The sequence below is a fragment of the Corapipo altera genome, unplaced genomic scaffold (assembly GCF_003945725.1).
Source record: "Corapipo altera isolate COAL_440 unplaced genomic scaffold, ASM394572v1 0, whole genome shotgun sequence".
Classification (NCBI taxonomy): Eukaryota; Metazoa; Chordata; class Aves; order Passeriformes; family Pipridae; genus Corapipo; species Corapipo altera.
The window spans coordinates 77,714,206-77,858,384 of record NW_020884872.1 but is presented as its reverse complement, the minus strand read 5'-3'; the positions used below and the strand labels follow the sequence as shown (position 1 = coordinate 77,858,384).

Here is a 144,179-nt window from a genome sequence, read left to right as displayed (position 1 = left end):
AGGCTTAGCTGAACAAGTCCTACTGGATTCAGGTACTCTCTTAGCCAATGGAGTAAAATGGAAATGAAAGTTCTGTTCACCACACAATTATATAGCGATTTTGTTTCCTTCTACCTCCAAGATTAATATTATGTCTAGTGTTCCCAGAAAAACCCATGAGGTTTTACAGAATTGTCCAAAATATCCCAAATCTGCTCTGGAAAGCTGCTAGAGAAATTTATTGAAATGTCAACAAATACACTGCAAGGATTAAGGCTGCTCTTCCTAAGATAACAGCCCTTAGACTGTCCCAAGCACTCTGACTTCAAATCTCTTATTATTTCGTTTTAGACAAAAGTGTTTGCACCCTCTAAAGCCACCTGTAATGGCCTCCCACAGAAATCTAGTGAGATGCAGGGTGAGTAGCCCAGTACTCCAGAGGGTTGGGTACCGCCTTCTTGTATCTTTTAAGCAGCAGAGAGTTTATAGGGGTACAGAGATGTGAGTGCAAATGCTTTTGAGTCTTTCTATGATCACAGGCCAGAAACCTTAGATTTTGGGAACCACTGTAAGGTGAGATGCGGACAGGACCCCCAAAGACGGTTTTAATTTGAAATTTCTCTTTGTAGTGGGGAGAGGGAGAAAACTGAGGAGAGGTGGCTTTATCTTGTTCTACCCCAGCCAGTCATGAAAGTCTTGTGGATGCTGCCTGGGATCTCTATCTGAAAACCCCTACAAGAGGCAGGGCAATCTGAACTACCCACTGGGAAAGGTCTGTAAGATAGACTGCTCTCAGCATGGCCATAGAACAAATAGTGGGGAAAAGAGGCTATTTGGAGCACACAATTTAATAATAATCTGGGACAACTAGAATGTTAGTGTTGCTTCAATATTAAGCTCCTACTGGGAAAAAAATCTCTGGAAAAAAAGCAATTACAAGTACTTTTATAACAAGGTTAAGCTTGTAAAAGGAAGCATATTTGAGACAAAAAACCACCACGCTAACAAATTATTTTAACCCCACAACCTAATTAATCTGAGAGGATGAAGGTCAGTGCTATATAAAAACATAATATATTATAACAGCACTTAGACCTTAATTTATTTTCACAGAAAGAAATATTCACTATTATCATAGATTGATAGAATGGTTTGGGTTGAAAGGGACCTTAAAGATCATCCAGATCAATCCCCCTCACATGAACAGGGACACTTCCACTAGACCAGGTTGCTGGAAGTCCCATCCAACTTGACCTTGAACGCTTCCAGGAAACACTTCCAATGTATATGGATTTTGTAATTTTCTTCTTATCTACTCTATCAATTCACCTAGGGGAAACTTTTCCTTGTGTATTGTCTCCCTGCAATTTACTGTGCTGATCTCTTCTGCTATCTGAAAAACAGAAGAAAGCCCAAGTCCAGCTTAAGACTCTCATTTTCTGACAGCAGCAAAGTCCCTCCTTCTCCTTCTACTGAAATGTCATTTATATTCTATGAGAAAGCAAGGAATTCCAGATGTTCTGAAATCTAAGATCAAATCCTGTAGGATACAACTGCTGCTTTATTTGTTTACCTTTCATGCATAAATAGTTTCAAATTATATATTTTATCATTATGTTTATTTACCGTTCAAGTGTTTGCTTTGAGTTTAATCAGCAAGTAGCATTTCTAGTGATAGTTTATGATTTTTCTGCCTATGCAAAATAAATTTCACTGCCATTATTACAGCATTTTCCATATTCTTTTTTGCCTGGTGCTAAGTTTAGCTATTTTACTGAAAAACAGAAATTACACATTAGTTGAGATTGCAGGAAATTCTTCATAGCATCATTAGCAACTTTTGAAATCTCCTTTAATACACACCTGAGTCACTGAAGTCTCTTCTGCAATTGTGTGTCCCATTATGTGCACACCTGGGCCATAGGGAAGGACATTTAGCTCTGCTAAATTGGCAACAGGTGAGGGGCAGCAGAAAGGGGACAACTTTAGCTGAGACTTGATTTTAAATATTGTTAGGGAGAACGATATATGCTCTAAAACAAAGGTTCTGTATTTATTATATCAAATTGTTGACCAGAGATTACCACTCAGTTTCCATCTCCCAAAAATGTAACTTCTTAGCATGTCTCTTTCTATTTTTTTATTTAATTTTTTTTATACAACTCCTAAAGAGGGAGCAGTATCAAGGGATGCATGAACTTTATCCCTCTATCTAGTTTTGTCTTGTAGAGAATCACGTACAGCATGCAAACATAAAATTCAGGCACTTTACATGAAACCTGATGTCTCAAGGATTATTTGTCTAGCAGAGTTACTAGCATAAATACAATTTATGTGTAAGCTGTTAGATCTACCAGCCAAGTGTTAGGAACTGGATACAGTCTCCCTAAATAGATGCACCACTTAGAAGTCATTACTCTCTTTCACCAAAAAATAAACGAGTCACTGGAGTGACATGCCAAAAGCAAAGCTGCATTTTTCAGATGTACAGAAGTTTTAGCTAACACATACCCACATGTTTGCAGCTGTGTCACCACTATTGCCCAATGGTTTCAAGACCACCAGAAGACTTTTAAAATTTTTTGGCTGCTCAGAAAATTCCACCACTCCAGTGCCCATGCTTGAGTCAGTCAAAAATTTACCTAAACTGTGATTCTCTGTTCCTTTTTTTTTTTATAAACATGAGCAAATCTTAGGTCTAGATCTTTTAATTTATGAAACTTACAGTTTCAAGAAGTCCATTACTATTCTCATATATTACTTATGATAAAAGCTCAGGCTGAAGTAATGATGAGCAGCATCAGTGCAGTGCACTCTGAACACTAGTTCCAAGGAGTGATGACATTAGCTTTTTGTGACATAATTTGAAAACAGCCCTCCTAGAGCCTCACTGTCGCAGTCCGTTAGGATCTCAAATTTACTTATTTTTGTGAGCGTAGTAGGAAAGACAAAAAAAGAAAAAAACTACAAACAACAGCTCAATCCCCTTTGTACAGACTAGTCTAACAAGTGATTCACTAATTCATGGTTTAATTCATGATGTTTCTGACCAAAAATTTCTCTAATTTATAACTTACAACTGTAACTTGTGCACCTACACACAACGTACTGGTCAACAGTGAGAGAGTTCATACTTTGTCCTCTGTTGCAGCACAGTCATCTCTTTTATCACACCAGCAAGCATGAAAACCTCAGCAGACCAGTTGCTTTTAGATCTGCTTCAAAAACCTTCTGGGTAAGCTGACGTATTTATAACTTTGAGCTTGGAAATTTGGTCGGGAGACAGCAAGTTGTAGGTTACAGTGGCTACCTGATGAGCTTTACCCCTTTCTGGCCATGGTGTCCTGTCTAAGTGTTGTCCTTCCTTTGACCTAAAGGCACTGCTTCTAGCACACGTCAAGCCTTAGCAAGAGCTGGGTATTAAGCCAAATATGAGCAGAAGTTAAACAAACAGTCATACCTGACTCATTTTCCCAATAAGAGCCCTTGGTAGTTCAGTGACTTATTTGGTTAAGATTCCCTCCATTTTTATATCCCTAGGTATGTAGGATAGTCTCTTCTCTTTATCTCATACCCTCTTACTTTGCCAAACTGCATATGGAAGTGAGATATTTGATTGAAAATATAGCCTTACATATCTGTTATTGTCAAAGATATTTAGGTGCTATTTGCACAAAGAATGTTTTGTAGAATACATTATCTATCTTAGTGAGAGTTGCAGAATACCAAAAGGACTTTCAGCAAGCTCAGGGGAATTTCAGAACTGTCACCGTGGCCTCTATGTATTCTACAATATCTACTCTTGCTGCAAATATAAATACTGAATTTACAAAATAAATGGGGAAAAGCCCAAATATTTTTCAGCAAACTGATATAGCAAAATTAATACTATAAAGTTACTAGACCTGATCCTAAAAATACTCATTCAACTAGTAGTTACAAATACTAGAAAGCCAACAGCATCCAGGGAATAAAGAATACAGGAATAAAATTTGCTGTACTCTGTATTCCCTCCTTCACACATTTTAAAATTAAATGAAATTTAGTTCATTAGCTGCAAGTGCAGACAGATTGTAAAGTCAAGCATAATATATAGGTGAGAAAGAAAAAAAGTCTAAACATGCTCTGTCCCAATTCTGTCTCCCACTGAACAGACACATGCCTTAGGCTTACATGCCTCATATCTGCTCACATATTCACTTGCTAGAGCTTGGCTTTCATCCTGTATACAAAATAATTCAACATCAGCCTCAGGTTTTTCTTTTGAGGCTATCCCCACAGCTTTCTGTAAGCACTCCCAATTTTAACTCCCTTGTTCATGCTACCTTCTGGGCTGCTCCTGTCTCACTTTCCAAACTACTTCTTCAATGGGATTTCTATTCTGTACATCTTTTTCATATTTTGGTCATATTAGTGAGTCATATTTTGCCTTGTATACCATGTTCTGCCTTTTTTCTGCCTAAACTTCCTAGGCAAACAGGAGTTCTGTTAGAATAGATGACAAATGGATGTCTTATTCTTCACATATTATGGAAAGGGAAAGATCTAACAGAAACTATGCTGGGTTTGAAGTTTTACAAATGAGTCAAGCAGCTCTAACAGTTATTACCAAAATGTAAAGCCTACCTCTTCTTCCCTTTCTTTCTTCTCCCTTTCCTGTTCAGCTCTCTTGATTTCACATCCCAGTCCCACCCTTGAAATCACTCTGGTCATTATCAGGATGAATTCCACTCACTAAATCAGAAAAGAATGAACCCATCAGAAACAACTTAATTATTTTTTGCCAATTTAAGGAGCTGAATCAACTCACCACAGAATCTTGTGTGCCAGTGCCAAGAAAAGAAAGTATGGCCAAGAGAGAAGAAAGTAGTTGGACTGCAACTTTTGGCATACTGTAAAATCTCTCCTCAAGCTAAAATTACTCACTCAAGGTAAGTCTGCAGCAGAACAGGTGTAATCTAGATTTTGGTTTATTCATCATCTCTAGACCATCTTTGCTGTCAGCCGTAATGTCAGCAGTTACTTAAAAACTCTCTGTTTTCAACCTTGCTGAAGTCCCTAGTAGCCAAACATCATGCAATATTTCCTCTTAAATTGGTTCTTAAGACCCTTTTAGGGCCAGAGTCAGTGGGAAGCCTGTTTTTCTTTATATAGCTGGATCATACTGGGATGAGTTACAAGACTGTGTTATATGGCTTAGCTTTACTGGTATCATTGCAAGAAAGTAAATAACAGAACGTCAACTAACTTTGTATAAGTACAGAAAATCTATATCATATGAAGATGAGCAATTACTAGAGCAAGAAAATAATTACGTCACTTAAAACATCAACATCACTAACAAATGAAGTCAATAGCTGACATTAACTGCTCAGTTTTTATTTAAAAGCTAACTTTATCACTTATTAATCACATTACATCCCTTATTAAAAATCCTTCAATGTTGGCAAGTGCTTACAAATATCAAGGTAGATTAAACTATTCTCTAAATGAAGGGAAGAATTCACAATCCACCTTTTACACTTCCAGGTACCTGACAATCATTATATGTGAGGCTCAACAGCAGCTACTGCAACAGTCTGAGCTCAATTCAATTACCTGAACACAAACTCTGTCCTGTTTGAGACCACAATTTTCTGAGACAGCCTTACAGAGCAGGCTGGTATTACACAGGACCTGTCAGAGCCTAGAGTCCTTCAGCAGCAGTATCTAGAGGTCAAATAGAAGGCCATCTCAAATACATCTGGCTAGGTGTTGCAGCCCACAATGAGCTATATGTTGCTGAGCTTACACTAGAAAATTTAAGGCTAGGTCAGATACATCTACATAAGCAGCAGTCACAAAGAGATTGATAGGAACACAAGAAAAGGGGATCAAAATAACCTGAAGAGAATACAGTAATTTAGGAAACCATGAATTTCCTGAAATTTCACAATTAGAGAGGCTGAGCCCATGAAATTCCCTCTTGATGCAATCCAAGAATAATAAACTGTCTTTCCTGGCACAGTAAATGACCACATATAGATCCAGTGATCCATTATCTCTTTAAGTCTTTTTGTAAATCTTTGTCCTTTAAGGACCTTATTTATTGATACATGTTCTCCAGGGTTTGTTCTCTGTTAATTTTAATGAGCTTTAATTAAAACTGAGCTGATTCCGTAAAGTCTGTGAATATTATCATTAAAAGTTGAAATACTGATTTAGTGAAGCTTATTGCTAGCCTTTGGTTGCATAGTTCATAGATTCAAGGAACTGAGGGCAATTCATAAAAATTTATATGAGTGACCTTGCCTGTAAGCAAGCAATTTGTTATAGGGCCCATAACAATATCAGCTCAAAGGTAACTGCCAGAGAGGCTCTCACACTATCCTTGACATGCTCCTTGTTCTCTACCCTTTAAATGAATGACAATGATTCATCTTATTTAGCCAGATATCTGAAAGCCTTGGAGATACAAAATAGTGCCATGTAGAGAGAGCCACATTTGACACTTCCAATTCTGGCACTGACAGTGCCTAGAGGGTTCAAGAGGGAGTGGATTTTTATATTTGTTTCCCAAAGTGAACACAAGAAAAATATTTAGAGGAGATAACTGCAACTCTGGCATCTCTGAGCAGTGCATTATTTCCCTGAATGTAGCCCAGGCTTGGCTGTACAACTTGTTGAAGTAAATCAACTCAAGACACGCAGTCAGATTTAGCAGAATAAAATATTTAATGTTGTTTAAATAGGCCCTCCATGCTCTGATGCAGACGCATTGGGCAGCATTTTAAAACATAGTCAATTATTGCCTTTTACCTCCTGAAAAAACCACTCCTGCTTTCTACTTGCTTCCATAAAATTGCCCTCATGCATCAGTAATCAAGTTTTCCTATACTTCCCAGAGAGCAAGTCTTCGAAACTCTAAACCTCAGCCTACAAATAATCAAATATCCTTCCAATGCCATCCCAAAGAAGTGAGAATTGGTCCTTCACTGCCTGCAAAGAAGCAATGTCAGTGCAGAGAGGATAGACTAGAAGGTATGTTCAAGTCACTCCACCATTCTCAGCCAACACATTAAAGTTTACCATAATGGCTGGGGATGTCAAATGTTAATAGATTACAGTCAGCCCAATTCACTTGAATTCTTCCATATTTTGTCTTAAAGGAGTGGAAAATTACTCATTTTTTAACCAGTTCTCCAAACAGCAAACCATGCCATGCTCTGTGAAGCGTGTGAAATTGCACTTGGGTTTCCAGAGGTTTCAGTACTGGGGCTTTCTGATAAATGAGGACAATGGGCTTTCTAAGGCTGCTTACTATCATGTGGAATACGAACTTTATTGATATACAGTTCAGGTTTTGTTGGTGCTACATTTCTGTAGTCTCCTGATGTAAAAATGTTCCAGTCAAATATTAGTTATCAGAATTCAAATTCATTAATTTTTGACAGATCACATAATTTTCTTGCTTATACCTTCCAGAGTTTTTAATGACGACTGTTTAGTCAGGAGAGACAATAGACATTTCACTAGATGATCAGGAATTATGGAAACTGAGGAAAGACTTGTCCATAAACTGTCAGTAACAACTCCAAAAAGGTGTAGGGTCAGCATAAGAAATGATAGGTTGTATAAAGCATACTATTTAATTTTTGGTTTATGTTTTATTAAATTACTAAGAGGTTTTAACTGAGCTCATGTTTGAAGAGATGTAATTTGTTACATTTCAAAAATCCATTAGTCCTGAATAGAAATGTAATTACTTTACAGATATCTGGATTTCACTGAGCCATCAGCTCTGTGCTATTAACCAAGTGATTCAAGACTTCTTTGGGGATCCATTTGGAACCAGTCCTCCTTGGGAGCATGAGAAAAAAGTTAGAAGGTTCTTACAGTATTTTAATGAGCTGTTTTGAGTCTTTTGAGTTAAATTCTGGAATAAGAATTGAAGTATGTCCAACAGAGATTATAAGTAATATTTTGTGAAAATAGATTTTTCAGTTTTCTTCAAAACAGGGAAGTACTGGATTTAAATTAGTTTATTAGTTCCAATAAAATTTAATAATAGTCAATTTAAATTACTAGGAATCAATTTTGAATAACCTCGAGTAAGCTTACTTAGAGAATTAATTCAACATGAGATTAAACAAAAGAATCCATAAAACAAAATAATTAAAGGTGCATTACTATGTTTTGTCATCTTGTCTTTTACATTGCTGGTAACTTAGGTTTAGCCCGAGGCTTTGTTTATTGATTGTATTCAACAGAAGGACAAATGTGAAAAAAATGAGGGGGGAAGCTAAATTCCGTCTGCAGATGAAGGTCAAATTCACATTGTCTGATCCTGGGAACACGTATTTCCCTTTATCTCTAAAATGAAATACCACAAGCGCTTGGGTTGAAATACTTGAAATCTATGAACGTACTTAGAACATCTTCAAGTAACATCTTTTGCTTATGAGAGAAAAAATAATGTCTGTACAGTGGTAAAAAAAAGGCCAGGTTTGGTGCCAGCCTCTGCCCTGCCACCCTGGGGGAACCTCAGCCCCCTTATCTCCCTCACAACTTGCTTAAATGCTCTTTAAACCCTAACAGGTTTTAGTTTCATTGGCACCCAAAGGCAATGACTGCTGAACATGTGTGCCACACAATTTCAAGACAACATAGGACTTTGAAATGAAGATGACAAATACTCATTAACAGCCTAAAAAGAAGAGCCATAGCTCCTGATTCTTTCCATAAAAATCATATTGATTTCAGAAGGTCAGTGCAATTAAACAAAACTCAATCCAGTTCCAGCCAGCAAAAAGCAAGGCAATTGTGAATATCAGATTTGACACAGAGGGAAAGAAGCATTCAAAGGAAGCATCATACTGACCTGCCCCAGCACCCAGTGGAGAATGCCCATCTTGTGTCATCACGAGTCAAGTCAAAACCAGGTGTAACTGAGCTGTGTGGGTTTTACAGCAGTAGCAATAACTCAGAAGCAAGACCTTCCGAACTGCAGTATGGAGAGAGGTCTGCAGCTTACTTTGTCAAAAACTGGTAAAGAAAGTTCATCTTAACAAATAGATTTCAATAAATTCAAAAGAAATTTTGATGTTAAATACTTCGGCATCGCTAGTTATGAGCCAGATTTTTCTCCTGAGATACAACCTCAGGTTCACAATGTATCATTTATAGAAATATTTATATTATTTATACTTGGGGGGGGGGAGAAGAGAGACTTTTTTATGTCTACAGGGTCTCATTTTTCAGTAACACCCCTATTTGGTCTGGATGTTTTCCCTGTGAAGTTTTGGGGGGTTCAGAACTGGTATGAGCCTGATTTTGTACTACATTTGTACCTGTGGTAGAGCATCATCAGATTTGAGCGTAGGTCATAACTTTGTAAATACTATTTATCTATAAACATTGAAGAGAAGGAAACTGTCTGCAATGACCCCTGTAGACAGAAGCTAACCTACATATTTTGTTCTAATGTCTAGCTGGAGCATGTAGCACAGGGTAGTCCCTGAAAACATCTTCCACTCATTTCAGGGACAGAAAGGTGTCAGTTCTGCAGTTCATGCTGAAACATCCTCAGCACTGTCAGACGCTCATGGCTGTAGGGTTTGGGGATGGGCATTCCTTTAATTCTAGAGTTATGAAATAATACCTTCTGCTGCTTTTAATTCTCTTTAGTCTTTGCTGAGCTGCTTTCCTTTAAATCACACTACCAGTACTTAATTTCCCTTCCCAGCATTACCAGTTTGTTGGGTTTTGTGTTTGGGGCTTTTTTACGTAATTGTTTCTTCTTGCTCAGATGGTGGAAGATAATAGCCACCCCATCGCTAGCTGGAACTGCTTCCCCAAAATGGATTAGATCACAGCTTCTGAACAGGTCTCTTTTATTTAAACTGCTTTGCTGTAGTCTTAAAGAAAGCTGAAAGTCTTCCAAGGCAGGATTAATGTGCCTTGGCTGTGGAGTGAGCAGAGGGTAGGCATTAATAACTCAGTGTGAGCATAGCCATAGGCTGAAGTACTTTGGACTCCTGACTGCAGAATAATGTCTTAAGCAGGTTTCAGGTACTGGAGAATGTAAAGAAGGCACTGTGCAACAGATAGTAAAGGGAAAGCATTTGTGTGAACTTCTGGATCCAAAGGCCATAAATGCCTTTGCTTAGCACCTCACTAACTCTGAAAGCACCAAAAATTGCTGTGTGCCCCTCAGTTAATGTTTGGGATCTTGTACATCAGCACACTCCAAAACAGGTTTCTGGGCTCTGAACTCCTGCCTGCTGTTGATCATTTTCCAAAAACTCAGAGAAATAATATTGCCTACTCTGAGACTCATAACTGGTTCAGGTCCTCACAAATCTAGTAATTGTTGCTTTTAAAAAAAACCAAAAAACAAACAAACAAACAAAACAAAAAAAAAAAAAACCACCAAAAACAACAACATGCATTCATAGGATTCACAGCCTAATGATAAGTGTGCTCAACAGAGGAAAGGGGACCGTGAAATTTAGATCTGTATTAGCCTAGTATTTCCACAATTTCAGATCTATATTCTTGGAGAAGAGTGCTAGTAGCTAGTGTTGGCTACTACTGATGCTTTGGGGATTTCTTGCTTTTTTCCATTACTCAGAAATAACTTTTCTTCCCTTTCAAGAAGAACAGATCATATTATCTTGTCCTTGGCTCAGCCAGTGAATTTTTTTGGCTATTTGGTTTTGGACTTTCTCTTTGGTTGGTTGGTTGGTTTTGTTCTTGTGGAAGTGAGGGTCTGATTAACAAAACATGGAAGTGAAGTTAGGATTAAAAAAATGTGGAAGAACAGAAGAATATAATAGAGAATTTGCTACAAAAATCAGGTAGTACCACTATGAGTTATGTAGGCATAGTGGTTTCTAACTAATGCAAATCTCTACAGTTCAGGAAAGAAAAGATTAAATGGGAAAATGTAAACAAAAGAAAACATACCTTGCAGAGGAGACTCTTGTTTCTATAAATGCTATCCCAATATTTTTTTTACAGTATTAATTATAGGAGTGACAGAACGGTAAAGGGCAAGTGAAATATGAGAAAAAAACTGTCTTTAAGCACAACACTATATATAACATATAAACTCTGAATAACACAGATTTGTGTTCTGTTACAATTCACAGTGGTGGCACCTGAACTATTGCAAAATCATCATGACAACAATAAGGTAAACCTTGGCCAATAAAAGCAGGGAACAAACAGTTTCATCTTTAAAAAACTATCACAAGAATGTTTAAAAATGGAGCCTGAGCTCAATGAAGAATTTCAGATATCTGAAATGGCATTTCAGTAGAATCAGATTTTGTTGTTCAAACCCATCAGACTGGAAGGCTGAGCATGCAGGTGTTTTTCACCAGCAGATTCTAGTGGAGCATCCAGCCTCCTTCAAATCTCAAGCAGATTCTAGTGGAGCATCCAGCCTCCTTCAAATCTCACCCAGAATGGAGAAAGAATTGTGGATTACTCAAAAAAATGCTTTTGGTATCTAAGTCCAAACTCAGAGTATTAGCCTCTCAGGAGTGCCTACACCCAGGCTAAATCAGACTCCCTGTGTCTCTTCTTCCCTTGGCCCCATGACTTGGATCCCAGGCTCAGCTACAGGAGGAGTTGTAGTAAGTATTCCCAGTCCAATATTCCCCAGTGCTATGGCAAGGGCATTTTCTAAGAGACAGACGAGTGAGTGGAAACTGTAGACTGGGAAAAAGTTTAACATGTTAGTGAGGGCTTCAGCCACTAAACGTTTTGTGCAAAACCATGTGTAGTACCTCTTCTTCCAGAGTTGGACAGACTGTAGTTGGCTGTCTGCCTAAACCTGGATTATGATGCAAATGTGGCCTGCTCATCCTTCTAGAGCATGTTTGCCCCACTTTGGAGCATGTTTGAGGAGCTAAAGGTAGATACCTGAAGGTACTTCAGGTTCAGTAGATAAGTACCTACAGGACTAAGGCAGTATTTGAAAGCTGAAAGTCTAGGTTGCTGTCTAGAAGAAATGCACACAGCTTTGCTTTAGGCGTCTGTGTCTCAAATAAGATGAGAGTTTGACATCCTGCTTCCTATCCAGAGTTAATATAAAAAACATGTTTGTCATCTGTTGATGTGTAAAAATTTTTCAATACAAACTTTCTACAGTAAATTAAAACTAAATATTTTTTTTTATTTTTAGCTAAGTCTAAGATGATAAACAAGAATATACATGTAAATGATAAATAAATGCAATGCAGATTCTTAATAGTTCTTGTTCTCCTGTGCCCAAAGGATTATAAGGTCAGGAGCAGTTGTGGGTATGAGTAAATTAGGAACCAGAAGACTCACGATTGCATCTCAAGACCTGGACTTGTCCTGTCACACCACATAGGTCAAGCCTTGGAATTGCTTCTGAGAAATCTGTGTCTGTATGTTCTTATAGAACCATTCTAGATCTATCTAACCTAAATTAAATTTCTAAGACTTCCCAAAGCACATTATGAATTGTTTCATTATTTAGAATCTAAATTGTACTTCTGGTTAAATATAATATGTTTATCCTTGAGTAAAGGTATAGTAGCTCTGAAAACAACAATTTAGATTAAGAGGGAAATACATGGACATAATAAGCAGGGAAGGAAGAAGTACCTATTAGAACTACACCTGTCTTCTCTCCAGACATCTTTGCAGGAAATATTAAAGCTATTATTTTCAGTCTTGGAGATTTAGACTCCATCTGACACAAATGGAATTTTCATTAATGTTAATGAAACTTATGCAGATGCATCAAGTGAAAAATAAGTCAGTGAGTAATGAAAGCTGTAGTATAGTAAAAACAGATGGCAAGATAGAGAGATGACTCATTGAAGCCAATATTTAAATATGGATCTTCCATCTTCCCCAAAATTACAGTAAGGTAATCAATTATAGGAATGCTAGGAACACTATTTACCTGTAAAGATGCAAATGGACCTAAATTGTTGGACAACTGTTTGGTCTTTTCTTTAACACCCATTTTTCCAACTGTTCCCCCCCAAAAAAAAATCTCCTACTCTGGGTGTATATGTTGCCCTGTTTCTTTAGCAAGAAAGTATCTATAAGATATTACTTCTCCCTTTCTCAGTAAGAAAATTTGTTCCTCTGTCTGAGGATTATTTTTTTAATAAATACCCATATATAAATATAAAATTTCCTGCTCTATCTCTCTCTGTATAGTTTACATATATATACAGTGGATTTTTATCTGTCAATCCAAATTTAGAGGTTTTAGCTATCTGAAAACCTGAATTGGTGAATGCTCAACACAGGGGAGCTTTTTTGAACTTGTTGTCTTAAGTACTAAATAAGTGTAGTTTTTGAGACTGGATAGATTCGTTCTGAGATTCTAGTAATTCAAAGGCCTCAGTATTCCTCTACATACTTCAAAGGGAAGCCAAATCAGAAGTTACATGTAAAGGGAACTATTCTGTATTCTAGTTGCCTTTCGTAGCAGTAAAAATACCTACCTCTACCAACTCAGTATTTTTATTTGCAAATTAATTCTGCACTTAACTGTATTCCTAAATGGGGAAAATGAAACCAAAACCAATCCTATTTCTATGAACTAGACAAATGTGTTTTCTTCCTATTTCGTGTCCCAGCTTTTCTGGAAAGATCCACTCTTTATTAGCATTGCCTCTTTAGTCTGCAAAGTCATAATATTGAACTGAGTAGCCTGGAAAAAAGTTATGTTTTTCAGAGGAAGGGGAATAAAGAACTGTAAAATCTGTGTCTTTACGCCTGAGTCAGGCATCTGATAAAGATGATGGTGTGAGATTGCCTATATCTCTCTCCCTCCTGTCTGATAATTCTGCCCCTGAGCCTGGGACATGGCTTTAAAGAAAACCTTTAAAAATATTTAAAAAAAAAAGAAAAAAACAACCAAACAAAAAACCCACCAAGAAAAAACAAACACTAGATTTGTTTCTGGTCTGACTGACAGAGCAGACATACAAATGCTAGTTCTGACACCCCAGGCAGCAAAAGCAAGGAGGGAAGGGTAGCAAAAGAGAGTCCAGTGAGGCCTGTTGCAATGAACCATTTGTTCTGTAAACAGGCACCTGCTTTCCCATTTCACAGGCTCATCCAGCCTTTCATAAATCAGCAAGTGACTGCACAAACACTAAAGAAAAAGTCTTTGCAGATGTTTAAATGATCTTTTACTAGCAGGCAGGTGGACTCCGCCTACACATGGCAGTAAGGGAGAGCATGTTAGTGATTGCTCAAAACAGCTGCCTGGAAAGCTTTTTCTTTCAATCCTTTCCTGCTCTACACCATCACAGGCTGCCTGATCGCCTGTACATTAGCTCAGCAATTAACTGAGGAACAGCAGCTGGCTACCATCAGTTATTTTGGAACACTAATAGTTTCACTGAGTAAATGATTAGCAGCATTCACAATAAACTAGATTTCTTTTTTCTGTTTTTGTTTGTTTGTTTGTTTGTTTTTTGGGTGGGTTTTTTTGCATCTTGGTTACAAATGCTGTCTTTTCATCTTGGTTACAGATGTCCAAACTGCCTATTTTGAGCAGGATGGTTTAGTGGAAGGTGATCCTGCCCATGGCAAGGGGATCGTAACTAGATGATCTTTAAGGTTCCTTCCAACTGAAAACAGTCTATGATTCTATGATTTCTCTACTACTAGGATTATTTTTTAACTATGTCATTGTTTGAATCAACAATCCGCTATATAAAAAAAGCTGAGGAGTGTGATTAACTGGTGTACAACATAGAAACAAGATGAAGTTATGGGAGAGGTATAGGTTTTCTTTCCTATACTTTTTTTCCTATTGGAAAAATTATCAGTGCAACTACACCCTAAGAAAAATAAGTGTATGCTATTATGGCCTGAAATTTTTTATTCAGGGTCCATAGCTTCTACAGAAAACATTTATTACTTCACAAATTAGAATAGATTGAAAAACCACCACAAAACTACTAGAGAAGGACCTAAACTTACTCTAGGATTTGCAACTGCAGCTGTGACTAAAGTACTTCTGATGGAAGTATAAGATTCCCACTTATATACCAAATTGTATAATGGTCAATTTGTTTATGAGAAACTTTAGCTGCAATGTGGAGTCCTCGGCTTTGGATGGACCTTTAGCCTGATTTATAGTCATAATTATATTTAAATATAGAATTAAAGCTATAAGGTTATTATAATAGATACAACTACCTCATTATAAAATACTGGACAATTATAGTTCCTAATTATATGAAATACGTGCTTTTTTGAATTCCGGAAAAACAAGTCAATATTTGAACTTCAAAAAAACCCCAACTTTTGAATCAGCTCCAAAGATCTTACTCATAATTTTGATCTGGACAACATTGTCATACAGCAAACCAGCAAACTCCTTCATCCGTACATTTCTTCCTCCCTCACTCTTATCCTTTTTTAAGGAGGTTACTGATGTCATTAGAGAAGGTTATTATGGTAAAAACTGTTAGGTCCTCAATGAAACAATTTCTTAGCAGTTTCTCAAATGCAAACAAAATTGGGAGATATACAAACTTGAGCAAAGCAAGAGGAAAAAGAAGAAGACACTTAGTATTTCTCCCAGACATGATGATTTCCCTCTTACCTGTTAGTTGCACTCAGAGTTTTCCCCCTTCAGCTCACGCAGAATATATTGCTGTGTAACAGAACTTTAGCAGCAGGTTAAGCAGTTTTTCCCTCTTGCAGAGGTGAGTGCATATGCCCTGACACCTCTAGTCCCCTCAGCAGCCTCCTAGTGCTCAGAGACAATAGCATTTTTGTCTTGTATGTCTGCAGCTCGCACATCTGAGCAGCAAATTCAGTGATACTATCGCAGAACTTCAATTTGGTCAAATTTCAAGTGCTTTAATGAGCTTAAAGTACTACTGCCTGGCATGTTAAGTCAGGGCTAACCTACCATTTCTATATAGATGTGCTCAGGGTCTTAATGTTGTTAAAAGCCTCTTTGGAGACTGGCTTACTTTCATGATTTCTCACATTAAATATTGGGAAATGCATTGGGGAAACTTGGAGTATCATGGCCACACTAGAAAAAAACTGGAGAATAACCAGACAGCCTTATTCCTTTTCTCTCACTTGAAAACCCTTGCCCACTTCTAGTGAGACGGACTTCATGAGCTCCAGAGGAAAAAAAAAGTAGCAAAAAATGTGGCATTGAAATAAATTCTAATTTATGTTTCCTCTGTGACATGTTTGGGGGCAGTTATATTTCATTTGTGGGATGAGGGAAAAGAAGGAGTGATGTATTGTGTGAAGAGGAACAAGAAGAAGCAGCAGCATTTTCAGAACTGTGGATCTGCCTCTACTCTATTTGTGAGTCAAAATGCTCATATACATAGACAAGTGACCTGGGGAACCTCTGGCTGGATCTAAGGAGGAATAACGTAAAATCAGTGAGGTAATAGAAATAACATTTAGCCAGCCACAACCAAACCAATTCCTACATGAGAAAAGTAGATTGACAGAGAAAATGCAGAGTATCTTGAGCTTTAATTAGTTCCTCAATTTTCAGGGTGATTTTGAGACAATTGCTACAATCTGTACTGCAACAGACTACAGAGCATAATGCAATTGCAGATTATTCTTTGATTTACATGGTTCTCAGTGAGTATGAGGGTGAATAAGTTGAATATCTGGTATTAGAGACATCTACCAATGAACTTAGAGCTGTATTTTACCTCGTGCAGCTGTCCTAGCCAGCCAGATCAAATACTTTTTTTCTTGATGTCTGCAACATATGTGTAAGAGTCTGTGGGAAAAAAATTAGTCTCACATCATTTTCAAGCTTTTTTTGTGAAGGAAACTCTTCCTCTCATAAAATATGTATTCATTCAGGCTAAAAATACAGCTTTGTAAGTCATGTTCACATGACCTATGTACTAAGAATGTGCCTATGACATCAGAATAGTAAATGTACTAGAAGGACTGACAAAACAGTGATACCTGGCTCTGGATTGACAAAAGGTTTTTGTTCCCTTGAGAGTTTTTTCAGTATTTTTCCCAAGGAATCAAAACACCACGTATTTCTTCCTATGCCTTGAAAATGTAATGCATGTCAACTTAATTCAGGTTAAGTGCTTCCTGCTGCCCCACTAAAAGTTAATGACCTTGCAGAGTGTGTGTGTCAGCAAATAATTTGGAGGACAAATATAGTATTATTTACGTACACTGGACCCTTGCACTGTTTTTGCACAGGAGGACAAGATGATGAACTAATTACAAGAATGTTTCTTCTTCCCTAGGCAGGGAAGGAATGGGTAACATAGTCCTGACTACACTGACCTGAGGAAAATTAATCTTTTCTACCATCATAATCTAGGACCTCTTGGTAGAACTAAATAGTACAGAATGGGTTTTATCTACTGCCTGGTGCAATGATTTTTCACATATATGTGGTTGAACATCTGGGAAACCCATTCCTGATATACTTAGAAACTGCTCTAATTTTGTGTCTTTGAATTTTGAACAAGAGACATGAGCAAACCAATATTAGAAGTCCAGCATTTTGAATTTCCTTCTCCCTACCAATATGGGGTTGTTTCTAACTACAGGACGTTTGCTCCAACTGGCTGTAAATGAGATATTTCATTAGGTCACAGACATTTAACTAGAGTGTCCTTATTATATTATTCTTATTTGTTATTGAAATGATTCCTCTTTGTAGAGTTAGCAGCCTCCAAAAATTGTCTGCTATCCTAAGCCACCTTATTACCAATATATTATTTGTGCTGCAGTATGCATCAGCAGCTCCAAATCATTAGCTGTAGGAATTACATAGACCCATAAGGGCAAAAATGGGTCCTGAAGTTTCTATTTTAATATAGGAAAACTGTAAGTAATAAAGTAACAGGGACTGTCAGACCAAACATGTGTGATTGCTGTGATTGCTGGGAGGTTTAAAAAATCTTAAGGAAGAGCCAGTCAGACAACCTCTGAACATACAAACACTACACTTCTCCTGAGACATGCCTTCTTGGTACAGTCTTTTATTACTCAGACATTACATTGATTTCCAGGCAAGATGGGGTCTTCAGTAATCAAGCTTTACATCTGAAGTTCAAAGAGCATGTAACTTTCCTTGGGGCTGTGGTAGGACTGGGGCAGGACTGGGGCAGTAATGGCCTTATTTAGTAAATGACTCTTTTGTCTTTATGTCAGTGTAATTACATATAAAGAAAATGGAAATTTACTTTTTTGGGCTACCATTGCTGTGTTAAATATCCTTTAAAATCAGTATGTATTTGTGCTCAGTACGTGCCATTTTGAACTGCATTTCTGGGAAGAGGATTTTTATATCAACAAACAAGGAAATTGTCACAAAGGCAAGACTCATGCAGCACGTAGCCTTACTTCAGGAAACTTGGTAACATCTGAGAGTCGCTGTATGTAGCTGACTTTCCATTTGGGTGCTAAGCAGAGGACAGTGTGTTTAATTAAAAAAACCAGTATTAATTTCCTATTTCCTATTTACTAATAGGTAAGTTAAAGCAAAACGCAGTTGACAAGCATTCATATGATCCTGAAAAAAACATCTGGAAGTCAACCAAGCTCATGAATGCAAACAATGCTGTGCATTTTAGTAGTGCCTATGAATTGTCAGTCAGATCCGTGGGCACTCTTTTGGAGCGCTTGGTAACCTGAATTTTCTCTGGGCACAAGCATGATTATGCCAATACCCAAGGTTACACACAGAGCTAGAACTGAGGCAGTTTTTCTTGATTCCCTGTAATGTTACATTTTTACAAAGCATCATCATAAACAGTTCTCCATCGTAATTTAAATGAAGTTCACTTAAATTTGAACCACTTATCTGAAACTTTTCATCCTTAACTCTGCTGCTCACTAACAGTGTGTTCATCTTTAGAAGGTTCAAGATTATACATAAATTAGTATAGAAAATTCTGGAAACAGAGAGAAAGGTAGGTAAATCTGAGGAAACCCAAATAAGTTGTTTTATCAGGTTTCTTCTCAAATTAAAAAAACAAGCATAAGAAATAAAACCAAATCTACAAAATCTGAAAGGTAGAAAAATACTAAGACACAAAATTATGGTTACAAAACTAAAAGAGTCTGACAGTCCCTTATGTGTTAATAGTCTTTAGGACAGACTGTATAGCTTAAAAGATGAGAGTGAGGGAGTGAAGGTAGAACGAGAGAGACAGGGACGTGTGGACAAGCTCTTGGATAATGCAAGCTCCTTCTTCAAGTGAGCAGATAAAATGAAAGACAGAAAGCATTACACATTAAATCAGAAACTGTGGACAAACTGGGATTCATAGATATAACACCTTAAAATGGACATGTGGTTAAGAAGAAAGAATACTCCTGTGGTCAGATTTGGGAATGTGAATGATATATGCTTTATAAACATAACAATGCACAAAGGACTCTCTATAAAGACAGTCCTCTCCAGGTATAGGGGAACAGAGAATGTTTTCAGGAGCATGTGCTTCATAGTGATACAATTTGATGTCTTGACTTAGTCAATTTATTAGTTTTAGTTCCTATTCATATTAAGTATATCACTGGTAGAGGCTAATAACTGTAAGAGATATTCAACTAGAAACTTCTGAAACAAAACATTAACCATTCCTCAAGTGGTCAACCAATGGAAAAAAACACTGTATAACTGTTCCTCTATAAAACCATGTGCATGGGTTCATGTATGTTAATGTGTATGTGTGTGATGAGGATAAGCAGTTTTCAGCACATCTTGGTATCATGCTGGTAAAAAGAAGAAAAAGGTGTGAAGATTGAAAAAGCTGCTTGAAAACCTTCACTATATGCCAAGTCATGCTTCTTTTGAGTACTAATATTTTAATTCTCTTTATCGGTTGACATAACGATCACAGTTTTTAATCTCAAAACATTCACCCATGTAGTGAAATCCATTTAGTGTCTTGCTGGATGACACTTGGAAATAGAATTCTATCAAAGTGTTGTCCAGCATCAATGTATTGACTGAACTGCTCGGTTGAGCAATATGTTGTGGATGAAGAACACTGCTGAATAAATGTTTAGCACTGCAATTACACATATGAAAAATAACATTGTCTGTAGAAAAATATAATTATAATAGCTCAAAAGAATAAAACAAAACTAAACTAAACTAAAAAAACTCAATCAAACAAACAAAAATCCAAAGGGATAAGTCACCATGTTGTGAAAGCAAATTTCAGACTGAAAAATTCAGGTTTTCACTAGAGGTACCTCTCACAATTTACCATAATCTCACTATCAGGTTTAAGTTAAGTATGCTAAATGCTTGAAGTAATACTTGCAGTTATAAACAGTGAATTCTTGGCATAAGTCAAACCTATTAATATTGAGACATTTCAAGCTGTATATCTCTTATACTCATTACTTTTGACTACAATATTTAGTGCCTTTCAAACAATCAACATATATCTCAGAATATGTTAGTGGTTGCCAGCTAAAAACAAGACATATTTATTGGATTAACTACTGTGGTTACCAGTTCTAATTGGGAACATGCTTGATTCTTTCTTCTATAAAGCAAAGCTAAATACTCAGGCAATTTCTGATGGCTCTGGCTGCCAGGTAGGTCAGGAGCACCATGAGAACAGTTCCTCAGATTTCATTTTGAACATGTCCTTTCTTGTTTGGTCTAATAAACAAGAAGCACAGACCTAAGTAAAACAAGTCACAGAAAAGTACACAAGAGTTTTTTCAAGACTTAAAAAAGTTTCAGTCTCAGTTTGATGTGAAAGTTCATGGGACTTACCCAAAACATTTCTACCCTATTAATAGTCTTGGTTTAATATAGGCACAGAGCAAAGGCACTGTGAAAACTTCTCCACATAAATCTGTTAATGCACTTAAGGTTTGAGTTACATAATTTCTTTAGCACTTTTAGAATCTCTTCAGAAGCCAAACTCTATTAAGAAAAATTTAAAGTTTTCTATACATGGTTCAAGTCAGTGCTGGATATATATTACGAGGAAGCAAAGAGAAAGGCTGTTTCTCCAACAGGTTAGTTCTCTGGTGTTAACCAGTTGAAAGGGGTGCACTATTAGTGTGTTTTTCCACAACTTTTGGGGAAAGCGTCCATAGGGAGATGATTTTTCAATCTTGGTCTTGGCTTTTGAGGCTGCAGATGGTGCTACTGAGCTATGAACTCTTTTGAAAATCTGGCTCTTAATGGAAGAATCAAATTACTTGAAAAAATTATCAGGCGTCATCCATCGTGCAGCTGCCTCAGGACTGATGTCACTCTTGATCTCAGTTTACCAAACACAGTCTCTGAAAGATCATTGCACTGTCATACTTCGTAGTGGAAGACGCTGTGTTTGGCAGCAGCAGTGTGTTTTAACGCTGGAGTATGCCTGTGAGGTGTTTTGAGGTTTTGGCATTTCTTCTGATTGGGGATTAAATGTTTTAAAATTTGTGAGAGGTTTTTGACCCCAATATTTCCAAATTAGTAACTTTTTACTCTGAAATTTTGTAAAAGGGTAAATAAGCTCATTAGCTTTCAGATTCTATTAAAATATAGTGAGATTCTCATTTATTTCAACATTTGTTTTCAAAGATAAGTGCAAATTCAGCCCTTTCGTTAGGTTTTTGTTCCAGCCCTCCTACTAATTAGGGCAGTTAAAATAGGATTTCAGTTTGCAATCACAAATGTAGACAGGTGATACTCCTGGGTGGGGACCAGGGCATCTACGGGACAGGGAGGGCAGCCAGAAAAAGAGTCCTCAGGCATCGCCCAAGGCTCTGGGTGGGGAGAAGGGAGACCCAAGGAGCAAAGTTCAGGGATCAGCCATAAAATAGAAAGGGTGTGGGGTGGAACTATGTAGTAATAATCTTGCTTTGGGCATGAACTGAATTTTAGGATGATCTGATAATGGCTTTTCCAGTGATTAACTTTCTGGCTCAACTCTCTGACTACCGCTGGAAATGATAATGGAATATTTTTTGCAGTGGTTACAGAGAAATAAATGATAGCGCCAAAAATGAGGGATGCATAATACACATCTGTGAGGCTCTCAGTGACAGATGCTCAAAATATGTCTCCTGGGAAGTTATGATTCTAGTGATGTTGACCCACAGCAGTTGTTCCTTAGAGATGTCCAGTAAAATGTTGTTGTTATTCACAGAAAAGAGATGCATCTGAAACACACTGTCATGACATACAAATAAAACTGTGTTACAAAGGATCTCATACAGGGGGAAGGAGCCCAGAGTTTGTTTTTATTCATGGTAGGATCACATTTAATTATCTCAATTGGAAAATAACTGAGTATACAGCTAAGAAGATGAATCAAGCCCCTCATTCCAGCACATGATGGAATAATATTAAACCTGAAATTAATCTCATGGGATAACTCACTCCAAACTAGTGTTAAATCATACTGTATTTGAATTTTGGCGAAAAAGGCTCAAGTATGCTTTATTTTTTATTGCTTTAAGTATTTCTTTCTACAAACAAAAAGATATCCTTTTAATTTCCTTTTCCATAATAAAAATATTAATTTCTATAAAAACTCATGGATTCCACATAAAGAACCTCTTTAGGGAAAACATAGAAAGAAAATTCCCAAGGATTGGGAATCTGTTCAGTACTAAAAGTTAGCCCCTTCCTACCACACACCTTCATATCAATTTTTTTTTTTTTTGCAGAGTAGGAGGATGCATTTGAAATGAGAACTTCTCAGTGATGGAGCTGTTTATTTTAGGGCTGCACCAGAGAGCACTCATTTGAGACAGTTGAGAGAGTAAGAACCAAGGAAGTGGAAATAGACTTCATATCCACACTTACCTATTGCAGTGGCATTTCTAAGAGGCAATAATTGGGAAAAGATGAAGACCTTTCAGAGAAAATCTTGTGTTTATTTGTCTAGTCCTTCACCTCAGAATTTATAACTTAGAATCAGCTACAGACTGATATGACACTAATTAAATATTATATTCCTCAAATCTAATTTTACTTTCATGGGCCTGTCACACTAAAGAAGGAATAAACACTACTCACAGTATGTTTTGGGTGTTTTAAATCTTATAATCTCCAAATAGGAAAATATCTTCAAATGAATGGGTTATAACTTCCAAGAAAGAACTTTTAAAGAAGATAGCTAATGCAAGAACAGATCAAAAATTAGCTTATGAAAAACAGAGTTACCAAGCTGAGTCGTCTGATTGACTAATCAGTTCTGTCCATATTCTCCGGCTAACATCAATTCACAGAATGTAATGCAATGTCTTTGTTGTTTTCTCCAAGTTTGTGATGGTTTCATCGTCAAGAGCAACAGAAAACAGGTTCACTATGATTAACTATTCTTCAGAAAAGAGAAAACATTAAGTATATTAAACATAAAAACATTTAAACTATTAGTTTCTCAATTACAACACTTATTCTGTTTTCCAAAGCAATTCAGCCATTGTGTGAGACTGCAGGGAAAATCTGGACCTTTATATAGTGGTGCTGCTCAAACACAGCAAGCATGAAAGATGCAACCTGAAATGTAAGATCTATGAAAGCAACTCTGCAAACAGAGTTTTTGTTTCCACATGAAGCTCAATAGAGCACACACTGAAATCTACTTGCCCAGTACTGATTTTACTACTAAAAGGTAGCTTGATAAGAGACATGACAATAATAGGATAGGCAGAAGAGTACAGAAACAGCATAATCTCTATCTCAAAATGTCGTCCAGGTGGCCAAATTCTGGAATTTCTGATCTGTGTGACTATTTATTTCTTCAACATTTCCTTTTGAGAGAAATTGAAATAAAATATCAAAACCTCTCACGAGGTGAAACTTCTAGAAAAATTCACTTCAGGATTATTGGGTATTATCTGGATTTTCATTTCAATAAATCAAAAGGACTCTTCTCACTAAAGCTTTCCATGGTAAATCATACTATGAAAGTCAACATGATAAAGGCAGAATAAAGCATTTCAGCTTTATCACAACACTCCATTAAGAAGCTACTCGCAGCAACTATGAGAATTGATGGTCCCTGAAACCAGGGGACTTAATCTGATCTTTTCAAAGAGAAAAGTTTTCAGAGGCCTTTATAACAAGAATACACTCATATATCAATATTCCCAAACATTCTCAGAAATTTCAAGGACTGATAAGACCCAAAAAGTATTTTTAGAAGTGTATATTATTGTCCACAGAAGAATAATTTGTCTTCCTCTGTGGTTAGTTTTTGTTGATGCTCATAATTATTCTTTTTTTTCTCAAAAACATTGCACAACAGCAGCTGCTTCCCTCCAGTCCCACAGAGCCCCACAGCACAGCACAGCACAGCTGGCAGACACCACAATTCAGGCAGTTGTTTCTGGTCTCTGCTCTGAGATCCTGTATGTCTTCTGGGAACTTTTACTGAGACTGTCAAGGGACTCTTGGGAACCCTTTGAGGAACACCAGGGTGCCTGCTGCTGCCAGAAAAGGTCAGGTGCAAGAGGCTTCAACCACTCGGAAGCTCTCACAGCAGGAAGAGGTCAGAAGCCTGCACAGCATCAGGGTAAAGGCGAAGAGGGTGGCTGCATCCTCTCTGAGATCTGCAGTCTTATGATCTTCAAACTCAGCTGCAGTGATTATTGGGTCAGGAATATAGACTCACACAGTGGGAGCCTCCAACCAGAGGCCAACTGGCTGGAAAGCAGCTTCGCATTGAGGGTCTTGTGGGTCCTGGCAGAGAACGAGTTGACCATGACCCAGCATTGTGCCCTTGCAGCAAAGAAGGCCACCAGCTTCCTGGGTGGCATCAGGAAGAGAGTTGCCAGCAGATCGAGGGAGGTGATCTTTCCCCTCCATTCAGCACTGGTGAGACCCTGGTACAAGAGAGACACGAAGTGAAGTCTAGTGAAGGGCCATGGTGGTGATTAGGGGCTTGAAGCCTTTGCCATACAGGGAGAGACTGAGAGAGCTGGGTCTATTCAGCCTAGGGGATCTTAGAAAAGGATATAAATACCTGGGGGATCTTAGAAAAGGATATAAATACCTGATGGTGGGACTGAAGAGAACAGAGCCAGACTCTTCCCAGTGGTGACCAGTGACAGGATGAGAGGTAATGGACACAAATTGAAATACATGAAATTCCATTAAACATTAGAAAAAAGAAATTCACTGTGAGGTTGGTGAGATACTGAAACAGATTTCTTGGAGAGTCTCTAAACATTCCCTTCTTGGAGGTATTTAAAACCCAACTGCAGCTGGCACTGGGCAACCTTGTCTAGCTGATCCTGCTCTGAGCAAGGTGATTGAACTAGGCAATCTCCTGAGGTGCCTTCCAGCTTCAGTCACTCTGTGTGTCTGATAGAACTACTTTCAGACTATAATCATGGATTTGTCATTGCAATATTACTACTTTGTAAGCAAGATACCACAAACGGTGTCAAATCCTTTCTCAGCAAACTTGTTTTACTTAGTTTTCCATCCCTTATCTCCATATGAGTGCTGTCTCATTCTCTTTCTTATCTCCACCCTATTCACTGACAGACAAAATATGTTTGATTTTCCTGAATTGCTGAATTTTCAATGAGATGAAAATAGGATCCAATTTGAATAAAACGGAACATCATAGCTTCATAAGAAGATTTAAAATGATTTTAGTAAATTTAGGATAATTACATATTTCCTTCCTTTCATGAAATTCATCTGATATCAACCTGTCTGTTTGACCTGATTCTTGTTTTGTTGGTATTTCCATGGTTTTAAGAGAAGAGGAAACGGCTTGATTAATATTTGCTTGATTTCTGTAGTTTTTCTCTCCTTCTTTTCTTTTCTTGTATATTATTACATACATTATGGGTAATTTATGTTTAAAAATCCTACATTTTAAGTATGGGATTAATATAATGTCTTTTTTTTTGTTTAAGAGTCTATTGGACATCCTGCTCCGTGCTGGAAGTGAAGTAACTGCAAGCAGTTACATAGCTGTCAAGGTAGAATGAAAGTCTAAAACAAGGTAAGAAACAACAGAAAAGAAATAGAATTTTCACTGTCAATAGGAAGGATGAGGTAGAAGGCTTGTGTGACCTTATTCCTCCCCAGCAGTGTGCTCTCACTGCAAATTGCAGCTCATGCTTTGCTTTTTAAGTTTAGACCTCTGATGCCACTTTTCCAAATTTATACTATAAAAGCCATTTTAGGCACAAAAGGTGCCTAAAATTCCAGGGCATGGGAATAGTGTACTGAGTCTAACAAAAAGCCCATCTAGGCAAGAATCCTCATTCTCTTTGCTAGTCATCTTTCACTGTTAGAAAAATAACAGGATATTCACTCTAATACCCTCCTTATTCAGTTCTTATCTAAATTTAGAGATATACAGCAAAGATGTCAACATCTGAGAAGATCACTTAGGGAACCTCATCATATGGAACATGTATTTGGTGAAATTTGCCTGACCTACTTTAAGCATCACTATTAGGATGAGAAGAATCATGCTCTTACAGTACTTACTTCTCCTTTAACCATTAGAGGGTGCCAAGCAAGATTAGTTCAGATGTAAGTGGCTTCATGAACAGAGGCAGGTGAAGTTATCTGAGATTAGTTTCATTCAAAATACCTCTAGTCAAACTTGGATTTGGGCTTTTGAAGAAACAAGGTATGGGTTAGGGTTCAGACCTCTGCTGTGATCCACAACTGATGCAATTGTACCTCAAGGGAGAAGAAATCTTGCAGTGCTGAGATGTGTTCAGATAACTGGGAATAGTAACACCAAAATAGTGATAAGAAACAACAATAGAAATAGTATTCAGAGGCAGTAAATGGAGCAGCAACAGGATAGCAGGCAAAACAAGTAGTTTGTAGAAGGAGATTGTGAGCTGACCAGGAATTAGGCAATGAGCACAAAGTGCAACACAAACAGGGAAGAAGGGTTGTGGCTTTAATCATGTCAGTACATCTCAGTTGGAGGAGTACCCCTTGCCACCATTTCTTCAAGAATGCCAGTCCATCCCACTCATAACGCTATCAGGTGTTTTTCCAAGATAATACCATAATTCTGCTTTCCTTCCCTCACATAAAGGAAGACCTTTATCTTCCTTAAAGGAAGAGGCAAATATTATCTGGATGTGAATGCTGTTTGTTCTGAAGCACCCAGCAGGCACAGTTTAGTGTCCGGAATGGAGCATGAGCTGCAGTTGTTTTAACTTTTTTAAGTGAAAATCCTTAGAAACTAAACATAGCCTTTTTTGCTATTTAAACACTTGACAGAAGGGTTGAGTCAAACTGAGATTGACTGGTTCTTCTAGCAAGGCAATTGTACAAAAGAGCAGCTTTATTCTGTACAGCATCTTTAATACAAAACAAAGTAGTAACACCTTCAAATGCAAGAGAGAAAGATAGAATTATTTCTCTTAATGAATATCAGCAAAATAGTAATAAAAGACAAAACTAAACAAGGGCCAAAACCTAATAACAGAATTCTAAGACTCAAAACAAATTAAGAATAAGAAGAAACAAGAAATATTTGTAGGTTAGGTTAAAACAAGCAAAAGGCAAAAAATTAATCCAGACAGAGCACCAGTATTTTACTTTCATTCACTTAGCAAAATGGGACCACAGCCTCCAGATTTTTTTTCTCATATGCTATTTTAAATTAAACCTGCCCTACAGTAAAATAGTTTGGCTAAAAGAAAACTACTAAGGATAAAACATAACTTAATTATCTCAAGAAAATGTAGTATTGTCAACCTCCTGTGACAGCATAAAGGCAGTTCTTATTTAACCTTGATGAGCATGAACTTAGTGTATGAATGAGAACACGTACAACAAAATTTAACTTTAAAGCCATTCCCACAAGTAAGGTCTTGTCTTTCAATGCCGAATATTTGAGACTGGAAATATTGGTAGTCACAAGTCAAAAAAAGTTTATCAAATTTTCATCTATTAGTTGGAGCTTTTTCAATCCCTCTTCCCACTGTTCTGCATTCCAGGCTTAGACACTTCCTCCTGCTGAGCATAGGGAAAAAAAACACTTTTGCATATTAAATGCTTTGTTATTTGACAAAAACATAACTTCATTTTTCCTTCAAGAAGTTCTCATCCCACAATTATCCCTTCTGCTGTCAAACCACTTTACTGTACAATGACTCTTGAGGTTACTTTTCATTCAAGAAGGAAAAAAATTTTTGAGATTTTTTTCCCAGCTTTCATCCTTCTGCAACTAGTTACTACTTGTCTCTACTGATTTCCTGGGCAGTGGTGAAACAGTCCTGCCACCAAAGGACCACCTAATGTTTAGCTTTGATACTGCTTCTACTGAGCCTAGCTGTAAAGTTCTGGGGGTTTAGTGATGCAGAATCAGGCTCCTGATCTTGTTTGCCATTCATAATGAAATTCCCTGTGCAAAGTCACACTGAAAGTGCTATCAGAGTGCAGCCTACCACAGTACTTCTGGAGCAATGAATCTCAGGTGGGAAAAAAAAAAAAGATTTATTCATATTCTTTTGTACCATAAGTGTACAAGAGTCTTAATTTTGGAAAATGAAATATTGCACATAGGCTCTATTACCATTTTTAGAATGAAAACAACTTCAAAGACCATCAAGTTCATCTGCCACGATAATATTTATTGTAAGTTTTCAAGAGAGGCCATGAACAAGTGCTCTGAACTTTAAAAGCAACCATGACAAATTATTTAAAGCAGAGATGCCAAGTACTTTGACATCCAGGCCACATGGCGTTTACAAATAAGGACTGTGAGCCAGAGTGGTATTGCTCCCTTGGGTTATGTGGTCTTTGTTTCCATGACCTCCTGTGACCTATTTGTTCATGTATACTGTACATTTCCTTTCTATGTGAAAGGAATATTTCCAGTTCATAGAACAATTTAAAAGGTCACTATCAAAGCACGTTCTAAAATTCACAGGCTTAGCCAGCTTTTCTTGGAATTTTCTGTGGCCTATGGCATAAGGTTAATGATCCTGGAATGGAGTCATTTGAACAAATTGCTTCCATGCTCTCCACCTGCTCCTAAAGAAGGACCATTTAAGATGAACAAGTTCTCCTGACTTTTTTACCTTTACATGGAGTTTGAAAAATGGCCCCTATCAACAGTGCTTCATGTTTTTCAGGGAATAAAATGTATAGTAGCTGGTAATCAGAATCTAACATTTTCTTTACAGAGGACACATTTTTATTTGGAAGAACTGCACCAAACAGGCCTGATACTGTCTAGTTTCAAACCGAGAGTTCCTTCCAGATGAACACTTTTACATTTTGCAGTCTCTTCACCTCGCATGGATACTTTTAACTCATGCACTTTAGAAGCCATGGAGTAGAGCACTCTGCCTTAAAGCCATCTATATATCATTTTAGCATGTCAAATAAAAGTCAATACTCAAATAAAGTAAATCCCCTACCCTAGGCTGCACACAAATTTCTACCCTTTTACCCCAAATATGGGAGGAAGGGCAAGGATTACTGGTAAAACATCTCATCTTGAAGGACTCTCACCATCAGTTACTTCTTATCTAAATCCTGGGACACAGGCAAGATTTCACCAGTTTCATAAACTGCTGCTCATCCACTGAGCCACAACCATGAATCGTGTTTGTATTCTTAGGTTTGGGAAAACAAAATAAAACATATTGATGAAGCAGATTAAAGCTATTCCATTTTATCTCAAATTTGCAAGGAGGTTAAGAGCATGTATGCAGTCAGTAATTGCTACTGCGTGATGCACAGTGATGTGTTAAATCACAAAACCCACGCCCACAGCTAAGGCAAACTTCTCCAAGCTACCTCTCCTATTTTCTACAGCCACCTGGGAAAATTCAATGCAATCACACTACATACAGATTATTCCCAGTGACTCCAGTGGCTCCATAACTCAAGGGCTTTGGTAAGTGTCTGAACTCTCTACTGTGCAAACCACAAAGATGATTACTTAAGATTTCTGTTTTGCCTTGTGTCTACCTTCAGCCATTTTTCAAATAATTTATGAAAATTTAATAGTCAAAAAATTACCTAAGAGGTTTCTGAAAGGGGAAATATCTAGTTATCAACATTATAGGAATCAGTGGACCAATTCTCCCCAAAATTTAGTTTTTAAATGTGACTTCTCACTCCTGTTATCACTCCATTTTTTTTATGTATGAAGCATTAAATGGTCATTTTGTGATCAAATGAAAGGTAGGTCTCTACTTAAAATGTTACAAACCAAGTAACAGAACTGAGTTTAATTACAAGGCATGTGATAAGGCCTGTCAACACTGCCTAAATATCAAAATAAATCTCAGTTACACTGAAATACCTTCCAAAAAATTAGGAATTTCAGGAGGCCAAGATTATACCTTTTGAGTTGCTGTTTCTCTCTCTGTTTGCTATTTATGGATCATCTAAGACAGATAACGAAGACAGTATATTGCTTAATCAGAAACCATCACTTAACAAGTTACATAAAAATTATTAAAACCAAAAAGGTGACACTAAAGACTACCCAGAAAAATATCTGGTCTATATTTCACTGGCTCTTGTTATATTTTGTAAAGACACTTGCATTGAAAAGAAACCCTTCTCTGACCTTTTCCCAAACTAGCGATGTTTTCACAGAGATGCAATAACAGTTATTTTCTGTAACATGAGAATCCATGATATCATACCCTAGATTATTATTCTTCTTAATTGAATCTGGAATGAAATCAAAGGACCAGAGATATCATCCACTTAAAGGGGACTTGACAGTCTAAAATCCTGAGTTTGATAAAAATAAACATGTACTGAGTGGTAGGAACATCATATCTAAACGTGTCTTCACGTTTAGCTGCATACTGTGAGCAGTGAAAGATCTGCTGATTCAGCCAGAACTGACATGCAAAATGAGTCAAAGAGGAACAGGTCAGAGGAAATACTTATTTATAAGTAGCTTTTATGGCTCTTAAACTAACACAAAGAAGACATCTCACACTGCCAGACCACTTGCCCCCAAAGACCAGGTGTCATGGTTTGATATTTTGTTTAGAGGTATGGGTATAGTTTTTCCTGAGCCACATACTTGTCGCAGGAGTATTACTGTTGACAACAGGGTCTGAGGAGATAACCTGACAATATCAATAGGGTTGACTTCATTCTCTATACTCTTTTCCTCACAAATTTTCCATATGTTCAAAACACTGTGATCTCAATATAACACACAGATTCTAAGAACTACAAGACTTCTGCAGGCATTTTTCTTTCCCTCTTGGAGCAGTTAAATGTTTCCACATACACAAAGAGTGTTTTTAATACCAATGAAAAAGTTTTACTCAACAACTGTGTAGAGCGATTGCTCCACAACTTACACTAAGGGCTTCAGAACCGACTCAAGACAGTGGCGACTGGACTCATGGTGGATGAAATCATACTGAATGGAAAAGGCAAAGACTGACTGGAAAACCACCCCAAAAGGTCAAAAGTTAGAACTGTAGCAAGCCTGTCTGAGTTCAAGAAGTGTGTGGACAATACTCTCAGGTACGTGGTGTGATTCTTGGGGTGTCCTGTGCAGAGCCAGGAGTTGGACTCAATGATTGTGGTGGGTCCTTTCCAACTCAGCATATTCTATGATTCTATGATTTTTTTAGAAAGTACATACTGCACCCTTGCCAATTGCTCCTGGTCTCATTTAATAGAAGACAAAATTATTCAGACAAGTTATCCTTTTTCTCCCCCAATATCATTGCCTCTGCATGAAGAAGGCATCGATATGGTAATTCATAGAGGTCATACAAGTCTTCAGACAATACAAGTCAGGCATGTCCATACTTCAGAGGAATAGAATCCACAAAATAAAAACACAGAATGTGAAATGAGATTCTGGAAAATAATGTAATTTGTAGTTCAAACTGGCTCATCAAATGAATATTATTCTAAAAGTGGAATGTTTCTCCGAGAATTTACTAGAAAATTTTCAAATATTGCTTTTTGACAAAAAAAGATACCACTTCATCTTATACATAATTTTTTTAAAAGTTATAGAAATAGATTTATGTTTTGTTTCTGTCATCTAGTGATTTATTAATTGCCACAGTGACTTGTTTTCCATAAGATTAATTCTGCTTTTAAGTCAAATAATTTTCATTACAAAATCTATTAGCTTCTAAGATAGAAAAGATAATGTTTCAGAAGTGCTATATTCAAAGCAAAAGTTTCTACTCTCCAAAACGGATTACATTTTTAAACTTAAGTCATGAAAACATTAAGAATTTTAAGGTTTGTTTTAGACAGGATTCGATTTTTTTTCAAAATTTGCTGGAAGGCAGAAAAGTGATTTCCTCCCCATTTTTAATATGTAATCTGGATTACATTATTCATGATGCATTCCTGCAATTTCTCCATTAACTGCAGGATCTTGATTTTCTTTTCATAGTACTTTGCGCAACAGATTATTTGAAAGTGTGCATTTAATGGAGCTGGTTTGTTTTCATTTCCATTTGTGCAATATGACCATCAATTTCTGGGGAGATATTTTAGTCAATATGACAAGCAAGGTCAAAATTGGACTTTCTTCTAGGTACTGTTGTAACAAGTTACATCAAAGTGGTTTTATCAAAAACTTTCTAAATCACAGTAAATAGTTTGAAGGTTCTTTAACAATGTTATGGCATTGAAATTAGAACAGATAGCTGCAGTCAACACTAAGTTAGTAAAAAACTCAGTATTTTCAGTCAGTTAAGGTCCTTATTAATAAGCATCTTGTTTTATTTTACATTATCTGAAGTTTCACATTTGAATTTAAGTTCAAGCTAACTTAATCTAAGGCTCTTCCAATGTTAGACTGGGCAGTAGGGAATGAATTGAAATTGGTTTAAAACAAATTTGGTCCAAACACTTAAAACAAGACTCTTTAATAAATCACATTGGCATAATTCAGATTTTTTTTTGGTTTGGACAACCTTTACCTCTGCCTCTGCATATACACTGTAAAAAGCATTGGATTCAGTTGTCATGCCACTGTTGCCTTTTTCTCCATATAATGAAATTACTGATTAAACTGACATGAGAAACGCAGCTCTGACTTTTGAATTTTTTTATAAAACCTATTTGGAGAGGGAGTTTTGATATTTTTCAGACATAAAGAGGAGAAAAAGATGTTCTACACAACTTGCAGCTAGAGAAATGAAATATAGTTGTAAATCTATTGTTTTTTATTCTCTGACTTATAAGTTCAGTGTCTGAGAAGAAAACCGGACAAGAAAAATATTGAGGAGGTCCTAGCACACAGGTCTGTTTTTGCTCTAAGATTTTATAGTTTACACAGTGTTTTCTTTTTCCCTTAAAACTGTAAACAACCCATTAACTCAAATATTTCAGAAAGCAATTTCAAAGAACCCTGTAAATGGGTTACTGTAGAATAACCAGTTCTCAGAGATAGAGCATGAAGCAGCATGTAACTGCATACCCTTTTGGTTATCCTGTGTTCTGCAAGGCCAAAATGATGTTTTTCGATTTGCAAACCTCTTTGTCAGCATTTTTGAGGATTGGCTCCAAACTGGTAGATTATTTTAACTTTCTATAATAGAGATTTCAAAACATAACTGGAAAATCTTGGTGGGGGGAAACCTTCCAAGTTCAAGTAAGGTAGATGGGTCATGGAAAACAAAAATTATACTACTATAATGAGTTACCCAGCTATACAAACTATATTTTTAGACTTTCAATAAAATGAAGGTGTCCTTAAGTATGTATTCAGGTAAGGATATTGCAACGTTAAAGTAATAAATTAGTAGTAAAAGTATAAAATGATTTTGTGTAATAATTGAATATATGGCATGACTAGTTTTGATATGTTTAATATTGTCTGATATTTCTACTGCATGATTCAGCAGAGACAAAAGAAACATGCAATGCAGGCACACAGGAAAGCGAATGGTCTCTCTGTGGAGCTTTAATGGAAGTACACACAAGAAATCTGACTTTAAAATGTAAAACGGAAAATTTCCAACTCCGATCTTAAGAACCTTTTAAAAGACAAGTATATTTTCTAACCTCCTAGCTACTGAAAAAAAAGAGCATCAGCAAAGGCCCATCACCCAGTTTTTTGTTTACTTGAAGACTGACCCTTTCTCTAGTTTTTTAAAGAAAAATATGTGGGCACTTGTTTCCAGAAGAGGTCTTGGCCTTCTGTTCTCAGGCAGATGGAGGCTCCTGGGCTGAGCACAGCTGACTGCTGCTCCTGTCCTTTCTGTTATTTCTGCTTTGAGTCCTCTTCCTGGTGGGTATGGGGGTTGGGAATGTTTCATGCACTGGAACCTAAAAAGCAGTGCAATGAAAGTGGGTTGGTTCTGAGGACCCAAGGTGCACAGTAGATGTACAGTAGGAGGTTTAACTTTAGACTAGAGCTAGTCTGTCCCTGGCCAGACACAGTCCATTTGCTAAAATCAAGATGATATCAAAGAAAAAAAATTCAGCTTAGTGGTTCTCAAAAGCTTTTAGTGTTCAAAATCACCACATAGCTAGTGAGTGCTTGAAACAATATGCTGACTGTGTACTACCTTTTCCTCTTTCCTCTATTACCTTTACTTTGAAAGCCTGTTTCCAAGCAGTGTTCACCAGTAAAGTACATCACTTGCTATTAACATTTAGAAATTAAATCCTTCTCTGATGTCTCAGTCTGCTGGAAAAAACATTTTTTCTTTCCTACTGCGCCATCGAATGAACATCCAGAAAGGATGCAGGACTCACTCTCCTGCATTTTTCATCTGCTGGCTATCAACTGGGACTTGCAAGTGCTCAGTTTATCAGATAATTTTGACGTCTCAGGAATCTTAAAATAAAATTCTATTTAAAAAGTTATACAGTGCCTCCTCCCTAAGCAGAAAGACAGAGAGCAGAATACTCCAGCTACTATGTCAGAACATAGAGGGTGAAGAAGGACAAAGGTTTATTTGTCATGCAAAAGGTGTCTGTGACAGATAACTTTGAACTAGTACAGCACTCACGGGAGACTGATCAGCAAAGATGCAGCTATAGGTTTGCTGTGCTCAAACAATACTTACTATTAATACTGGCTTTTAGAGTATGTGTTTAGTTTGACTGCAATATTAGGCTAATACTGCATGACTGTGGCTGTACTGCACCCAATCTGTACCAGCTCATACTAAAACAGCTTGGGTCTCCACATCCTGCTCTTCCATTCTTCTGGCACCAGGGTGAGCCTGAACTCAGCTCCGACTGCTCTAAACAATGGAAACATTCTTTACATATTATCTACTCAAAAAATATAATATTGAGACACTGCATGTCAATTGATCAATTCAATAGGTATTTCTGAAAGGTAGGGATGTCTCTCAAACACTTAACACTGTTAGGAAAATATACTGAGCGTGTTTTGCCACCAGTGACTTTAGTAAGTGCTTATGTTGTCCAAATTCCCTATTTGGAGGAGTGTTAAAGACTGTGAACTTGTCTTTATGTACTACAGTTCCTTTCATGGACAACCAGCAGGTCTGATCCTGCGGGTTTCCATGGTCTGCATGGGAACAGTGGGTGTTTCTGCAGAGAAATGGCCCATTCAGAATAAAACCCTCCCCATTAGCTGGAGAAGAAAGGGTGATGTTTTTAGAGAATGTGTTTCACTTTAAAAAATACAAGCTCTCAGCAGCCTCACTGACAGTATCCAAAGTAATAAGAAAATGGGCCAGATGACTCCAGCACACTCGTGCTCCAGGGAGTTAAGCATCATGTTAGCAACATGTGAAACAGCCACTGTTTGTGCAGATACATTTTTCTTTTTTGAGCAAATCCAAATTGTTTTCAAACATACTTACCTCCTAGTATTATCAAATAACAACAATTTACTTTGAAGCATCAGGATTTCCTTGAAGAAACTATTAAAGTAATTTTATAGTCTTCCCAGGTCTTTAAATCACTGATTAATGACGACACTGGTTTCTACTGTGCTTGCTCATTGTTTGCTAGTTTAGGGACTGTGTGACCATCAGTTTAAAATTTTTTCCACTAGGACTTAATCCCTGTTCCAGGAAAATGGCACTGTTTCATGTCTGACTGACTGAAGACGAAGTGACAAGTTTCTTTCTCATTCTCTCAGGCCCCAGTGAACCAGGCAGGTTACAAGAGCCATTCTGGTGTTTTTTCTTGCTGTAATACGTTGGGGAGGGCAGGCAGGGACACAGGATGAAACTTTTTCATATACTTCACATGCAGGAAGATGTACAGTAAACATTGTGTTTGCACTCTTGGCCTACGTCTATGGATCTGAAAGGGTATTTAAGGCTTAGATATCATCGTCCAGTGTCTGTCTTCACCAATAGAAGCTGATTTCTTGAGAATTGCAAGGACTGTTCTGGAAGGTGGTAGCACAGAAAGGCAGACTCCTCCAACAAGCAGTGCTGTCTGGTGAAGCCACAGGTGAATATTTATGTCAGGTGTATATTTATGTCAGCAAGGTTTTTTCTTCCAAGGTTATTCTCCTGCCCCCATTCTCAATATTCAGGTACTCTTCTGTATCGTCTCAAAGTGACTAGCACAGAAAGTGGCTAATTCTGGATGATATCCACTTTAGGATTAACATAATGATGGAGAAGTCCCTGCTCTGAGCTGCTGATGGTCTCATTTGAACAGATAGAAGCCAGACCTCGTAAGGGGCTTATCATGACTCTGAACTTTGTTGGGTTTATAGCCATTTAAGTCCATAGTTCTTAGTTTTGCTGTCTCAGTTTTCCTATTCTGTGAATAATAAAAGAGAATTAACAATACTTAGGGGATCCTACCCTTTGCTTACTTAATCTTACTGTGAAAGGACATTTAAAAAAGAGGTATTTTTAAACCTTCAGAAAATGGAAAGATCCAGTCTCGGTGTTCTTAGTGCTACTGGCTGAACTGCCAAAGGTTTACAGAAGATTTACTGGACATCCTGAAATTGTACGATTTGATTACTGGTAATGTCTTCAGAATTTTTTTGTGCTCTGATAAAATTTGATTTGCTCTCCAACAATATCTGTTGTGTTCACCCCACTGTTTCTTTTACAACCTCGTCTTCATCAGATTTATGTGCTAAAGACTTCTCTTGATTCATTCTGGTGATCTCACACTTCTATAAATTTTACTTAACCAATCAACACTGTTGGATTGACCACTACCCTATTTCATCATAATTATGATGAAAAAAACTACACTTGCAAATTTGGTCAATGCCTTAATGAGACCCCATTTCAAGCTAAGTAGTTCCTGAATATACTGAATTAGTATTACAGAGCATTATTCTTTGCTTTCACTTCCCAACAAGAGCAGCAGTAGTACATTTTATGAAGACTGATTCTCAGTAAACTGGGTAATTTCTGACTCTGTATAATAATACCTGCTCTGATTTACAATTAATTACTTTGTAGTGTATTTAAGTATCATGATTTCTCCTGTTTCCACTCAGAAAAGTAGTGTATATAAGGCTAGAAGCAACACAGAAATAGCCATTCTTAACAGATGTCTTTGATTCCTCCTGAGTAAATGTTGGACAGTAATTCAGTTTTTAAGAAAAAGTTGCTCCAGAAGGAAATTTTATTTTATTTATATTCACATCTTTTATTCCTTAGGACTATATTACCAGTGAATTTAAATTGAGTAAACTCTTCTGTAACGTTTTTCAGCTCTTGAAAACAGAAATGTTTATATATATGTATGTATATATATATACACCCAGAGGATATAATATAAAGACATGCTATAACAAGGGGACGTAGCTTCAAATTGCACTAGGTGAGGTTCAGGTTGGATATTAGGAAAAATTTCTTCACTGAAAGAGTGGTTAAGCATTGGAACAGGCTGCCCAGGGAAGTGGTGAGTCACTATCCCTGAAAATGTTCAAAAAAAAAATATATGTAGAACTTGGCAATATGGTTTAGTGGACAAAGTTGTATTTAATTGAAGGTTGGACTTGATGATCTTGAAGGTCTTTTCCAGTCTTAGGGATTCTGTGACTTTATAAGTTGATAGTAATATTTCCATCACAAATGGAAAAATACTGATGTTACAAAAACAAACATATAGCACTGGATATCTAACATCATTTTTTAAAAGTTGAGCTTTTTTTCCTGTCTTGGGGAAAGGTGGGAGATTTTAATGCAGAAGAACAAAGAGTGAATTAAACTAAGTCAGCGTTGACACTGGGAATACTAGTTGTCTTATAGGTGTTTATATGTCCCTCCTCAATAAGGTAACATCTGAATGCCTTGCATTTTTTTTAATAAGTTCTTCCTTACCCATAAAACAGGAATATTTTTGTCTACAATTTATCAACTGTGAAGGTAAAACCACAACAAATAGGAAACACAGGGATTCAGAAGGCTTAAATTTCTCTTAGATCTGTGATCTGAATATGATCTACTGGATACCCATGGAGGTCATCAAGCCACCTAGAGCCAAACAGCTAGAAAATTAGTTGTGGGGAATGGAAGGTGTTTGACTATGGCCTCAACCTTTTTTTGCCCCAGTGTTTCAAATTGCATGAGTAGATGGTCCTCATTAGATGTGTGTCTTTTCTCATTGAAATAAAAACATGAGCTTGTGTCACCCACCACAAACTATTTAGGGAGCTTCTTGACATTTAAGGTCACTGCATATCAAACAGGAAGTGTTGGATGTTGTGGGAAAAATCTCTTGTGTAAATGTTTGAGCAATACTGACATAGTGTAAAAATCAACTGCAGACAATTAGAAATAAGCCCTTAGTGTAGATGTGCATCAATACAAATCTAGCATCTGCTAAGATAAAAATTTCATGTTTAGTATGATTGTTATACCTATCTGTTACTATGAGTATTCTTGTTAGTTAGCTCACTGAAGATGTATGCTCTCTCCTGCTATGATTTATTCATATTCTTCATAAGGTCACTGTGTAGAACAATATACTGATGAACTCCTGAGTCACCCTAAGGAATGTCTAGCCTTGCTGCTCTTCGTTCCTTTGACAAAATGCCTTAGTCTGAAATGGCTGGACCATTTTTCAGAGACGAAGAAAGGATTAAAGGGACCAGAGTCTGACAAACAAGAAAGAGGAAACTTATCTCCCATGTCTAGTGGATGGGAACTCCCCAAAGAGAGGTGGAATCCTGGTTTTCATTCTTTCTCTTACTGCTGACTCTCTAAGGAAAATGTTTCAGCAGACTGAGGAGAAGGGATGTCTCTTAGGGAGTTTCCATCCTGGTACGCTTTTGCATTTGGTTCTTGCTATGTGGTTGTTTTCAGTCTCCAGGATTTTTGCATGGCCCTCAGTAGCAAAGGGAGTCAAGTTGCCCTTGCTAACAGGATTTTATGTAAGTGCAGAGAGCCACTATGCTGCTGTCACAGCTTGTTAAGAGATAGAGAGGAAGACCAGCATCACCAAGATCAAAGTTCAAGAACTTTATACACCCTGTTGGGATGAGCCAAACTACACTAAGTACCAGTACAAAGTTGTTGATGGGGGTTAGATCATGTTTTGTGGTCAGGACTGGTCCTATGCAGCCATTTTCCACAGCAGTTAGCATGGTGGTGCACGCTACATATCTCTGACGAGGCCTGTTGTTGCCCTGTCGCTTGGGCATCCTCCCACCACTTTTATTGCGTATAAGGAGTAAATTTGTTATTTTCCATTGGGGAGTTACTATCTCTGCTCAGTCCTTGCTGTCAAACTTGTAGTTTCATGTTCCTTCAGCATGCTAGGGTAAAGATGACCCTGTTTATACAGTTAAAAATCCATCAAGGAAATGTTGAAATTTGTTATAACCTCAGGAGCAGTAATTTTTGTTATCTTCTCATTCCCCATAAGTAACCTGCCTTTGTTGGTAAGCTCAACTTTGTAACTCTACATGCAAGTAAAGCAGTTATTGTGGGAACATGCTGACATTATTTACTGTCATTCTTCAGAAAATGCATTTTTCACTTTTGTATCTTCTTTTATTGCTGCACTCCCTGGCTTCTTTATTCATAGATTTCTTTCACAATCAGCCCTTTTTTTTTTATTTATTTTTGTAGACTTGCCATTTCTACTTACTATCTTTTTGAACCTTAAGACTTCAATTTTTTTCTTCTCCCCTTACCTAAGATACAAATTTGAACTAGAGTTTGCATTTTTGGCTTGTTGATTAGGTATCTGCAATCTTTTCACTCTGACATCAAGTGTATCCAGACTTTATAACATACTTTGAGGGAAAGAATTATCAAAGATATGAAAGTGAATGGAAAATAGGTTAGAATGCTACATGAAATTACTAAAGGTACATTGTACCTCATTAATCCAGTATCTTTATTTGAAAAGTGGATGAGGGTAGGGTTTAAGGTAGAAATTATAAAGTGGGTGGTAAACTGACTAAGTGAAAGATGGCAATGTGTAGAGCTAGAAGAGTAGGAATTAGCCTTGAGGAATTTTGCGTGCAGAGTTCTTCAAAAATTATTTTGGGGATTGGTTTCTTTAATATTTTGATTCATAATGTGGACAATTAGGTTCTCAAAAAAGAGACTGATTTTTGACGTGAAGAAATGCTCAGATGTGGCTGAGTATTGATATTTCAGTTTGAGGATGACATAAATATACACCTGACATAAATATACACCTGACATAAATATTCACCTGTGACTTGTTTCTCCAGACAGCACTTCCTGATCTCCCTTTCACAGGGACTGGCTTTGATGAGATCGGAAACAAACCAGAAAAGCTTGACAAAAGAGTAAAGGCCAGCTACAAGCAGGAGATTATTCTCCTGGTACGGATCAGATGTTTTCAACATTTGTCAGAGCACTGTGGAGAGAGAGAGATGAAGAGGGCTCCACCTGGGACCGATATGTGCTAGGTATCTATTCCACAGATTTAATTTCATGCCAATGCAAACATTTTAAGAGTGTGTGCTTGGTCAAAGATAAATATCACATATGCAAGAAAGCAGAGTTCCCTGACCCTGTGTAAATCAAAAAACGGCCATCAGTTTTCCTTCCTTTCCCCCTTCCAGATATTTCCATGCAGCTCTAGCAAATCTTGTACGGCCAAATTCAGCCTCTCCCCCCCAAGTCCTCCTCCACAGGAAATGGTGGGGGTGGGTGGCACATGGAAAGAAACTGCAAAGTCAGTATTTCAGAATATCCTGTTGGGGAAAGCTATTTCTGCAGCAGTGGCTGGGAAGGCACAAAGGAGTGCTGGTTCCCTGTACCCCAGCCCCAGGACTGTCAGGAGAAAGCAGCACATGGAGCTGGAGCTTGGCACCAAGCATAGGTGTGTACAGGGAGTAGGGCTTTTATTTGGTCTCAGCTCTCAGCTGATTGCTCCTGAGTCACAGTTGATTTCCTTGGAGTAGAATAGGTGCTGCAGGGCCTGCTTTCTACTGCTGTGCTTTTGCCACCTCTCAAACACCTGTGGGGTCCCACTCCCCATGTCAAAGGAGATTTTTAGATCTCTTGCGGGGTCCTAGACTTCAGGTCACACTGAGTTTCTGAAGAGCAACTGAAGAACCCAGGTGAAAAACCAGCAAATAAATACAAAACAAGATAACAAACAAGGTTCCAAAAGCTTCCTAAACCCAGCATTTTTCAACAGAAAACTGTTGGCCAGAAAAATATCAGACCAACTCCACTAAATTTACTTATTTATGCTTCCCCAGCAGTAAAATACATTTTTATTTTTTTCAGTTTCTCTGAGAACCATGTACAGAGGTTCAGCTAATAAGCAAACACCCTAAAATGCTTTCAGTATTCCTGAAGAAAATCCTTGCATGGGTGTGCAAATTCAGAAACAAGGAAATGTCCCTCTACCTCAAGAATTTAATTAACTCACTGCACTCACAGCTGTAAAGGACTCAAATGATCGCTATTTCATAGATGTGCCATAGAAAAGTTATGCAATATTTTTGGTGTTTGCTTTGTATCTAAGGAACTTGACATTTTCTAAAGATCAGCCTCTTCAAAAGAGCCTTATACAATTTACAAATGGACCAAATGGATCAGCTGAGATCTGTCTGTCCAGCAGCAAAAATAATCACATATTTCTGCAGCAGACCTGATTCTAGAATAATACTGACTATAATGAACTATGGAAAAACATACCTTGCTCCCAGTTAAAATGGGTTTTGAAGTTTTTCTCTCAAAAAACCACCCATTTTTTAATCTAAGATTACATTCTTCAGTGTATTGCAAGGCTCTCTATTTTTCCATCCAGGAGGCATATTTTTTTTCTTTTTTCCCCTCTTTTTCAAGGATATTCAGAAGAGATTTGCACTGCTTCAGGAGTAATCTGTGAGATGGGAACTATACACTAAGAGTGACAGGTAAGGGAGATCATGGTGGCCTGGCTAAGCAAGTAAAGGGAGTAAGTTGTCATGGAAAAGGGAGACTCCAAAACTGGCAAAACAGGGCTGACAGTGGCCCACCTCAAGCATATGTACACAAATACAGAAGTGGTAAGAGGACAGGATGATGGGAGAAGCATTCACATCCTTTCTGGAAAATCTAGAAGAGTGTGCAACTCTCTAAGATGCATGGAAGGGGAAACCAGGTTTGATCAAGATGTTAGTCTTCTATAAGGAGATTACTGGCTCATTAGATGAGAGGAGAGCCATGGATGGTTTTATCTTGACTTCAGCAGTGCTTTGGACATCTTTCCCATTGCTGCCCCCTTCAAAACAAGCTGAGGAATTACATCTACGAATGGATGACAGTGAGGTGGATTGAAAATTGGCTGAACTGCCAGGTTCACAGGGCTTTCAAAAACATGTTCCTGGATCTGCTGAGCACACATTGCAGTTATTACACGTACATACATTATACACATATGGCATACAATAAATATATATATTATACATACCTATGTAGACACATTCCAATTTCCCAATGCAGAAACAAATAAGCATCTGCGTGGAAGTGCAGTTGGCTTCAGGTAAACCCAACAGCTGTATCATGAGAGGATGGTAAAATTCTAGCAGTATTAACTGGAGAGGTAAAACAGCATTTATCAAGCAAAAGTGTTTTAAATCAATAGGATTCATTAATTTACATCTATATACCACAAACTGGTATTACATTTCAATACATCTTGAAATATGGGGGAACTAAAAGTCTTCAAAATTGTATCAATTCTCAAAAAAGGTAAGGTTATCTGACTGAATTTGACAACAGTGTGCCTGTTTTTTATTCCAGGCAAAATAAATATAAATTCTACAAGGGATCCAACTAAAACAGAAGAACAAGAAAGGCAAAATACTAGTTTGCATGGCTTTTGAGGAATCAGAACTCATTAAATGAACTAAATTTTCTTTCATTATCAGACCATGCACCTGATTTACTCATGCAGAATTAAATATATAAGAGTTTATAAGCCATCCACTTTAATACTATTTAATATTGTTAAATAAAAAGTAGTACTCTAAGAGGCCTTTTCCAAATGTAATGATTCTATGATTCTATCTCAATTCAGCAGAGACTAGCTAAAAATTGGGTGTAAAATTTGCTAGCTAGTAACTGGAGAGTCACTCCCAAATGTACATATTTCTGCAAAGCTTCCTCAGTGATCAATATTTTGCACATGTATTTTTCATGCTCAGTGAAAGGACAAGAACAAACCCCACTTTGTTCTTTTCCAAACACTATCAGGGTAACACTATCAGGATATCTTAAGTATACAGTGGACTATACATAGTGGACATAAGTATGTTTAGCAGAATGTTCACAGACAAAAGAATGCCTTTGAGAAAAGAAATGCTCCAAATTAGTCATCATATTGTGTCGTCAGTTTACTGCAGGTTGACTGTGCACTGAGCATCCATCCCAACTCAGAACTGCCATGAGTAGTTCATGGTAGGTAAGCCCTAAGAGGCTCATGGAAACTCCCAGCTGACACACCAGCCAGCCTGTAAATCCAGTGTGCAATGGCAGATGCAGGTTCTGGGTGTCAGAGGAAGAGGTGTTCATCACCATTGCACTGAACCCGGCCCTACACACAGCCACAGTCCCCGGCACTGCTGTTGTGGGGCACTCCAGTGCATTCCTGACAAAATCTAGATGCAGCTCTGAAGTTATTTAAAGATGAATAGAAAACTCTGCAGCAGGGGTTTGGGCTGTGAGCAGTGTTTTCCTTCTATCACGTCACCGATGTGTTGCTATGCAGGGTGAGCCCCCTCAAGCCTGTTTAGACAAAATTGTTTATGTTTTAATTTTTTTGACTTTTCCCCTGGATTCTCATTTTCCTACTCTCTTTTTGCCTTTTTTTTTTTTTTTAACTTTTTTTTTTTTTTAACACTTTTGCTGAGGCAACTGGTGGCAGAAACAAGGAGGTAGACACAATAGATGCCTGACCCCACAAGGTTAACATGTCATGACATTTAGAGTCAAGGGCCAGTGACCGCTTGGTCAAAACATGACTGTAGAGATGGGAATGATTCAACAAAAGCTTTTCTGTGGGGGTAAGCAAACCTAATTTACCAAAGGTATAGGGTCCCCCAGTGGGCTTTGCCGGAATACCTGGCCATGCCGGATTGCCACAAATCAAAAAGTATCCTTTCGGGAGTTGACGAGCAACTGTTACACCAGGTGAGGGTCGCTTGTGTGTATATAAACACCAAGCAGATGCATTCTGGTAAAAGGGCATATCTAGAGACAAGTCTTGTGAAAGGGTTTCTGTGGTAGCAGAAGCATCATATCCCTTACTGTACTTATTAGCCAGCAGTGTTGCACCCGTATAATCAAAATAAAAGCAAGCAGCAGCAGTTAAGGTACCCAAAATATCTAACTCCTGCGGTGCAATGCCTACTGGTAACTTAACAAGCCAGTCGTTTACATTTGCGATGCAGCTCTGCACAGAAGCATTACAAGCCTTTGTTCCTAAATCAGGTAATCGTTTAACATTAGAAACAAGTTTCACTGCATCAGAGTTATTTACAGGTGCCCCAACAAGGAATGTGTGAAAAGGCAGCTCTGGTTTCACCAAGGAGGCACAGAAGATAGTCTGGTTCAGTGCTTTCATCAGGGTCACCCAGACGTTGTGGCTGTTCCACGGGCTGAGTCGTTCGAGCTGTTCCGCGTAGGAGTCATCACTGCCGGTTCCCCCGACGCAAAAAAGGACGAACGTACCGAGCAGGAACCCACCGCGGTCCATCATCTGTAGAAACACAAGCATAACCCTTTCCCCAGGTTATCAGTTGATGAGGGCTGGACCACTGTCCAGAAACCAGGTCCTGTACCTGAACGGGAGCAGGAGCAGTCATAGGTTGAGATGACACTAACGAGGAAAAATGCAAAAAGAGAGTAGGAAAATGAGAATCCAGGGGAAAAGTCAAAAAATTTAAAACATAAACAGCTTTGTCTAAACAGGCTTGAGGGGGCTTACCCTGCATTGCTCCATGGGTCTCTTCCCCTCTCTGCTCTGGTGCCAGCCTGCAGCTGCCCAAACCCACTCATCTGATCTGTCCCACGTTAAGTCCAGCCAGCAAGCCGTGGGTCTGCCATGCAATGTGCCTTAGGCACAGTACCAGTGAGTGCCACAGGATTTGTCTGCAAGCTTCAGGTCCCCTGCTGAGACTCCACAGCCCTGGATGTCCTGCCTATGCAAAGCCTCAGGACAGCGAGGTGCCTTCAATGTGACATCAGGGACACAGTCAAGGACACCCTGCAAAAGAGGGCACGGCTCAGCCTCCCCATCCCCTGGTTTTCCTCACCATCCTCACAGCATGTCCCCATTCCCCAGTTTCCACTCAGGAGTGACTTCTCCAGAAGACCTGAAAGTTGGGGGTTGCCAGGGGCAGGTGGCCCCTGATCGATTTGGGAGTATTTCTATGGTAGATAATTTATGTGCCTCTTTAGTTGATGCCTTTATTGTTTGGATTAGTAATTAAGACTAACTTTTGTCAGGCACCATGAAGCAAGCCTAAAGCAGATTCATATATCCTTCCTTCATAACCTTGACTTAGAAAAATTCCATGCAGGAAAAGTCCATATTGCACAGATTTTTTTCCCTATAACTCTAATCAGGAATGGTACATATTTGGCTCAAGGCAGTGATACATATTTGTGAACTTTCCTTGCTCCTGGGTGGCTTCTGAAAATGTCAAATCTAGAATTTGAGCACTTCCTTTTGTGATGTAATTTGAGAAAGCAGGTTTGTAAACAATTGGACTATATCTGCTGTTGACGACATTAACTGCATCTATTAGTGAAGTCATACATCCAATTACTGTTTCCAGTAAGTCTGTAAGTAGTAATGCAGCAAAAGACAGAGGTTTTACAATGAACAGTGTCAGCTACTCAATAAAAGTATATTTGATTGTCTCCATACCATGTGTTCTGTCATTACTGAACAGAAAATAAATTAAACCAAGGCTTTCTCCAAGTAACATTTTAGAAGTTATCCACAAATTCATGAAATTAAAGCTTGGTATATATACTCTTCAGAGTCAATACAAATATGGAGCCTGTTGAGCTTGAAATTATTTTATAGTTACTTCTGTAAAGGAGCTTAATCACAGTTCATTCAACTCAATAGAGATTTCACTTTATAACATAGCTGAATCAGTGTGACTTGAAGGATCATCTTGCACCAATATGTCTGATACTAAATTTAATTAAATATTTCGGCTAAATATCTTTTGCCTTGATTGACTAATCATGGGTCCTAAACTGAGACTTCAGCTTCCAGAAAAATACCTCCTTTGTGTATCCACCTGCTTCAGTGTGGGGTCCCCCATGGGCTACAGGTGGATCTCTGCTCCCCTGTGGACCTCCATGGGCTGCAGGGGCACAGCTGCCTCACCACAGTCTGCATCACAGGCTGCAGGGGAATCTCTGCTCTGGCAACTGGAGCACTTCTCTGCCTCTTCTCCTCCAGTGACCTTTGGGTCTGCAGGGCTGTTTCTCTCACATATTCTCACCCCGCTCTTCTCTGCCTGCAAGCTGTCTGACAGAATTCGGTGACAGTTTGCCTGATGTTAATTCCTAATCAAAAAAAAATTCAAGTTCTACAAGGGGTCTGATTAATACTGAACAGCAGGTTCTGTATTAATACAGAATAGCAGGGGTTTTTTCCTGTCTCAAATATGTTATCCCAGGGGTAGTACCACTGTCACTGATGAGCTCAGCTGTGGAGACAGCTGGCATTGGCTCCACTGGACATGGGGAAAACGTCCAGCAGCTTCTCACTAAAGCCACACCTGTAGTCCCCCTGCAGCCCCCCACTAGCAAAACCGAAACATGCAAACCCAATGCAGTGTTTTAGAATGATAAGCACTAATCAATTGTTCATTTTCCTTAGAATTCAGGAGTTATTTCTGCTTACGTCTTGTAATTATTAATTTAAAAGGACAGAAAATACGTGAAGATAGTTTAAGCATCTAAAAAGGTATTAGCAAAAGAATAAAATGCAAAATCAAAAAAGTTACAGAGATTAATTCCTTTGAATATTTTACTAGAAAATAGAATGTGCTTTTTCTTCTAATTGCAATTTCCTAATAAGAAAGGAGTTATTAAAATTGTAATAGTTAACAGGCTTTGTATAAATTTTTCTGTTATATTGCTTGGACTTTCTTAGCTTTTGTACTCTGGCCTGCTGAATTCTGTTTATTTCTCAGCATTTTAGTGGACTGCCAATCTATGTAGTAGGATCAGAATTAAATCAGAATGCTAGAAAGGTTTGAAAAATATTTAACCTTGCAACAATCCAGGACCTTATTGAATACCATGCTGCAGAAATAACTGCAAACATAAAAATGAATCTGTTATCACAGGCAGGAGACATACAAAATGGAACCTTATTTTTTAAACACTCTGGTGTTCCTGTGATGAGTTCTCAGTGTCATAACTCATGTATTTAGTTTTGCAACCCAAAAAATACAGAAGAAAAAATAATTTCTATTTTATATCTGTTCATTGTAGAAAATTAATTGGATTTTGACATTTTTTGTCTGCAGCTACATATCACAAAATAGCTAAGACTGGAAACATCTACTTCATTTTCCTGTACATCTCATAGTTTCCCCATCCCTATTTCAGCTGAGAGACACAAAGCTATGTTTTTGTACATGGGCCAGGAAAAGAGATACAAGGACAGAGAGAGTGACATTTTCTCCCTCTACACTTAGGTGTAGGTACATGGTGAACGCAGAAGTCCTGGTCTGACAAGCATTCTGACCAGCACCTGGTCAAAGTATGCTCTAACGCCTGCTTAGGAAGTGTCATGTGTTACTTCTGCATGAAAACCCAGGTGTATCAGAGGAATTAAGGGTCTGGCAGGCACCCAAGCAGAAGAGGAGTTAAGCACAGTGATGTTAAGCCACAGCCAAAGCTTATCCATCCCACCTTAACTAGTAAGTCCTTCTCACATCTATCTCTATAAATGCAAATTCTGCACACTTACAGAAAGAGATTACCCACCCTACACATTCCCATCACACAATCTTCATCCAAAGGTCCATCTAAGCAAGCCTCACACCTGCTGGGAGCCTATAGCAGATGCCTGTGGAAGCTATCAAGGCAAAACAAGACTCAGCCTTCAGAAACCTCTGGTGCAGGCATTTCCTATTCTGGTGTCAATGTCTGTGAACATAATAGCACAAGGGAAGGTTTAGATTGGATATTAAGAAAAATTTCTTTACTGAAAGGGTGGTCAAGCACTGGAACAAGTTGCTCAGGGAAATGGTGGAATCACCGTCTCTGGAGGTGTTAAAAATGTGTAGGTGTGGTGCTTAGGGACATGTGTTTAGTGGTGGACCTTAGAATGTTGGGTTAATGGCTGGACTCAACGATCTTGGAGGTTTTTTCCCAACCTTAATGATCATATGGTTCTATACATTCATCTCCCATGAATCCATCCAAGTCTCTTTGGAATACACGTAAACTTTTACTGTCTTTAGCAAACGTTTTATGTGCAAAGATTCATTGCCACGAGCCCCTCTTCCCCCGTGCTAAATATAAAATTCCCCACAAAGTACAGTACAAAAACATTAAAAAAAAAAAGATGTGTGAAAACCACAGTACACGGAAGTCCTGACAGGTAGTGCATGCCCTGAGGGTTTTCGCATGGAAAGCAAACAGCAGTGACCGCAGTTCTGGGCTGCAAGGGGAGCCCAGGACATGCAGTGCCTCCTGCCATCCCGTGTCCTGGGCCGAGCAATGCAGGGAGGTAACACGTGACATCACAGCTGGAGGAGACTGTAGGCAAAATACACTCAGGAAAAGGAAACAGAAAAAGAGAAAGAGGAAGAAAAAAAGAAAGACGGGAAGGGGAAAGGAGAGAGAAAGTGGAAGGTAGGATCTCATGGAAGATGGGAAGGGCAGGGGCCGCCCCACAGCGGGGCACAGCGGCGCCGCGAGGGCCGAGCGCGCACCGCGCCCGGCGCTTTGGCGCCCCCTGGCGCCCGCGGTCCTGAGGGCAGGCCCGGCCCTGCTGGGGTCTGGAAGCGCCCGGGATTCGGCTCCTGGGCAGGGGACAAAAGGGGTGTACCTGAAACAACCCTGTCAGTTTTGAACGGTTGTCATAACAAAGCTTTTCTGGACTCAAAGCTGGGCCTGATATTTGCTTCTGAGAGCTTGTCTTTGTTAGGCAGCCTTGCCTGTGAGCCCCCTGCCAAGGACAGCCACTGCAACCACAAAACCCGAAACTGTCAGACCACACAAGGCTGGGGAAAAGCTGAGGCAGTGGAGGAAAACACGTGGAAAATAAATGGTTGGGAGCATCTTTGATACTGGTCTTAGCAGCCTTCTGTGTCACTGAAAATTGCATTAGAAATGTACCTTAGTACATAGGTTTGTCTGCACGTGTGTGATTTTTACACACAGACACACAGAAATTGAAACTTTGAAATGATGGATCAAAAAAGCTTTCTGTAATGAAAGGACCATTCCTTTCTTCATGTGAACGGTATCTTTGGACAGTCCTGCAGAATACAGTGTCATTTGCACTGTTCGGTATAAGTATTCATAAGAGCATGTTGTACAGTAACAACTTCTGGTCGATAGATATAGACCATGTCAGCAAAACCTGTGTCCACTGAAAGCCAAGGATGCCTTCCTTTCCTCAATTTTAACTCATTTTACAATGAGCTGCAAAATGAAGTGCAGCCTGTCTTTATGGATTAGAACAACTGGCAGATCAATACCTAGCCTGGAAATATGTATGCAGGTTTCCAGCACCCCTTTTGTAAATAACTTACGTTCTCTTTGCAGCCATGCCAACAGAAATCCCACAAAGCACCCCTTCCATGCCAATGGATTGTCTCTGCTGGTTTTTGGGTTGACAATGGGACAATGCAGGGCATGCTCCAGGGGGAGCGGTGCAAAACAAAACTAAAGTCCCCAGAAAGGTTTCTTGTGAGCAGAAATGTCAAATGATTAAATAATTTGAGTTCACCAAACTGAGACTTGCAAGTTAAAGATATACTATGGGGAAAAGAAAACGAAAAAAGTGCAGTTTCATAACATCAGAGATTGCATGTCCTGTAAATACAACTTCTCATAGCTTAGAGTATCATTCCTGGAGTAGATATATTAAGAGCATTTAAACCAAGATACACCCTACATGTTCCTTTATATTATAGTCAAAATAAGACTGTTTGGGCAACGACCAACTGATTACTGGTCATAAGTATATGGCCACAAAAATCTTATGTGTGGTAGTTGGGAACCATCAGCTGTAAATATGGAACATAGGCCTCTGAAACAGTTTAATATTCTTGTAAATTCTCTGTGTTTAAGTAAAAACTTGTTTTCACAGTTGTTTTAGTGGAAATGTAATGAACCTTTGAAGATAGTAGCCATCTATCACATGGAAAATGTTCACTTGTCATTGCTGTATTTCAGATTTGCATAGGCAAGCTGCCAACTAATCTCTAGCACTCTGATTTTCTAAGCACATGCTAAATTTTAAAACAAAACTAGACTAAACCAATACTCACATTTCAGAACATCCAAATGATAATAAAACTAAGAGATTCCTATGCTTAACAGCTTTTCATAGAAACCTCCATGAAAGGAAATAAAATCATTAAACTATATTAAATTATATTATTATCTAATTATTTGGTTTGGTGCCACAGAAGCATTTAGTGTGATCATGACTAGTAGATAAAAAAGAATTAAAGCATTATCCATCTTTTGATTGAGAATATTACATTGAAAACTCATGCCTAGAAGATTTCTAATAGTTAAAACCTGACTAGTATTTGCAATTTGGACTTCATCCTGTTTGTAGTTAATGCTGCAGATCCAGCTCTCACAGCCACAAATCAAAGACACAAATCTCAAAGACACAAATCAAGCCTGGGGCAAAATAAATTCATTTTATCTACAAAGGGACAGAACTGTAAGCCACAGAGAACATAGTGTCTACCTGCAACCCTGCTAGTAGAGCAGTACCTAATGGTATTAAAGCATATGTATTGAGTTTAAAGCAAGTGTCTGCAAATAGTCTTGGAAATGTTTTTATCTTTCAAGGAACAGTAAAATTCAAAACCTCGCCCCACCACTGACATTATGAATTCAATTCATTTTTTGTATAGGTTTTCAATTTGACTTGACTTAAAGATCCAATGCCTATTTGCAAGAATGATTCTTCAAGATTTAGTTATCTTTCCAGGCCCATCTCCACTGCGATTACGATGGCAAAGGGGAGATTAAACCTGATAATTAATCATGGTAGTATCTGCCAGCATACATCTGCAATCTTCACTTGTCACCTTCATTTTTAATCAGGGATTCTAATTAAGCCACAAGCAGCCTCAGGGTGTCAGTAGAATATAGCTCTATGCATCCAGAATCCCTACTTAGACTCTTCCTTTCTGCTTGCAGGCTCAGGCCTGGTTGTCAGAACAGGGACCCCAGCATCAAAGTTTGAGGCTTTCATTAAAGCCATTAAATTTTCATGAAATTTAGCCACTGGCATTCTCCAGTAGGATTGCAGCCTGACAACTCTTTCTGACATAAGAGCCCTAATAGCATGACACCATCCAGGCTTGCAGCCAGTACTAATACTCTTTTTAAGGTCTAATACCTGGTAATCTTGGTGCAGAAGCTCTTTCATTTTAGTATCTACCTTTATAGGTCTGCTGGGTCCATGTTGCCATTCAAAAAGATTGCATTCCTAATAAATATGGAGTGAGAGGGAGGGCTAAACAGGGTTTTCATACAATCTCTTCACCTCTAATTTCAAAGACTACAGTGTCTGACAACAAAATCACTCCATGCTCAGAAAATTCAGTCTCCCTCAAGAGCAGGACATATCCCCTTTCTCATAATCCCCTCTACAGGGCCTGTGATATTTTTCCTCAAGCTACTTCCTACCCTGTTTCTCTTGCAGCCCCTCTCCCTCAATAAGGATAGTCCCCAATTTCTCTCTAGCAGAGAGAAGCCTTCTGCTTTTAGCAACTTTTTACATCCGACTGTTAAAGACTAGTACTAAAGCAAAGAATAAAAGAGGAATGTTTTCTCTCAAGCTTGTAACATACCCTATGAAAAGCTTCATTTCCTCCTATAGTTACGTATATCTTTGGGAAGAAGTTTTAAACCACTGAGGTTCTGAACTGATGATGGTTTCTGCTCACTGTATTAATGTTTGGTCTAAATAAAAAATAGCAAAGGGGAAACTCACAGAGTTTTTAACTGTTTTCATTCCACGTGCTACTACAGAGCTGATCTACTGAAACTGAAGCAAAGATGAGAAATACCATGCCTGGCTGCTGCAGATTAGATGCCAGGTTCCAGAAACACTGCTGTACTGACAATAGTCACATTTTTATTGATATTATTTTATTTTTACTGACAGAAATTCAAAGAATTAACCATTTTAAATGTACTTATACAACTTAAGTTGGTTTTGTTCATTACCATATGATCATTCACAAAGCGAATGACAATCAGAATGAAAAATATAAGATCAGGCCCATATATCCAAAAATTAAAATTCCAAAGCTATGCATTTTCTTTAAAAAAAGTTTTTAATTTGTAGTGAACTGTAAAATAGACAATGGTACAGTAAAAATTGGATTATGAAACACATTGACTGTGCAAATTAAATACAAAATAGACCATAGTTCTTGAATCTAAGTATCAACCTTACTTGAATAAAAATCAGGACCTGAGGGTATACTGAACTCTATATATACATTGCAACAATTTTTAACTTGCCTGATAAAGAATATAAAAAGGAGAGCTGATTCTGAAAAATTAACCTAAGGTGAAGAAAAGATATTTTTCCAAAATATTATGATGGAAATGGTAGGTACATAGGTTTTAAAAAAAAAATTTGCTGCAATTTCTTAGAAATTCAGATATGCAGAGAGCATAGAAAAAGTACATTCAGAGGTCATCATTACACTTCTTTTTATAATTTTTTTCTGCTGGTTCTGAGATTGCCTAAGAGTAAATAAAATTAAAAGTTGAATAAAAGCTGACAAGAACTAAGCTTAATCCTTTTTCTGAAAACCCAGTTCTTTTTAGGACCTTCTTACTCAAGTGGGAACACTACAAATGCTGACATCTCCCAATAAAAATTAGTAACTGTATTGTAGAAATACCTAATAAAGTTTTGACTGAACTCTTCAAGTGAAGATGAAAGGTATTTATGATTGCAATGATACATTATTCCACATAATTGCCAGAAGAGATATATTTCTATTTTCATATGCTAATGGAAATATGGATAATAGGTTCTCCGAATTTTCATTGAAACTGATTTAATTTTGACTGGTTTATTCTTCATTTTCCATGTATCCCAGTGAATCCCAGTTGCAAGAAATCTACCTGTGTAGCGATGAACACCATTAAGATTTGCAAGGCCACACTTGCTGAACCACCATCCAGTGCTATCACTGAAGTTACTGCAGCTCTTTACAAGCTGTTCTTTAATAGTGCATGGCCTGCATCCATCATTATCAACATCAAAAGTGCTGAAAGGCATTGAATTCTGGTTGTCTTCTTTTCTATATCCTCTAAATGCATCACCTAAGCACAACAGATAGAACAGAAGGATAAAAAAAATTATTTATGGAAGAACATTTCCTACTTGTTGCGTATCTCACAAACTTTTCCTCTGAATTTATTAGAAAAATAGAATTCTTCAAAAACATTTCAAGAGCACCAGATAATGAGCAGGCAAAGTGTTAAAAATGAAGAAAAGAAAAAGAATCAAATACTGAGAAATATGAAAGAAGTTGAAATTCAATGAAACAACATCTTTATATTGTTGTTGCTTTTAGCAATGAATACCGGCTAGGAAGGTAAAGGTTTCTGTCCTCAAAGACAGAGGAACAAAAGATAAAGGAAACAAATAGGGTTGTAATTTAAGATTTTCCAGTAATGTGTCCAAAGTCCCAGAGAGACTACTGAGAAAAGATGGAATTTTAAAACTCAAAGGTCAGTGATTATTGGCTCTGTTGTCTTACTAAAGAAATACAAATACACTATCTTACAAATACAGGTAGAGTAAAGCACCAGCATCTTTAGAGAATAGCTGTTTCATTGGTAATAAGGAACATTCTTGCATATTACTAAACATGTAAAAAAAAAAAACAGAGAAAAAAGCAGTAAGATGTGCAATATTTAATGAAAACCTTTGCACACAGCTATTAAGAGAGGTCTGATATTGTAAATTAATTTGTGTCTATGTATCACCCAGTAACTGTTACACACTGCAGACCAACTTTGTTCACTCAGTTTCTTTCTCTACCCTTTGTGCATGACTGTCTGGGCACTTCTGAATTAACCAAAGCATCATCAGGAAGACTTCCACTAACATCAGCAAATCTGGGATGAGATAATGGACATCTAAAGAACTGTACCATTAGATAGATAAACACTAACACCTAAAAAATCCCTTATTTATTATATATATATCCCATGGACTTGAATCTGTTAAAGATCCTTCCTTTATTCATCTTTATTAAAGAAGAGTTTATTAAGTTACTCCATTAAGGACATTGATGTGATAAAGTGATTTCCTACTATGTAAAGATTAATGTTGGCATAACTAAAATTGCTATATCATCAACCATCTATCTGCATATACGTTCACTATGCACCAGAGAAAAACAAATTATAAATAATTTTTTAAATGTTATCTTAATTATTACTCTTTTGAATATATTTTTTCATATTAAGAAAGGGACCAGCTACTTTTAAGTACTTTAAAGAAGAAAGTTCTTACCAGCATTTCCTGAATAATGCCCCAAATGGATCTTAAAAAAACATGCTTCATCTTCTATCCAGAATCCATCATATGATGCATAGGCATGCTTGTCATTTTCTGATTCCAAGTCCACATAAAGATTGAAACTAGTGGCTTTTTGATTTACTATGTCAAAAATCTTCCTTAGTCCAAGCCAAAATTCCCCTTAAACAGAAATATAATATATAGTCTAGAAATGGAAACTGTAAAAGAAAAAATTATTGTTCTTTCTTTTCTACTTTTCTTCCTGAACCAAATGAAATAAAAGTTGTATGATAGGCTTGTATTCCTTTAAAAGACTAATGAAGGAACAGAGTAATTTTCCTACTTCCTTAGGAAATCCATGGAAAGAATTCGATGTGGGCACCATCTTTTTTCTCTATGATACTTTTTAGAAAATTGTCCACATGATAGATTTCAAACATTTGTCTGCAATATATCTTAGGAAACCACAAAAAAATGGATGTGCTAAAGATCCACTTGCACAAACGGAGTTCAGCATTCCTAAGGGCAGTACTGAGAAGTGATGAATGTTAGCATTCTATGAAACACAACAAAACACAAACCCTGTTCTCAGGATTTGCTGCCTCCGTAAATCGCACTTGTTGCCCCATATGAGCTGTGCTTTTTTGTACAGAAAAGCTGTGTGCTTCCATTGCAATCCCAGATAAACTTCTGATAAAGCAAATGGGTTTAGACTTGCTGGATGAAAGGTGGAAATAAAGAATTATTATCACAGTTGTGTTGTTATTAGCTACTGAAATATTTCTATTCTGTTTCTAACTTTGCTTGTCCTATGGTGAAATATTACTGATTTTTCTCTCCTTTAAGGAAATATTTTGCAAATGTGATTCAAACTAACTAAGGCTATTTTTTTTTAATCTGAAAAGAGAGCAAATACAATCTATACATTATTTCAGGTAGAAAATATCATATTTTAAACACCTCCTGTGAGACAGCAATGGCTAAAGACTCTAGAAGGGTCACAGTCATTACTGAGAAGATCATACAACAGATTTGATAAAAAAAATACTTATGCAAAAATAACTTAAGAAACAAGAACTTTATACTACTAAAACTCCTACACAATTTAGTGTTCACATAAAGGCAGTAGAAATGTAGGATACGAAGCACTTTAGAGTATTTAAAATTAATACCAGTAAGATCACCAAATCCATCCAGATATTCAGACCATGTTCTCTGGAATGGAATGATTCCATCAGTTCTTTTCTGAACCACAGTCCATCCACCTCCTCGAAAATCCATGTCACAAAAAACCTAAAAATAGACATAGATGTGACTTCAGAATTCAGATTCAGACTTCAAGTATTCTTGAAGGAACTGTTACGAAGAAAACATTTTAATTAAATAAAGGTGGGCCCAAGATGGAGCAGGGTCCTGGCAGAGACCTGCAGTCCGTGGAAAGGGCAGCCCACACTGGAGCAGGTTTGTAACCCAGGTAGGATTTGTGGCCCCTGTGGGGGACCCACGTGGATACAGCTCATTCATGAAGGACTGCAGCCCATGGAGGAGTGACCCACGGGACAGCAGTTTGGGAAGAACTGCTGCCTGAAGGATGGACTCATGACGGAGAGGTCCATCAAGGACTGTCTCCAGTGGGAGGGACCCCACAGGAGCAGGGGAAGGACTCCTCTCTCTGAGCAATGACAGAAACAACAACTGACTGTAACCCCCATTCCCCACCCCCTTGCACCACTGAGGAGAAGGGAATACATGGAAGGAAGGGGGGGGGGGGGGAAGGTGGTTTTAAGGCTGTTTTGTTTCTCACTCTTTTAGGCACTACACCACCTAAGTTGTTCAAAGTAATTCTAGGGATACTATACATAATGAGTATTTAAAAACAGAGGCTCATTGGTAAGTGCCTCCTAATGTGATTAATATCAGGAGAATTAACCTGGAAAATGCTTATAGCCATGGAGCTACTTGTGATAACAAAAGTAAGTTCAGAATGTAATGTTGGCTGTCATAACATTAAGCAGATGCCCAAGTGATGGAGTAAAGAAATTTTTGTTGATGTTACAGGGAAAGTACACAATGAAACATATTTCAGAAAAGAGAGATTTGCAATCTTAGCCAGTTGATAAAAGTAGAATCTAGGTGTAAGTCAGTTTAACCCTCAGCAAAATTTGTGGCAGGCTGAGTGTTATATGTTCCCCCCCATTGCCTGTACTAGACAGATATTTTTCACGAAACCAGACTTGTTCCTTGGCAGGAATGCATCAACATCATATTCAGAGCCTCTGTGACTTAACATCCTCTCAATGAACACCAAGAAAGCAACAGGACAGAGCTACAGTGTGGTCTAATATAACCTGGGGAATCTTAGATCTTCAAGTAAGCCAATGCCATTGAATGCTTTGGGCAATCCTTTCAACACAAATACTAAATGAATTTGTGTAAGGGTCATATGCATGAAAGAAACTTGTGGGCTTTATTCCCTGGAGAATCACATGCTTATTTCAGTCACCCAGGGAGGGTGGAACAGGAATAAAAAGAAATACAGAAGATTCCAAAATGAATATTTAAATGCGAATACCTAAAAGTCATTCAAAATAATCCCATTGCCTCATCTGCTGTCTTGAGAAGATGATTGCATGCTTGGCTACTCCTCTGACTATGAGTCAGAAATACTAAGAGGAGCCCGCTTGGTCACAACAGCAATCTTCAGTCCAATATAACTCAGTGGGAGTGTTGATAATTCTCAGAAGGAGCAGATTTGGTTCTACATGAGAGGTCATCAGCCAATTAAATACAGCACCAATACAAACAGCAGCTAAGTAAAATATGAGATAGATGATAGATAGATAGATAGATAGATAGATAGATAGATAGATAGATAGATAGATAAAGAGAGAGAGAAATACAGTCATAGCTGTGTAGTTTCTTTATTCCTTATAGGCTAGAAATGTTGCAATTGAAAAGCCTTATAAGACTTTACAGTTTGCTCTGTCTCATATAAGGTATGAGAGGCATGATTGTGCCAGGTGCAAATTAAATTAAATGAGCACAAGGATGCTTTCATTGACTATTTCTCCTCTTTCCATCTTCAGTGTGCATAAGAGGTATATTCCAAACAACTGTTTAGTTTGTCTGATCCACTTACAAATATCATTGATCTAATTTCACTAATTGAAAAATGTATCAGAAATTGATCATGATTAATTTTTCTAAAAGTGAAATTGGTTTTAATTGCCTCATGTTTAAATGCTCAGACAAAAGCCCATTTGGAATTAACTTTCTGAGATGCCAAAAACCTGCCAATACCACTGAAACTGGATATTTTTATTGCTCCTGGAATTCAGGTTTCAATTAGCCCAAGATATGCATCAAAATCTATACTCACTTTTGACAATATGAGGTTTTAAACATGAAAACATGAGAATAGAATCAAGTTGTTTAATATTTGTTTTCTTCATTAAACTGGTATCTTCATGCAAATGATTCTAAAATGATTCTAAATACATTCCTTTACATTAAAAGGGCAGTTTATTGCTGAAAAGGTCCTCATTGAAATAAATTGTTTATATCAGAATTCTTGGCTATTAGCCTCTAAAAAATGCATTATAATTTCTTGTTTATGTTTTAATGTCTTGATATTTTTGTTCCTTTATCATTTCCTCTACCTTTTTTATGCTTCCACACATGAAAGAATTTGCATAAAATAGTTTTCCTTAAAATAACATTCTTTATAGAACACATATTTTACATATTTTTCTCTGACAACTTTTTGGCCCTGTCTTTTAAGTTCTGTGCAACATCTACCAGACAAGAAATGAGATACTCATTTCATGACTGCAGATATTCTTCTCATTATTTATTTTTACCTTTTTCTTTTAATCAAATTATTATGATTTTTCTTTTTTGTTTCTTGTACTCCTTAAAGAACCTTTCCACTCATATAACTGATTTTCAGATTCTGGAAGTACCTTTAAATGTGGAAAAGTGGCAAAAATATTTTGAATGAAAAGAAATTTTATCATTTCAGATTTATTTGTCAAAACCTAAAAGTGAACTGAGAAATCACTTTTCTCACATAATTTTACCATCTCTCGAGACAAGTAATTTGGGTAAGGTATGAATATTTCCTCAATGGAATCCCCCTCACTCTAAAAGAAATTCTGAAACAAATGCACTTTTTGGTATGGTTCATCCTGGGGTGAGGCAGAAAGCATTTTCTTTATACTATAAATGTGGTTGTTCTGTGAACACTGCAACATCTCTCTGCCTTTCTTTCACATGGAAGGAACTTGCTGATGAGTTACAGACTGTTTTCCTGAGCTGACTGCATTGTAGAGAGAGAATGATAGGTTTTTGTATTGGGGGTTGCAGTCCATTTTTTTTTTTTTTTTACTATCCCAGCATAATTCTGAAGCCTTTTCTTAATCAGTTTGATCTCCTTTTTTGTAGCATTTTGAAGGGCTCCAATTGGCTAGAGGTAAAGGGATTCAGCCTTCCTTTGTTATATATAAAAGAAGACTATAAAGTTAGATATTAAACTTTGCTATTTATTAGTTAACCTAAATGTCATGTTTTTGTTTCAAAAGCTAATGTACTGCAAAGTTAAAGGTTTGAAAGTGCCATATCTGCTTTTCCACTATACATAAGGTCTTGTCTAGGTAGAACAGCCTGAAACAGAAGACATAAAACAAAATATTCCTTGTGTTTGCATGGATGTGAATGTCCTGAGCCTGAGGAAATTAACCCAAAATTCTCTTCTAGATGAACACCATAACTCACAGCAATAACATAAAGTGCAGGTGGTGATAGGAAGCATGACTGTTGCAGTTGTCTTAAGAATATATATCCTGCAAAATGGATATGAAAACTAAAATTTTAGATGCCTCTCTGCCTCAAGATTGGGTTATAATGATACTCACACAAGAGCTAAGTACCTGCTCCTCACAATAATGTACATCTGCCCCTATATTTAGATGCTTATAGGCATCAGTGGAGTCACACCACAAGAGAAGGCAATGCTATACAGCAGAATAATTCAAAAAGCCAAAAGTCCTATTTTGGAAGCCAAATGGATCAGTCGATTGGCTCTTCAGTTTTCCATCTCTAATAGAGAAAAGAACAGGACTTGTAAATGTCCAAAAGGGGTGCTGGAAAGTACCTTGGGTTTTCCTCTTTGGTACATTTTTCACTGCATATGAAAACTGACAACAGGTTCTTATGACAGAGATTAAATTTCTTTGTAAAACATGAGAAACTTGTCAAAATTATAGTAACAGCAGACACATGCAGAGGATTGACTACATTTCTTATTCATCCGTTGAGAAATTGTCAAGGAAAACACCTTAAATCTAATAAAAATATTCTAAGTGCGTATTCTCAAGCAAATTGTGACTATCCTGAGAGATAAATGTATTACCTCAAAAGGATAATTTGATCCTTCTGGATGGATAATGTACAGACCAGATGGAGTTTTTGAAACTGAACCAATGGTATCTTTAATATGAGTGCAGTCCAAACCTAGAGAAAAAAATTATTTGATGAAATTCATTAGCAAAATGTATTTTTTAAAAAATACAGATTAAGCACAGAAATATTACTATTCTTGGTAACATATGAATGACTTAAAATAGCATTTTTTTCTCATGCAAGCTTTAAAATCATGTTTTGTCATGAAATTATCTTGTAAATTCAAATTCTCTGATCTCTATTTAGCTCATAAGTAAGTATAAATTACACTGCATAGAGAAAGTTCTTTCTAATCTTAATAAATATGATAAAGAAATTAAAGATTATGTATCTGGGTAATTTTACAAATTTTTACATTTTATTTATAACATTTTATATTTTATTTATTACACTTGTACTGAGAAAAAGACATATTCTCTGGGAAATTGTATCTTTTTCCTACAGACACTTGTATTTATATTTGTAAAAGCCTTTTCATCTTAATGTATACAAGAAAAACCATTTGTCTCTAAGTGTTAAGCCAGGTACATGTTAAATATACTCAAAGAAGCAGTTTCCACAACCAGCATGGTTGCTTAGACATAATGTTTCCTTTAGTTTGGATTGACACTGCAAAGATCAACTGTCCAGTGAACAGTTGACTTACATCCTATTTGAAGAAGGATATTGCAGATGCAGAGTACACTTTATTTCACTGCAAAAGAACATGCCGTTTAGCAACATTAGATTACTTACTAACAGATAATCATACCTGGTATTTTGCATAAAAATCAACAACATGCTAAACAGGATGCCTGGAATTGTCAATTACCAATTATTTAAAGCAGTATTTATGACAACATTTTAAAACAGTTCATAAAGTTTCCAGAGTTTTTATACTACTAACATGGGATAAATGTCGAAGTTACAATTCCTTACCTTTGCTTTAATTAGTTTCTTGTCAAGATACAAAAGTAAAAAGGGAAGGTGTCAAGACTATATCTGAAAAATATTTACCATGAGATTGAACTGCTTTGTAAGGAAGTGAATCCAGATGCTTTCTCAAAACTACTGCATTCAAAAGAACAAGTTTGTTCTTGAGTTCATTTACCTGCAAATTCAAATAAAAGATCTTTAATTAGGTTGCAATGAGGAATTTTACATTCTAAAGATTTTTTTTTGCTCCTAGTAAATATAATCTGAAGTTTGTTTTTGTGATGTGTTAGTAAATTGTACCTTTATTAGGCAAATCGATCTTCTTTTTTACTTTTTTCATCCAAAATCACAATTCCGGTTCATTAAAAAAAAGTCCTTCAGTTTGATTAAAGCTTTTTATCTGTATTGAGTGATGCAAAGTGCTTGTAAAATACTATCAGAGCTAACAATAGTGTAATATGTTATCAGCACAAATACAACAGGACTGGAGATGGCAACTAATGGGAAGGAATAGCCCTCCACTTATGCAACTGCCATGTATGACACTAAGCTGTAAAACAAGTGGTGCTTATCACTCCTCGTAGAAATGGAACTCACACCCTACCCAAGGTAAAAGGAAAGGTGATAGAGTCTCTAATTCTACTGGTTTAATGACAATAATAATACTTATTTTTCCTCAGGTAAACAACACCTGTAGTGAGAAATAACAAATACAAATGTTAATGATAAAGAAAAAAGTACCTGACTAGAAAGGTAGTCCAAAGAAGACTGTTGATCATCCATCATGTCTCTCACCAGTTTTTGTGTACTTCTTGCATATTCAACAAGAGAGTCCTGCAAATTTCCTTCAAAAGAAATATGTTCATCCACTTTGTTATCACAAATCTAGAATTATTCTTGACCGAATGACAACACACTTATTTATGATATCTATGTGAATAGTGAAGGTGTTTTACCTTATGGCACCTGAAAGTGAAATGAAAGTAGTACAGAGACCACAAACTAAAGCCAAAGATGCTAAAAACTTCAGACTCGCTAATTGCAGTAAAGATATCTTAAGAAGTGATGGCTCTTCTTATGTTTTGAAGAAGAATTTCATCTTATCCTTGGGCAAATTGGATGACCAGTTAATGGATATCACACAAATATAAATGCAAATGATAAAAGACAGATATATAAGATTTCCTATCATCCTACATTTGCTCATTCACTGTGCTATTTCTGTTTTTTGCCCTGATGCTAAAAATAAAATAATCATCATCATCATCTGGACAGATAATTAATAATATATACTAAAAAATCATATGTGAAAACCAAGAATTTATACAATTGTTTTCTGAGGCTGATTATATCACTTGCTGTGTAGTTTATCAAGGTAGTGATAGAGAGTGCCCTGTGTATGCATGTATAAAAGGTAAACTGAAGTACAGATTTACTCCCACGTAACTAACTAAATAACAAACTAACTGACTAACTCCTGCTTAACATCCCCACACCTAGCTATGATATTTAAATGAGGGATAGACATCCTGCTCTCCCTCCCTAATGGAGATAGATACTGACGTTCAGAGGGTAACACAGACCTAGGTGAGCTGTGTTGCTGCTTAGATTTGTCTGTCTTCACCCATGATTATACTTTAACTTTGTCACACCAGCTGCATCCCAAAAACAGGGCACCCCAAATTTTCTGAACAATACTCAGAATCTGGGCAGCAGGGTCAAAGGCTGCCACATGTGCTCAAGAAGATTAAAAGATAAATTGGTACAGAATAACGTAGCATAGCAGAGGATTGCATAGCATGACATTGCATAGCTCATCACTAAAAGTATTTTTTATGAGTACATACTGCACATGTAATGTTTTTCCGCTCGTAAAATTTTAGCTTGAGCATCACATGGTACAAGGCATAGTTCTTTTTCTTTTGAAATGTCTGCAGATTTATTTTTCTCTTCTGCCTTGAGTGGTCCCTCCACAGCTCCAACATTCTTTGTGTCCTGTTGTACCAAAAAATGTAGGGGGAAATAAACTGATCATAAAGCATATATAAAATAGCTCATCCTGTCAAAATAAAGTAGGTTGCTCCACAGATCTTCCTTCAAAACCTCTTTCTTTAAAGCTTGGTCAAGCGATAATTGACAAAGCTGAGGCCAAAACCAATTAGATGTTTTCTGCTTAGCCATACCTCACAAGAAAAAGATAGTGTCAGGGGTAAAGAATAACCTCTATAAATCTAAAAAATACCACCAACATTTCTGGTGAGGTATTCTGCCTGTGAGCACTGTGAACTAGAAGCAAGAACGTGAAAATCTTGCAATTCAGAAGCTCACATTTTAGAAATCACCACACCCAACAAACATCTCAAATGTTGACAGAGCATTTTCACCGGAAAGGAGCAGGCTTTTGGATTTACCAGATATTGGCAAAATACTTTTACTCTTGAAAATCCCTAAATTATTTACTCAGACACTGATCAGGGAAATACTTGCATAAGTTATTAACCTATGCATTTAAGAAGTCTCAAGCAGATTTAAAGACAAATTCAGCATTACAAAAAAAGCATTTTAAATGTTCTTATAGAGGAATGAATAAAGAGACAGTATTCATGGGCACACAGTTATGTGAAATAGTAAGAATAAAAGCATTAGTAAAAGTAGTTACACCTATTAATGTTATTTAAAATAATATTTTCCTGTTTAATAGTTTTTTATTCTATGGTGTCATGTGACATAAAATAAGGGAGTGCCTCTGAGTCATCACTTAAAGAAATGTTAAAAGTAATTCCTGAAATATGTGTCACTGACAAAAGACTAAACAACATATTTTCATGAGTCTTTGTTTGTTGATTCCATAATCTCAGCAAACCATTTGCAGTATGTTTATATGATGTATTTTCAAATGTAAATAGGATTCTTAGACAATTCAAGGTTTTAATGAAGAAGAAAACTTATTTGGACTCGAATATATCTTCAACATAGTTGTTCTTTCCTGCTTCAGTTTTTTTCTTTCTGGTATTGGCACTGCCCTGGCAAAGCACTGAACAAATTTTTCTCCTGATTTTTGCTTTTAAAAAGTAAAACTAAAAATTACATAAAACTCTTAACAAGGAGATTTTACAAAAAAAGGTTTCCAAATTACTAGTATAATTGCATTTTGTGCCTGGAAATAAATGGTAGAAAAGTAAAAGAATATGTTTCTTTAATTTTGAAATAAGCACAAAGTAAAGGAGGAAAAATTAGGTAAGAGTTATAAAGAGATCACTTGAAATTTATAAATAGATTACTTGAAACTATGGCTTGTTCCAGGACATTATCACAGCTACTCATCAGATGTTCAATTAAATACTCTCAAGCAAATATTTTTAATCAATATTTATCTGTAACAAAAGCCAACATGAACAAGTGATTAAGGGTGAACTCAGCAATTCAGGCAAAAACTGTGACTCTGCCAAAAACAACAGTTACTTTTCATTTAGAGTCATGCAGATGAGATTAAAAATATGACATAACAACTGAGCTGTGATAAAAGACATTAACACAAAAATGTTCTAATATCCTGAAGTCCTACCATTTCAATGTACTTTCTTTTCTGAATCTGAAAATATCTGATTCTTCTGTATTTTCGTATCTATCTTGAATAAGGCAATCTACATCTTTAAAACATCTGTCACTTTTCTGAGAAATCATTCAGTTACATTCATTATCTTTTCTAAGCAAAGTAATTGAAAATCTTACCTTACATGCACAATGCTTGCCATTACTTATGTCAGTCTCTCCTAAACTGAACAAAAAAATATTAAGACAAATCAGTGAAGTTACCCTAAAGTGGTAGTTCATCTTTTACTTGAAGAAATGCAAATGTTTTAAACAGGTTTCAAATTTCTGTGGAAAGGATTGTACACAATGAAGTCCTGAGCTAAGTATTTGGGAATGTCTACAGCACAAAGGGCAGCCAACACATCAGTCTTTTACTGCCTGGATTTAATAAATCATATTTTAACTGCACGGTAGAATTTATATACTACTTCTTGCATCCTGAGGGAAATTACTGCTTATCACCTCTACATGACACATCAAACACATATATTTTTATTGTGATAAACTCTGACAGATTTTCTTATGTGCTACTTTTGAGCATTGGTATATATTTGGCATGAGTGGTCTTGGCTACTTGAAAGAAAAACTAGTATTAATCGATGTCTTCAAATTTTTACAAAGGTTTTTATCATTAAAATGAAGATGTTTGTATTGTGGTGGTAGTGCACTAGGACAGGCGTGGAGGCAATTTTGGAATATGCCATAAAAGCGAGTTCAAAATAGAAAACTGAAAAACATTATTTTAAATTAGTACTTTGTATTACATAGAAAATGTTTACTGGGGGGACAGTAGGAGTCTTGTGGTCTGAGACCACTTGTAGGAACACAGGTACTGAGAGTGAGACAATCATTCAGTACAATGATTTTTATCCCTGAAGAATGTCAAAGTACAAGAGAATGGCCCAAAAAAAGAAGAAAATTAAATGTAGTCCACATAAGTTTAATTAACACTATGCGACACTAACAGTTTTCACACACCCAAGTCCACTACTTTTGTACCTAAAAACTGGATCTGATATTTTAACAAAAAAAAAATTATTAAAGAATTTAAATTGTCTGTGCTCTGGCTGAATAAATGAAACCTCAGCTTCTAATGTGCCACTGGGAGATACACTTTTTAAAGAATATTCAGAATACACTGTTCAACAGTACCTTACCCTGGTACAGTCAGATAATGTTCCAAATTTGTCTTGATAATGTGGTTCATCTCCATCCCTGTCTGAAGCTGGAATACACAATAGCTTTTGCTATGAAGAGATTTGAAAGCGTTTGGGAGCAGAGGATTAATATAATTTTAATTCAGTTTAATACAGATTTAATTCAGTTTTTTAATCCATTTTTTGCTTTAAAATTAATAGCTAAAGGGTACTAAGCACGTGTACCTGAGAGGACCATATTCAACTTCTTGTGAAATTCTAAACAACTTTCATTATTCTGTACCTCTCAAAATCACATTTTTATTTTTTTCTGAAGTACCACATGGAAAATCATAGTTTTCCAATATGAAAATTACAAGAGTTTGACTAGTGCATCAGTTGATTCTCTCTCAAGAAGACACAAGTTTTGATTCATAGTTCAACCTCAGGAAGGTGAAAAGATTTTCATGGTTATCTATACATTAAGAGGGACAAAAAAGTTTTTCTTCTTTCTATGCACAGAAATAGGCAGAGGTGACAGATTTCAGGAAGGGATGGTTAAAATATTGAGAATATTGACTGAATTTCTTCTCCCATGCAGTCACATGCACAGCTTGGAGGAATGGGGCATGAAGCAAATTAATCCCCCACTGCAAAAAGAAGGAAAGAAAAATGTGTTTCTGCAGCAGCACAGCTATGCTGCAGCCTTCGAATAAGACTTGTAATAAATTCAGAATCCTTCTCACAAAGTTTTAAGATCTGATCTTTATCCTTCACTGGAATATCAGTGTCTAGCCCAGAATAAAATAATGAAACTTCTTTCAGACCAACTGCCAGAGCTGGACCTTCCATTCTGTAACTACTTAAGATAAGGCTAGTTGCTGTCCCAGAATAATCATATGTCTCAGAAATACAGGTCCTCAGCTAGTCACCTTCTCATCCCACAGTCTGAAAGATGTGAGGTTACCCATGAGGAAGAATTATCCAATAACCATAAAACAGGACTGTGAGAATGTAAGAAAAATTTAAAGAAGGGAAAGAGAGAAAGATATATAAAAACTATTCTTACTTCTAAATCTCAGAAAGTATCTTAAGGTGAAGCTGCAAGTTGTGCTGTATTAGATCAAAATTTTCAGTAAATCTAAAGAAGCTCAAATCTGCCAGCATGAGTTGATCATGAACTTGAATATTCTAGATGTGCCATGGGCTCAAATTCTGCAGTTTTTTCCCAGCTCTGCTTCAGTCTTGCTTGGGTGACTCAGTTCTCCATACTGATAAACCCTTCTGCTAATAAAAGCATCCTAAATGAAACAGTGTATTTTATCAGGCAAACTTGGATTTTAAAAAGTTTATGTGGGTTGGAAAGCATATGGTGGTAAAGTGACAACCACTTTTCTACCTGCAACACAGGTGAGCAGATGGGGCAAAGAGGTGATGAATTTGGGGCTAGTATTGTGAACTAGAGGTGAAAGACTTCCATTTTAGGGTCATTTCTCAACTGTGGTAACTGCGATATTATAAATATTATGCACATTTGATGACCTCACCATCAGTGATCTTGACTGTAAAATGGCAATAGTAACACCTACTTCACAAGTTGTGCTACAAAATAGGGGGGAAGGGGGCTGGAGGACGGAGTGTCTGTGGAGAAAAGTATTTTACAAATGCCCAGTACTATTTTTACCTTCCTAGTCAGAGACATAGAACAGCTGCACAGTGGAAAAAAAAAATTAAAAAAAAAAAAAGGGGGAAGAATTGGTTTAAGCTGAAACACAACAGCCAAGAAATGTCTCGCCAGGAAATCACCAAGGCATTTAGCCTGTTGCTGACAGCTCATCCAAGGCAGAGTAATATCCCAAGACAACCTTGCTTTGCCAAAAAAAAAAAAAAGTTTTGCATTTTTAAGAGCAAATTACTGTTTTGTTTTGTTGGCTTTTTTATTATTATTATTTTGTGTAACTTTATTTAATTTTTTTAATATTTTCTATAAAATTTTATACAATTTTACTTTTTAGTTGTTGTTCTTATGGCTTCACCCTGTGGTAAAAAAAAAAAGTTTATGCTGTAACTCCAAGTCTTCACCATCAACAGGTCTCAGAGGCACTCTCAGAGAGCTCTAGAGCTCGGCAACGGAACTCCCGAGGACGTGTTTTCGTTCGGATACCGGGTGCGTTTCGGGTTTTCAAGTGGCACTGCGCGGTTTACAGCGGTGCCGAGGGGATGGACAGCAGCGCAGTGTCCGGCGCCGGTGTCCCTGATGGGACGGGAAGGCCCGGAGAGAGCGAGGTGCCCAGGCGTGGCTTCCACCCTGGCACGGGGACCGACAAGGACCCGCGAGGCGAGGCGGTGCCGGGGCCCACCCTGTCCCTTGCTCCCGGCTTGGAGAAAGCACAGGCACGCCAGCCAAACCGGCTCCCCCCTCCCGCTCCCCCGCCGCGGCCCCGCCCCGTTGCGAAGGAAGCGGCGTCCCCGGTTGCCACGATGCAGCGGGGCTGGGGCCGGGGCCCGGCACTGACCGCGGTGCCGGGGCGCTGGATGGAGCCCAGCGGGAAGGGCGGCGGGGCGGCGCGGGGGCAGCACCTCCCCGGAGCCCCGCAGGACGGCGCGGGAGGGAGGCGGAGCGCCCCTGGGTATCCTTCTGCGAGCCGTGCGGGGCTGGGGCCGGGTCCGGGGCCTCGGGCGGGCTCTCGGGGTCGGCTACGCTGTGTGGGGCCCGTGTGGACCCCGTGTGGGGCAGGGGCGGCGGTGGCCCAGCCCCCGCCCCGCCCCTCGGTCAGGGACCGCCTCAGGGGTGGCCTTAAATTAAAACTTACCCTTCGTGGGTTTTAGACTGCTGTGGAAGTTCGAATTCCCGAGCAGCCTCGGAGTTCTTTTGTTTTCGCTCTTCTAGGAGGCTCTGCTACTGGGAACTGTGTTTTCCATCCCAAGTGCTACTTAGATCAGTCTTGCCTCCTGCCACTAATGATTTGTCTCCGTGGAGAGCTTTTATGCAGTAATGTTAATCAATTTCAGTGTAAACAACTAATACTTTAGGTGTGTGGAGGGGGTGTTTTTGCTATTGAATCATTTTCCCTGTGGTACGTGTGTCCATATGTTACAGATTTAGATAACTACAGAAATATGTCCCTACAAATGAACATAATAAAGGTGAGATTATTCAGCTGGTGATCATCATGAAAGATGAGTGGAAAGCTTCTCTTAAAATCCCTTTAAACAGTAATATACAATTACATTCTTTTCCGGATAAGCATAAAGTTAGTTATGATTATAACATACAATTATGGGACCAACTATTGCATCCTTAGTCAAAAAAGGCATAACAGCATTTTGTATCTCATCAATAAAGTTTGCCCTTTCCCGAAAAGGGGAAATATAAAAATCAATCAAAAATTTAAAGTCAATCAAACAGGCTGTTCAATCCAGTTTCTATTGTCCTTAACACAATACTAGGGATAGAGCTTTAAAATTTCATTTTGAACAGGATTTAGAAGAAGAACGTCGGACATTGAAAGAGGATCAGAAATTACATCGGAGTAAGGCACAAAAATATTTGATGGAGACAAACAGAAGAAGAAGGTAACTAACTAAGGTTCCTTTGGTGGAAGATTTAAAAAAAAAAAAATCAAAACCTTGAGACAGCTCAATATATCTCTACTATTTGCATGTTCACCTTGGTCTAGCAGAGTCCAGTTTCTTGCTATAGGACAAATAAAATGCAGAAAGAACAATATTCTGATTTACTCACTAATTTTTGGAAACTCACTGTAGTCACCTCTTATTGTATAAAGTAAAAGTAAGTAGCATATCTGTCTTGTGGCTCTGATCTGCATTTCTAGTATTCTTCTGAGTTTTATTAGCTTCAATGGATGTGTGAAAAATGCACTCAGCTGCACAGAAAGGACCAGGAAGCTGGAAACTCTTGTTTTCTTCTGAAGTGTATGCTTTTCTGTCTGCACAGCATAACAGCTGCACAACCTCCCCTTCGTGGTGGGGCTTTGTGCTCCTGCTTCCCAATAAACACAGAGCAACATCTTTCTAGTACAGGATTATATTTATAACAAAGTTATTCTGTACTGACATTTTAAACAGACCTTTGAATAGTCTGTATTTCTGCGTACATGAGAATGCAAAGCCATGAAATATTCTGTGACAAATGGATTAAGTAAATCAGACACTGAAATGTTTCAGTGAAGTGCTTTAAGTAGTTTTAATAGATTTTCTCCCTCACACTGGACTTGTGCTCACACATACAGGAGAATTGCCTGTGTATTCTGTAGAGGCAGATGGGTTCCTCCTTGCCAGTCCCCAGCCTCAGGCCCAGCATCCTCTGCCTCCTGTTAACTCATTAACACTCATCCCCCACAGTTCCTGTGTCAGATGATTTCTGCTGTACAATGTTTACTTATTGACATATGTTCATAACTCCTAAGAGAGGTGGTATATATTTTTTATACTGCCATTTTAGCTTGACAGTATGTGCTGTCAACATATGTTTTGAAATATAAAGAAAAGTGGAAGAGGAAATATAATCACCTGGGAGTGATTAAAGACTGTGCAACTCACAACCTTTGCAGACAATAAACTGAGTCTCAGTTGAAAAATTAAATATGTAATTTAGTTTTCTGGAACAGGACCACTGAAACACTACACATCTCAGATGAATACTGTTTATTGTATTACTTGTCTTGAAATATTATACTCTAATATAAAAGCAAATACCAGACAGCCTGCATAGTTTTGACAGACTGGTGTAGTTAAGCTAATACTCATTGATAGTTAAATACATTTCCATATGTATTTCATTACAACTTTAAGAAACACAGTATAAATCCAAGTTACTCAGGTGAGCCAGTTAAAAATTATAGATATGGTATTCATAAAATGAAATTGTTTCAAATTGTGATAATTGAGAATGGCATAACTATTAGCATAATAAGCAGCTCAAATGGAAGTCTGGTATGACAAGTCTGAGGAGTTAGCTATCTAATGTTAGAAAGGTATTAAGTGCATACAGTTTTAATAAGCTGTGAAATATAATTAAAAATTAAGGGTCATTGCATATATGGAGGAATGTAGTTTGACAATAAAAGATTCCTTGAATCTGAGTATTTTTTCCAGACAGTTTTGCAGGTAGGAATTGATTAATCAACCACCAGGTCATGTCTCAAATCTGTGTATGAGCCAAGAACCATTAGCTTTGTTACACATGTAAAGGTAAGGGCCTGTTGTTGGCTCCTGTTGTACTTGTTGTCCAGCAGGGCCCCCACATCTGGGGTTGTTCCTCCCCAAGTGCAGGACTTTGCACTTCCTCTTGTTCAACTTCATGAGGTTTCTGTCAGCACATTTCTCCAGCCTGTAGAGGTCCTTATGAATGCCAGCACAACTCTCTGGTATATCAATCACTCCTTCCAGTTTGGTGTCATCTGCAAATTTAACTGCGAGTACACTCTGTCCCATCATCCAGATAATTTTTGGTCAACACCTGGCTGAACATGAGCCAGCAGTGTGCCCAAGTGGCCAAGAAGGCCAATGGCATCCTGGCCTGTATCAGCAATAGTGTGTCCAGCAGGACTAGGGCAGTGATTGTCCTGCTGCATACAGCACTGATGAGGCTGCACCTCAAATCCTGTGTTCAATTTTGGGCCCCTCACTACAAGAAAGACATTGAGGTGCTGGAGTGTGTCCAGAGAAGGGCAGTGAAGCTGGGGAAAGGGCTGGAGCTCAGGTCATATAAGGAATGACTGACAGAGCTCAGGGTGTTCAGCCTGGAGAAAAGGCGACTCAAGGGAGACTGCTGTCTCTACAACTACCTGAAAGGAGGTTGTAACAGGGTGGGGTTTGGTCTCTTCTCCCAAGTAACAAATGCTATAGGATGAGAGCAAATGGCCTCAAGTTGTGCCAGGGGAGGTTTAGGTTAGATACTAGGAAATTTTTCAGTGAAAAAGGCTGTCAGGCATTGGAACAGGCTGTTCAGGGAAGTAGTGGAGTCACTGTTCCTGATGGTGTTTAAAAGATGTGTAGATGTGGCACTTAAAGTCCTGGTTTAGTGGTGGACTTGGCAGTGCTGTGTTTGTTGTTGGACTTGATGATTGTAGAGATCTCTTCTAACGTAAATGATTCTATGTTTCTATGTTTAATGAAGATGTTAAACAGGATTAGGCCCAGTATTGACCTATATTGTTCAACACTATGTACTGGCTTCCATTAAGACTTTGTTTCACTAACCATCATGTACTTGTAATGAATTTTCTAAATATACTTGTAATGCAATTTTCCCTGACAGTGTTGTATTGACTTGTTGTCAATACCTCTAAAATGCATCAGCTTCAGCATTAAAAATACTCAGTTTCTACAAGATGTGCTCAGTTAATTACTTTAATAGCAAAAGACAAAAACATCACTTGCTCGGAAAAGGGGTGGTATGGCTTTGAAAAGAAAAGTCTCAGTAACTTAAGTCACACACCTTTTTCAGTCTATCTGATACCATCTGTTTCTTTGCATCTCTTGTACTGACCGAGCTTCTTACTTTTGTGTTAACAACAATGCTTCAAAACAGAAAAAAAACCCCTAGCCTATGGATAACCTTTATATGAGTTGCCTGAGTATCAAGAAAGTAATTTCTTTATTGTCTCACTGACAGGTGAAGTTGCAATTTCAAGATCAGATTAAGAATTAAATATTCACTGGGGCAGTAGCTGACAGATATTTTGTTTAAATAACAATATTCTGGAAATAAGAGCTACTGACTAAGCACATACTTGATGTAAATTAATAGGATATCGTATTTTGTGTTTATATGACGCACTGCTTTCTAAATACCAGCTGTCAGTTTTGCTGGGGACTATAGACTTCCTGCTGTTATTGCTCTGTGCAAAATGTGCATCCCATTTTACTGAGATGTTACTGGCTGCAGGTAGTTTTTTCGTTCTGGAAATGCAATTGTCTATGTGCATGTTAAAATAAACCTTACAGTCAGTTATCTTGGTTCAGCGTTTTGAATTACCTTGCAATAGCTTATCCATCTGTTGTTACTGGAGAAGGGAATGCTTTCCCAATTTATATCAGTTTCCAATCTATTCTCATTACTATTTTTTTCATAATACTTAATTTTCAACATGTGCACAAGCCTTGTGCTCCACCTACTGGCTGATTAACATTGATTATTTAATAAAAGCTCTTTAAATTTTTCATCGGTGTTGTTGACAGAGAATGAAAAGCAGTCTAGAGCCAGAAATAAGAGAACAATGCTAGCACTTGGTAAACAAAGTGTTATACATTTTGTATTGCTTTCTATATCAGAATGAAACTGTGAAAAGTAGGTGAACACTATAACCATGTAGACTTGAAATGAAGTATTGCCATTTCTAATAATGGCTGAATTTGCAAGACCTTGGGACAGGTGCTTGCAAAACTTGCTCTCTCTGAACTTTTCTTGACCTGACAGCAGCTTTGTTTTACTTGGTTTAGCTGTAACAACAGTTTCTCTAATTGACCAGGTGTCTGTGGCTAATTAATTTTCCCTTGTGTAATTTTTTATGGTATGACCATAGTTTTATATAGATAACGCTAACAAGTAGTTTTTCTATGTAGAGAATGAGGCATTTATGATGCTAAACTAATGATGTAGTGTAGGGAAACGCAGGCCTGGTACAGTAGCAGAGGCCTTGATATCTGGAGGTGCAGGATGTGGCACAGAGGAGTACAGGCAGGGAAGAGTAAGGGATGGTACACAGGCTTGGCACTGTAGATCCCATGGCTATAAACAACTCACCAATACTCAGTTAAAAAAATGCAGAGCTAGATCTGACAAACCTTTAGAGGCTTTAGAGGTAACAAAGAGAAGAAAAGAATAGTGTGTAATATACATAAAAGGCACCATGTATGGAGTATTTTTGGAGCTACTGTGTGAAGATAGAACAAAGGTGTAGAAGTGTGTTAGCAAATATAAAAATTATTCCAAGTGGATCCTGAGGTGAGGAAGAAGAAAGCAATAACATGAACATCCTGTTGGTCCTGCTGAAGGGACTCTAGATGCTGCCAGTTTACCCTAACACCCCAGCACCACCAGAATGAAACTAGAAGCAATGCAAGCATGAGCATCAGGAAAAGGGCTAGAAAACTCAATGTGTGAATAACAGTTCAAACTGTTTTATCATTGTTATTGACTTTTTTCTGTATAGAAGTATTCTAACTGTATTATTATTTTTTCATTAACAATTATAGCTGGATTAATAATAATTAGACTCTTAAGGTTTGAATTATACTAACAGAAAAAAAATGCTTGGCTTTATATAAGGTATGCTTGCTTTTTTCTTATAAACAAGATATGTAGTGTAACAATTGGTATATAGTGTGGGCAGCTCTCTGGTGAACCTTTTGGGCATTTTGGAGGACAGCCCTCTGTGAGCCCCTTCAACATTGTAAGGGTCGGTCCATCTGAAGCCCTTACAGCACTTTCAGGCTGTCCTTTTGTATTCAGCATATGATAATCAAAGGTGAGGGAATAGGTTAATATGTGTTCCTGGTCTGGGTAAGCATCTCACCTAGAGGAAAAAGTTGATTTATTGGCAATGTGCACAGATCTTTTTAAGGATATAAGACGTGTTTCCTGTTTGCCCACGAAGGGAATTTTGAGTGTGACACCCCATTCTAGCCCTTTCCTGCACTTGCTGTACTCATTGACTATACAAATACCTCCTTACCTCAATTTTAAAATGATTGTGCACTGAGTTGCAACGTGATATGGCAACCAAAGGATGAATAACATCAACTCAGTATCAAAAGGTGCATTTCATAGCATTCCATATGCACTGCATATATTCTTCTTTTTTATTATTATTTTCATCCGAGGCAGTAGTAAGCATTTAGTCCACCTGGGAAGGTAGCATCCATCACTTCACTGTGAAGACAATTTTGTAAAATTAACCAGGAAATAGCTCCACCATCTAGTCATGCTGTTTTTAACATAAAAATGCCTTCCACATAATGTCTGTATATCTGAGACAGCTAAATATTTTAAGTTTCATATTCCAAATTCACTATAAACATTTTGGCAGCCGTTTCAAAAATTGCTGCACTGCTGGATTGTTTATAGTAGACAGAAAAATTGGGTTAAAAAAACACCAGTCAGGAAATTCTTCTGCTAACTCTTCATCTTAAAGCCATACTCTTTTGCCAATGTTACATCTGCGATATGAACCTAAGCTGGTGGCTTAAGGAGAGTGCATGAACAAACATTTGCTTTAACTGTTTTTCAATGTGCATTTGTAAAATTATTTATTTTACATAGTGCACCTGGGTGTCACAATTTACATTCTGTGAGGTCAAGACGTTAATGATGCCGGCGTCACTGAATATCTTGCATGCATTTCTTTACATTTAAAATAAGATCCTTTTTTCTCCTTCATGTCTTAATCCAAACCAAATAATGATCATGATGAGCTGTGGTGAAAAAGATCTCTTGCATCAGCATTTGGCCTTGCTCATTCCCAGCTATATGGAACAACAGTCCTTTTTTCATGCCAGTTATTAGGAATGTGGAAGGGTGCAGCTAAGTCATATCCAAAATCGTTTTAAAAAATAACTAAAAATTCTGTCAGAATTCACTTTTTCCTTTTTGGAGTTATATGCTGGAATTACTCCAGATGTAAAGTTGCAGAATTTCCCACATGTTTGAATTTAACAACTACAGTTCAACTAAAGGCCTTCTTGACTGGCTTCTAGAAATATTGAGGACATCATGAAGAATGTGTTTAAAGTACTTACTAGGATAAGCAAGTCTGTTTCCTCTCTCATGATTTTTTATTTCTTTAGTCAGGATAAAGATGTAAAACATTGCAGATTTCTGTATCAGATTTTAAGGTGAGTGAAATTCAGGACTACTGAAAGTGGTTGATGAACTCTAGTTCTACTTTTTAGCTGTCAAAACATGTTTTGAAAGCCATGTATATGTGAGTTTTCAAAACAGTGAAGGTTCTTTATGTGTCTCTCTCTGCTATGCTTTGGCTTCCAAGTGGATTAAAGTAGATATTCCTACATAAGTGTATACTTGGGAATTATTTGGCAGTTTTCCTATTTTTTTTACTATTGTGCAGTTACAGCCTTTAGACTTTCTAAAATAAAAAGTACCTATTTCAAATTATTTTTCTGTTTGTTTTCACAGGTGGTCAGTCAGCACTTTGAAGGGATACTAGGGAGGCTCAAGTTGAATATTTCAGTTTGAACTTTTTTCCGAAAGGCAAAGGGAGGAATCACTAAAATAGCTCTAGTTAAGGAGAAGCTCTGTTAAGCAGTAGCTATGCTCCATTAAGCAAGATGTATGAAGCAACTGCAAGTGATTAAAGTTATGGGGTGATATCTTATTATGGTGAGAGAACTGAAGAACATATGGCTAAACATTTCTTTCCACTACTGCTGGTTAAGAGTGGGACCCTACTTAGTGTACTAGTGACCTGTCAAATTACGTCTCTAAATACACAGAGAGCTTCAAAGATGGGAAGCTGCCTTGCATGACAGGCTTTAGAAGCTGAACTTGAAGAGTATTACTTTTACAGTATTACTCCATTTAGAATAGAATGTTTCCAGGGATGGGACATCTACAACCTCTCTGGGCGACCTGTTCCAGTGTTTCACCACTTTCACTGTAAAAAATGTCTTCTTTATATCTAGTCTGAATCTACCCTCTTTTAGTTTAAAACCATTAAATATGGCTTGCCTACATAGGCACTGTGCCAATATGTTTAATGGGTATATTTCACTCAAGGAGCTAGTTTGTCAGTAAAAGCTGATGATTTTGTCAGCAGGAAAAAAAATTCCACATAACTTCATCATCAAGCTTGTGCCTACTGAAGGAAACCTTTGTGATGATGGTTGGTTTTGATTAGAGCTGCTTTCCTTTCCAGGTAGTAGAAGGACATGTTTAATATATTTGATATTAACAACTGATTCTGTCAATTACAATTTCACATTACTATTTTATCCCATTTCGTGCTGCTATCTGATTGTCTTTCAGGAAGCTTCTTAACAATTAGAAGTTGAAACTAACTCTTGCATATTTGCAGGTAAACCCTGTAGTTCCTTTGTGTTATTTCTAAATAACAACTTATATACTCTTACTATTTCTTCAACAGCTTGTGAAAGGCACACACACAGAGCATTTGCAGTTCAGCTTCCTATTTATCTGCTCGCTGTGGTACATTTAGGTGGTAATGTAAAGGCTGTTGTGAAAGTAACATTGGTAACAAGAACTGGTCAAGTCTGCATGTTAATTCAAATATAAAGAAGAATCAAATCTCTGGTTGAGGCTAAAAAATAAAAATATGTTGTGACTTCTTCCCCACCCACTGCCCCATTTACTATAAAAGTCCAGCTGTCCTGAAGTTAATGGCATTTAATTTATGGACAAGCAAGCTTTTGTACTAAAGTGGCAAGTTGGTAAGCAAGTAAGTTACTAATATTTTGGTAAAAGTAATTCGAAAACATAGGAATTATCTACTTCTGATTCTTACATACAGAGCCTTTGAAGAAAGACAGAAGCAAGAAGAAGAAAAAGAACAAAGATTTAGACAAACAGTTCTTCAGCAAAGGAAAATTAAACTTCAGGAGGCAACTGAGAAGTTCCAGCGTGCTCATCTGCCTTTTTCTCAGCACAAACAAATAGGTTTGTAAACTAAAATTTAATCATTATTCACGATACAAGTGTTTTTCTATTTGCAGAATCATAGAATTGTTAGGGTTGGAAGGGACCTCTGGAGATCATTATTAGTCCAACCCTTCCTATTATTCTATCAGTATAATATAATTGAAGCAAACGGAACAATTAACTTTACTCAAATTCATTGAATTCATAAAAGCAAAACAACTGACAAGCTCAGATCTGATACATATGACAATTGAGTAGAGGGAATTAAAAACACAGTTTTGGTTTTATTCCTAAAAATTGTACTGTGAGATATTGCACTATATTCTGGTCACAGTAAGTACATCACCTCCTTGGGGTATTGTGGCTTCCTGGGTTTTCCCCACTTTTTTGACTACAATGTGCTTATTGCTTACAATACTGTGCTTTCACAGCTGGGTGAGAGGTGTTACAAAGCCACTGACAGTTACTAGGGTAGAGTAATGGTCCCCTCTTTGAACCACTGAAAATGACATATTCAAGAATGTGCATTTTGTTTATCATTAAGTAAAAGCAGTCCTAGCATATATTAATGTGTTACATAACTTTTTTTCTGAATTAGTCCACTTTCTAAGCTGTTCTCTCATTGCTGGGAAGTAATGATCACTGCAGCTCAGTTCCTGCTTTCTTGGAATCAGTGCAGATTGGCAGAAGTTTGTAACAGCATTGGCCAAGTCTGATTTCCAGTCAACTTTCCAGTGTTCAAACTCTTAAGATATGGTCTATTACTTAGGTATGCTTTAGCAAAATTACTCTCCCAACTGCAATTGTGCCAACTGTGAGGTAATGTCTCTTACTTCAAGATCAAATGTCAGATTAAAATAACAAAATAGAAAAGTACTGGTTTAGGGCTTCTTCGTAGCCCTACTGACAACCCAGACTGTGTAGCAATAGAATGAATCATAATTTTTTTTCCTTGGTTTTCTTTTATAGCAAAAAGTTACTCTCTACCCTACTTTTACTTGAAAGAGGCAATAACTTGTGCCTGTCTGGACTCTTTCTTTCTCCACTGATTGGATTATTTGGCCTCTGTAAAATATCTGCAAGCCATAACTTCAGCTAAGTGCATGAGCAGAATAATCATGATGTAAAAAAAAATTAGATTTTTTTAACCTTCTACTTTTTCAACAATGCATTTAGAAAACAAAGAGCAAAACTGTTGAATTGATGTGTAACTTTAAACACTTAAATAGGCTGGCATTCTGTTTCAGAGGAACTCGAGGTTCTCTAGCATGTCTAATAATGCTATACCACTCTGGTTATTATAACTCTCTGGATTTAGGCTTCCAAACTTCAGAAACTTAACCAAACCATTTATGGTGAATTATTCCAATTTTAAAAATATTTTTTCCATTGTGTTTTTTTAACTCTGATCCCTCTAGTCCAGACAAAAGCATCTTCTCAGTTAGAAGAAGCTCTTGAACAACTTAAAGGATCAGTTTTAACATCAGGATTGTCCTTCCCAAGGATAAACAAAATCAACTTCAGGTAAGCATTCCTGTTTACTCTGATGATCACAGGAAGTAAATTAGTTTGTGTATTCAATAAACAGGAGATGATTACTCTTTAAGAAATCGTAGGACATTTCTCTCATAGCAAAGAAGGCATTTCTGTGAAGTTTTCCAATGAAGCATTATGCAACTTCCTTGAGTTGTTTGTGTCCATTTGGTAAGACAGCAGAGGAGGTGACACACACCTTTTCCCTTCAGCAGAACTCTGGGAATAGTCAGGACTAACTCAATCTCCATTCAGTTATAGCCCGACTCAGATTTCCATGGTTATCAAACCATTTGCTATACTGTGATTTATAAAGTATTCTGTCTAGATGATTTCTTATTCTTATCCAGATGTTTTTCCTTCTGACATTCAAGGATACTTTAGTTTATATATTCATGCAAGGATCTTCTTTCCAGCTGTCATTCCTTTATATTTCTCATTCTCTATATGTATTGTGAGTATCCTGTAATTTTATTTTATATCACATACAATTTGATTTGCAGAATTTTCGCTCTGCCCAAGCACTCTTTCGAAGATACCTTGACTTATAACAGAATGTTTCTTCATACATAGTTTGTCTAGCTGCTGTATTTCATACTCTTTCCTGATTATCCCCTTCCTAATCTCTTATTTCTTTAACATTTCAGTTCAAGGGGTTATTTTTGTTATTGCTGCTTTTGTTATTACTATTATAATAATTATTTTCTGCATTATACAAATTGTGCAGATGTTCAGAATAGACAAATTCTGTCTAAAAGGGGTCTCCCTAATTTTGAGCTTCAGTGTGTTCTTCATTGTTACATTAATATTCAACTTGTTTACATAGCTACTACTGATTAATACCTTTATGTGTGATAAACTGATCGATTGAGAAAATATAATTCTACAGCTAAACACTCATGCTGTTTGCCAGTCAACATTCATAGGAAGACTGCAGCCATAAAAACAAAGAAACAAGCAAGAAATCTACCTGTTAAACCTAAGTTTTCATTTATGGGAAAAAAATGTAGATGTTTCTGAACTGTGTCTCAGACTTCCTGATGGTTTGCCTCGTTTCACTTATAGGCTTCATTAAGGATAGCAGCTCAGTGCCTCTTCCCCCAGCCTTTATCACTTGTTTCTTTATTTTTCATCTTTTTTCAAATTGCTCCTTGTGCTTTGCTTTTGTCTCTCAGGACCTCTCCAAACCACTTACCATTTTTTACATTGCTGTCACTCCATTTTTATTTGTATAATTTTAAATATTCACTATCCTGTAATAATGATAGTATGTTCCTTTCACAATCTTCAGGTTCATAATGAAAATTTTATATGTCATTTTTATGTGATTTCCTAAGGAAATTAAATTTATATGTTCATATTCTTTTACAGCTTGTGTTTCCCTAGTAACCAAATTTCAGAGAGAGCTAAGAATCTCAAAGTTAATTATATTTTTATAAGTTCGAAATTAGTAATTGCTCAAAGAAAAAAATTTAACATAAGTGACCCCAGCAGGAAAAAAGTTTAAAAGTTGAGTCTACTATGACCTATTGGCAGGTCACAAGCCGCTTAATCCAGATAAAACAGAAGAGTGTTTTGAGAAGGTTCGCAAAGATGAAGGTTCTTCAAAGCTCACCACTTCTGAGTTTTAAAGCTTTAAACATTTCCTGTAATCTCTTTAATTGGAAATTTTGGGACAGCTAATAAATAACTCATATGAAGTAGTAGATACCTTTCTGTATTTCTCCTTGCAATTCTATAAACACTTAAGCCAAAAATCTTATATTATCTTTAGAATTTACCCTCCTTAAAAACAGAGTATATAGAATTCATTGATAGTCACCTTTCAAAGGTAGAAATGAATACTATATTAAGTATTCAAGATAAATATGGCTGTAGACCCAACTGGATATCAGTGAATTTTAAAAGGTTCTAAAATTCGTAATGTCTATGTTTAAAAAAGAAATAAAGTGAGCAATGAAGACGTATTAACTCCTCTTGGAGAAAAGCAAAACCAGATTTTTGAGGGGCCAGGTGTCTGACAAGAAAGTTTTGGGATAGGGATGCTATCTGCCATACAAAAGAATAGAACATGCAGTTTTCTGAGTTCTGTAAATAAATATGAGATTTACCTATCTGGTAAATCTTGTTGGATCTCTGCTTTTAGATAAAGGCATACCCATTCTACAAGTAACTTCACTGAAAGTTTATACTGATAGTCTGTTTTCAAGATCTATTCTGCTTCTACCACCATTTGTAATCATTGTGGAGTACAACAAAGAAAATCATAGAGTCATAGAACTGTTTTGGTTGGAAAAGACCTTTCCGATCATCAAGTCTATTTGTTAGCTCAGCACTGCCAAGTCCATCATTAAATACGTGATCCTAAAGCAGCAAGACATAACCTTGGCTTTCTAATCAATTGCAAGGATTATGGCTCTATTAAACATAGGTGAAAACATAAAGGATGGATCTGTTGAGAAATAACTGTATGTGCCACTTTGGATACACCAGACTAAGGGCATTTAAGGCCCTTGAACCAAGTTGGAGCCAAAAGACAGAATCAGTGTCCTTCACTAACTGTTCCACCTAGACAGTCTAGCATAGCTGGCAACCTGAATACTAAAGCTTGATCTAGAACAAAGGTCTCTGTGTAACCTTTGTTGACCTCACCAAGGCTTTCGATACTGTGAGCAGAAAAGGTCTATGGCAGATTTTGGAACGCTTAGGTTGTCATCCCAAGTTCCTCAAAATGATCATCTCACTCCATGAGGATCAGCACGGCCAAGTCAGATATGGCAATGCACTTTCTGAGCCCTTTCTAATAACCAATGGTGTGAAACAAGTCCACGTTCTCGCACCATCCCTATTCACAGTCTTTTTCAGCATGATGCTCCAAAGGGCCACGGCAGACCTCGATGATCAGGACGGTATCTACATCCGATACCGTACTGATGGAAGCCTTTTCAACCTAAGGTGACTGAAGGCCCACACCAAGACCTTAAACCATCTTGTCTGGGAGCTGCTTTATGCTGATGACGCCGCCCTTGTTGCACACACAGAAGCAGCTCTGCAGCATTTAACATCCTGCTTTGCAGATGCTGCTGAGCTTTTTGGTCTGGAAGTCAGCTTAAAGAAGACAGAAGTTCTCTATCAACCAGCACCTCAGGAAGTCTTCCATCATCCCCATATCACCATTGGCCAATCAGAGTTCGAATCAGTCCAGCAGTTTAATTACCTAGGTAGCCTCATCTCCTCGGATGGTAAGATTGATGGAGAGATAGACAACAGGTTGGCAAAGGCATACAGTGCCTTCGGAAAGCTTCATAAAAGAGTTTGGTGAAATAAACACTTGAAGAAAAGTACCAAGATCAGTGTTTACAGAACCATTGTGCTGTCTACTCTCTTATATGGTTCTGAATCATGGGTCATCTACCGCCACCACCTGTGACTCCTAGAACACTTCCATCAACGCTGCCTCCGTACAACCCTAAACATCCACTGGTCAGATTATGTGACTAATACATCTGTTCTAGAGCAAGCAGCTATCACAAGTATTGAGGCCATGTTGCTGAGAACACAGCTGTGTCGGGCAGGACATGTCTCAAGGACAAAGGACCATCGCTTCCCTAAGGTCTTGCTTTATGGTGAACTTGCCACCAGCTGCCGCATGAGAGGAGCCCCAAAGAGAAGATACAATGACTCCCTGAAACAACGTCTCAGCCTTGGACATATTGATCAACATAACTGGTCTACTCTGGCCTCCAATCAGGAGGCCTGGAGACACACCATCTATAACGCTGCTGATGCTTTTGAGAAAGCACGCAGGATCACTCTTGAGGAGAAAAGACAACACAGAAAGAATCATGTCTTGCAGAATTTACCACCTAAGGAGTCTTTCTGCTGTGCCTTTTGCAACCGGACGTGCCTCTCTCGTATTGGCTTTTTTAGCCACCAGCGTGCCTGTAACAAATGTGGGTAGAGCCCTCCCCAAATCTTCATTCGCGAAGCCTAGTCATGACTAAAGCTTGATCTACCCACAAGCTGCGGGGTTTGGCATCTGGGTTATTTTTTCCCTTTTTTTTTTTTTTTCTCAGGCCTGCTTTTCTTATTGCTTAAAGCTACTTGTTTCTTGATTTTGTCATCCTTGATATCAATCCAGTTCTTGCTTCTTGTTTTCCAAAACTTGGTTCTTATTCCTAGTGATCTTACCCAGCTTCATTCCAGTTCTATCTGCTTTTTCTTCTTGAACATACCTTGTTACAAACTCCCTGCCTTCCTGGTCACTAATTGCACTTTCTTTGTCATTTGACTTTGCATGCTTCTTGACTTCTTTCATTCCTGGGTGTCAACCTGTCCCATGGTTTTGTTAATTCTCATCTTGTAGAAACCTGTGGTTAATTTTGGCCTACCTTAATTTTGGCCCACCCTGGTCACAGAAGCCAGCTACGCTAGCTACTCCAAAGGTGTTCTTTTTCAGGCATCAAATACGTGTTCTTTAACATACCACAATACTGACATTACACATCATCAGTAGATTTAGGGTCTCTACATACTACAAAGCTTTCTTGCTCTTTGAAGTAAGGGAACACCTGACAGCATGCTCTATATAAGCCAATTTTATGAAAAAACAAAGCCCATTTTCCTTGTTTTTTTATTTTCCTTGGGTTTTTTTCTTTTTTAAAAAAAACACAACCCTCTGTGTTCCATTTCTGCAAATTACCAAACTGTTGGCTGACATCTTCCGTATTAATTCAGCCTGAGGCAGTCACCCAACAACCTCATCAGAAAAGTCTGACTATTTATAAATAACAGAAGAGAGGTCTTAAAATGGAAAGTGTTGGACACTTTTAGATAGTACTAACAGCACCACCTGTAGTTACATGTAGTATGACTATCCTTCACTTGCCAGGCATTTATTGGTGGTATATAGTTTCAGAAAGGGACATATTTAAAAGTGTACTGTTGACACATAAAAATAAGATAAAGTAATAAGTTGCTTGTCTGCATCAAGCACCACAGATGATACATCCTCATCAGCATCTAGAAATGATTCTTTCCATCAGAAGCAGATGTCAGCAATGTTTGGCTCTGATAAACCAATACAAGAGAGCAGTAGAACAAACATGGATAGTCACCAACTTCTCTTCCAGAAAAATCTGAAAGAAATGCAACAGCTCCTTGAAAAACAGCATCTGAACAACTTGGAGGTATGATATTTTCCTGTGATTCATTACATGATGCTTTTTAAGTGTGACAAAAAGTTTCTTGAGTGGGACAAAAATGGAAGGTCTGTTATGCAGTCTTTACCAAGTAGACAACACAGCTGTACTATGCCTTACCAATAGATTATTTACAGTAAAATTATACATCTTTTGCAGTAAGAAGTCAGAGATCTTTAAATATATTTGTAAGAATAATTTCACAAATTCTTCAAAGATATATGTCATGTTGTCTTTTTTCTCTTTGAATGTAAGATTTGTGCGTCAGACTTCTTGGCTCTGGAGTTGCAAGTCATTAGTCTAGCACAGGAGTCTTGTGCTACCTCCAAATTTAAATTGGTGGTTTTCAGTGCACAGTGAAGTTTCTGCTTTTCTATTGCTACAGCTCAGCTACTGCTATAGCAGTGTAGTGATAGTAGGTCAAATGTTGGGGGATTTTTTTTTCTTGATTTTTTTTTTCCCAATCCATGGTGATTTGTTAAGAGATTGACTTCCAGTCTCTTGAGGCCCTTTTTTTGTCATCTTTGGAATAGCTGCAGGTGTTCCAGCAACAAGCTTTCTGCCTAAACTGATTTTTGGACCCAAAATCAGTTTCAAAACTCACCTTAGAAACAGTGAAAATCAAGAAGAACTGAGCTCGAAAGTGATTTCTTATTACTGCACTTTTAAGTGTTATTTTAGGTCTGTCAGTGTTGTCTTTGATTTTGAAAATATTGTCTTCAGAATTACATTTTGTGGAAAGAAGAGGACATACTTTTATATGTTTCTTTTATATATATAACATCTACTGATATCCAGAGTCGTGGTATCTGAAATGACCTGGACTCTGTGAAGCACCATCCCTCTATACTTGTGATGGCTAGAGGCATGAGATCATTGGTGGCCATAAAGTAAGAGCTTTTTCTTTAAATACATGTGTATGGATAACTTTTGAAAGACTGTATAGAGTTCGAATATACTTTGATATGGATGTTTTCAGGAACGTTCATCTCTGTATCTACTTTGTTCCGCTGGTTATTTATGAAAATCTTGAGCAGCTGTTGGCTAACACAGAAAATCTCACTCAGTTGAAGTGAGATTCAAAAAGGGTGAGAAGACAGAAAGTATAGTTGTACTGGCAGTGATTAGTTTCCTTTCTTTTTTCCAAGCATAAAAGAAGGAAGAGCAAATGATAATTTATAGAAAAGAGATAATAAAACTGAATTCTAGATAACCACTTTAAAACAAAATACAAAGAGGTCTAAGCTTTTTTTTTTTTAAATTAATATCACATTGTGCATTTCATTGGTATAGTGCTTACAAATTCCTCTCTAAATGATGATGCTGAATTTGGCAGTATTTTTATTAGGATATCTTAGAATTATAAAACAAAATGCATTCTCTTTGAGAAAAAATGTATAAAAAGATTATTCTTAATATATTGTAAGATGTATATTGTAGTGTATTTTATCAAACACAGTTATCACTTTCTAACTGAATACTAGGAAAAATCTGCCATGAGTCATGAATAATTTTTAACTTGCAGTTTTTTCTAAATGTTATGACAACTCCGGACATTGCATATAAACTTGTGTTCACAAATTAATGTATTTTTGAAAATACCTTGGTCCTGTAGAAAATTTAGCGCTTTTTTCCAGAATGTATTTTTCTGCTGCCACTAGGGGTTGCTCAGCTTCTTTCCTCTGATAAATAGTTTCAAAACGTAAATATTTATACTTAAGGCATTTGGACTTTCTTTCTTTCTTGAAATTGCATGTTTTGGAGTCTGTTAAGAAGAAAAGTAAAGAAAACTATTGTCCCTGTTCCATGACCTGAGTTTGGGAAGTTTAATATTTGGATTCTGCTGGTGTGCATGTGCATTGAGAATTCCTGTGTTGTGAAATAGTATTTATAATACTCTTACTAATAAGATTTATAATTTATAATTATTTGTTATACTCTTACTAAAATGAATAGATTTCATTAGTCTTGCTCCTACCTGTTGTCCAAAGTCATTTCAACAGTGCTCGCCTTTCTGAAAGTAAAGTATTTCCTTGTGCACATACTTTGCAATCTAACTATCCACTGAGATCCTTTGACCTCTCTTTATTTCTGTTTTTACAGGCCCAGCAGGATTATAGAGATTCCTAAAATTCTTTACTTTCCTACAAGGGAATAAAGTTCTATGTAAACCTTTACTAGTAGATTTGCTGTGTTCCCTGCTTTACATCCCTAAAAATTTTTATAGGTTCATCAGTAAGCCAAGGTTTTTAGTGACCCTTCTACCATTTTCAAAAAATTATTTTGCTTAAAATATTGAGAGCAGTAGATTTTGTTCTGTGCAACGGTTGCATCTGAGCCAGTATATCAAATTATTATTAGTTATACGTTCGTATGTTCTGTTTGGAAGAATTTAATATTGTTAACTTCATTCACAAAAAAAGGATTTGTTGCACAATCTTTTCCTGGTTTTACTGTATGCAAAAACAAAATCTTTGAGGTGGAGCTGATAGGATAGTCTTTGGATAAACCTGCAGGCAGCTTTTCACCAAAAGACATTAGTCCCAAGTGCTTATCATTTTTCAAAATTATTAACTGATTATGTCCAAATTTTTCTTTTCTGGTGCCTGCCTTGAACTGAATGATTTAGAAAATTCCCATTAAAATGGCTCAACTGTGACTAGTAATAATATTGTTCAGGTATCTTTTGTCTTTTTCTTTTAACCACCTCTTTAATTTGGTGGCCATACAACATTGTTTGGGTCAGTACAATGTTTCTAGGCTCCTCCAGAAGAATACATTATGTTGGAATCAAAATGATTGGCATAACATTTTACCTCTTTGTTTCACTTTTTAAACAAAATACTTGAAGTAAGAGCTAATTCACAAACAAAAAAGGTATGGATTATCACATGGAGGCTGTATTTTCCTCTTCCATCCTTTCTGTGCCCATAATTAGGTTACTCAAGTGATATCTATGAAATCTAAATTTAAATCCCTTTCTGCTTGATTTAAAGCAGGATTTTTAGCTTGGCTCTCCTTTTCTTCCAAGCATATTGTCCAGCCATTGAAGTACTGAGTATCAGTCTTTCTATGGATTCCATTCCCCTTGGAAGAAAATACTTCAATATTTATTGAAATAGAGATGGAACATAAAACTTGCAATGCAAACCATGAACTCAGAAGGTTATTCTTATGGTATCTCTAATACAAGAAGAATTTGTATCTTATTGTACTGTCTGTGTTCATGTGTGTGACGTGTAAAATCACATAAGTATCTGAGAAATAATGAAGAGTGTTTTCTAAGTGATGTTTCACTGCGTGGAAGCAGCATAGGTATGAACATGGCCTTCCTTGCCTGAGTTGACCTCTATGACTGTCAGCCGTTTGTGTTACTGTGGTTTTGAGGTTGGACAGTGTCTATGAAATGGAGATGTTTCAGGTAACTGATGGAAAAATTGTAGTATGACTGGAATGACTTAAACAAAGGTTCCTTTTACAAGGAATGTGGTATCAGTCTAATTCTTCAGAGGTAGAGACAAGACCAGCATGGGAAAAAGGAGGGCCTGTGTACAGTCTCTGCCGAGTATCAGGAACTTGTAGAATGCTCAGGGCTGGTTAGTGGGAAAACAGATTCTGAAGGGGAGGGTTGTGATAAAATGGCATTGAAACAGAAGTCAGACTAGATTTTGTAGACACCAGTCAACAACTTGAAATAGGTTTCTATGGTCATCTTAAATCTAGAAATGTTGGCCACTTTTTACTTATAAATGAGAGTGTTAACATTTTTATGTTGATCACTTAAATTTTGTGACAGACTTAAATGATTTCTCTCCTTATTTTCCTTTTGGCAAGATCAGAGGGGTTCAGTTTTCATTGGCTTTCAACCAATATCACAATATACAGCTATCTTCCACATTATTTCACTAATCCAAAATTCACATATGCTATAAAACCAATTTGAAACATATCTCCAGACTAAATTATTTTACCCATTTATTTTACTTTTAGATTGCCCTGTGCGGAGTCAGGCTTTGGACTCAGTGATCTTTGCGGGTCCCTTTCAACTCAGGGTATTCTATGATTCTAAAAGTATTTCTGTATCTGACTTTTAGGAGTTCATTATATAAATCCACCTTCTGCCTTGGTTGCTGCTGTGCAGTGCATAAGATAGAGTGGGAACATGTTAAAAACTGTTCCATCTTTACAATCTATTTACACTGCTAAAATAAAAAATCATGTTTTGTCATAGATTACTAAAATGTATACAAGTGTTTTAGCAAATTAGATAGTTCTGGTAGGATAGTCTCTCAGTTGACCTAGAGATTATTTAAAAAGTTATATTCACACACTGATTCTTTCAGGAAGTGTGTACTAGTCAAACAGTATTAATTTATTCTTTCTTACTGATGCTACATCTCCAGTTCATTCAAATCTGTTAACTTAATCATTAAAATGATTATTAGTTAAGCACTTAAGAACTTCTACAATTAATATTTCATATGCATGCCAAATTTTTCTCCATGACTATTTGCCTTATGATGGTTTTCATTTATGCAGTCCCATGATATTTTTACATGACAAATTTGCGTGGTAGATGGTACCTGCTCACCAGTTGCATAAATTTCTTAATGGGTTAGAAACAAAAAAAGAGACTAATGCATTATGGTGCACAGTGCCTCAACATTTAATAATTTACAAATTTTCATAGTATTTAAACCTAGCATTATGAGTTCCACTCCTGGAGCTGAATGACCAGGTTAGTCTGTGAGGGTTAGATACCTGGGACAGGGTACCTGAGAAACAGCACTCTGAGTATTGAGGTGCTAAAACAAGAGAGAGACAAGTTTAGCTGAAAATCTGTTTCCTACACAATTACGTAGATTTACCTCAGGACTTAATGAAAACTGGAAGTCAGACTGGCACCCTGGCATTCAGTGTTCAGATCACTTTTCTTTTAAACTTCTCTACCAGTATGGCTTACTGAATTGCCCAAGTGCCCATGAAATTAGAAACATTAATTCTTTTTATCCTTAGAAGTTTGAACCTGCATTTCTAATATCCCGTGATGATTTTCAAACAAGTGAATCAGATCTCTTTAAATACTCATAGAATCATAGATATCTAGTTTCTGTATTCCAGGAAGCTTGGGGGAAGATCAGGCACCTAGGAGTTAGACTAGGAAAGACAGGAGTGTTAATAGTAAGATTTTCTCTGGTAATCTTACACCTCCATAGCTTCTTTGGTGGGTCTGGCACAATAGAATGGATCTCTTGTGTAATGTAAGCATTAGAATCCTTTCTTAGTGGAATTTGCTCTCTTGAGTCTACCCAAGTCTTCTGAGAAAGTAGTGCCAAACTCATATGGAAAAGAGATTATTAATTTTAATGGACTTTCCTATTCCATAGTTGGTAAATTCAAAACTAATGAAGGTGTTTAGGTACTTCACTGGCTTTGAGAAGTAGTTTTGTATCTGTATGTCCACTGGTGTCTTTTACCTCAGAATCAGTTAGGTGTATAACATTATATATATATATATATGTATAACAAGCAAAGAATATCTGTAAAAATAAACCACTTAAAATTATCAAAATAGTAAGTCGTGTGCGAGGTGAGGGGTCTGGGTTTTCAGAGTAAGTAGCATTTTTTCCAGTATTTATCTTCAGAAGAGTGTTCCCATTCACCTCCTGGAATTATGAACAGTCAAAACTTCTTTTGCAGAACATGTCAAATACACATATAGCAGCTCTTTGGTGTAATAGTGTTCTGACAGAGTCAGAACACTTTGGCAGAAAATTCACTTGTCAGGTTCCCTTAAAATTTCACTTGTTACAATGTTTCATTGGCCTCATGAAAGATTTATTAGGCTCACGTTTTCTCTTTGTTTTAGTGCTTTACTAAAATGAAATTTTTTGACACAGCTGTTCTAAGTCTTAAGACATACAAGTGACCTCTTTAACTCCTCGGAAGTGTTCCCTTTCCTAGAATACCACATATGTGGACAGAGGGGGATTAGATTTCAAACCTTACAACATAAGATAATGCAGGCCACAGGCAATGCAATACATTGTACTTAGAAACAGTATGCAAATACAGAAAATAACAAAACAGTACACTCTATGAACATTTTGTTTCCTTGTCATCATATAGTATTCTCACAGATTAAATCAAATTAAATTATTGGGATTTCCAGGTTTATTTCTCTGCACTTATTGATCACAAAAATGGGTACTTGTTGAATGCTTTTTTTTTTTGTCTGCAGAAGTAGTTCTAGTTACACATTTCTGTGAGGAAACATGACATTCAGTTGCACTACATGGTAGGTTAAAATGGGGAATGAAATATGTGAATATTTTAATAAGAATGTTAAACATCTTTAATGTGTGAAAGGATGAAATTGTATGCTGAAACAAAATAAACATAAAATTAAAAAAAAATGAACTAAAGTTGCATAAACTGTGTAAAAGTAAGTATGTGTTTAAAGGAGGACTCTGTTCTTTAGTTTCTAACATTTCTGGATGTTACCTCAACTGAGATTTTGGGGTTTTTACAAGGAGAGTAAAATTATATATATAATGAAGGATGAAGTCTTTTGTGCTCTGGAGCACAACTAGGTAGAATTTTTCTTAATCCTAATTTTTAAAAGTTGCAAATTTTCTTGCATCCTCCATATTTATCAGTTTAAGCTGACCTGCTATCAGAAAGAGTGCTTTTTAAATCAATCCTTACAAAATTTTTCTGCTGCCTAACTTTGTCATTTTAGAAACATGTATTTTGCCATACAGTTGCAGTTTCCAAATTAGACAAGGACTAAACCCTAAATTCTTTTTACTGTTTTTTCTTTCCATCTGAAAATTTCAAAGCTAGTTCTTAAATTTGGCCTGATATTGAAAACTCTGAGTAAATGCCTTTTCCTTGTTTGATGAAGTTCAAGCAGAGGTTAACAATATAATTTAGCCAAACATAAAAGTTAATAAATAACTAACAAAGTGTTATTTCTTTTTTTCTACTAGAAAGGCACTGGCTTATATAGCTTTAGTTTGAAAATTTTCCCTAAAGGGATCTTTCCCTATGCTTCGTTCTTTGTTCTTCTATTTAGTTTCTGTATCTCAGATCATAACTATAATGGAAGACTGCACCAACCTCTGAACATATAGTGCAAGATTTAATTCAACCATAAAAATCTTTCAGGATTTACTAAGCTTTTTATTCTGCAATGTAATACATTTGTACAACTATAAAGCATGCAATATTAAGGTATAACAATTTTATTAGAATAAAAAATGTTTACTACAAAAATATATTATTATTATTCACTAAAGAATTTTTGTATCCTTTGGTGAGTTTTCAAAATGCTAATTCTATGTTATTGCTAGGGGATATATATTCACTTACCTATGTTAACAGATTTTGCTACTTGAAACATTTTCCATTTCAAGTCACTAATAAAAAAAAAAACTTCATTGCATAAGTTGCATATCTAATTCAGCTTCTCTTAGTTTATCACACCAGTTTTTTCCAACATAAGTTTAACAATCACTTTGCTGCTGAGTCGTGTGAAAGTGAGTGTACGAGATTGTGAAAATAGTTGACATGCTTGTTATCCTTTATGCTTATGGGTATTTTGAAGTCTTGTACTTAAAAAAGTATATATTGTCAGTGATGTCAGCATCTCAGGGCTTGGATAGTGAAGAAAATGTTTGTACAGTACATACATAAAGTTGTCCCACTAATGTTTCAGATGGTACCAGTTTCTCTTATTCATCACTCCATTAAAATCTGATGAGAAGGTTGAGGGAGTAGATGGGACTCACTTAGGCTCTTATACCTGATCTGTCCTCATAGATCAGATGATACTTTCTTCTTTCTGAAAGACACAAACAGAACAGGGAATTTCACTGGGGGGTTGGGAGCCGTTAGTCGCTGTGGTTTTGATAGCTAAGAGGTTTTTCTGTGTTTGCCATGACAAGGCTTAACTCCTTATCACTTGTGGCTCGTTGTATGAAAAGAAACATATTCAGTCTAATATTATGGAAAAGTTCCAGTTTGGGGCAGATCTGCTATCAAATCTGCAGTTTCATGGATTCTCTTTTAATTTGTAAACTCACTTAGAAGCCTTACAGAGGATGGAAGTCATCCTGTATTATAGGGAAATCCATAAACAGTATTGTTGTTTACACAAATCTAGTTCCTTTTTTGATATTGCAGAATTCATATATAACTAAGGATTAAATTTGTTGAACTATGCAGCTCTCTCCTCTAAATTTCTTCCCAAATTACACCATTTTCTTTTGCAACTTAATACAGGTAAATTTTGACTTGGGGAAACACTCGTGGTGATGTGAACCCAAGTCATAAAAACATCAGGCTTAATATTGTTTGTATTTTAGTCTAAGCTCTCATTAATGAAAAATTAGTATCAGCAAAACCACATTTCTGATAAATCTAACAGTCTGATTCTTTGCCTGTATTTCAGAATTTTCATCAAGAACTCAACGAAACAGATGATTCAGAAAGCCTGACAAGCCTTGACAGTCTTGAGGCTGGAGGACAAAGTGGAAATTACACAACACCGAATGAATCATCTTTGACTGCACAGTGTGACTGTGCCCTGTATGATCCAGAAAAATCCCAGACTAGGAATAATGGCTTACTTCGTATAGATCAAAGTACTTCTAAAAATGCACATCTAAATAATTGCCTGAGAAATGCAGATTCACAACATTACCACAACATACCTATTCATGATCTTTTAGCTAAACATAATGTTCTAACTCCTGCTGAACATGTGAACACTTCAGAGGAGGAATCATCTGCTTCTCAGAGACCTGGAAAAAAACTTCCAGAGTTCTCTACCTCTGATAAGCAGAAGAGCTCTGTAATTAATACATTTAGTTTTCCACAAAATATAGAAGACAGAAGCAAGCCATCTTCTGGAATGGCTAGCACATTAGCCACTGGTCATCCTGTTTTCAATCCTAGCAAAGCCTGGGACAGCCCTGATTCTATTCCAGGAGAAAGAGTTCAGGATCTGATGCAAGATCAGAGTTTTAAAATGACCCCACAGAAGAGAACTATATCTGTGCAAGCATCCAGTCAACCTATTGCAACATCTATAATCTTATTTCCTAATTGGGGATGTTCCACTGGCATTCCCAGCACAGCTGATACATTACCAAAGGACAAAAATATCAGTACAAAGTTTTTTAAAAATACCTCAGGAAAAATGACTGAAACAAAAGAAAATATTAAATGTATTAATGATGCTGTTCCAGGAACGTCTTTATTTCAAGACATACCAAATGCCTCAGTTTGGTTGGAAGTTAAGCAACAGAATAACAAAGAGAAAGGAAAGGGAAATATAATTGACACTATGTCACTGGTGTCAGATACAGAGTTCAATTCTGGAATTCCTGCACAGGACAAAACCCTGAAAAGTAATATTCTTGAAAGAAAAAGAGCAAAGTTATTCAGAAGTATCCTAAAGAAGGATTCTAAATATGAACCCAGTCCTTTCAAAACTGTGGTTATGAACCATGGGATCAGTTTTGGAAATCAATCCATGTCGTCTATCAGAGACAGTTTAGAACTGGCAAACATAAAAAGGAAAAGTGCAGAAAATGAAAAATACAATAGGAAGCTAAGATGGTGTGATCAAATTGACCAGATAATAACAGAAAATAATGAAAAATGCTATGAAAAAAGCACCAGTGAAGTATCTTCTTCAAAGCTGCAATATGTTCAAACTGCAAATAATTCTCCTAAGAATAATTTAAGTATTGTTGCTCAACCTTCAAACCCCACGTTCATGAAAAATCATCAGGAAAATTCTCATTTATCAAAACCAAATGTTAATACTGAACAGTCAAATAAAGAATGCACATCTCAGAATATATTTATGTCTACTGAATCCTTTTCTGCTAAAAAAGCTTGGATGGTGTCAAAAGATGAAGCAAGTAAGCCCTCAGTATATAGCAATAATTCTAAAATTAATGAAGGTAATCAACTCCAAAATAAGGCAAAAATAACTGGAAGAGAAACATTTGTAAGAGCCCAGTCAAGTTTTATGCCCAAGAGAAGAGGCACTATACTCCAGCTGCAGTCAGCCACTGGAGCACATGAAACTCAAAAAGCTCCAGGGAAATTGCTAACACCTCACCCGCCTTCCGCACCTCTGCCGGGAAACAGAAGTGTCAAAAATGCAGCCAGCCCTGGGTGTCAGTCAGTGCTGCCTTCAAGCCTCCAAGCTACCACTACCAGCAGGAATGATTTAAATGACAGGCATGTTGTGCTAGCAAATTGGGGTTTAAATAGGAACGGTAGAGAAAACAGTGAGAACATTGCTTGTTGTTCTGGCTTGGCCGCTGTGATCTCTCCACCCGACTCCAGCACGGTCAAATATGAACCTTGGGCAAAAAATACTTGTTCTGTAAGTGGTGTTCAGGCAAGAGCCTGTCAAAATCATTCAGTAACCTGCACTGAGAGAAGACCTGTTAATGCAGAAAATGGATTACATCTCCATCATGTCCCAACAGCTGGAAAAACAAGCACCTCCTGGCGTGGAGCACATTCTGCCCGAGCTGCAAAGGAGTCTGCTACTGGTAAGAGTCATGTTTCTGGTTCTGGGGTGGGGGGATGTTCAGACAAAAGTCTTCTTCAATTACATCATGAATTTGTTTTCAGTTGAAACGTCCAGCCTTTCATCCATCCACACAGTACAACCAGTTTTAACAAGCTTTCACCATTTGTCATTGTCATTTCTATTCTACTGGTGCCCAGAGGCCTCTCGAACATTGATCCTCATTTTTAATAGCTCTCTACAATATTAAATGAAAAGGAAGTATTTTCCCTGAGATTATATTCATGACTAATGAGCAGATGTGACAGGTGGTCTAAATAATGATATAGGAGGAAGTGACTAAGTTTATACAAGCAAGTTTTACAAGGTAACTGAGAGTCATAGCTTGTTCAACAGTCACTGCCACATGAGAGTGAAAGAAGTGTAGATCTACTGTGTTTTTAAAATGCTGACACTGAAAATGCCTAAAATTATTAAGACTTATTTCCAGTAATACAATCAAAGCTTAAAAAAAATTAAAGGTAGGTTAAAATTAAAGAGCTTCTGCCAAGCAAACTTTGCTCTGCTGCAAAGTATGTCTGATTTATGAAGAATTTTAAGGAATTTGATAAACAATCCTGCATTTCATTAAAAATTAACCTTGATGAAGAGATTGATTGGTTAGATAGAGGAAAGATGCATAAGAAATTTTTGGGTGAATAAACTTTCATCTCCCAGTTTTTACATTTCAAATTACATTTCATGCTTTTTGATTTGCCTTGTTTCTCCTGTGCAGCCTATCTATATTCTGTGCCTTGGGCACTGATGACATCCTTGTGCTTATAATTTCTATGTAGTTTGTTGGTTTGCTTCCTACTGAGGGCTACAACAGGAGTTCCTGCAACTGTAGACCCTATTTCAAGTATAAGCAGTATTTCAAACTGCTTTATGTACCAAGATCACCCCAAGGATTGGCCATGCAACTCAAAAATACTTTCTAGCAAAATAATGAATTCAGATAACTTAAGCCCCCCCTATATTTCTAGTTTTATCTACATATATCTAGTATTTATCTACATTTATCTAGTAATATATAGTTTTAACTATGGAGTGATTCAAAACAGCTCTGTTATGTAAGGCAGGCAGGTGAATATTCTTGGACTTAAGTAGGGTGAGAAATGAAAAATGCTATCTGTTTGTCTATTCCAGTTCAAAGTCAAACAGATGAATTTAAGATCTGGGTGACTTAACCTATTTGATTTTACATTGGAAATGAATGAAGACTTGCATTACCATGCCTCGCCTCCAGCAGAGGTTCTTGCCTTTTGATGTCCTTATCTGCACATCAGCTCAATCAGTCAGGAAATGTACTGGGTCAAAGTTGTGTGCACTACTAACACTGTCTTCACTGCAACTTTAAATGCTACATTCCCAATGTCACATACCTCCAGCTCTTTCAGGGGAAGAGCTGAGGAATACATTTGAGTGGGTTGCCCTTTCTCAGTATCTGCTTAGATTTTGTGTTTTGAAAGTCTTCTTTATTTTAAATACTCAAGATAACTCTTACTGACTTGTTGTTATTTGTTCAATTGCCTACCAATTCACATAGACACCATAGTCTTTGCCCTGAAGTGCTTGTTTTGAGATTGAATGCTGCATTGCTCTCGAGTAAAATATCTGCAGAGTTCCATGAGGTTTGTGAAGACACTGTAGAAAATGTGATTTGTTGCAATGCTTGGCCAAATGTACCTAAAGTATAAGTGAGAACAAAATGAATAAATAAAATTATCATCCATGAGGATCTTAATTTAATTTGGCTTCCAGGATTCAAGTTGTATATCTTCTGCTGACGCATATTATATTGTAGCTGGATATTAGAACTATTTTAAGACCTTTCTTGTTTAGTCAGTAAAAGGCTTTAAAAATGTGTTTGACCTTTAGCCTATCACAAATATGGGGCTAATTACATGCTTATGGTTGAACAGCTGTAGACTGCTTAGTATCTTGTTCCCTTAAAGATACTATTGCTTATTATAATTTTGTCTTACATGTCACAAAGGAATCTTTCCCATCTAGCATGTCTTGCAAACTAATTAAATTAAGTATTGATGCATCTGCATAGAGCAAGTTTGAATTTTACTTTTTTCTGAAAAAACATCATGTGATCACTAATATAATCAGGGGTCTCTTGTTTTCTTTTTGTTTGTTTGTTGTTTTTTTTTTAACTTTCTGCCATATTCAATATAACATTTCCTTTTCTTTTCTGGTGCTATTCAGCACCATGCATCATATTACAATAATTTGCACTTAACTAAATGGCAACCTTTTAAATCTAATGTGTCCCATGTTACTATTGATGGCAGCAGCCTGTTATGACCCGCCCCAGAGAAAGGGAGGGGCAGTAACCCAGGTTCTTAACAATAATTCCCTTGGGGTGGATTAGAGTGAAACGACACTGAATAATCAGTGTCTGAAAACATATATTGGTAAGGTTTATTTTAACAATTTTGTATCAAAAGGTATGCTAGCATGGTGTTGTCATATAACAACGTGGCATAGAGGTAACCTTTGGAGGGGGGGAAATGCATAGGGGAGAGAAAGACAGGATAGGAGTAAGGGAGAGTAAGGGAAAGAAAAGCTGAGAGTGGACAAATGTATATAGTCACCGCCCACGGAGTCCAGCAATGACACTTGGTAGTTGCAGCTTCCATGTCTGTCAGTTGAAGTGGTGGCCTTGATCTGCTGGGGGTGAAGGAGGGAAGCCCCCACACTCCAAGAAGTTATGAGTTATTATACCCATGTTTAGTGTCACAGGCCGTGCCTCCAGCCTCCAAACTCTCCCTGGGCCTGCACAGAGTTTCTGTGTCTGGCCTGGTTCCCGCCTTTCAAGATTGGCAGAGCGGGGGATGGGCTTTGTTGGGCCATCAGAGGTATAAACTCAGATCTTTCCGCCTTTTCAGGGCTTGACACCTTCAGCACTGAAGGGAGGGATGGGCCCAACTGCCCATCAGAGGTCAAAAGCCTGCAAAAGTCTCCTAGAATGCATAAATCATTAACTGTTTCAGTCTCTGACACAGCCAGATGACTAATTTCAAATATGCTTCAAGTATCAATTAATTGTTTTCTTTTTCTGTGAATGGTAGGAATTCTGCTTTGTTAATGTCACTGTAATAACCACAAAAGAAATAAAATTCTGTTAGAATCAGTAAAAGATCTCTTGGTGAAATCACGAACTGTACGTTAAACTGCACATGTAAATATTTATTATGTAAATAAAGAGGTAATTTATCTTCCAAAGTATAAATCAAGTAACTGCGTTTACAAGTCTAGTAACTGTGTTTACAAATGAGAATATAATATCTCCTTGGGTATGTAGATTCCTGAGTTGCCTATGAAAATGCTAATTTGCATCTCTGGTTTGTATGCATAAACATTTAATTAAGAACATAATTGTAATTTTGAAATTTGACGCTTTAATTTTGAAAATGTATTGCTACACCAGACAAAACTGAAATAGATTTGAGGTACAGTGTCTAGGTTAGACCTCTCTGACTGAGGGAAAATGCTATACAGCAGTACTGTCATTACAATTAGTACACAGATGTATGAATTAGTAAGATTAACTACGAAATCCCAAGCTATAGAAATAAGGTTTAAAACCATGACTTTTAAACCTTACAACACTTGTGAGGCCCCACCTGGAGTACTGTGTTAGTTCTGGATTCCTCAGTACAAGAGACATGGATGTGCTGGAGAGAATCTAGTGACTGGCCATGAAAATAGTAAAGGAACTGGAGCATCTCTTCTAGGAGAAAAGGCTGAGAGCTTGGACTGTTCATCCCAGAGAAGAGAAGGTCATGGGGAATCTTATTGATGTCTATAAATACCTGGAAGGAAGCTGCAAAGGGGACAGTGCCAGGCTTTTTTCTGCGGTGCCCACTGAAAGTACCAGAGGCAAAGGGCACAAACTGAAACAAAGGAGTTTCCTTCTGAATATCAAGAAACATTTTTTTTTTACTTTGTAACTGAGCACTGGCACAAATTGCCCCAGAGACTTTATTGAGTCTCCATCCTTGAAGATGCTCAAAAGCCATCTGAACATGGTCCTGGGCAAGGAGCTGTATGTGGACCTGTTTGAGTGGAGGTACTGGACCAGACAACCTCCAAAGGTCTCTTCCCACCTCTACCATTCTTTGATTCTGTGAATCAAATAAACTGTATGAACTACCCCATTTTCTGCAAACTGCTATGTAATCTTAACAGAAGTTGAATCCATTAAGATATACATTACAGCAACTTGTCAACAGGCATTTACTGTCTTGGGCAGTTAGACTTCAAGATTATTCTTTAAATACAATTTATTTTCTAAAACATTACTTTTTGGCACATTATTTGGTATTTTTATATCATAGCTCACCTTTCATTCTCCTTTTTATTTGATAAGACCACCTTGTATCTTTGTACTTACCATTTTTATTATCTGGGATTCAAAGTGGGGCTTCACTTAGCCTGCTTATGTCCACATACAATCCACACCTGTATCTCATAGTCCTATGCTAACATGAGGTAAAAAATGCCTTAAAAGTGCCTGTTTCTCTCTTTTCATTTTAAGAAAATATATTTAATGAGATCAGATGTAAACATCTGAATGTGGGCAGACTTATTTACTCATCATTATTAGTTTTGCTACTACTATCTTTATCATGGTTTTACACATTTTTGTTTTGTTTTTGTCTCCATGTTATTTAAGGTTTTGTTCCTGTTACAAGACAAAATCAAGTTATTGGCAACTATGAAAATAAACACGGAGCTGTTTCAGAACACAGAAGACAAAATGTAGCATCTAAAAGATGGGAGCCTACTCATCGTGCACAGGTTAATATAAAATACTACAAAAAATAAAAAGCTTATTTATCTTCAAAATGGAAAGAGCTTTAGAAATATCAAAGATTTGTTCAGTGTCATGCAATTTTGAATCAGTATGTTTGCTGTCACTGCTAACGACAAGAATAAAACCAACCAGAATACCTCACTGAATTAGTATACACTAATACTTTGGCACTTCAAAACATTTGGTAATATGAAATAATAAATAAAACATGTTCAGAAGGTAGTGGTTACCTTAAATTATACTTAAAATATTCTTATAATATTTTTTATAGAATTTGTTATGTACTGTCCAGCCGACTCCTGCTCCATCCACATTTGATCCAGTACAAAAGATGAAAAACATCTATAAATCTGAGGAAGGTATAGTAACACAACTCACTTCAATTCTTGGTTGTACATTAAGTAGAATGACCTAATACATCCACTGTGTAACATGGCTTGTGCCTTTTGACATCAGTGATTCTAAGCAGAAAGGGGTAGTTATCTATCTAGACCTAATTTTTTTTTCCTGGAAATGCAATATTGCATCCTGGAAATGCAACCCTATCATGGTATGGATGGTTTTATAAATGCATTACAACACGTATTTAATTTTCATTCCATGCCTGTTTGTAGCTGTACATGTCATACATAACTGTATGATAGGGACAGGTATTGCTTGCTACCATTACATATTTCCAAACTCATTAGGACTTGCTTTGGTGCCAATTATAAGATGAATTAGTGTTCTTAATTATTTTATTTTCTAATGTATCAAGTTTCTTGATTTTGCCAATTGATCTTTCAATGTCGGTTTTATGTGTTTCACAGACATATAGTCATGAAAACAAGCAGTTTATTTAAATGTAATGAGCTCTTCTCATTTGAAGATGCCCTGTAATCTCTTCAGTTTCAGAAAGCACTATTCAGTTTCTAATGGCAGAAAAACTAGCAAATACACACATTGCAGAGGGTGAAATCCTGGCAGCTATGGACAGTGTGCAGCCAGACAGACAGCCCTCACTGCTTAACAGAGCTCCGTGTCCAGGCATGAGTGCACTCTCAGTAGAAGAACAGAGGATTTTCCAGTCTCTTCATTATCTCAATCAGAGGCTACAAAGTAAGTTGGATAATAAATAAGATGATAAATCAAATGATTAAATAACTTTATATTTTGTTGCCATAGATTTATTTGGGTTAAAACTAGGAATCCCGTGATAGAAATTATTATTATTATTAGTGTTATTATTATTATTATTATTTACTGAATTTAGCAAACAGTAGATCAAAATCGTGAAACCGCTCTTGAAGTCAGTGAGATTAATTTAAAATAACGGTGACCTTTTCTTGGTCAAAAGTATGATTCAAAATATGACTGGAGGACATCTTCAGCCCAACTGTAGATGTTGTTTGCAACAGATGTTTGTCAAAAATGTTCTTTCAAGATGCATCAGGTGCATCAGTCTCACTTGGGAGCCTGTTTTTATCCATCTTGATTTTTTTGCAATTATTTTTGCAAATAATTGCCTCTTATATGATATATCATATATTTTTTGCAAATATATCCCTTTATAATGAAAGGCTTTTCATTTTCTTCTAGTATTTTAGAATGTTCCTCTTCTCCATGAATTCTTAAAGGTCACAAATACTGAGTTATGACATCACTGCAGATAAATCTGACTGTTTGAGTGAATATCACTTGTGCGACCATTTTAAAAATGTCAAACTTACTTAAGTATTCTCTAACTTGTTCTTTCTCTATGCCAGGATGATTTCTTACCTGCTTTATACTGGTGCTTTTTGTATGAACTCTGCAATCACAGCTTCCATTTTGCTGAAGAATGTGGAAGAAATGTCTATACTTGTTCTCGATAATTTTTTCCCCAGTGATTAATTAGCTAACATTTTCATTAGTCGTCTTACAATAACTAACATAGTTGTAGAACAAACTTACTTCTTGGGTCTGTTCCTTTATCTAATGGTTAGGATTTGCTTTGACCTATGTGGTCATACATGTCTTCCATATAAGCTCTCATTAGTTTGGCATAGTTTTGGTATTTTGTGTGCTCCATCTTGTATTTGAAATCAGTGGGGAACTTGTGACTTAGTCTACGTGATCTCTTCACTGTTTGACTTCTCATATATTTGAAATAACTTCTGCTTGCCATTTGTACTGTTTGTGGAATTGCCAACTCTCTTGAATTTTACATTTTCCTTGGACTTTTTTCATACAAGATTTTACATGTCAATTACTTGAGTTTATAAGAGTTTCTTGAAGTCCACTGATTTCCTGTTACTATTCCACTACTTTTCCTTCTGCACTGCACCATTTCATGATCAGGTTACCCAAGTATACCTCCTTATTGCCTGGAATCAAACTAAACCAGGGCTTATTAAGCTTCTGCACACTATCCATTGATTTTTACATCACATGGTGGATTGCATGACTTCAAGGAAAAAGGCTTCAGTTTCCTATAAACTGCACAGCAGAATAATAGATCTTTGCAACTGTTTAGAAATTTTCTGCAGCTGTAGCTTATAATTCCTGCTCCATCAAACAGTGGTTCCGAATTTCATTATATCATAACTTGTGGTTATTGCTTCCAGACAAATGGAAATGAAGAATTCCATTTTTTACCAGAGAGGTGTTTTAGTATGGTGTGCTCAGGTTAGGAAAGTAGATATGAAAAGAGAAATACACGAATATAGAAACTAAATTGCCGTATAAGAGGGAAATTACAAAGAAATATAGGGAAAGGTAAATTCAGCAAAAGAACTGGGAGACAGAATGCTGAAGTTTGCAAAGTGTGAACAGGAAAACTGTAAGAAAAGTATGCTAGGAATATGAAAGAAACAAAGAGTCATAGGAGTTAACAGATTGCAAATGAAGTAACTGTGAAAATTAATGTAATACATACAGATACATATGTATTTGGGAAACTTAATTAGCTTGCCTAATTATTTAGGGATTAAAATTGGTAATAGGAAGCTGGGAAATTTTACAGGTAGACTTACATGTAAGTAGGTACCTGTAAATCAGTAAGTAAATGGTTGTATGTACTTATGTGTCATAAAAGTACATTGCTTTTTTAAACTGTGACCTTTCTGCACACCTTTTTTTGTCTTTGTTTTCACATGTTAAAAAATTAACTGACTAAAACTGTGTACCTTCATAGTGGTCTTTTTAATAACAGTCACTAACTAGTCTACACCTGGAATATTTGTTGCCAGCTTAGAGTAGTTGGCATTCTTTTCTCTAGCTTTAGATTTCTTTATTGACACTAAATCTTTTGTTCATATAATATCTAGACACAAGTTTTAAAAATAGACATATGGCCTATTTCAGCAGCAGTTAATAGGGGAAATAAAACTAGTGTTATTAAACTACATTTCCACAATCTTCAGAAAGTTCTGTCTTGAATGTTTGACTGTGAATCTTATTTTTATTAAAGTATTTGGTTTACATAATATTTATTATATACTTTCATGCTTTTTTTAGATGTTCAAGAAGCCATTACCAGAAACTCATTTGCTTCACATGTTTTACAGATGAGCACTCCTTAGTAAGTATTTAATTTAAATGTGTTCAGTTTTAGTACCTACAAAGTGAACTTATGGCTTATATTGTAAAAATAGAATTGAAATATTGACATCAATCTGTTCATCTGGCTTGCCATATTTTCACATTTCTAATATGCAAAACAAAGCCCCCAAAAATATGAACTTTATAGTAGTGTAAACAGGCTTTAACAGACTGCCTCATCCTCTGGTTTCATTTTCATTTTGGGATCTGAAGACACTTGCCAAGTGTCTCTAGTGTCTCTAGTGTCTAATACAGAGAGGAAAGGGGTAATTATGCATGGCAATGCATAAAATAATTGTTACTGCAGTGAATTCTTACTTTGACCTGAAGATATACCATTTTCTATAAGTGACGGGTATTACCTTTCTTCAGTAAGTGTTTGTATTTTGTTTCGTATATTCTAGATCTTGTCAGTTTGAAACCAATATAACACCTGGAATGCAAAGAAATGAATAGGCAGATGAGTGTCTGAAGTACAACATTTACATTTCAAATGTTCAGTTTATGACGCAGGAGTTAATATTTATAATCCTGTATTATTGCTCTTCTCCTTTACTATGTATTTATACTGAAGAAAAATTATAGACACATGATCATATACTTAGAATCATATACTTAGAACTGTTTAAGTTGAAAAAGATCTGTAAGATCATCAAGTCCAGCCATGAGCCCAGCACTGCCCAGTCCCTCCCTAAACCATGTCCCTAAGTGCCACATCTACACTACTCCAGGGGTGGTGACTCCACCACTTCCTTGGGCAGCCTGTTCCAATGCTTGACAACATTTTCCATGAAGATAATCTTCCTAATGGCCAATATAAACCTCCCTGACACAATCTGAGGCCATTTCCTCTTGTCCTTGTCACTTGTTAACTGTGAGAAGAGACGGACCCCTGCCTGGCTACAACCTCCTTTCAGGTAGTAGAGAGCAATAAGGTCCCCCCTAACCCTCCTTTACTCCAGGCTAAACAACTGCACTCCCTCAACCACTCTTCATAGGATTTATATTCCAGACCCTTCACCAGCTCCATTGCCCTTCTCTGGACATGCTCCAGCACCTCAATGTCTTTCTTATCATGGGGTGCCCAAAACTGAACAAAGGATTTGAGGTGCAACCTCACCAGTGCTGAGTACAAGGGGACAATAACTTCCCTGGCCACACTGTTGTTGATACAGGCCAGGATGCTGTTGGCCTCCTTGGCCACCTGGGCACACTGCTGACTCATGTTCAGCTGCTGTTGTCCTGCACTCCCAAGGTCCTTTTCATTTGGACAGCTTTCCAGCCACTCTGCCCCCAGATTGTAGCACTGCTTGGGGTTGTTCTGAGCCAGGTGCACCTGGCACTTGGCCCTGTTAGACCTCATACAAATGGTCTTGACCCATCAATCCAGACTGTCCAGATCCCTCTGCAGAGCCTTCCTGCCCTCCAGCATATCAACACTCCCGCCCAACTTGGTGCCAGCTGTAAAGTGACTGAGGGTTCACTTGATCCCCTCATCCAGATATCAATAAAGATATTAAACAGAACCGGCCCCAGTACTGAGCCCTGGGGAACCCCACTTGTGACCGGCCACCAGCTGGATGTAACACCAGTCACCACGACTCTGTGGGTCCAGCCATCCAGATAGTTTTTTACCCAGTGAAGAGTGCATCCATTCACACCATGAGCAGCCAGTTTCTCCAGAAGAATGCTGTGGGAAACTGTGCCAAAGGCTTTACTAAAGTCCAGGTAGACATCCACAGCCTTTCCTCCATCCACTAGATGGGTCATATGGACATAGAAGAAGATTAGATCAGTGGAACAGGACCTGCCTTTCCTAAACCCATGCTGGCTGGGCCTGATCCCCTAGTCCTGTACATGCTGTATGATCGCACTCAAGATGATCGTCACATACTTCATATACTTTACTGGATAAACTGTTACCAAAAATGTTAGAGAAAATATTCTTTATTCATAAGGCTTTTGCAACTTACTGAATTTGAGACTGAAACACCCCAGGAATTATCCCAGCTCATAAATTCAAAATGGTTACCTGGTTTTGAGGTGGAACTGTGAAAAGACCACAGGGTACATCATTACCTCCCTTCTTGTGAACCTCAGTAATAGGTGTGACTTTCTTCTGCCTCCTGTCTTATAAATTTAGTGGTTTATGGCTAAATATCTTTTACATTTTGCATTTTTCAGCAAAGTTACCTTTACTGGATCTAACTGTGTTTTACTAACACATTTTTGAGCTTACTCTCTGGTCCTTTCTTCATAGTCTGTCCTGCATTAAAACAAAACAAAACAAAAACAAACAAACAAAAAAAATCCCAGGAAACAAAACTGTTCCTCTCAGCAATGTGTTTTTCCTTGGCTGGTTGGTCTGTGACAAAGCTTCCTCCCACTAATTCTTCATCTACAAAATTTTTCGTTTCGCAAATAAGATATAAACGCTACATATTACTCAGGCTGTCCAGTCTCTGGAACTGTAAGTTCTCTGATGGACATTTAAGACCTTTCTTTCCCTACAAATATATACTTAAACATTTAAACATTCAGATCTCAGCTACTCATTTAGAATTCTTCTTAGTGATAGGAGTTAACTGTTGAACAAGTAGCCATCTTCAGAAAAAGTACAGATGAATGAGATTTCATCAACTATGATAGGAGAAACACTGGGATTTTAAATTTTTACTTACTGAGAGAACACCCTGCTTCAGCTCTCTTAGTTTCAGAACACTCTAATAAAGTATGGATATTCACTCAGTAATTTCTGTGAGGGACATTGTAATACCAACCTCTAAATCCAGGTGAAGGTACACAATTGTTTATATAATGGAAAACATATCACATGATACCATCAAATGATGTTTCTTGAATGTTGTACATAATCACATTTTGATTTAAATTTGTATCTCATTATTCTCCATTTCATTATAGAGTATTCAGCAATGCATGTTCTCCCTTTTGGTGAGCCCTGCAATGACCTCAGAGCAGTGCCAGAGTGCCTCAGCTAGCAATCCACTGCAAATGTACAGAAGACACTGACATTATCTGGTACAGGATCTTGCAGCTTTATGTGCTTTATATGCAGTGTCTATACTGTTTGACACTACAAAATTAGCAACAAAATAAAGAAGAAAGCAAAACTCAAATAACGAATTTAAATTGACTGGTAAGCATTTTTAGGATAATTGTCTGTTTTATTCTGCACTTTATTGTCAAATTAATTTTAAAAAACCTGCCTGAATTGTTATGCCAGTTCTAGATTAAAGGCCCTTTGTTAGTTAACCAGCATGATACCTAAATCTGTGAAGTTAGTTAAGTGCAAAGAAACGGTGACTTTCTAACTTCCTCTGTTTGCTCTTCTTCTGCTCTTTCAGTACAAAGTAGATAAACATTCACAGAATCATAGAATCACAGAATCATTTAGGTTGGAAAAAACCTCTAAGATCATTGAGTCCAATCTGACACTACCATGTTTACCACTAAACCAAGTCCCCATGTGCCATATCCACACTTTTTTTTAAAAAAAAAGTTCTAGGCTGGTAATTAGCTGCAAGAAGCAATAAAAGCAATTTACTAAATCTCTGGATTTATAACCTCCTCTTAGATGCCTGATTTTCTGCTCATATAAGTATACAGTAAGAATTGGGTAGAGTAGGGTAGGGTTTGTCTGGGGAATTAAGTCCTATACTTCCACCAGAGCTATGGTGGAAGTATGGGATTTCCACCCCACACAGTGTCATTGCTAGTCTTTGAAACAAAGAGTATGGAAACTTAGGAGAGCTTTATTTAAGGAGCTCCATAACAGTGCAACCATGGGAACACGGCCCCCAAGGAATACTGGTATTCTCTAAGTGGAATGCTTCTTCCCAAAAGAAGCTATTAAATGATTATTTGGTAAAAGTATTTTAAAAACTTTATTGTTCCCCATCATACTACCAAGATCATCATGCCATTATCTATAAAAAGTGCTGCCATTGCTTAGGAGGGAACCAACCTGTAAGAAAAAGAGAAGAGGAGAACATGCCATTGTAACAATGGACAGTTTATCAGGGATTAGAGCTACCTGCCGGTATGTTGTGTCAACCAAGACTAAGGTGAGCTACATATGCAAATAATAGTTAGCAGCTGAAATTTTACAAAGAATGTTTAGGGAAAGATTGATTTCTTTTTTGATACAATGTTTTGAAGAATGGAATAATAAATAATAAATAACCTTTCTCCTCTAGTTAGGCATTCCAATATCTTTGGAGGAAAAATCTGACAGGCTTAAAGGGGCTGACTTCAGTCTGGAGCCTCTTAATATAAACTGTATTTAATCATAAAAATTTGAGAAACTTGGTGTCTTTTATTCACTGTTGCCATCTGTACTGACACTGCTGCCAGAAAAGGGAAAGTATGGCTGAAGTCCACATGTCTAAAAATTCTGATGTATGGCAGGACTTACGTTGTCTTAGGTGATCAAATACATGTAGAATTTCCAGCAAAAGACATGAAACAAATAAACAAAGGGCCTTCTGAGTTGGAACTCAACATTGGTTCGCACTGAAATACTGAGCCCTGACATCTCTGTTTGTAAGCAGTACCCTGCGACATTCCAGTATGGTGAGGATTTCATATTTAAATAGCAGAGGAAGGTTTCCCCACAGAGATTAAGAGAGGGGAGAGCAAATAATCCAAATACCAGAGACTGTGGATCAAAAGCCGTCCTGATAGTCAGCAAGCCAGAGCACCAGCTTAACCAGGTTTCTACTCCTGTTAATCGGTTTAGGTGGCAGAAGTAAAGCCCATGAGTCAGCTTCCTCAATTACATGGAGACATTCTTTCAAAAACATGTTGCCTGCATTTACATTTCTAGGAAAAGATTTTCAATTTAGTTTTTTTATTTAGGGTTACAGGCTTCAACTCAAAGATAATAACCTTGTTTCTGAGGGGACTTTGGCTCTTTTGACAATAGTGAAGTATAGGGTTTTGTTTAGGTGACTGAACAGTGTGACTCTTGGGCATCATGAATTTGCACTATGAGAGTGGGCCCAGGGGCAGCAGCTGGATTCTGAGCACTTGTGAAAAGCCAACAAGGTCTTTTGTTCCAATTAGTTGATGCTTATTCTTCTGATTGGTGTTTCCAGGCTTTTCTATGCAACACACAAAATTAAAAAAAAAAAAAATAAAGGCTTAACTTTATTTTTTAAGTATAAAGAAAACTAACTATGGTAAAATCAACAAGCTTGGTTTAGAAGTGAACATACAAAATTTGGGTACCTTCACTCCGCCTACCATTTTAACTGCTTTTTAAAATAAATTAATCCATATTGTTCCTGTGATAAAAATTTAGTATGAAAACCAATTTAACATTATGGTTTCCAGTATGAGCCTAAATTCAAAACCCACAAAGTTTCTTTAAATTTGTACCTATGTACAAACTTGATTGAACACCCGTGGTTTCAGGTGCAAGCACACCTTGGTACTTTTACAGAGAATGACATGGAAATGGTCCCAAAAAATAATCACATGCAAGAAAGCAGTAAGGCTCCCGGGTCAAATAAAGACAAGATTTCAGCACGAGATGGCAGCTCCACAGCTCTTCTGTGGCACTATGTGGTGTGTGATGACACATCATTACAGCTTAACTCAGGAAAAGTTACGATAGTGGTGTACACGCAGCATAGTCTTTTGCCATCAGCTCATACAAGGCAATAGCCTGGGAGAATGTCCCAAATGGGTTGCAAACAGCAGCAGAGCAGAGCCTGATTAGAGTGTGATTGGCAAGCAGCTTCCCGAGTGCAGACATTGCCAGGAGAAGGCCAGGGTTAGAAGAAAGAGGTTGATGTTAACACAACCTTTATGCCCCATCAGGGGTTTGCAGGGCGTGAAAGCGCCTCTGACATGGTCCACCTTCTCCTCCATCGCCTGTGCAGCAGCCTCCAATGCCAGGAAGAATATTATGTCCCTCCACATCTGGGAGGGCACCACAGCCAACAGCCATCATCCACTCCAGCACTTGCAGCTAGGTTCTAGGATGGCAGGAGTCAACAGACCTGAGGCCTGCTGCTGGCATGGGAGGCAGTAGTGACAGGCATAATGGTGCTGTGAATGTGAGGGCTAGGTGCAGCTGCAGACACATGGGGACTATGACAAGTCCTCCATGCTGGCAGGGACGGGCAACAAGACAGGGATAGGCTGAGCTGCAGCCCCAGCCACAGCAGCCTGGGGATTGTGAACAAGGCTCTGGTTCTCCATTCTCTTGTGGAACTTTCTGCCAGCCAGGATCATAAGACAGCAGAGTCCTTGCCTATGCTCATTGGTAAGGTCTTGGTGGTGGCAAGAGCTGCAGTGGTAATGGGAGGGAAGAGGGGGGCTGGCAGAAGCCAGAGACCTTCCTTCTCCAGCCACTGCTCCTGGCCAATTTTCTTTCCTGGGGAAAAAGCATTTTCTGTAGCTACAAAATTCACAGACTAACAGAACTGTAGCCTTGTGAAGGGCTGAAGGCCTTTGCAGAGCCACTACTGACACCTGTAACTGATGCTTCAAGAATTTTAAACGCTACGTTTTGCAGCCAAAACAGGCACAATAAACCTTTATGACATTGTTTAGGGGCAGCTAAAGTGTGTGTAGAATTGCAGCAGTGAATACTGCTGTGTTGTACAACCACAGGCTGTTAGGACTGAGGGTGCTTCAAAGCATTTGAGACTAAAGTGCACCCTCAAAATATTCATTTGCCTGTATTAGGCCAGTATATAGTACACAGGTCTTGAGTTGTGTGGCAGCAGCTGTGGTAAAGCGCTGCTGCTGGGAGGAGAACATGACTGATATTGTCAAATTCCGCAGACAAAATGGGAATGACAATGCACATTACAAAAGAAACTAAAGATGACTCCACAATGTTTTTGGAATTGTATTTCAAATCATAGCTGCAGGATTCCTTCAATATTGAATATAAATCCCAAGCCAGCAACAATGGTGGCCATGATCCAGACAACAGAAGTTACTGTGGGTGACACAAATCTACATATAAAGTCTCTATTATTGTATATATTAATTTTGTTCTTGTTTGGAGAAGGAAGCAATTGTTCAACATTTTTATTTAATCTGTGTCCAATAGTTTGTGCTCTTTCAGAGAAAAAGAAACAAAGAAGAAAATAAAAACAGAAAGGAAAAAGAAAAAAATAGAAAAAAAACAAGGAAGGGAAGGGAAGGGAAGGGAAGGGAAGGGAAGGGAAGGGAAGGGAAAAAGGAAAAAAATTACTTCCTTATGCCATTTATCCAATTTTTAGCAATGTCTGTTCATATTTAATCTTCCTACCTGGGCCATGATGAGAATCTAAAAGATCCTGAATTTCTTTAAGGTTGTGCCATCCTGTAGTTAGGTAAAAATGCTGATAGAATGAACCCTTGTCTGTTACTTGATGGTCATTGAAGAGCTGTGACATTAAGCAAACCGAATAAATGAAAACATGTATTTCTAAAGAAGGAAGTGCTCCTGAAATAATTCATATTCAGAGCTTTGATCAAAGAAAAGAAATCAGAAAAGTTGAAATATTTCTGTTTGTATATAAAAATGTGACTTTTCACTTCAAGGTAAGGTTTTGAGACTAGCTTAATCCAATTAGTCAAAAGCTATGTGAAATGTTTAGTTTCAGGTCCACTTTTACCAATTTGGTAATTTCTTGCCTCTGGAAATTATTTCCCCTTCTGATTTCTCAGTTTGGCTGTCTAATAAAAAGCAAAATTTGCCCAATCAAGCAGCCTGAATTCTGTTCTCAGCTGTAGGCAAAGGGTTTGGCACTAGGGAACATGGCCTTCAGAGGTCATATGGTCAGTGTGCTGGAGTTATTTTCTCTTGATTATTCGTACTGCAGCACTGATCTCTGTGTTGTCCAGTGAACCCATGCCCATGGTCTGCCTTTGGAGAACAGAGCTATGTGGTGCTGCTTTGCACAGCTGCTGAGGCAGTACCAACACAGATGTTCTCAGTAGCTGAGAGCAGCACAGGGAGGTTTCAGCTAGTGGGGATTTGATGGGAAGGATGAGCATTTACACAGACTTTTCATGATATTGCTCTGAACAGCAAGTAGAAGTAGGGAGACAGAGCACAGGGTACTAAGGGAGAACCTCTTTCCCTTCCTGTAGACTGAGTCCTACCAAAGACAAAAGGTGACTTGGCTGAAAGGTCTGGATCTCTTTTTCTCCGTGGCATGGGGCGGCCCAGTTCTAGTTCCATTTCCATCTGAGGAACCATTTCCGACGGCTTAAGTGGATGGGGGGGGACTCCAGAGCCAGGGGTTTCTTCAGGTCCTGAGCCTGGAGGGGAGAGGTGCTCTCCCCTCCCCACATGGTCCCATGGCAGCCACAGAGACAGCACACAGGGCGCAGAGAGGCAAGAGAGAGTTTATTGTTGGGGGGGTTACATTTATAGGCTTAGGAGGATTCACAGAGTAACCAATTACAGGTTGCAGGAAGGGGTTAACAACCAATAGGAAGGGGTTAAAAGGGGCCAATGAGAACACCTTAGGACATCTTCCCAGGACATTCCTGCATGGGAGACAACAGTCCTTCACAGGGGGTGTTGGGAAGAAGAAAGCATGAGTTAGCAAAGAGACTACAAAAAGCCATTTTGAAACATGTTTAAACCACAGTTTTCTCATATACTGCAGATTTCCTGCCACAGAAAGGTTGTGCATTTAGGTTAAGTATTTAATGAGTTACATTTGGTGGTGCTGATGAGTGAGCTTGGGATCTTCTGTACAGCTTCTGAGCCAGTAATAAATATAGTAGGTCTTTCCCCATTTTGTTGGATTGCTAGAAAGCTGGATGAAAATGTGGAAGCAATTATGTCCTTCAGAGCTCTTGAAATTACTGCACCATCCGCACCCTGTGACTAAGTCCCTCTCTCTGACTGAGATTGTTAGAGGGGATCTTTCTTTCTGAAGCAGAATGTGCTGTGAGGTCTCATGGGATGGCAGAGGCTTCATACACACAGTGAGCCTTTGCAGACAGAACTAAACCTTTCAATTCTATGATCTTATTACACATATGTGTGTTTGTTTTCTAGAGGGATGGAGATATATAGAATATACATAAACATATTCTTAATCTTTAGTAATGAGCACTGCTTCTGACAGTGCTTTTTTCTTTTGTTTCTAGATTCCAAGATGTGGCACACTATAATGCATGCTTCTGTATCTTTGCTACAAAAAATACCCTGCTGTAAATGGGGGGGATTTTTCTTCATTCAAGGAGGGGGTTGTAGACCAAATATGGCCCAAGCCTGTTAGATAGTTCTCTCGTAACTGAAATGATGACAATCCTCTTGTGACTAGGAAACATTCCAGAGCCAGGGTGTAGGGTTACACAATGGTACAGTGTCTTGCCCCTGATTTATAATTTGAGAAGCAGATTGCGTTCAGACAGAATGTGAGTTGAACAATGAGGTTTCTAGTCCTGATCTCATTAACAGAGATTTATACCAAGAGGCTATTGTATCTTGTTCCTTTGGTTTGCCATGCCAGCAAACATTCATAAAGTTATTTAAAAAAGAAAGCTTCTGTCACACACTTAGGTCAGAAAGTTCTCAGGAAAATAGCTAGTCAAATACAGAGCAGTCTCAATCTGCACTTAACTAATGCTTATGTTTCTGGCCTTAGTAAGTCTCAGAATGATTAGTGGATCAAACATCACATTCAAGCTTATTACATGTAAAGGTTTATGGGGACATGGCTTAAAATGCCTTTTCACATATTTATGTTTGTTCATGGTTGAGTCACTCTAAGATGCTTACTATTTGCAAATCATACATAATCACCAAAAGAATGTTCTTCCAGTACAGAAGAACCATTAGAGGGTGGAATAACAATAACATCCTGAGAGCTACTTTCCCTCCTATGGCCCTAGATCCTCTGTGCTAAATGAAAGGTTATAAAGACATGGCCTGGAACCTGCTCTTCATCAACAGCCTAGTAGTCATTGCACATCCCATTAATCAATATTTCAATAATCCTGCCAGGCAATTTGGACTGACCACCAGTAAAAAAAAATGGAGGTTCTTTTCCAGACTCACCACTCACAGTGCTAGAAAATAGACTGGCCCGTCCATGTGTATTGACAACATAGCTCTGAAGCCTGCGGACCAATTCTGCTTCTGCAGGAGGAGGCTGTCTCGGAGTGTCATAGCAAGAGACGAAGTCACCCAGAGCGCAGCAAAATCTGGCACGACTCTTAGGAGATTAAAGGACAGCGTATCTGGAATACAGGAGGCGTCTGGCTTCAAAGTGTCACACAGCTGTCATCACTACTTTCTCATACTCCTGTGAAACATGGACAGCTTGTCATTATCAAGGCATGTGACTTCCCAATTTCACCTGCACCGACTACTGTGTTGTTGCTGGTATAAATAAGCACACAGTGCAATTAGCCTGTTATTCACAGTCCCATCAAATGTTGAGTGCTGTAGTAATACTCCTGTGAGCTGTGTTCTCCGAGGCAGCTGATGCACATGTCGGATGAGAGGCCACTCAACACCAAATTTGATGGTCAGTTTCCACATATGAAACACCTGAGAATATGTCAGGACACAGGGCAGCAGAAATGTCAGGCAAACCTTCAGATGGCAGCCAGCTCCACATCATGGAAAATTGCTGCTAAATAACATCTCCTGTTGCAAAGAACTTGGATCAGCCAGATTACATATAGAAAGAGGGAGAGCAATGCTGTGCAGTGCAGGGGCATGGAGGAAAGTGGGTGTTGTAAAGATTGACAGTAACATCTTTGGTAGGTCCAAACTGTGCTGTGACAATGGAACACATTTCTCCCTAGAAAAGACAAAACAACTGAGTCTTTGTGTGTTGAGTGAACAGCCACAATCATCCTTAAATCCTGTGGCGAAACTGTACCTAGACCTTCTATTTGGTCTCCTCTGCCTGAACTCCTAGTAGAGTTTAAAAGAAATGATACAACACACTCTCAACTCCTGGCCTCAGTGTTACAAAAGAGTTGAATTGAATTTTTTACCTTACTTTTAAAACACATCTTGAAATGGATTCAGGTTATCTTAGCTTCGTATCATGTACCTTTGCTGTCTGGTGAGCCTGGGAAAATTGGAACATGTTACTCATGTTTTCTGTACCCTTCATTGTTTTGCAAGCTTTTTCCAGAGGAGTTCAGATTGTACTGTAATAGCAGCTTGTCTATCTTGCTAATGACTTGTTACTGAATGCCAGACGGTCCAAATATGGAATAATTAGGATAGGAATGAATGACATTTTCTAGGCAATATGTGAACGATAAACTTTAACTAACTTTGGCAGTCTTCTGCTTAATCCATACCTTTTTTCCTTGGGCTGAACATTTGGTGTTAAGTGACAGAAAAATGCGAACATTTCATTCTTTTTTTCCCCCCAAATGTATTAACTATTCTTTATCTCCCACAACAGCCACACTTTCCGTAAAACTTATTCTCGATCAAGAAAGTTCTTCTTTACAAGTTTCCTATCCAAGTGCAATTGATTTCTAGCATTTTTCACTTCCTTTATGATGAAAAACTGGAAGACACAATCCAGACAGTTTGTTTAACTCCAGTTACTAAAGCCTTGTCAAAGGGCAATGATCTGACAAGGCAATGCTTAAAGCAATGAAACCTATGTTAAATCTTTGCAGCAAAAAACCAGTTTTCAATTCCTTTCCGAGTTTCCCTTCTTGCTATCCTCACCATTCACACATTTCAACTGCAGCACTCACAACAGGATCACCCAGTTTCTTCCCTGAAAACTGCCCTTTCCATGTTTCTGAGGACCTAGACCCAGAGTGGAAAAAGCAGGGCTGAGGCTGTGCAGGAGGAGGTTATGCTAAAGCTTCTAGCCTCAGCTTTTGAATCAAGCTCCATAATGTGTCTTCTTAAATTGTATTTTGTATTGATAAAATCAATATGAAAAGAGCCACTTTATTAGATTCCCACACTTTGATTTTTAAAAAGGTATATTTGGCAGAAAGGGTCCTACTGGTAAGAGCAAACTGTTATGGCAAACTCCCTGTCTGAGGGACTGCTCCGGGCATTAGACCCCTACACATGTCATGAAATTATTTATCCACTTAGATACATGCACATCATGCTGAATCTTTCCAGAGGTTAATATCCTTCAGAGAACTAAATAGTTATTCCTTGCTTCTAGTCACTGTAACATATATCTCTAAGATATACCAATAGTCATAGCAGTTGTGCTTTCTCATTATTCAATGAATTAGGATAGAGAAAAGGAATATAAAAGACGTCTCCAATCTTACTGAGCTTATGTCCTACTCTAATACATACAGCTGTCTCCTGAGTCTGTCTCCTGTCTTTGCAATGGTCCAGCCACATGTTCCAATCTCAGTGCCATTGAACCCCTATTAAGCCCCTTGCTCACAAGGTCTGATAGCACATTTAAATCATAGGGTCATTTAGGTTGAAAAAGACCCCTAAGATTACCAAGTCAAACCATGGCCCAACATTGGGCCACTTAAGGAGTCACAGACCTCATCTCTCCATCCTCCCCGTCTCTGGAGATTTGCATCCCCATGGCTCAGCTCTGCTTCATGAACAGAACATGTTAGTGAACATCCAGGGCTGGGACCTCGGACACCTCAGGGCTCTGACTCACAAACCCTGTCATGGACAGCACTGGAAGTAAAACACAAGTGTTTTCCAGGCTATCCTCAAGTCCTGTTATATGGGAGACATTCAAAGAAGGAGAAATTGGATAGAAAACATATAATTGCAAAAGAGAAGAGCCCCAGGATGCTCTCAATACCCATTCAACTTCTCATCTTGTCAGGAATCTGGTAGATATTTTCTGCTCTTCTGACCATGAGTGTATGACAGGAAAGGAGAGGAAATGACACTATAATAAGCACTGACATGTACCATTTCCAACAAGAAAACTGCGCCTGGCACTGCATCTCAAGACAGTGGCTACACAGATGGGTCAATGGTGGCCACATAGGTTAATATCTCCAGAATTTCTGACTGCAGGTAAAATAAGCTTGTTTTACTTTCGGTTTAGGCCTATTTTTTATTTTTTTTTCTCTAATATTGTCATTAAATCCATTGCCACATCAATACCTATGGAAAATGGTTGCAAAGCCAGAGGCAGAGACTTCTGGATTCAAGTTTTGGCAGGCAGGGAAGAAGACAACTTTGAAACTGAGCTAGCTATGGTAGTACCATTCCTAGGAGACTCTGCAGCAAGGTGCAAAGCTTGCCACAAACCATTTGGGTACACATGGTAATTTCAACAGCAAGATCTACTGAACTGTCTTCAGCACAGCTGTGATCTAAATGTATTACTTTATTGACTATGTTCAGTGCAACTGTCCCTCACGCATATTAGTTGGACAGAGTATATGCCCCCTAATTTTGTGTTATTTTTTATCGGTATTTGTAGCAGACTTAGTCCCATCTCTTCTTTCACCTGAGAATGCTATATGTATGGGATACATATTTTTTGAGAGATTCTGTACCAATGTGATAGAATCATAGAATGGTTTAGATTGGAAGAGACCTTAAAGACCACCTAGCTCCAAACCCCCTGCCATGGTCTGAGACCAGGTTACTCAGAGCCCCATCTAGACTGGCCTTAAACACTTTCAGGGATGGGGAGTCCAAAACCTCTCTGGACAACCTGTGCAAGTGCCTCACCACCCTCACGGTAAATCTGTCTAATCTAAACCTTACCCTCCTTCAGCTTAAGACCATTCCCTTTTGTCTTATGGCTGCCTATGGCTGGATATCCTTGTGAAAAGTCCCTCTCCGACCTTCTTGTAAGCCACCACAGTTTTGCATTATGGCAACCCCTATGATGAGAACATCATCAGGAGAAACTTTGCCTGAATAACGTACAGAAAACTGTGCTTAAATTGTTTTGAGAGTGGTTCATCTCCGTTCGTCATCCAATATACAAAAAAATGTTAAGATCAGTTCTAAGTTGCTCTGCATCTGCCATTAATGGAGTAACAGAGACCCCACACAAAAGACAACTCTGTACTTTCAACCCGACACCAGCACAGCAGGAAGAAAGTCAGTACCATCTTTCTGCAGAACACCTCAAGGGTCTATTTTCTGAGGTCCTGTCATCTGCGCTCAGTTATTCCAAGAGCAGTAAATACTAAAATTCTTTCATCTCTCTTTGCAAGTGACCCTTTGTGTATCCCATAGGATTTACACAAACAGGCCCCTCTGGGAAAGAACATTTCAAGTTTCCTATTGGTCATACCAAAGATTTTCAAATGAAACTGTATACTGGACAAAATTTCTTGATCTAAAGTTTAGATGAAGCAGATTATTGTGAGACACTGTATCCAAATGGCCATTTGTGTAAGTATGATTACATTCTAGAACAGATTAGGTGTAATAGATCAGATGCCATGTAGGGAGTCAGATGGCCCCAGTAACTCAGCATGCTCATATCTCAGAATCTGTTACTCACGTGTTTTTAAAATCTTGGGGGTGTATACCATGAGGAGGGGAGCATTATGGAATCTATTTTTCAATATTCTTACATTAGTATATAAAAATAAGGATTATAGTGTATATATACTATATTGCATACATCTATTATTATATGTTGCTAATAGTATCATTACATACCTAGTTTTATATTGGTGTCTTATGCAAATGGGAAGCCAAGAAAAAGCTTGAGTTTTGTGGCTTACTGAATAGAGGTAGAAAAGTAGAAAATATAGCAGGAGACTACTTTTCTTTTGAATGTAAAAGCAAGATGATTCTGAAAAGTAGCACTAGTCTCTGCAAAATACTATGATTTGACTTTTGTGCTGTTGACAAAAATCAAAAATCAAAACAAATATGTTGCCATGAAATCCTCATCAGAAGTGCTTTTTTTATTTTATTTTTTCTTAATTTTGCAAGGAAATAAGGTGAAATAAACTATTCAATATACTGAGATGAATAATTATTTGTACAATATTATAATAGTCCAAATCAGCTTCAGAAATTTTAGTGCCAGCTGAAGGCATAGGGTTCAAAGTTCCTGTTCATTTTAATGGAAATTCTGTGTCCATATTTTCTGGAAAGGTTTTTAAATCTCAGGTACTATTTATAAACCAAGTACAAAAGCATCTGAACAGCACCCAAAAAGAACAATAAATGTACAGAGCACATTGCAGCAAATCAAGTTGAATCCAACTGAAATGCCTAGTTCAGTTCCTGAATTCCAAAGTGTAAATCCTTTACAGAAGTTTTGCAGAAAATACTTTAACAGATAACGTAACTCTTAAAATCATACAGATATTCTCAGTGTGTCTGGGTCCAAGTTCTCATTCAGTGGTATGTAGCCACATTACCCTTCCTCTGAGAGCTGACTACAAACACACAACTTCGTGGCACAGCGCTTATAGCCCTGAACAGTCCTATCAATTTAGCTTGGCCCTGCATACAACATCTGGCCCATAATTAATACAGCATTTTAAAATCCTTCTGGTACTATTAAATGGAAGATATGTAAAACAAAATAAGTCTCAAAGTTACTCTTTTTTTTTTTCTTCTGAAGAATTAAAAAAACTGAAGGGTTAGGGAAGACAGTTATTATATATTTTAAAAAGCCAGAGTACTAGATCTGACGGTTCCTCAGATCTCTTTTATCCTTAATAAGACAGTACTCGTACATTGGCCTGTGGGGTATCAGATGGCCTTTTTGTGCTTATTCATTTCCTATAAAGAACATAACTACTGTGGCCGCTCATGTTTCCTTTGGCAGCTGAGTAGCCAGAGATTTAACATGCCATAAAGCTGCAGCTGTAGCAGAGCCCAGGTCCCACCAGATCCATGGCCACTGTGTTTTCCATGTGCTGAGGAGGGCCCCCAAGGTACCCCCCTTCCCTGGGCCACCATGTGTCACCTACATCCCACTCAGGTCTGCAGCACTACCCTTCACTGCCTGACCCCCATGGGGGGACTGCACGTAAGCAAAAGCTATGCCTTGACTGACTACTGCTGCTGCTGTGTATGGATTTACTCAGAAAGTTCGAGGAAAATATTAAAAATTATTGTATGGCACCACTGTAGACTGAGGAATTAGAAGCTATGTATGTCTCCTGTAAATATGCAGAAATTATGTGTGAGATGATTGCCATGTGATTCCTTTATAACAACTGGAGAGAAAGAGACAATTTTAAGGTATGTTTCACCTGTTCCTATGTATGTAAAATAGGACATATTAATCAGTCCCTAAAACTACTTATTCATTTCTAATGACCTGAAAGAGAGCTTACAGATGAGCTCAGATATAAACCTGTGTACAAGTTAGATGATATGCATGCCATTGTAGGCAGACTCAGAAGAGGTCTACTGACTTCTTCACTTTCTCTCTTGGTGTATTGTGATGTGTTTTGAAAAACTAGATCTCAAGCTGAGATGACCAAAAATAGCTACAAAAGGATGTATAACATGCAGACATGATGATCACCAATGTGTAGGCACCTATGGCATATTTTGGCCAAAATGGTTGTGTTCCTGTAGATACAACTTTGTTCACTTGCAGCTAATTCTCCTTTATCCGAGTAACTGAAGTGTTGGGATTCCACAAGTAAACGAAAACATGTGTTTCCAAACCTAAAACGAGGAGATTTGAAATCTCTGCATCCTAATTCCTAATGTGCAACTGGCACACTGAGTGTTCAGAAGCTAAGCTGGCTCTGCATAGATCAGTTTGGCTACATCTCTGTCAGTAAATAAAATGGATAAGAGCAAATTCTCTGCCTCCCAAAGCAAATGGCACACTACAGTTTGCAACCACACAGTGAAACTCTCCTCTCACCTAGAGCAGGTGGCTCTGTTCATGTTGCATTTGGGAAAAGTCCCAGGACTATGCCAAGCCCTGAGCTGGGCCTGGACTTTGTTTGCGAAAGCACTAGCTGGAATGTGCCATACCATGACAGGGACAATGTCACCAGTTAAACTTTACAGACCATTAACAGGTCAGTGCCTAAACACATCCTCTCTAATACCACGTTTCCAGTGTAGTTATAGAGGTGGTTTAGGAGTCTAATAAAATACATAGGCACAGACCTACTGCTCTGTGAATGGGGGTTAGGGTTTCCATCATGCAGACAGATCATATACACGGTTTAACTTCAACAAAGATAATCTGGTCATCAATATGGGATGATTAGCTGTATTTTCAATATCATATCACCTTCTGAGCATATCAAGGGAAATCAATATATTGGAGTAGCGTGTTCAGTATTTAACAGGAGTGGAATTTTGATACTACACCTTTCTAGTCTCTGGACTCAACATTTCAAGGCAGAAATTCAGTATTACCTAAGTAAGTTTTCCAATCCAACCTAACCAACTCCACTACAAAGGTCTGAGTTACTCTAGATGGAAGTTTTAGCATAGGAAAAATGTAATTTCAAATTTAGTAAACACACAGTTCATCTATACTGTCTTGTTGGTGTCTGCTGGATTTTTGTGCTTAAGTGTTATCTAATGATTGTCCATGCTACTTAAGTGTTAGTTCATCCTCAAGCTTAATTCTGGAGCAAGCTCAGCTGTTTATGGGCTGGGAAGAACTAGGCAGAGAGTAAGAGATAGTGTGTGCCAGTGTCCCACCCCCACACTGCATGAAGATACAGTACAAGTGTGACTCATGTAGGGCTTGGCTTCTGCCAGACTAACCAGTATTTCAGATGGCCTCATGTCCTAAACCACCCTTGGTGTTACACAACAAAAAGATATATCTTGCAGCCTGCAAAGCAGCTTTTCAACAGCAGCCCAGGGCAACAGCTTATAAGGACCATACTCAAATCAATGGCTCCATTGTTGGAAGATTTTTTAGCAGCAATTTAAAATTATACTGAGTGCCATAGCACAATGTGGTTTTATTTTATATAAACAAGAGAAGTGCTAGTTGTATTTCATAAATCTATCTGTATCTCTATGTATATGCATATAAATTTTGTCTCCCATATGTATGTGTGTGTGTGTGTGTGTGTGTGTGTGTGTGTGTGTGTACATACATGCAGAAGGGGTAACCAACCCTTGGGTGCAGGCAGGCACAACTGCCTAGGCTATACCAAGGTGCATGTGATTCTTATAAGCTCAGCTTTCAGCAGAATTCTTTGTGATCCATGACTGCTGTGACCATGATCTTGAGAGGCAGGTCTCTGCTTTGCTTCTCCAGACATGAATGTTACTGAGAGTGCTAGAGAGGAGCCCTCTTCCTAGGCTGCGACACATAAACCCCTATAGACTCACATCTAATGGATGCATTGTCACTGGTGCTCCAATCGCTTGTTTTTAAGTTTTCACAGCAACTGGATACTTTTTCTTTAGGGAGTATCTATACTGCTAAACCAAAGAGGACCAAGTAATGAGCTCAGGTATTCACACTTACTGTCACACTGCTTAATGCTTAGTGCTTTCCTTCACTCTGTTTTGGAGCACTTCAGCTGTCACTGAGAGAAGTCAGTTGTAGAGGGAGTTGACCTTGTGGAGTGTGGACACAAGCCAGTCAGTGCTATTCAGCCTCAAGGCTTGAATCAACTCAGCAGTATAAACACAGCCAAACAGTCTGTATGTTCAATGAGATGAAAAGGAGCAAACAATTCTGATTCCATTTAATGCCAATTTACGGCTCTTAACATTGCCTTTCCCACAAATCAAGCAGTTGTATTGTCTAGCTGAGGGCTTTTGTCCAATGACAGGATGAGAGTCTGAGAAATCTGTCTGTTCTGATAATGTTGCAGGGAGTGTTCACGTTTACTATCAAGGCTTCACTAAGACATAGTCAACATGTTGATTTTGCTAAAATAAATGTCTGGGATAAAGGACAGCACTAAAAATAAACATGATCCTAGGAAGGACATTCACTTTGTTTTTCCCCTGATGGGAAGAGGTACAATGTGCCAGCTTCCAAGTTGGTTGCTAACTGAATAATGAACAGAGATAAGCTAACTCTGACTATGTTTTCAGTTTCCTTAGGGAACTTGACGCCAATGAGTTTGAAGTTTTTCTGTAAACATCTGAATACTTCTGTGCAGTGGGGCCCTTTATGCAGCCCAGGATATGATTGACTTTCTGGACAGCAAGCACACATTGCTGGCTCATTGCATTTGGCCTTGTTGATCTTCATGAGGTTCATATGGGCCCACTTCTTGACCTTGTTGAGGTCCCTCTGGACAGCATCCCCTTCCTCAGGCATGTCAACCACACCACTCAGCTTGGTAGCATCTGCAAACTTGCTGAGGATGTACTTGATCCCACTGTCTATGTTATTGTCCCTCAGTAGCTGGAGCAAGAAGGCCTCATCAATAGGCTTCCCTTGATCAGGCGGCCTGAAGTAGAGACCAACCACAAGGTGTCCTTTGTTGTCTCAGTCTCTAATTCTTACCCATAAGCTTTCAACCTGCTCATGGCTATTCTTCAGAGAGATCTCTTCACAGTCTATCACATCCAAAGCACTTGGTATAGAGGGCAACCCCTTTGCCCCTCCTTCCTTGCCTGCCCCTCTTGAACAGCCTGCACTCATCAGTAGCTGCACTCCAGTCATAGGATTTGACCCACCAATTTCAGTAATAGCAACAGTAATAGCACCTTACAGCCAGATAATTTGCTAGAATTACGGTTCACAGGACATTTGGCATCATAGATCTAATTTATGACAAATAAATAGATATAAATATATCATTATGAAAATTTCTTCCTGAGATCCCTTGTTTATTCCTTGAATACTCTGTTGTTCCCTTAATAACTCTCAATGTGTTCTAAATCTAACTTTTAAAAGTATATTCTGTAAAATTCTGTATTAATATTGTAAACCTAATTATACAAAAAGAGTGATAAATCTGCAGCTAGAGATACTCACATATGAATAAGATGGATGTCTCCAGTCCTTCTGCTGTTGAAACAAAGGCAGACATCAATAACTTTAGTGAAAGTAGCATATGAAACATTTTTGGGGACCTAAAATAGGGAAGACAAATGGCTAGGAAGGAAAGAAAAAAAAATTAACCTCCAAAAAAACCCAAGCAGAACCAAAACCAAACAAAAACTGCACAGTAGCAAAATGATCAAACAAGAAAGCTATAGCCAATTCCAGGCTTATCAGGCATCAGAAGTTCTGCTAAAAGATTTTTGGAAAAATCTTTGTATCTCTTTGTGCTTATGAAATAAGGAAATGCTGACAACCTCTCTAGAAAATTAAATAATGCTTTCTGAAATGTGTGGAGATCTCTAGGTAGAACTGTAAAGCATCAGATTGTGTACAATTCTGAGTGCATTTAACAGACGACTTTGTAAGCTCTGAAGGATTTTATGGGTTTATTAAGAGCACCTTAACCTTTCCCTACTTGTTTCTTGGATACAGGCTTGAAATCCCTTTACATCTCTCCTTCAAATTACAAACTCTTTTATTGTATGCACATGTCTGGCACAATTAATCTATATTTTGGCAAGGGTCTCTTGGTCTATTGTTATATAAATAATTTCTCCAAATGTTATTTCTCTAAATGTTCTCTAAATGTCCTCTAAATGTCCCTTATCCATTTTTTTTTCCTAAGAGGGTCTTAACACCCAAACATTTACCACTCTAGTCTAAATATTCCTCAGCTGAACTACAACATGAGTAGGAAGAGAACTGCAGCATTAGAGAAAATGGCAAAATGTTCCCTCTGTGAGTCAGATCAGGCATTGTAAATCATGCAACCTTGAGAAGAAAAGCTTACATCCTTCTGCCAGGACTTCTGACTATGAAGTTTGTAAATTGAAAACTTTAGCAAATCACTTCTTAGCTGAAGCTCTAGGAAGGATAATTTTAATTTAAACATTGAAATACAGAAAATATTAAAATCAAAAGCAAAATATTGCCATTTCTCTTTCAGCTCATTGCTAAGGAATAAAAGCAGATTATTCATTCTTCATCTAACAGTTAAACAGAAAAGACAAATCAGTTGCTTTTGCAGGAGATGGAATGGATTGGGTTCCATCAGTTTACGTAGTTTGTAGCTCAGTTTGGCTTCTTCTTCTTGCAAGTAAAAGGTATATATTCTCAGAAACACTTTAAGAAAGCACTTACATATCACTGTATTCAAATGAAACTATGCAGAATAATAAATAAGTGAGACTCTTAACTGGCCCATAACTCAGAATGAGTTTGTCATTTCCTCATTGGGACAGCATTGCTTTAGTAACTGAGCCATACACACTCATTTGGAAAGCTTAGAGTAAGATCTCTTTCATGCTTTCAGAATTTCAAATTCTTTCAGAATGGAGTCAGAGGGAAGCCAGAATTGATGCTGACATTCTAACTACACAGCATGATTTGCAGACCCGAGGACTGAAAGGAGATGAAAACACCTCGTGCAGAAGGATGGATTCTAGAAGAATAGTTTGCACTTGCAAGAATACTATCCTGCTCTACTTGCTGCAGATCGGAGATAGGTTTTTATTCACTTTGCAGGTGCAAATTTATTCTCACAAGATAAATTAAAGAAGCAAACCAGTGTGCATATCCTCTTATCTTTGGGCATCTGTAGACAAAGTGATGAGCTCTCTGATTTGGTTTCCTACTGGAGGACACACACAATATTTAGGCCACACATTTCATGCCTATAAACAAGAGCTCCACACTCTCCTTGCAGTCTTGGACCTTCATCTGGGAAGAGGAATTTCTTCCTTCAACATGGATTCTGAGGCATACTACTGTCAGGAGATCACTATTTAACACTGTACACCACACAGAAGCTTAGAAGAGGAAAATAGAGAAGAAAATCACCAGCTGATCAAGGAGGAAGAGTTTGCAAAGATAATGCAACAATCACATTCTCTGATATGTAATTTCATTCTGTAGTATAACTGGAAGTTTTGGAAAAGCAGGTTTTTATTAGATAATCTCAATTTGTATGAATCAAAACCAACTTCACCAAAACTCATGCAAAATTCTACATAAAAGCCCTCCTAGTTTCCTGTCATCAAAAAAACTACTGCTTGGTAGAATAATCAGGAGCTTGGTCTTCATTGATTTGTGAATTCAAGATAGATCTATTGTGCAGGTAGATCTGGATTCTTAAACTCTATATTGTTGTTCTCAGAACCAGATCTATTGTGCAGGTAGATCTGGATTCTTAAACTCTATATTGTTGTTCTCAGAGCCTAAAACTCCTAACTCTAATGATAACTTCACCTTGGCACTGAGGGAGAAACCTGGACACTTGGTGACCTCCATCATAACCTGTGGAACCAAAGTTTTGGATTTTTAGCTCTACCCTGGGAGACTCCACTGGGTTTTCCTGAACAATGGAAACCCTGTAGACTTCTGCAACACTGATAAAAAGCCCTAGATTCACCAGTGGGCTTGAATTAACCACAGAAATCCTGGAACTTAAACCAAAATGGTTACCTATTTCCTGTTTCTTTGGTAGAAAATGTAGAAATGTCAAGTTTTTGTTCAAACCGAGCAAGAGTTTTGTTTTGACACCATCAGTGTTTCCTAAATTGACCCTATATTTGACTTCAGGCTGTGCTGCTTTAATACACCCAAAATAGATATCCTTGACAGGCTACCCTCACTCTTCAATTAGTCCTGATTGCTATTATCTGTCTCTTATGTTGAGTAGAATAACAAGAACCCTTTGCTTCACACATTTACATGGGTGCCATTCTGCTCCCATGTACTTATTATCCTTAGGTCCCTAGAGATGTTTGTCCTAGTGTTGAATCTGTAGAGGTGAACTAGGACAGTCACAGTGCCTGGTGCTTAGCAAGGAGCGCATTATCACCAGCTCTCTGGCAGAACCTTTATCTCACACTGAGCATATCAAATTGCATGAAACATCTCTGCCTTTCCCATGGCAGGAGGTACAGGCACCACCTTGAGAAATAAATGTCTCGGTTAATAGTTTACTGGCTGCTGTGGATATCATAATTGTGGAGGAAAACAGCAAAATAGTTGGCTGGGAAATTCAAAAGAAAAAAATCTCCCCCAAAACCCCTTTTCTTGGTATTTTCTTTATTTTTGTGAATAAGCCTACAACAACCTTGAACTTGACTTCATAGAGTATCTGTCCTACACCTAAATAGTGTCAGGATTCAAAGCATAGACTTTCCTCTTTCACGCGAATTCCCAAGCTCAATTCAGTAAGCATTCCCTGAGGTGTCCCGGCAGATAGAATCCTACATTAAACAAGAGAGACATTGGTTGTGTCACCCTTCTTTCATCTGTGTGGGTAAAGCTGGATTTTGCCGATAGAGGAAATGTGTATTCATGTATCACCTTTTATAACTTCCAGATCAGAGGGCAGTATAGGACAGGTCTCCATCAGTCTCACTGTTGAAAGTGTCTCTGCTTGGGTAGAAGTGCATAAAAGCCCCACTAGTTGGGCTGAAGAGCATAAAAATTACTGTAAAATTAGCAGCCAGAATATTTAATTGAAATCAGGGAAGCTTAAATTCAAGGGCATGCCATAGTTCTCATAGTTCATATGGAACCTCTCCTTTTGTCAGGTACTGGCTCCTTACGGCTAGTTTAGGCATCTTTTTGCTTAAAGTGAGTCTTTTTGAAGAGGTAGCTCAGACACATAACTTAGAATCTGGATTTTGATGGGCATCTCAGCCAAACAACACTACCTTCTATGCGTTTTGTGAGTCTAGTGTTAAATGACTTGTTTAAATTCCAGTAAAAGCTTTATGGTCACATTGGGAACTGACTTCAGTTCTGCAAAGCCCAAAACAAGCAATTCACAGTGGAGTTCATCTTTTCCTCACCTTTCTAGAAAGAATATAATAAACTAGGTTTCCTTACACAATTGAAAACAACAGCAAGAAAAAATCTGCACAGGAATTCAGACCAGTTTAATGGTCTAAAATAAGCTCCCAAACAAATAAGTTGTTCTATAAAGGTCAAAGAACAGTTGCAGTTCAGCATAAACCTCATAATTTTAGTAAACAAATCCAAAACCAGAGCAGTTTCTCCACCTTCCCAGACTGAATCAGGGTTTAGATCGCCACTCTCTCAGGTGGCCTAGATTAAGATTCACAATTATGCAATGAAGGATGGTTGTCAGACTGAATGGAAGACGACATTTGGGTACCTTATAACACTTCATAAGCTTTGTTTAAACAGTAAAAACAACAGACAAAGGTAAGTTGATTTCGCAATAAAAGTTATTTTTATGAAAGCAAAAGTCACATGACCTCTTACCCAGCTTTTAAGAGAGCAATAGAACTTGCTTTGCCTGCCAGCCCTGAAAAAACCTGTATTTAATGTCAAAGACGGAGGTCTTATTAGGCAACAGTGGTAAATTCCAAATCTTACACATTTATAACTTCCCTCCTTGTCTTAACCTCCCCCTCTGGATGAAAAAAAAGCCAATGGAGTTAGGCTTAGCGCCTTATAGCTCTCGACTTTTACAGCAGCTGTGACCACCTTGATTTTTCAGTCAGTGAATTTTTCAAAGTGAAGTATAATGAGGCATAGTTCGCATACATGGCACATGTTAGTAAACATGCACTGCAGGAGGGAAATCAAGGTCTCTGTGGGTCCTAAATATCCTAATTCCAAACCACATGTGTCAAGCTACATTGAGATTTGTCACTGCTGTATCCCTCTCAATGTAAAATCAATATTGCAGGCAAGTCTTTGCTTGTTGCTTGCTAATTTCAACACATACACATTTCTCCAAAGTCTCCTTAACAATATTTTTGGTAAATATATCATGCTGGATAACCACGCCCAGTTTCCTTCTGAAACGAAGCTTTCTTTTTCCTTCCCTGAAACCTTTAATAAACTCCTCAAATGGAAACCCTGTAAAATCCCATGCAATAATAAGAAGAGCCAAGAAAAATCAAGGTGAATAATTAACAGAATAAGCACCCCAGGAGTATACACTAGTGATCTGCTTAGAATCCATCTGTACTTCAGCAGACTGATATAAAATAAACAAAAAAAAAGCTGTTTAAATACCAGAATAGTATTTAGCCCTTTTCAGAGAAGAAAAAGTGGTGAAAAATATAGTGGTGATATTTCTGCCCTCCTTTTGTAATGAAAGTGGCTTTGGTGTGTATAGTGAAGGACTTGTGAGTGAGACACCAATGCCATGGCACAGGTAGCACATAAGGTGCAAAGAACCTGAAGGGTCAGTGCAGCAGAAGGGACAAAGTAACCCAAGGCTAGATATAATGTGCCAGAGTCAGGAGGGAGGGAGGAAGATGGGATCCTGTATATAGCTGTAAACTGCTCATAGGTATGGGGCAGTGGGGCTAAACTGGGATGTACAAAATACTGCTGGGAAGGTAACAGTTAAGAGTGGAGAGTAAGGTGTACAAAGCTGAGAGGGATAATAAGTTTTAGATAGTAAATTTACAATAGAAGGAACAGTTGTGCTTTTTCAGCCACTCAGTCAGCACCTCCACAGCTGGAATTCATCCCTGTTTTCCTAACTTTAGATGCCTTATAGGTATCTGTGTACATGTAACATGTGCTTGAGGTACACATGCCATCATACATTCAATTGAGTTCAATTATGGAGCTTAGGATGTTTTGAGCTCACCTTATGGTAGACATCTCATCAACTGAATAAATCCGTTGCCTCTAAGGACAGTACTGACTTGGGACTCATTAGTCTTTCCAGTGCTAAAATACTGTAAGGTAAGTCTGATGGAGAGCAAATGAAAGTCCACATCCCGCACCTTTTCTGTAACGAGGACTAGAACTACCCAGCATAGAAGGCACTGTACACTACAGTGAAGTTCAGCTCCTGCAGAAGATTTATGGGGTGTCAGTGTCCAATTCTAGGCACTTGCACTGATAAAAGACTCCAAATTCAAGTCTGTGAGAGAGACAGAAGCCAATTAGAAGCCAAAAACATATATATCTAAACCAGTAAATTCCTCAGATGCTTCTACATGGCCACTTAGATCCATCTGAGACAAAGTAGAGTATGGCCTTTATGGAGCTGGCAGATATCACTACTTAAGAGTAGACTCAGCCTCTAGCTGCCATTCCAGAAAAACAGAAAAGAGGTATCTGGGACAATCTGAAAGATACCCTGGGCATCTGAAATGCCTCTCTATGCAGATAAATTTACATCTTGATCTCCCTTGATGACAATGGAACTTGGCTGACCTGTAAAGACCTACAAGTAGACATCTAAAATTAAGTCTCTGAAGCTGAAACACACCCCAAGGTCTCAGGTCTCACCTCTATGTCTAGTGCCATTTGAAATACCCACCTGACCTCCAGCCACCAGTCTGGAGGAGCATAGGTCTCCTCTAGGTGTTGTGTCATATCTGACAGCCCCATGAAGATCTTCCAGCCCCCTTAGGGATTTTAAAGTTCAAGCAACTGAATCAAGCTTCTGGCACCTAGACCTTCAGTCACTCCTAAACATACCCAGATCACTGTCCAGAGAAAAACAGCACATCCAGTGGCTGGGTAGCCTGTATTCATGCACACAGAGGGAGAGGAACTGTTACACTTTAAAGGAATTTGTAACAGGAATTTGTCTACAAATAATAAGGAAAAAGTTTAACTAGAATAAGTAAAAAATGTTTAAAATAAAATTTCTAAAGAATTTGCATGCCTAAATCCAACATTACTTCAGTATTTCATATTAGCCAGGTAGTCACTGGATAAAAGTAATAAACAGCCTTTTGGAACTTGAACAAGCCAAGAGTTGGTTGTCCCCTCCTTCCTAAAGTCCCTAATCAAGAAGTTAGAGATACAAAATCATGTTTATGTTCTCCAACTACTATAGTAAAACTTTATTTTTTTCACAGGGAAACAGTTTCTGTGACACAAATACCCAGACACCTTGTAAGCTTTTGTAGGTAAACTGTGTAGGAAAACTATGTGTGCAAGTGCATGTTTGGCTTGTGGTCCTAGAACAAAGGGGGTATAGCACTGAAATCTCAAAACACAAGGTGAAAAGCTTAACTTTGAAAATGGCCATCTCAAATGCTGTTTGTGTATGTGAAACAACTCCTGTATTGCTTGAAAACAGAATTAGTAGCTCAGAAACCCTTTTTTTCTTCTGCTGGGTTTAAAATTAACAGCAATCCATATCTGATTTAGAGAAAGAGTGTTTAGCTACCAGCCTTTGAAGGAGAGCTTTAAGGTAGTGAATCTCCGGGGAGAATGTAAATTGTAATGGCAAGATGAGACTTTAGTGTGTGAATCCTCTTTGTTTCCCTCTTAGATGGGGCTGGATGGTTTCACACACACTGTGTTGATATTCCTAGGCCTCACTCTAATTCTAACTGTGCATCTCCATCATCTTATGTCTCTTTTTGGAAATCTAGGCTTTGCAAAGTTTGTTGCTTTGATATGTAAGCTCATTTCAGTTAATTATCCTCATGTATTTTCCTTACTACTTATCTCTAAATACTTTAAAAACTTGCAAATTGTAAATTATCTATATTTGCCTCACTTTTTGAATTAAGCCTCATAATAGTGCAACATACCACACTTCCTTTGGAAACAGAGATTATAATTGGAACAGTCACTCATATATATATGAAGTTGATTAAACTTAGACAATATGGACAAATCTGCCATAAACACAACCACCTTTTAACCAGCTGCTGTGTGTCAGGCAGCTGCAAGAGAAGGCTGCTCTAAAATTGGCTGAGCTGGCAGCCAAGGGTGACAGCAAAGTTGGTGGGGCAGTGCCGTCCCTGACACAGCCCCATCCCGCAGCAGCCTAACCAGTAAAGCACGTCTGGTGACAGTGACCACATTCAACCACAAGTCCAGATCACCAGACCAGTCCAAACAGATGAGACAGGTTGAGTCTAAGGTCAGACTCAGGACCAATAGGTTCATGGCCAGGCACGAGCATGCTGGCCACACAGCTACAACAAGAAGCTGAGACAACAGCTGGGTCTGAAATGCAGCTCCAGAGCCAAGATGAGGGTCCCACTGAGTGTCCTTGCAGCTCTGTCCCACCCTGCTGTCTGATCCAAGGTCACAGTAGAGCTGGCCTCGAGTACAGCAGCCCTACTACTAGGAGAAAGTGGTTGCTGAGTCTCTGCAGGATCCTGACACTGTGATCCAGAAATACACTTGCTGGGACAATGGCAGGTTAACTCAGAGGATGTGACAACAGCCCTAGTAGTTGAGGCACTTCAGATGTAAAAGCTCTGAGCTTGGACTTCCTCATGCCTAAAAATGTTAAAATCCAGATTTTCCTCTTCCTGGGTGAGGCCTCCAGTTGCATGGTATGAAGGTGGCCAGCACAAGCCTGTTGTTTGTGTTTTAAAGGAAAAAAGTTCTCTGCAAACAGAGGTGTTAATGTCTGCCCTCGCCTGAGGTGACTTCTGCTTTGCAGCCTTCAGTTGCTGAAGAGTAACATTAGAGGTGGCAGTGGAGAAAGGGGGAAATTCAGATATTCTACAGACTTTTCTATTTACTGATTTAAATATATTTGTATTTGGCTTCTAATTGGCTTCTGTCTCTCTCACAGACTTGAACCTGGAGTCTTTTATCAGTGCAAGTGCCTAGAATTGGATATTGATACCCCATGAATCTTCTGCAGGACCTAAACTTTACAGTGCCTTCTATGCTGGGTAGTTCTAGCCTTCACTACAGATAAGATGCAGGATGTGGACTTTAATTTACTCTCTATCAGACTTATCTTATAGTATTTTAACACCGGAAAGGCTAATTTATATCGCAGATGAATATATATAGTGATAATTTTCCCTTTCCTCCTCCATTTGGCTAATTCACGTGGCTTAACTATCCCTCAGCGATGCTGAAGACTTCTGCAGGAGGGAGGGAGGGAGGAGCTGCCGTTCAGGTTCTTCGCTACCTCCCCGACTGGAATGGGCTGCTGCTCTGTCACCAGCTGACCTTTGCCTTAAAGACTGATGCACTTCGAAAAGGTGCAACAGGGCTGGTCCTCTGTAATTTGATTTTTGTTTGCCATGGAAAGGCTGGTTTGTTTGCTTTGCACTTAAGGCCTACAGATTATTCAGGACTGTAAAACTCTTCAAAATCACACATAAGTAAATATGTGAAAAACAAACAATGCTGAAAATCAGTCTGCTCAAAAGGAAGGGACTACTATTGCTTAATAATATATACCTACCAGACTTCATTCTATGGCAGAAAAATATATTTTCCACCCTTCAAATGTCTTCCGTGAAAAGACAAAATCCTTAACATTTTAAAAAACAAGTTTAGTGTCTGTGTTTAAAAGAGTACTGTGCCTGACTTTCTACTTCAGGCTGTTGTTCATGACATCAGAGGATAATGAGGTCAGTGTTTAAACTGAAAGTCCCAGTTTAACTTTTATTGTTGTGTACTGCTTAAACTGGAACTATTGAATCATAAACTATGATAGGTAAATGGCACAGCTTTAAAGAAATTAATTCCACAGTTTAGAGTTTCCTGTCCTGATCCCTCTGGGCCAATCCTGAAGTCCTTGCTCATTTCCTTTCTCCTGATTCATCAAAGTGTTTAAACACTCTAGATTTCAGTGGGGTTTAAGCATGTGCTAGTTGATTCAACACTTTAACCAGAGTAAATCCCTACTAAAGACAGTAGAATTTTTTGCCCACAAAGACCTAAAGTTTTGCTCTTTTTTTTTTTCTTAAATCTGTATTTGAAATTAAGAATTTATGTGTTTGGTAGTTGTTGCTACACATCACTCCTTGCCCAAACCAGTTATTTTACTTTGGCTATTTAATCTCTGGCTAGCAGTATTAGTGGCAAGAGGAATTTAACAGATGGGGTAGTGCTGGAGTAGGTGGAGATGTGTTGAGAATAAGGTTATAGTAATTTGTTTCTGGTGCCACCACTCTACATCATATTTAAAAACTGAGAAGGAAGGCACACTTTTTCTTCATCCCTTCTTGAACTATCTCTACCATTTAAACATCCTGAAGTATAGCGTAGCTCTATTTTCTATCGTTGCTTATGTGTAAGCAAAATTTATCAGGTGAAAAAATGGAAGTGTGTGGGAATTTGGAAGAAACAGAATGGAGAAGATAGAGGGGAATGGCTCCTTAAATCTCACATACGTAACTGCTACACAGAGATCTGATCTGCTGAACTGCAGCTTGCTGCACTGTTAGAAAATGTAGTGAGTAGGTAGTGAGCCATATTGACCACCATAACTGGTCTACTCTGGCCTCCAATCGGGAGGCCTGGAGACACACCATCTATAACACTGCTGATGCTTTTGAGAAAGCATGCAGGATCACCCTTGAGGAGAAAAGACAATGCAGAAAGAATTGTGCCTTGCAGAATATATCATCTAAGGACTCTTTCTGCTGTGCCTTTTGCAAGCAGACGTGCCTATCTTGTATTGGCCTTTTTAGCCACCAACGCGCTTGCAACAAATGTGGGTAGAACCCTTCCCAAATCTTCGTTTGCGAAGCCCAGTCATGATGTAGTGAGCAATGAATTCTACTGAAACTATGTTAAAACAGGGCTCCTTAATAGGGTTATTATATCAATTTCTTCTGGATTCCTTTGGTACAAGCCTGTCTGATGAACATGTCTTACAAATTAAATCTGTGGGACATCTTTAAGAGGGCAATGAGACCAGGGTGTGTGTGGCAGCAGTTTCATCTTGGCTCCCTGCTGTTGTGGCATGCTGCACCTTCCTCTTCTGCTTTCTAATCAAATCAAATGTGATTAATTTTTTTTTATTAGAAACCAACAGAACTACTCCTAGAGGTGGCGGGGGAACAGGCGGAGGGTGCTGAGGCCTGGAGTCGTCAGCATGCCCTCAAGGCTCCTGCTCTGGTGATGGCGGGTCCATGTTTCTCTCTATTCTGCTTTTTCTTTTTTTCCTTAGAAATGGGGCTTCTGTTCAGCCTGAGCAGTAGGTTAATGGGAAAACGCCATTTTTTGGAAATCTGCAGTAAAGCAAGGGAGGGTTTTGGAGGGGGTGAGCTGCTGAAGAATATAGCATGAGATGTGCAGCAACCTTAAACTCTCACAGCTTTCCCTGCAAAGGCCAGGAAATTGCCCAAACTTTGCAAGGTGTCCCTTGCTTTACTAGACTTTAAGAAATATTTTCCTTAAGTAAGAATATGCTCTCCTTTAATTTTGACTGGGAAGAGTTCAAAGGCACGGCTCTGCTATTCCCAAGTGGCGCAGCATCCTGGGAAGCAAGAAGCAATGCTGATTCATAAGAGGTTCATAATGCATAACTTTGGGCTTTTCCTAATAGGTTTTGGTCTTACGTTACTGGGGTGGCTTTGGCAGAGGCAGCAATGGCAGCCCCCGCCCCTGCCTGTTGGGCTCTCCCTTGGTAAGCCTTTCCTGGCGCAAAGACAGAAACAGAGGGGAGGGGGGAGAAGGCTGGTGTTGAATTAGGGGATTTTATAGGTAAAAGCCAAAGAAAAGGGGGACGGCCTGTCCGGGGGCCCTCGCGGGTGGCGGAACGCTTGTGAGCGGGATCGAGCTCTGCGCCGGACCGGCGCCGTCTCCACGGCAACCGCCAGGCTGCGGGAAGATGTCGGCCGAGGGTCGGCGCGGCGGGGCGGGCTTCGTGTTCCGGGCCCTGTCACAGAAATCCTTCTCTTGCCTGCAGGACAGGGACATCGAGGATCGCCTCCTCAAATGGTGGGAGGGGGAAAGCCCGCTGCGAGAGGCGTCTGGCTGGGGGCGGCAGGGAGCGGCGGGGAACAGACAGGTGGTGCTGAGGGCTGGAGTCCTCACGTCGCCCTCAGGGCTCCCGCTCCCTGTCTCTCTATGTTCCTTTTTTCTTTTTTAATTTCTCCCCCCGTTTATTCCCCCTCTTCTTAATCTGAAGTCTTCTTGATATTTTCCAGGCACGCAAACCACTCCTTCTGAGGTGCGAGGCATCTGTCCTCGCCTTCCAGAGTGAGCCAAGATCTATTTCAGCTTTGCAGCGTTGCTCTGATGCAGCCTGAGCCCTCCAAAGTGTGGGGGTGGGGGGGGTGGAGGGGATGGGAAGCTCCTGTAACTGAGAATGAAAAGCAAAACCAAAACAAACAAACCCCTACAATTATTGGTCAGAATAGGACTTTATGTGGTCAACGTAATAAATTTGCAGATTGAATGAGTTCTTACTATGTCTGCAGAATATTTAATCTCATTTTTCCATTTCAGGTCCATGCAAGGCAGGATCACAGCACAAGCATTCAGTTTTGACCAGCAGTTTAAGCCCTATCAAAAGGATGAATTTGTTATGGTAGTTCTAAGTCCTTTGCATTTTAAATTGACTTTTTTTTCCTCCCATGAAATTATAGCTAATGGAAAACTGCATAACAGGAAACATAGTACCAGTGTTGCATGCTATTGGCCTGCTCACTGTCTCCTTGAAAATAGGTGTGGTGCTCAAGTCTTACTTTGTGAGTTAACTGTATTGTCCAGTAAAAATATTTTAGTCTGTAGTAGTGTTACTTTGCTATAAGAGGGAACAATTTAGTCATTCAGGTTTCCCGAGAATGGAAATCTGAACTGGAGCTGATCTTGGCCACAGCATTTAATATTGGGAAGTCCACCCAGGGTGGGACTTTAAACAGTATACACACAGGTGGTACCCTTGCTCTCGGCTGCTATGGCTTTGTCACAGTAACTACACTGTGCAATTAGATATGCATGTGCACCACATATCTGGAGATACAATTTTTTGAAAATTAATGGAAACAATTGCTTTATACTGGAAGTTTGAACTTTCAGCTTTTTTGAGACTCAAGTCTCATACTAATTTTGTGTCCTTCACTTCTCTTGTCTGCAAAATCAAATCTGTGCGTCTATTTGCAGACAGAAAAAAAAAAAAAAGAACTTGTAGTTTTAATTTATTATATGTCTACTTTATATTGTTATTGTGGATAAAGAATTTAGCCTCTTTGTATTTTAAAGAAATTCACACAGAAATGCACCAATATTTCATCTCCCACTGATAAAAATTTCAATTTACTGAACCTCAAATTATTGAAGTTTTCAAAATACGCATTTGTCTTCTCAGTACTTGAATCTTTTGAATTAAAAATGTAAAGATATCACTATGAATGGATGAAATCTGAATAGCTGTGAAGTAATTGGGGGTAAAAGGACCATTACATTATATTGTCTGATCTCTCTCTATCCCAGAGGGGTGGTAAAGAGATTTGGTGATGCAGAGACTGAAAAATCCATCATTTTCATAGCAGCTTCTTCAATGATTGTTCACACTGCTTGTATAAGTGTGGTTTTCTCAGTTGCCTTATCTATCATTTAAACTTGCCAGCTACCAACATTTCTATGCATGTCTCCTTTCTTAAGTGATAATAAGATTGAATACTTCAAATCTTAATGTGGAACATCTTCTCCACACTATCAATAACTTACAGATCTCTTCTGTATCTGTTTAATAATTTTTGTGTCTCTACACTTGTCCAAGCTTTGAATTTATTTGAAAAGTGCAAATTTTAAAATCCTACTTAGCATTTAATTTTTAACTTCAACGACATTGCATAAAGAGATAGAACTGTCTCATCTCTTCTTCAATTTTCTGTACCTCCAAGAATTTCGTACAGCTTTTTTGTGTATTCCTGGACTAAAAGTGCTTTACTGTAAAACTTTAATACTGCATATATAAATGTGCACCTGAAGATATCTTGAATGTATAAAAGACACTGGCTACACAAAGTTACAAAAGCATGGATTTGGTGGCATCCAAACTGAAAGATCATACAGAATCTACTATTGGAATTGGAGCCCTATAATTTGCTTTGAAAATATTCAAGCCACTATAAATGATGATTTTATGTTTAATTTCATTAACTGGTATTCTCTTATTTGAATGTTGTAGGCATTTTTTAATGATCAAAACGTGAACTCCAGTTTAAAGTTGCTGTCAGCTTCAGGACAGTGGACTACATTGGGTAAATTTAGAATAAATTAGTCTTAACTAAAAAAGTCTGTGTTGTAACTATTTTGCTCTAATTTGCCATTTTCTAATAACGATAGTTCATATATGTGTATTCTCACCTGGTTCAAATACCTTAAAGAATGACTTTTTTACTAAAAGGATTCTTGTCTTGTCTGTTACTAAATTGTCACATTTTACTCTTTTTTTTCCCTTGATCCCTGCATCATTCATAAACCAAGCACCTAGAACTGTTTCGGAATGGTCTGTGACATCTGGTTGACCTGACCACGTATCCAGACAAAATCAACTGCATTAATTATTCAGATAATGTTTGGAGAAAGGCATTCTTCTGTAGATGCAACAACCTTACTGGACATATCTGAGAGTATTGCTCTGTTACAAATTAAAGTAGAGAGAGGAGCAGATTAGGTAGAGCACACCTCCGAGCTCTTGTAAATCTGCTGTCAGCACAACAGAGGTGATCAAGGCGCAGAAGAGCCCCATGTCATAGGTCGCTCCAGGTGCAATCATGCCATGAGGTTGACTTCTAGTTTGTTGCCATATCAGAAACTACTTAAAACACTCAGTTACGTCTGTAGTTATAGATGAGACACTAAAGCAGAAAGGCTAAAATCAAATAGCAAATTTATGGCACCACTTTGAAATGTGTTTTTCATTGTGTAAATGACACATAAAATTTCACAGCAATTGCATGTGATAGGGTAGTGAGATTTTGTGCATAATGTGATCTCTGATATTGCCAAAACGGTTTTCCATAGTAAGAATATTTTAAACGGGGGTAGTGGGAAGTCCTCATTTCTTTTGGTTTGTCTGCAAATACTTTACTGTGTGTAAATATTTAATGGAGCTTTGGGAATTTTCTAGCTTTTCCATTTCAGCTCTCTGAAATTGGCATAGATTTTTCCCACTATATACAATGACACTAGACGTTGCCACCCTTTTGTTCAGTTAAAATCCATTTTCCAAACACTACATCCAACTGTTAAAACAATTGAAATAAAAAGATGCAGAAAATATCTCAAGTACCCCTTCAGGTACCTCTTTCTCACTCTAGCAAGCAGAAAAAAAAATAGATATATTTCAAACTGTTGGGTAAACCTTTTCCTGCTTTAGGCAAGAATTTTTTTAGGCTATCTGTCTAGCCTATGACTTGCCAGTCCCTGCAGTGAAGGTCAGTAGGTTACATACCTTATGTTAAGAGTGGAGTGTCACTTGCCAAGTATCTCAGCTTAACTCTCAATTCTGCTCAGTCTTCCTCTGCACAGAAGTAGTGCATTTTGTTCTAAGGACTGGAAGGGTTCCCTTTCTAAATCCTGAACAGCTGGTATACCCCATTTGCTCTTAAAATTTCATCTTCCCATTCTTTGCCTATTTTTGGTGAGGAATGTTGGCTCATTTTTCTATACTTAGTCTTCATGTGCATTTTTTGAAAATATAGTAAGAATTTACTGTGAGTGGGAGGAGGTAAAAATCATCTTCTAGTATTTTCTTCTTCAGACATGCTGATATATTAATGCAGATTTATCATTTACTTATCACTGTGGAGTAACTCTTTTAAAAACACATTCCTGTTCCTAAAAAAATACTGGAAATGGGCTTATTTTGCTTTTTAGAATATCTGAGGAAAAATTACATAATCTAGGTTGATTCAGATACTGTATTTATTCTCTTGCAAACAAAAATGTTAGGGGGTTTTTTCAGAGGGGAAATAGTTTGGATGCACAATATAAGTCAGGTCTAGATAGATCCTTAGAAACTTCCCTTCTCCTCTCCTCCATGAGCTTCAGCAGCAAGTATTTATGGACCCACAGAAAGATGTCAGCATTATATAAATCATCAATATAACAGTAGTGTTTGTTTTCATAATAACTTTGTCTTTTTTGAGGATGTAGTCCCATTGCACCTTTTCACTAAGAATGTATTTTTTCCTGGTAGAATCCATAATTGTACATTGTCTCAAGGACTCCAGCTTTAACATTGCTTGAAATAAAGCATTTTAGGTAAATTATATACAAGGACATTCTCTAGTCTGTTTGATCTGATCAGAAAGATACTTACTGTCCTATTCTCACACCACACTTTTTGCCTCTTGTAGTAGGGATATTTTTCCCCTCCTCCTGGCTGCATGGCACAGTACCTGATAGTTCTGACATGTGCTTTAAGCCACCTCTTCATGGGTTACTCTGATATTTCAAAAATAGAAGCAGCTAAAGGAACAAATTTGATGCATACCAATTTATGTCTTGAGTCTTGTGTGTTTGAAATAGCTGCAGTGAGAACCAAATAGTAGTTTTTCCTTGGACACATTGCTGACCTTGCACCTGTCAGCAGTCTTGGGGAGGCAGGACTGTATCTGCTTAGGCTCAATTAACACTTGAAAACTTATCTTCAAAGTGGTAGGGTTATGGTCTTTTTGTGTAAATAAAAATTTAGTATTTGCCTAAAAAAAGATTCTTGAGTTCCCGTAAGTACTTGAAGCTTCAATGATTTCTGTCTTTGGAGTGGCATTTTAAAATCTGAATTATAATCTTAAATCAGCAATATTTTAGACTACAGTTATAGGTTATAACTTGCAAACAAAATGTAGATGTCATTTGAACCTATAAATCATCAACCTGCACCTTTTACTTTTGAAATAGCCTATTTTTAATTCTAAGCACTGAAGTTGCAGTATATGTAACCTGTTTTGTAAATAGTAAATTGCAAGATGTTTTTCTGATGTAAAAACTCGTCTTAGATTTTGGAGGAATTCTAAATATAATTAGTCCAGAGTTTGTCTGCCCCCTACTAGATATGCAGCATGTTCATTTAAAAGTATATTGGCAACACTTTATAGATACTCCAGAGCTGGCTGTTATAAGAAGCTTAAACGACTTCAGGACTTCTCAGCTCTTTGTTTTCCACTTGCAGAGTTGTCAAGGCATTTCTTCTTCCTATTTTATTGCTCACTTTTACAGCATTATTTGAACTAGTCACTCTTTTCCAGGAAATTTGGAATCTCCAGTTTCAAATCTCACCTCTCAAATGGAGACTAGGAGCTTCCAGTGTATTTAAACTTTTCCATTTATAGTTCAGTTTTCTGAATTACTGAATAGGTTACAAAGCTCTGGATTTTTTTTACCTGATCAAAGTTTTCATAAAATCTTTTTTTCAGAAAAATCCTTACAATTTGAGGCCTATAAATAGCTCAATTTCTTATACTTTTAGCTCAATAACTGGGAAAATGTAAGATTTTTCATTTTTCTCAAGTCATTTAACGTCTGATTTTTATTAGTTGACTCAGTTTTTAATTCATAGGTATCTACAAAATCAGCCTGTTAAGGGCTGATTTGGCTCATATTAAATCCCTTATAAAATAAAAATTCTATCCCTGTGAAAGGGAGCTGGATAATTAAAAGTTAGAGGAAGCTGGAAGTGAGGGGGTGGGAGGAAGGATAAATAAGTAAATATAAATCAGTTTGGTTTTTTTCTTAGGTTGTGAGGCTGTAATTAATGTTTTTTTCTGACTTGTGTTTTTGGTTACGTAATTTCATTATTCTTTGATAGTCATTACATGGACAGGTAGGAGAATGTCCTAAACTTTTTTTCTTTAATAAAAGGTACTCTTTCATAACCTGTAGACGTGAAGCCAAGCAATTAAATGTCTCTAGCTGATTTTCTTTACATCACATTGGTCTGGTAAAATAATTATAAAATTTCGTGTCAGTATTTTAGCTCAAGTAGGCACATTTTCAAGCCATCAACTTGTAACTTCTCTTTAATTTTTTACCTAGTGTTGATCAGGTAGGTGGTACAGTTTACCTGGGTTTAGATATTAAAATGCCAGTCCTACTTAACGTGTGAATAAATAGTCTCCATGTAAGTATATGGCAGAAATCCCAAGGGCTTTCTGGAACTGTGTGGGCAAGAGAAATTTTAAGTTATGCTATGCTTGCAAAGATGAGGGTCAAAATGAAATGGTAGGTGCTCTTGGAAGCATCCTGGTTCATAAACCCCTTTTAGGCATGTTTCTTTTCCTGAAATACTGTCATCTAGAGGGAAATCTGGACATTTCCCAAATAGTAGTCCTTAGTGATCCTTTAGGTCAGTTTGTCAGGACACAACTGAATTTTATCTTTAATTGTATGGTAAAAAGCCTTTTGATACTGTGATGTTGTTGACCAGTCTCCAATGAAGGGAACCTGCAGAGGAGAATAGATAAGAGTAAACTCACGGACAGCTGGAATGCTGTGAATATTCTGTCTGCTCAGACACACTGCCCTTGTGTTGCATCTCACTCATGCACTCCTCCCCTTTGCTGTTCAGAAGCACTTTGCAGGGTGTTCAGGTGGACTTACAAAGATGGATAGAGAATATGTTCTGAACACTTGGACTGTGGAGAGCACACAGAACTGGACTGAGTCCAAAGCTTCTCAAACGTGGGGTCTAATGCTATTTAAGGTGCCATAAGTTATCCAACACCATGCATACAGATTTGTAGATGTAACACTGTATATAGAGATGTGCTCTTCTAGACTGATACCTCATTAAGGAAAATGGGCAGTCTCAAATGGTTCAGATGTCTATGAGCAACAGGACTGACCTGGATGACTTGCAAGCAGAGGGAAAAAAAATATAGAAAAATATACCCTGCATTTAATGATTACAGAGATAATACTTCAGATTCATACGGGAAACGTTGAGAGTACCTTTTTCATTTTCTGAAATAGCTGGTTAATAAAGCTTTTCAAAAAGTTCAGATATAATACTTAACAAATAAAAAATTTGTTGGGGCTGTGTTCATTTTGGTTTTTACATTGTGGGGTGCTGTTAGCAGCTGTTGACTTTTGTACTTCATCATGCCAAATTTGGCAGCTGTCCTTAGATTCTTTAAGGGTTAAGCTGTGGAATATGATTTTTCTAAGGGCGTGATCTAACATGATGTTGGGTTCACAGTGTTCCATCCATTCCTAGTTTCGGTTGATGGTATTTACCGACAGAGGGAGCAAGCACATGAGCCTTAATGGAAGGTGGTATTCAGATAAATTTAATGTTTTCTTTACACTTGTTTTTTTCTTACCTTTCTTTGGCTTTTTTGAGGGTCTGTGTGATTGAGTCATAATTATGCAATCTGTGTTTTTTTAAAGCATATGAAACATGCAACCAGCTTCCTATATATTCCAGGTTCTAAAGTGACAAAAATTGAAGCTACAGTGGTACCTTGTACACAGATTTCCATGTCATTTTTTGATCGGCTGTACTGTGAAGGAGTTGTTAGAGAAACTGGAGATATTGTGAAATGTTACGATGACTATTATGATGATATTCTTATCTCTGATGAATTAAGGAAGGTCAGTATAGTAATGAATAATTTATTATAATTTTTCATACTCTGTTAGGTACCATAAGGACACATAGATAGGCATGTTTTAGAAACAACTGAGGCAGTACATTGCCTAAATGTGTGAAAGCAGGGACTATTTTCCAGGTGGGCCCTCTTTCCTTCTTATTTGGGAGAAAAAGGGAAAACCTTCTGTCCACCTGTGTCTCAAGTAGTCAGTGCTTGGGGGTGTATATGGGGAAATGCAGGTACTCATTTGCTTAGGAGAGGGAAACAAGGGGTGCCAAAGAGAAGGTTCTGTGATATTCAGAGCTGTAGGTTCACCCAGCCTTCCAGGTAGTTGATGAAACTGAATGTATTTGATAGCTACATCCTGAAGCATTCTTGGCCAGGGATGTTGACCATATCATATGTGAAGACATTTAAAGAAAGTCATCTTCATAAATTTTCACTAAAACGAAGAGGAAACTATGAAAAAGGAAATTATTTTTCAGTGTAACACTGGAAGGGGACTAAATATAACTCTTGAACGGGCCTGCAATGTAAAAACTTTGTTATACTGTAGTGGAGGTGTCAGAAAGCAGAGTATTCTGGAAAAGAATCTAGCAGTGGCACCTTCTTAATCAATGTATGTCTTTATTGTGTTTCTTTTGACTTCATAAACTAAGCTAAACCAATTTTTTAAACTTTAGTTTGTTTAGCATTAGCAAAGCATAGTGTGGGAGAACTGGATTTTGCTCTTCCTTGTATATATAATCAGCATAAGTACTTAATAATTATAGAGTTGCACTCATTTGCACTTGGCAAATCCTTTGAAGGCAACGTATTTGAACCAGTGACACTGGTTACAGGATGTGGCCTGAAATACTGGTCTGTCTTGTAAAGTTCTGGGAAAAGGTGAGAACTCAAGCTCATGTTTAAATTTCAGATGTGGTTTGTAGCCTAGCAGTTCAAAATACTATGTATTTATTTATAAGCTGGGTACATGTGAAATATTTTCTGAAAATTAAGTATATTGTATGTAGGAAAGTTAGAGGCAACATTTAAAATTAGAAATCATTGGGGTTTCAATGTCTTCCCATTTTCCTTCCCATGGAAGGGATGTGTGTGTCGGCATTTGCAAATTGAGGTTTTCACATTGGTTTGAAACAAATGGGATTCCTACTCGTAGTAAGACAGCAGAAAGAATAAGAGTCAAAATCTTCCAGGAATGACATCAAAACTTCAAATTAAATTAGTCAGGGCTCTAAGACAGAAGACTGTAGGGGGCAGCAAACTGTCTCCTGGGGTCAGAGGGTGGCCCTCAGCTGCAAGGCTCCATGTTTCTTTCCTACCTGCCATGTCTTCTCTTGCTTCAGCCAAGAAGGGGGTTGGGATATATATGAAGTGGCCACCCAGAACAGTTGTTGCCCTGACCCCTTTTTACTCAGGCTGTGTTATAAAGAGGGCCGGAGAGCAGTAGGCTCATGTCTAGCTTTGACCAGTTTGCCTGGGCTGGCATCTGCAGTTTG

General features: G+C 37.9%; 4 protein-coding genes and 1 long non-coding RNA gene across 10 annotated transcripts in view; 2 read left to right on the top strand and 3 right to left on the bottom strand.

Moving 5' to 3' along the window:
• Positions 1–44,002: 44,002 nt before the first annotated feature.
• Positions 44,003–46,652, bottom strand: LOC113951261. Its single transcript, XM_027652093.1, has 3 exons — positions 46,561–46,652; positions 44,218–45,139; positions 44,003–44,046 (listed from the first exon to the last, which is right to left on the bottom strand). Exons 2-3 carry the CDS (start codon positions 45,035–45,037, stop codon positions 44,003–44,005), a joined length of 864 nt encoding a protein of 287 aa, XP_027507894.1. The 5' UTR covers positions 45,038–45,139; positions 46,561–46,652.
• Positions 46,653–52,628: 5,976 nt separating this feature from the next.
• Positions 52,629–67,448, bottom strand: ANGPTL5 (angiopoietin like 5). Of its 2 annotated transcripts, XM_027638126.1 has the most exons (10): positions 67,226–67,448; positions 66,178–66,267; positions 65,159–65,204; positions 63,274–63,421; positions 62,168–62,271; positions 61,508–61,601; positions 60,462–60,562; positions 56,224–56,344; positions 55,046–55,231; positions 52,629–53,844 (listed from the first exon to the last, which is right to left on the bottom strand). In XM_027638126.1, exons 2-10 carry the CDS (start codon positions 66,231–66,233, stop codon positions 53,528–53,530), a joined length of 1,173 nt encoding a protein of 390 aa, XP_027493927.1. In that variant the 5' UTR covers positions 66,234–66,267; positions 67,226–67,448; the 3' UTR covers positions 52,629–53,527. The 2 variants fall into 2 exon arrangements, with proteins under 2 accessions (XP_027493927.1, XP_027493919.1); XM_027638118.1 differs by lacking the exons at positions 66,178–66,267; positions 67,226–67,448 and having other exon boundaries at positions 65,159–65,302.
• Positions 67,449–68,682: 1,234 nt separating this feature from the next.
• On the top strand, positions 68,683–106,664 carry CEP126 (centrosomal protein 126). Of its 4 annotated transcripts, XM_027638891.1 has the most exons (11): positions 68,683–68,786; positions 69,607–69,732; positions 77,670–77,815; positions 79,216–79,321; positions 84,324–84,519; positions 92,987–95,111; positions 99,819–99,943; positions 100,231–100,318; positions 100,848–101,057; positions 103,437–103,500; positions 106,443–106,664. In XM_027638891.1, coding segments are annotated over exons 1-11 (3,282 nt in total). In that variant the 5' UTR covers positions 68,683–68,691; the 3' UTR covers positions 106,444–106,664. The 4 variants fall into 4 exon arrangements, with proteins under 4 accessions (XP_027494692.1, XP_027494764.1, XP_027494823.1 ...); XM_027638963.1 differs by lacking the exon at positions 106,443–106,664 and having other exon boundaries at positions 103,437–103,501; XM_027639022.1 differs by lacking the exons at positions 99,819–99,943; positions 103,437–103,500; positions 106,443–106,664 and having other exon boundaries at positions 100,848–100,957.
• Positions 103,828–110,923, bottom strand: LOC113945226. Its single transcript, XR_003527014.1, has 3 exons — positions 110,812–110,923; positions 105,494–105,569; positions 103,828–103,953 (listed from the first exon to the last, which is right to left on the bottom strand). It is a non-coding gene; the product is annotated as an uncharacterized LOC113945226 (long non-coding RNA).
• A 24,005-nt stretch (positions 110,924–134,928) lies between these two features.
• Positions 134,929–144,179, top strand: part of CFAP300 (cilia and flagella associated protein 300) — a 21,108-nt gene continuing 11,857 nt past the window's right edge. Inside the window, exons 1-4 of one of the 2 annotated variants that reach the window (XM_027638693.1) lie at positions 134,929–135,070; positions 135,581–135,662; positions 137,268–137,340; positions 142,512–142,678. In XM_027638693.1, the coding sequence (XP_027494494.1) occupies positions 134,961–135,070; positions 135,581–135,662; positions 137,268–137,340; positions 142,512–142,678 (432 nt within the window). In that variant the 5' untranslated portion in view covers positions 134,929–134,960. The remainder of the gene's footprint in view (positions 135,071–135,580; positions 135,663–137,267; positions 137,341–142,511; positions 142,679–144,179) is intronic. The other variant, XM_027638777.1, reaches the window with a different exon arrangement.

Excerpts from the sequence above, each read along its gene's own strand:
- CEP126 (XM_027638891.1), top strand. The coding sequence starts at position 68,692 with ATGGAGCCCAGCGGGAAGGGCGGCGGGGCGGCGCGGGGGCAGCACCTC. Across the intron at positions 68,787-69,606 it reads GGGAGGCGGAGCGCCCCTGG|GGATAGAGCTTTAAAATTTC; the intron begins GTATCCTTCTGC and ends ACACAATACTAG. Across the intron at positions 77,816-79,215 it reads TTCTCAGCACAAACAAATAG|TCCAGACAAAAGCATCTTCT; the intron begins GTTTGTAAACTA and ends TGATCCCTCTAG.
- LOC113951261 (XM_027652093.1), bottom strand. The coding sequence starts at position 45,037 with ATGCTTGTGTTTCTACAGATGATGGACCGCGGTGGGTTCCTGCTCGGT. Across the intron at positions 44,047-44,217 it reads TGACATGTTAACCTTGTGGG|GCTTGAGGGGGCTCACCCTG; the intron begins GTCAGGCATCTA and ends TTGTCTAAACAG.
- ANGPTL5 (XM_027638126.1), bottom strand. The coding sequence starts at position 66,233 with ATGGAGATGAACCACATTATCAAGACAAATTTGGAACATTATCTGACT. Across the intron at positions 61,602-62,167 it reads TGGACTACCTTTCTAGTCAG|GTAAATGAACTCAAGAACAA; the intron begins GTACTTTTTTCT and ends TTGAATTTGCAG. Across the intron at positions 56,345-60,461 it reads GATCAAATTATCCTTTTGAG|GTTTTTTGTGACATGGATTT; the intron begins GTAATACATTTA and ends GTCTATTTTTAG.